The following is a 144179-nucleotide window of genomic DNA, read 5'->3' on the forward strand; positions in this document are numbered from 1 at the left end:
ACGCTTGAACAAGAGTTTGCACTTCAGCGGCATGGTGGATCACTCTGCTAATGTAATCCATCCAGTTCTGGACACTGTCACGATGTTCAAAAACAGTCAGTTGGCTGTACAGCGTCCAATTTGCCAACGTGGTGGTTTCCTTTGAGGGACATTTCTGTCCGAGAGGTGTATCCAGTAAGGAAAGCGGTCACTGGAATGCAAGTACATAACTTTAGGGCAATGGGACTTCCAACAACTCGACCTCTGGGCACGCTGATGCAGATTCCAATAGCACATTATGTGCATTAAAATCTCACACAGGTAGGAATGGCTGAGGAAGTTATGAAATCAGGTCAGAAAGAGCCTCTCTAACCAAAACTTCGTTGAGTGGCAGATACACATTAAAAAGTGTAACTTTGTATGGGATGTGTACTTTTAAAGTAAATGCCCGAATAGTTGTTCTAAGAGAGACAAAAGTGGAATGATGGGTCATTCACAAAGATGGCCACTCTGGCTTTAGCCCTGTCCACACGGAGGTAATTTTTTCGGTGGAGACAGTATCCCCTGAGGACAGGGGCGTCGGCACGTTTAAAATATGCCTCCTGTCGACAGGGGACAAGGATCTTCCCTGTGCTAACAATGTCGACTGCTCCACACGTGTTCTGAAGACGTCCTTGTTTCATTGTACCCCAGGAACGATTTACAAGTGAGGTTTTTGTCTTAACCTTCCTTTCCTGCTTGTAGGAGAACCTACAGTATGCGGCGCTTACATCCGGACAAATTTCAATATGAATTTCCCGCCGTATCGTAGTCCCACCGGAGGTCACGATTGGAGTTCTTGGAAGCCACAGGCATCTAGTAAACAGTCAGAGCGTCAAAATGGCCGAGATGTTACGAACAAATGCAGAGTACAACCGAAGAGCCGCGATTATCGAATGTCTTCGCACTGGGTGTTCGCCCACTGAAGTAATTCGATTCTTCGGGCACCCGAGATCAACTGTTTACGATATTATGAGCATGTATAATGCTTCGGAGAAGTCTGGGGAAGGTTCCGCTAACACGGCGAGGAAACCTCATTCAAGGATACGCGTGTCACGAACTGCGGCAGTCATCCAAAAGGCTCAAGCGCTGATTTCGGAGGACCGGGCCAATCGCTGAGCAAATTGGCACCAGTATTGAATATAGGCTAGCGAATAATGCGTCGGATGGGAGAGGAGGATCTCATACGAACAATTTAGTCCAAAACTGGCTCTCGGATAGCGTTGATTTGTTCCGGTCAAAGGAGTTCTCGCCCCCGAATAGCCAGAATTTGAACCCACTCGACTACTATGTTTGGCGCGTAGTCGATAGAAGTACCAATAAGTCGAAGCAGCCTAATGTCGCATCTGTACGCACCGATGTCGAACCAGCATGCACGAATATGGACAGCGCTGTTTTAAAGAGTACGTGCGATCGCTTCAGGGCAAGATTGGAGGCGGTCGTTACGGCTGAAGAGGGTTACATTTAAGTAATGTTAGTCTTGAAACATATACCTACTTATATGTAAAAGGATTTTCATTTACATTTGTATTTTGTTTTAATAAATTTGCTTTCAAAAAAAAGTTTCATTTTTCCCGATTTAAGCGCCAATCCTGTACTTCACAAAAGGGGAAATCTGACAGGACTTAAAGATTCACCAGATCAGACCTAGGTTGTGCATGACGTGCCATCATCATCTGAGTGTTTGTGCATCTTATGCTCTGCTAGCTTCTTGACGCTTCACTTCGCCTTAGTCTTCGTCTTCTAATTTGATGATACCGATTTAGGGTGAGAAAAAGGGTTTTTCAACCATTTCCCTTGCAATGGAGTATCTACGTCAGGTGTTGAAGCGCAGCTTATCAGAGAAGTTGGTTTGGTGACAGCAGCAATTTCATACAAAATTTTGCTTCCACAGCTGCATTTACAAGAGAATTTATTTATGTCAGACTCTATCGACGAAGTCTCGGGTGGAAGCACTAATTTTTTCCGCGAGTGCAACGGCAAAAGTTGTAAAAGTGGAGAGCTGAAGAGATTCGTAAATCCTGTTTGCTTTAGTGTATGGTAAGCTTTATCGTCTTCAATTTCTCGGTTTTCTTTTCTTCCCTGGATGTGGACATGAGCAATTGATACAGACGTCAGGGGAGGTACAGATAGTGCTTTCAGCATGGGCAACCACACCTTACTTTCCACACGCATCTTTATATACCATAGTGCTGTGCCCAAATTTCTGGCACGTGAAACACCTTATGGTGTTGGGAAACTGTGGTCTGAATTTTAGAGTAAGAAACCCAGCTTTAATATAATATGGTAAAAAGGTCAATTCGAACGTCGAACGTCGTAAATGATTCTGCCGCTTTTTCCAGTGTTCTGCTCGCTGGACACGTTATGCACCTCAATGACAACTCTCTTCCTTCAGCTCTGTCGTGTTCGTACGCATGTTACTAACCGTTGACTGTCATTAAGAGTACGGTGCACTTCAACCATAATGGGGTAATCACCCAACTGTTCTGAGCTTACAGCTTACAGGTTGGTGGCTTGCTGTGCTGTCGCTGTTTCTACTAGCAATGGTCCATTACGTAGCCGTTTAATATATTTTACGGCCCTAGCCAATTAGTTGGGATCTTTTTGTATATAAATGGTGACCCCTTCTCGAAAATAAGTACTTCTCTTATTCTCACACTAAAAAATTTGACACACGCTTGGGGTTCCCTGTTACGGTACACTGGTAAACAATATACAACTGAAGCGCAACAGGGTCCCAGAAGATTGCCTGTTAATGACTGTTCCATCTCAACAGCCATCTCCTGAGAGAAAAAGAGAGTGAGTGTGTGTGTGTGTGAGAGAGAGAGAGAGAGATGTGTTTGTACCCATGGTGGTCGCACAGCTTACAGGTACAAAGAACTGGCAGTGAGAGAGAGAGAGAGAAAGAGAGAGATGTGTATGTGTTTGTACCCATGGTGTTCCCACAGCTTACAGGTACAAAGAACTGGCAGAGCTCATCAGTCCCCAGCTCGGGATACAAGGCATCTCCGTCCATGTACCCAGTCTAAAAAACAGCTCCCTAAGGTGCTCACCATTTAGCATGACCCTGGACACACACGTGACTTTTATCGAATGCAACGGATGTTGTGAACTTTACTAGAGCACAGGGTCCACGTGACGAACCGAGTGAGCGGCAGTCGTTTCCCATCACTCGCTATCCACATGGTTCGATCTCACTCTCTTCCAAGCAGACAGGCAGTCGGTGAATACGACCTAACAGGTGCGTGGCACCTTCCATGTAGCCGTAGAAAGATGATGGTTAGCTACGTCACAATGTAGTGTGAGGCCTACGGAAGAGCTCAGAGCTAGCGCACACGGCAGCTTTGCAGTCCTGAAAATGACTAGACTGCCCAGAGAGCCGACCTGAACCCAATGTAACAATATTGGGATGAGTTAGAGCGCCGACTTAGCTGCAGACCCCAGCATCCAACACAGAACCTTCTCTGGTTTCAGCTACTGAGGGAGGATGAGCTGCCATTCCTCCACAGAAATTCACACCTCATTGAAAGCGTACCCAGCAGATTTCAAGCAGATTGAATGTCCACTAATCGGCGTCCGGATGCTTTTGGTTCGATAGTGTATATACGGATGTCAATATCGGACTACGTAATACTTGAAGGGTAGGGGGGGGGGGGAGGAGGAGAGGCAGTGAACATTTCAAAACTGAATTTACCATAGATGATTTAGAGAAACCGCTGAAAACTCAAATCTGGATGACCAGACACAGATTCCAACCCAGCTCTGAGAGGAGGAGGAGGAGGAGGAGGAGGAGGAAGCAGTTAGAATTTTAATGTCCCGGCGAATCAAGATCATAGCAAGTGGAACTCCCACAGCCTTACTGAAGAAACGTTTTTAAACTTTAGCAGACGCGATTTAGGAAAACAATAAAACTTTAAGTCGGAATGATTATAGGGAAATTTCAATCCCGCGCTTCCAATATGTGAGTTCAAAGCCTTACGCTAACACGCTCGATTATGTGATTGTTGTTGTGGTCTTCGGTCCAGAGACTGGTTTGATGCAGCTCTCCATGCTACTCTATCCTGTGCAGGCTGCTTCGCCTCCCAGTACCTCCTGCAACCTACATCCTTCTGAATCTGTTTAGTGTACTCATCTCTTGGTCTCCCTCTACGATTTTTACCCTCCACGCTCCCCTCCAATACTAAATTGGTGATCCCTTCACGCCTCAGAATATGCCCTACCAACTGATCCCTTCTTCTAGTCAAGTTGTGCCACAAATTTCTCTTCTCTCCAATTCTATTCAATACTCCTCATTAGTTATGTGATCTACCCATCTAATCTTCAGCATTCTTCTGTAGCACCACATTTCGAAAGCTTCTATTCTCTTCTTGTCCAAACTAATTATCGTCTACGTTTCACTTCCATACATGGCTACACTCAATACAAATACTTTCAGAAACGACTTCCTGACACTTAAATCTGTACTCGATGTTAACAAATTTCTCTTCTTCAGAAACGCTTTCCTTGCCATTGCCAGTCTACATTTTATATCCTCTCTACTTCGACCATCATCAGTTATTTTGCTCCCCAAATAGCAAAACTCATTTACTACTTTAAGCCTCTCATTTCCTAATCTAATTCCCGCAGCATCACCTGATTTAATTCGACTACATTCCATTATCCTCGTTTTGCTTCTGTTGATGTTTATCTTATATCCTCCTTTCAAGACACTGTCCATTCCGTTCAACTGCTCTTCCAGGTCCTTTTGCTGTCTCCGACAGAATTACAATGCCATCGGCGAACCTCAAAGCTTTTATTTCTTCTCCATGGATTTTAATTCCTACTCCGAATTTTTCTCTTGTTTCCTTTACTGCTTGCTCAATATACAGATTGAATAACATCCGGGATAGGCTACAACCCTGTCTCTCTCCCTTACCAACCACTGCTTCCCTTTCATGCCCCTCGACTCTTGTACCTGCCAACTGGTTTCTGTACAAATTGTAAATAGCCTTTGCCTCCCTGTATTTTACCCCTGCCACCTTCAGAATTTGAAAGAGAGTATTCCAGTCAACATTGTCAAAAGCTTTCTCTAAGTCTACAAATGCTAGAAACATAGGTTTGCCTTTCCTTAACCTATTTTCTAAGATAAGTCGTAGCGTCAGTATTGCCTCACGTGTTCCAACATTTCTACGGAATCCAAACTGATTATTCCCGAGGTCGGCTTCTACCAGTTTTTCCATTCGTCTGTAAAAAATTCGTGTTAGTATTTCGCAGCTGTGGCTTATTAAACTGATAGTTCGGCAATTTTCACATCTGTCAACACCTGCTTTCTTCGGGATTGGAATTATTGTATTCTTCCTGAAGTCTGAGGGTATATCGCCTGTGTCATACATCTTGCTCATTAGATGGTAGACTTTTGTTAGGCCTGGCTCTCCCAAGGCTGTCATTGTTTCTAATGGGATGTTTTCTACTCCCGAGCCCTTGTTTCGACTTAGGTCTTTCAGTGCTCTGTCAAACTCTTCACGCAGTATCATATCTTCTATTTCATCTTCATCTACATCCTCTTCCATTTCTATAATATTGTCCTCAAGTACATCGCCCTTGCATAGACCCTCTATATACTCCTTCCACCTTTCTGCTTTCCCTTCTTTGCTTATTACTGGATTTCCATCTGAGCTCTTGATATTCATGCAAGTCGTTCTATTTTCTCCAAAGATCTCTTTAATTTTCCTGTAGGCATTATCTATCTTGACCCGAGTGATATGAGCCTCTGCATCCTTACATTTGTCCTCTAGCCATCATTGCTTAGCCATTTTGCACTTCCTGTCGATCTCATTTTTGAGACGTTTGTATTATTTTTTGCCTGCTTCATTTACTGCATTTTTGTATTTTCTCCTGTCATCAATTAAATTCAATATCTCTTCTGTTACCCAAGGATTTCTATTAGCCCTCGTCTTTTTACCTACTTGATCCTCTGCTACCTTATCTATTTCGTCTCTCAAAGCTACCCATTCTTCTTCTACAGTATTTCTTTCCCTCATTCTTGTCAATCGTTCCCTAATGCTCTCCCTGAAGCTCTCTACAACCTCTGGTTTATCCAGGTCCCACTCCTCAATTTACCACCTTTTTGCAGTTTCTTCAGTTTTAAGCTACAGTTCATAACCAATGGATTGTGGTCAGAGTCCACATCTGCCCCTGGAAATGTCACACAATTTAAAAACCTGGTTCCTAAATCTCTGTCTTACCATTATATAATCTATCTGATACCTTCTAGTATCTCCAGGCTTCTTCCATGTATACAACCTTCTTTCATGATTCTTGAACCAAGTGTTAGCTATGATTAAGTTATGCTCTGTGCAAAATTCTACCAGGCCGCTTCCTCTTTCATTTCTTACCCCCAATACATATTCACTTACTACGTTTCCTTCTCTTCCTTTTCCTACTGTCGATTTCCAGTCACCCATGACTATTAAATTTTCGTCTCCCTCCACTCTCTGAATAATTTCTATTATCTCATCATACATTTCATCAATCTCTTCGTCATCTGCGGAGCTAGTTGGCATGTAAACCTGTACTACTGTGGTAGGCGTGGGCTTCGTATCTATCTTGGCCACAATAATGCGTTCACTATGCTGTTTGTAGTAGCTTACCCGCATTCCTATTTTTTTATTCATTATTAAACCTACTCCTGCATTACCCCTATTTGATTTTGTATTTATAGCCCTGTATTCACCTGACCAAAAGTCTTGTTCCTCCTGTCAGCGAACTTCACTAATTCCCACTATATCTAACTTTAACCTATCCATATCTGTTTTTAAATTTTCTAACCTACCTGCCCGATTAAGGGATCTGAGATTCCACGCTCCGATCCGTAGGACGCCAGTTTTCTTTCTCCTGATAATTATGTGATTAGAGGCAGTTAACTTAGAGATACCCTTAAAAAAAGAAAGGCAATGGCAGAGACTTTACTTGAAGTGAAGTGTCGCCTTTAGATTGGGATGATTTAGGAAGGTAATGAACAGATTTAGTCGGAATGAACATTTGAATATTTGAAATCGTTTTTCTCAATTACCTATCTGTTTTGGCGAAAGCAAAAGCAATAAAATTTAATTAAAAGCTGTAGCATATAATAATGGGTATGAACCATTTACAGTTTTGAAAAGAAAAGAAGAAACAGATGTACTACCTAGGCGACTGTAGAAATGGGAAAGATGAAAATGAAAGGCCCATTTCAGTGGCTTTTACACGCAATATATCATTGAAATATGGTCTGTGGGGAACATAAGAGAATCGAATCATTTGGGATGTTGTGCTACAGACGAATGTTTAAAATGCAAATCGGAAAGGAAAGGAATAAATGGAATGAAGTGACAAGAAGTGGGGGACATCTGTTAAGACGTCAGGGGATAACTTCCCTGGTACTAAACGGAGCCGTAGAGGGGAAAAAACTGTAGATGAAGGCTGTGATTGGAATACATCCAGCAAATAATTGAGGACGTAGGTTGCAAGCGGTCCTCTGAGATGAAGAGGTTGGCAAGGAGAGGAATTCGTGGCGAGCCGCATCAAACTAACCAGTCAGAAGATTGATAACTCAAAAAAATTACTTATGGGATTAGACCGTCGTTGGTTAAAAAATATGTTTACGAGGTAGCAGTCTCCACTGACAACATCTTAAAGGAAAGCTTAATTAATAATATTAAAATCGCAAACTACCCTTACGCAACTCAAGTGTTAACAAAATGACATGCAATTGACGTCTAGTATTTTATCCAAACAAACTGTAAGGGCATTTACTATTAGATATAAAGAACGTCTTTTAGGTAAAAAAGATAATAATGTGCATAATTCTACATCCGCAGAACACTTGCTAACGCCATGTCATAACTCAAAAAGAACCCAAGGATCTGAAATCGTGCATAAAGAAAAGAAAGGATGGATACTATACGTACTAGAAGAATTGGAGATTTTTAGATACACGACAAGAAAAGATGGTCTTCTTTTAAATGAACATTTGCAATTGAGAAACAGAGGTTTCTTTAACGGTTTAAAACTGTTATTATTTACCTACTTTATTACTGCACCTTGGAGTGACAGCGCTTCGTTTCGTCGTAATATTTCACGCGAACATGCTGAACCACTTGATAGTATATTCACAACTGTCTTGAGATCATTCACAATGCTACGTGTTTCCCTTAGCCGCCACTGTACTTGTTTACTTGTGTAACGTGACCGCGTTTTTCAGATAATGGCCACGGGACGCGAAGTGCCGTCGGATAATACTTTGCTGCGGTTCCTTGTTTGTCAACATCACTTCCCTCGTTTTCCTTATATATTTCCTTTCATAATATTTTTCCATTAGTTTCAATACATGGCATTACTCTTTGACTGACTAGTCTACCAAGCGGGTACTGTTATGTGTTATTGTCTGTAACAACGTATTCAAAGCATTAATTTCCTCAATAATTTTTCACTGAAGAAGCATGTGATATATTATCTCCTCTAATGCAGTCTTTAGACTTATATATTATGGAAAAGTGTAGTAGTTAGTCCATTTAATACTATTTGGTACCTTTCTAAATTTTTATTTTTATTTGCCTATTGTTACGACATTGCTGTTGCGTTGCTTTATACTGGTGCGACATAGATTGTCGGTTCAGAAAAATATAAGGATTACATTTGAGCTTTTTATTACATGAGATCGCAACATGTCGGTAGTTTACGTGTGCACTGAGGGTAGACGCTACGCGTTTTACTTTGTTCTTAGCCTTTGTTCAACATAGTTTTACAGAAATTCCGAGCAGTAAAATCCAGATGTTAAAATGGGTAAAAGTGATGAAGATATAGCTGAATGATAGCTCGTTAATTCACTGTAGTTGTATCTGTGCTAGTGTACAAGGACTTCAATAAATACAGCTATAGTGGATTAACGAGCTTTCATTCAGCTATACGTTCATCACTTTTACCCATTTTAACATCTGGATATTACTGCTTGAAAGCTCTGTAAACTATGAACGAGTATTTTATCTATGGTTGCTCTTAGCTTAAAATTATCTGTTTTGTTCAACAGCCATACGTATTTTACCCTTGCAACTTTAAATGGGCATTTAATTTTAATTAGTGCATTTGACTTCATTGGTTAGCTCGTGATTCGTGTAACAAGTTTTAATCAATGTTACCAAGTAAGTAATGGTTTCAGTTTCCAACTATGGAATTTAATTATTTTAAATCATAACTGGTAACCACAAATTACTGTTTTGGCTTTTCATAATTTTTAGGTAATATGATGTACTTCTGAAGACATTCAGAGTAGTATCGAAACCTAGGTCAATTTTAAGTAAATCAACTTCCGGCAATTGATTGGCTGTTTACATTACTAATCGATAAAATTTTAATTTTCGAACACAAAGCTTAGGAAAAACAGACAGCGGACTGAAATCGTGAAAGGCATCAACTCTTCGTGTAGAATATTGACCGACGAGGCGTAATAAACATACGTGAGCACGTCTCAAGGGTTAGTAGTGATCCCTATACTAATGGTTGGAGCTCCCAGTGCTACTGCTAACTTAGTGCCCTCGGAAGTTCTGTTAGGATGGATTTGCAAGATTTTAAAACCCTATCACTCGGAAGAGATTTGTCGCAAGCAGATTTCGTATGCTCAAAAATGAAAATTCGACATCCAGGCTCTTCCAGCGACTGTTGCAATTTCTGTTCGTTTCTGGCATAATGTGTTGGACTCAAATCTGATCCCCTGTAAGAAATCAGTCCACAAAATCAGTTAGATTCCTTTTTAAATAGTCCAAACATCGGTTTCAGCATTTTCTACATCATTCAAGAAAAGCACCACAAATCTTGCACTAGTCTTATCATATAAAGTGTCTCATACCCTTTCTTCTGTCTAGGGCATTAGCTATTTCATTTAGCTTTTCTCCGGTCGTCCTCTGCTGCATTATCAACTTTTTCATCGTTTCCTTCGGTGGGTGCTGTTTAATTAGTTAGTTAGTTAGTTACTTTCATGACCCATTGATCATTTGCATGATAAATCGTAATGATATGCAACATTCACATTGGAAATTAATTTGTAGATATTGCTACATACTGAACATTATCAATTCCTTTTTATTCTTTTATTAAATCTACATATGTGAGTTAGTGATTCCTATCGAACATTTTCTACCCGTTACAGTAATAGTAAATCTTCTACGGCATAGTCGGAGTCGTCAAGGAGAAATTGTTGCAGTTTATTGTCAAATTTTACTTTGCTGTCTGTCAGATATGTATCACTCGGTAAGTTATCACAACTTTTATTTGCGGCATTTCGCATCCCGTTTTGTGCTAAAGACAACATAAATGTGAAGCAAGTAATGTCATATTCCCTTCTGGTATTGTAATTATGTACATCATTGTTCCTTTTGAACTGCAGTGGATTATTTAAACAAACTTCATGAGGGAATAAATATGCTGTGAAGCGGTAGTCAGAATGCACAACTCCTTAAATCGATGTCTACAAGATGAACGTGGGTGAGCACCACGCATTATTCTTACATCAAGTCATGAATACTTTATTTCTTAAATATGATTTATCGCAGAACATTATTCTGTATGATATTATTAAATGAAAATACGCAAAATATGTCAGCTTACTGATTTCTCTCCCCAAGATCTGAAACGATTCTAAGTGCAAATGTGGCTGAACTAAGTTGTTCTGGAAGTTCCAAAATGTGCTTTATCCAGTTTAAGTTCTCATTAATATGGGAACCTAAGAATTTTGAAGTTTCCACCCTATTTATAATTTCCTCGCCATATATTATACTTATCACTGGTGTAGTACCCCTAGATGTACATAACTGAAAACTTCGTGTCTCTTTAAAATTGAGGGTGGGACCATTGGCAGAAAAACCGTCAATGATACGTCTAAGAAGTTTGTTTACCATTTATTCTGTTGCTGTACGTATGCTTTGATTGATTGCAATACTAGTGTCATATTCAAAAAGAACTAATTCTGCTTGTTGTGTATTAAACGGAAGATCGTTTACATACACGGGGAACAATAGCGGACCTAAGATTTAGCCTTGGGGAACCCCATACGTGATTTCTCCCGAGTCAGAATGTTCCCAGATCACATTCTGCATTCTTTTGGTTAAATATGACATTATTCATTTGTTGACTGGACCTCAGTTCCATAAAACTTCAGTTTATCTAGAAAAATACTGTGATTCACACAGTGAAATACCATAGTTAGGTCGCATAAAATACCAACCGGCGCTATTTTGTTATTTAATGCTTATAAAATTGGTGAGTTAACATTTAAATATCATTCTCAGTAGAGCAACTCTTCTGAAAACCAGATTTCGATTTGCAGAGGATATTATTGTTGCTGAGATGAAACACACTCCTAAAATACACCACCTTCTCCAAAATTTTGGAATATGTGACCAGTAAAACAGACCGGTAGTTATTGACACCACTCCCTCCGCCTTTGTTAAATAAGGGCTTGACGACGGCAAATTCAGTCTCTCAGGAAAAATTCCTTGAGTTAGCGAAGCATTACGTATTTCAGATAGGACAGAGCTTATTATATGGGAAGAAACCTTTAGTACTATATTGGAAATATCATGACAACCAGATGAGCTTTTACTTTTGTGGGAATATATAATTTTCTTAATTTCTGAAGGAGAGTTTGCTTTTGTAACAAACTGCTGTGATTTTGCACTTGAACTCTTTGTCTGTGTACTTTCTACTTTATTTAAGAAATGATTATTTGCTAGCTGTGGCTCATTATTGGCAGCTCTTACATTCAGTTCAGTAGTGATATTATTCTATTCTGTGGTTGGATGTCCTGTCTCTCGTTTCACTACATTCTATGCAGGCTTCAGTCTGTTGTCGGAATTAACTAATTTCTGACGTTAAGTACATGTTTCTAGGTTTTTAGAAATGCCCTTTTGAGGATTACCTTCAGGAGACACTACCGAGTCTGAATTCAGGCGCCTGTGTCTTAACTGTTAAAAATGGAGGCGCAGACTTCTTCTAAGAACGTCACCAACTGTGGATTCTCTACGCTATAAACCATAGTATAACAATTTTCCCATTAAATCAGAAGATTACCCCAAAAAAGTATAAAGCAAACTGCTGTGTAGATAAAGTCGAAATCTGACTTAACGTTGTTGCACAACATGTACCAACACAACAAAAAATTTCATCGACATCGTCGCCATCTCTGTGCCAGTGCAAGAATTTCCCTCACGGCCTTCGTACACAAACATATGTGCTAATCCGTCCACTAAACTAGGAAGCCGCGTCGAGTGTTTCCTTTTGTCTCCGCGACGCAAGAAGTAGACGCGGGAGCGCTTGCCTGCTGCGGGAAGCACGGCAGCAGAGCGTCCTCGCTCATCAGGGGCTTCACTAAACACGCGTCTGCGGCACGTGCGGCGGAAATTTCGCCCACCAAGCCACGCGCAACGTGCCCGGATAAGCTGAACGGTAGAAATGTGGCCGGGGCTTTCCGTTTATAGACTCGGTGAATGTCGTCGCGCGTGCGAATGGCGCACTGTCGGACAAGAATTTTTCACCGTTTGGGCGGTTAACAATTTGTTGCACAGCACTATCTTACTTCGAAAAGCATAAGGTATTTGCTCAAACATTCGGGTAAACTCTCATTAGACTTTTTTTGATAAAACACTTCAGATACTGTTTTTTGGGGGGACGGACTTACTTTGTAAAAGGAGCCCTGTGAGTGAACGTTACAGGTCCCTAGTTAAGTTGCCTCATACAGAGTATTAATCCTAATCGATGGAACATCACAAATCACTTTCTCCTGGCAAGCACGGTTATTCTACAGAAGCGGTGTGCGTCTCACTATATTTAAGTGCATTAAGGGTGGCTATTACAAATGAAAATAAAAAGGAAGCGGAAATATTAGTTCAACTGTTCAACTCTGTGTGGATTCCTAAGGGACCAAACTGCTGAGGTCATCGGTCTCTAAAAATAATAGTCACTATATTCTATAAATTATTAGTGTCGTCCCCTCCCCCCACAAGTGAGGTCGTTCGACAGCAAGGAGATGCAAGATAAGGCGCAAACAATTTGATACGTGAGACATACACGAATCGTGATGATAAAACACACAACAGAAGATTGGCCTGCCTTGTGGCGGTCAGATTAAAAGAGGTAGACAACGAAGAGCAAGTATTCGTGGGTTTGTGAGGAGGCTGGGGCCGAGAAAGGGGAAGCAAGCGTCGGTATGAGACGACAGAAGATAGATATGACCCTAGGTGATTAACTTATGTAGTGTGATTCTGATTAGCGTTTAAAAACCACCCGAAGCGAGGTAGATGACGCCGAGACAAATGAAAAATGGAAATGATAGTGTAACATAGCTGGTCGGGAGGTCCAATCCGGGGAAGTTCGGATGCAGGGTTGCGAGTCTTATTTCAGGCGACGCGACATTGGACGACTTGCGTGTCGGCGATGGTGATATGATGAGGACAACACAACGCCCAGTCCTCGAGCGGAGAAAATATCCAACCCAGCCGGGAATCTAACCCGGGCTCGCTGCATGATGGGCAAACGCGTTACCACTCAGCTTAGCAGGTGGACGCTGAGACAAGTAATTTATTACAAGACACATGGGCCACAAATGTCGGAAAATACCTCAAAAAGCGAATGATTAATGTTGAATATGTGACGTCACCTGATGATGCACCCAACCGCACATGCGCCTGTGGAGCCTATGGGTCTGTCGCACCTGATCATCCCAACCCAAGTCAAGTATTCGGCGTGGCTCCTGCCCTTCATGAGTGACTTCAGCGCGTGGCGCTCGGGGTTCGAGTCTTCCGTCTGGCAAGCAGTACCTTTTTTGCATTGCGTTGGATAATTATGTTTTTACACTGAGGTAATATTCATTATTTTATTTACCGATCTCGCGGTCTCCACTGGTTAACTGCAAAGTACTATACAACAAAAACCTACCACATTGCGTCACAAGTAAGTAAGTACCGGGTAAATGCTTCCGAACTGCGTCGCTACCAGTAAATTGTCTACGTGCCCTTTACCAAATAACTGTAAACAAAAATGAGGTTCGAAAGGAAAGTAACACAAAATAAGAACAGCTTATGCTTGGTTACAGCGAGGACAACAGTTCTATAACTTCTGAATTTACAACAGATGAGATTTAATTTTTTTTTAATTTGTGGTAAGTACCTATAGGACCAAACTGCTGAGGTCATCGGTCCCTAGGCTTACCCACTACTACTTAATCTAATTTAAATTAACTTACCCTAAGGACAACACACACACACACACTCATGCCCGAGAGAGGACTCGAACCACAGACGGGGGGAGCCGCGCGAACCGTGACAGAACCGCCTCAGACCGCGCGGCCAGGTGATATTTACAAAAGCTGTTCGGAAACACAGTAGACTAGCGGTGCGATGTGTAGCACTGCCCCTAACGGCGAGTGTAGGATCGACAACCCCAATCGCTGCAAGTACGGCGAGGTACGTCATTTGATGTCACGTGCTCAACATTTGTCGTCCACTTTTGGGGTGTTTCCGGACATTTGCGGCCCCGTGCGTCTCATAATAAATTCCTTGTCTCAGCTTCATCTATGCCGCTTCGGGGGTCTTCATTCGGTAGTAAGAATCACCCTTTATGGTGGTGACAAGCGGTTGGTGGATAACATGGGCCTTGAAGAATGTGAAGGGACCGGCGCATCTAGAGACTGAAATGACTGATTCTTAAATTTTAAGTATTACCCGAAGACTAACCTCTCCAGAGCTTCTAAATAGTTCTTTCTGACACCTTAGGAGAGTAAGGAGAAACGTTATGTGGGATCTTATCTTTCCTTGTAGTTATAGGATTTGTGAAATTTTGTGAGTTGCAATAAGCGTAATTTCAACACTCGTATTAGTAGAGCCTAACCTCGACTCACGAATCGAAACGAGGCTGACCATCGTGATGCAGAAAAAAATTCGTAAGTCTAAGAATGAATGGAGATGAACCGTGTGCGCCTATTTGTTTCTTTCGTCGATATAGTGTAAATAACTACTACACAAATCTCATCTAGGATGAGATTTTAAAATTTATTAACGTGGTGCTTCTGTCACATATCCGAAGCTCGTATCTGGCCTTCAACTTTTTGCTACAGAAGTTTCTCGTATTACGTTGGCGACCGAGACGACCATTTAAATGTTGCAACGAATGAACTCTTTTTCCACAGCGAGACAGCTACGCTTATTCGTTCCATTTTCCGGAGAAAAAAGAATGACCAGCAAATATCAGTATTTTTACTGCTGTTTTTCTCCCATTTTGATTCTGTTTTCCACTAGTTTCTTCTTACTTAGATACCTCTGTAACAGCATAATGAAACCGTATGTCCTACTGCCGATTCTGCGTATTTCCTGTTTTTCTTGCTCTTTGCAGGCATGCTGCCTCAGTCTTGTTGCTGTATAAACTCCATTGTGACAATGATCGTATAACATCCAGTCCACACTCACCGTACGACTAAGGGCGTATCTCTCTGGAAGTAATCACGCATATCGTGTTGAACGTTTCAGTAGGCTGCATCCAAACTAAAGCGGTACAAGAGTTACATAGAGCTGGTCGAAACATTTCGTGGACAGATCGTCGGATACTAAATTGCTCAAAACAGTTACACCACCTGCACCTCTACGAACGTGTGTGGATTCAGATATAAGGGGAGCAGATAATGCAAAATAAGCTTTATGAAACCATAAAGTAGCGTCATAGTGAAAAAAATAAATAAAACAATACCCAAAATAAATGTAGTCTGTTCGAAAATGTATGTCTTTGGGTATCCATGAAACCAATCATGTAGCTCCACTATGTGCATTGTAATATGCTTGGACCCATGTTGACGTCATGTGCACAACTTGCTGGTGGGACCACTCTTCTTAGGCGATCCCTAGGTCAACCAGTGTGTGTGGAGGGCGTATGCGAGTTTCAGCTTGTCCCAACAGTAATGTCACTTTCCTGCCACCAGATACCGCAGACCATTGTTACTGCCTCCTGGAGGAACATGTTGTCACGATCGTGTATTATAGTCTTCAAAAAAGAACCCCATCGACTGTAGGGTTGGACAATAAGTTGGAGGATCCTGTCCCAGTACTGTGCGACCCTCAAATTACCCTGGATAGCGATGGTAGCAATCCGACATCCGTAAACGATACTTACCCAAAACATGGCCGACCCACCTCCCTGCATGTTGGTCGCGTGCATTGGTACCTGGCCGCCTCCACACTTTCCTGCGACGGTCAAAAAACGTCACAAAAATCGTGCACTGTTGCACTGTTCGGTGACGAGGAGCCAGCGCCACTGACCTAGTTTCCATTCCAGGAGTTCCCTTGCGCACCTTCTTCAGGAACCACAGTGCTCGGGAGAGGGGGGGGGGGAGGTACTGTTGCTCGTAATGATGGACGCGCAGACGCCAGACTGACAGCACGGAGGCTATAGCGTACTGTCCGGGTCGTCAGAGCCCTACCAGTTATGTCCAAGATGGCAATGTGTAAGTCTGTTGCGTTCTTCTCGGGGTACCTACGGGCCCTAATTTCTAGGTATCGGTCATCAGTGGGTGACTTTGACGGCGAGCAACGAATACGAGGCAGGACTTCAAAGCTTTTTGTCTCACTATAGTGGTTGAATAGTTGAAGGAGGTCGTTGTGTTACACACGACTTCGGTGGAAAACGTGGTGTGCGGAAGATGAAGCTTGCCCCTCAAGGATTGATGAGAGATTAATATTGTATTCAATCCACATTGCCACATTACAATTACAGACACAGTGCTCTCTGCTGAATTGCACTGAGGACGCCTGTTTACTTGTACCTCCATTACACAGATGGCTATAGGTAGTGGCTCCCTGTGGTCAGAAGAATACTGAGAAAGAGGTATGTGATAGCAAAATGACAAACTGTGCAAGACATTTTTTCTGAGTAGTACATTCACTATCTAATCAAATATATCCACACACGTTTTAGTAGATATTAATGTGTATCCACCCTTCGCCTTTATTACGGCTTGAACTCTCTTGGAGCCACCCCCAGTGATGTCTGTGTAGGAATGGAAGCCCATTGTTCTCCAAGAGCCGAAAGCAGGAGAGGAGTTGAAGTTGGACGCTGAGATCTGGAGCTCGACCTTTTAAATAATCCCGAAGATGTTCTGCTGCGTTCAGGCCGCAACTGTGGGCAGGTCAGACCATTTCAGGAACGTTTCTGGGCCTCAAAGACGTTGCTTTATGACAGGATGCAATGTTACGCTGATACAGTCAATCATAGTCTCCGAACTGTTCCTCTGCTGTACGCAGTACAATGCTGTGAAATACGTACACATCATTCTGCATCTAGCGGGTTCTTAAGCGCAATAAGGCGAACACATCACAACTGTGAAAAACACTCCCATACCGTAACATCAGCTCCCCCGTACTTCACTGATGGCGCTACAAACGGCAGGTAAAGTTATCCGGACGTTCGCCAAACCCAAACCCAAACCCAAACCCTTCCGTCGGATTTCCACACGTTGTAGAGCATTTCTTCACTCCAAATCATCCGCTTGCCAGTAGCGTCGCTCTGTACACCAGCTCAATTGTTGCTTAGCACTGACTACAGAAATGTGTGGCTTATGAGCTGATGGTCGACCATTGTACACTGTTCTTTTTAATTCCCTACGCGGAGTCATTGTGATAGCTGGATTGATGGTAGCATTTTGGAATTCACGAGTAACCTTTCTGCTAATTTAACACTGTATTTTACAACGATCTTCCGCAGTGCTCGACGGTCCTGTATATCAATATATGAGGTCTGCCCGGTTGGTTTAGCTATGGCTATCCCTTCGCGCTTACACTTTACATCACATCACAAACAGTCGCTTTGGCAGCTTCAGAAACTTTGAAATGTCCGTGATGTATTTGTTATTCAGGCGACATCCAACGACTAGCCCACGTTTGAAGTCACTAACCCCTCCTGTTCCACCTTCTTTATGGCCAACACAATACTCGCCACCTCCAATTCTGGAGCCGGCCGGAGTGGCCGTGCGGTTCTGGGCGCTACAGTCTGGAGCCGAGCGACCGCTACGGTCGCAGGTTCGAATCCTGCTTCGGGCATGGATGTGTGTGTTGTCCTTAGGTTAGTTAGGTTTAAGTACTTCTAAGTTCTAGGCGACTGATGACCTCAGAAGTTAAGTCGCATAGTCCTCAGAGCCATTTGAACCATCCTATTCTGGGCGTCCGCCTCTCGTGACGTCTAGTGGTCTATTTCGCGTTACATACGGGTGTCCAGATACTTTTGCTCAGGTGGTGTATGTTGTTCCGGTGGAATCGTACTTCGATAAAGAAAAGTAATGAAGTCATAACAGAAACATGCGGATATTTACATTTTCATCGCCCAACTATGATCCATATTGACTGTTTGTTGAGGCTTGAACACCTTCTATCTCATTTAATGTATTCGCAATTGCGAATGATGACAACCATGAGCTACAGAAGGTAATGATGACAATGAAAATTTGTGCGGACCGGGATTCGTACCCGGATTTCCCTTTTATCGCAAGCGCCCGCGTTACCATTTGGCTATCCGTGATCGACTCACAGCCAGAGCAGACTTCCATATGTCGTCAACCGTGCGTCTACGACCTGGACTCTTACTTCATTATATATATTCCCGTACAGGTCACGCATGTCCGAAGGAACTTTGCGTCGTAATCAGAGTAACACAGACACAGCAATGCCGGCCGCGGTGGTCTAGCGGTTCTGGCGCTGCAGTCCGGAACCGCGGGACTGCTACGGTCGCAGGTTCGAATCCTGCTTCGGGCATGGGTGTGTGTGATGTCCTTAGGTTAGTTAGGTTTAAGTAGTTCTAAGTTCTAGGGGACTTATGACCCAAGATGTTGAGTCCCATAGTGCTCATAGCCATTCAGACACAGCAATATCGAATTTCTCTGCCGACAACGGGCAGGCGACTTTCAAAGTATAACGTCTGAACTGTACAGGATTATACATAATGTATGTACGAGTCCAGGTCGTAGACGCATGGGTGACGACATATGGGAGTTTGGGTATGGCCGTGAGTCGTGGACGGATAGCCAAATGGTAGTCGGACCTCGGCGGCCGTGGCGTGCGGAAGTGAGTCGTGTTTACATCTACACTGCTAGCGGCCGTAGCTTAATAGCTCGGAGCAGATTGGACTTCTAATGGCAGAACCTCTAAGGAAAGGCACTTTCAAGTTTGTTTGGCAATAACTATGCAAGACCTAAATCGTTTGAAGTTGAGGACATTCTGGAAAAAGTAGTTAACAGCTGAGGATATAACTGGAATTCATCTGTCGATCAGAAGTATTACCGTCTATTTTAAGTTAAAGAATCCCGAAAAATGTGATCAAATTGTAGAATTATATGGGAACAACTTAAAGTTCAAACATTCCGATGGCAATGTCGGTAATGTTAAGTTACTCACGCTGGACTTGGAAACCGGTCACCGGAATAAATAATTTGTGATCAAGACTGCTTTTCATAGTAAAGAAGAAGTAGTAGAGTTTTGGAACTACCGTCTGACGTAACATCAGAGCAGATTAATGCAGTGTTGAAGCCTTGTGGCACAATTCTAAGCAACACTGCTGAGAAGTGGTCCGGTGCACATAAATCCCCGGTCTTAAATGATGTGCGACAGATTAAAATTGACATGATAAAGCATATTCCCTCATATACTAACGTCTGTGGATATACGGCTACTGTTATTTATGAGGGGTAGCCAGGAACGTACGTGCGCTGAATGTGATTCCACAGGATACGTACGCGCTCAGTGTCTGCAGCGCCGAGTGACAAAACTACCGACGGAGGAGGACCTGTTCCACACCCTAGTCACAGCTACCGATAACGTACGTCGCAGCAGCTTGTGGAACGCCAGCTACGATATCAGAGGTAGTTATTGAGAATACTACGGGCCACGTCGAAGAGGACGTACGAATGGGAACGACCAGTGCAGAAGAAACTCTAGAAGATACAGCTACAGCTCATCCCTGTGACACTAAACGAGGCAGCGGGGCAGACATTGTACACAACAGCTCAAACAACGATGGCACGACCGTAGCTCCGAATAATGAGAAATAGTCTTCAAATGAGATTGAAGCCCAGATGACAAACGACGAAACACGAGCAAGCTCCGCCAACGAAAACGAAAATAGAAAACGCAGGAGTGCCCATCACGAAGCTGAAAAAATTGCGCCCACCTTGAGAGAAAAAGCGAAGCAGGTATGACAAACTACATGACATGCCATGAGACAGCCAGGAAGAACATCAACAAATCTTGAAGAAATTACTGACGGCGGTAGGGGCCTACTGTCAGATCGAGGAACAGCAAAATTAGTGGAATCCACAAACACCATAATGATTCAAAAAGGTGCAGCAAATACGAACAACCAACCAACGGACGCACCGAAGGGTAAAAAAAGTACCACGGCAAGCCACCCATCTAAGGGTATAGGAGGGGGATAAGGAAGCCGGTATTCAAAAGCAAGCAATTTCAGCAACATCTGAAGACCAGGCACGAAGAATCGGAGGAGAGAACACGAGGCCCCACATCGCAAGCAGCAGACGCTAAATCTACCGTCTCTGGAGAAACGATTTATAGCAAACCGCAAAGCAACCAATCCGCGTTTTTTGGCACAGAACATAGTGATAGTCGTACTGACAATCTCGCTCCTAACAGTATGGACGTGTCTGCAACACCACACGACAACACCTTAGCATTGAAGATATGGAAGAGAGTAATCCGCCAGCAACAAATAGTGGTGGTCGCGATACATTGAGGCTCGGTGAGATTGATGCAGACATAGAAGACACTTCTATTAACACATAGCTGTGAATCGAAGCCTGACAGAAATGTGTAGTAGCAGTGATTTACAGACGTATAGCACAACTACAGTTAACATTAACAGAATCACTAGTTTGACTAAAAGTGAATGCCTGTGTGGTTTTATATATGCTTTCGATATAGACATAGCCATGCTGCAAGAAGTGTGTACTGACAGAGTGGAACATATCGCAGGATACAATGCTATCCTCAGTAGAGGCCGTGAAAGCGGCACTGCCCCGTTATTCAACGACGGGATTACTCGTATATCTAGAGCTGTTAAAAATTAACGAGTGGAAGCGGAATTTCTGTCGAAACAGACACAGCTCACCTTATTAACATTTACGCTCCGTCCAGTTCGCATGCTAGACTGGATAGATTTACCTTCCTTCAGGAAAGTACAGTGGAGTTAACCAATCCCGCGAACGACAACACCATCCTTGCTAGTAATTTCAACTGCGTTCTTTTCGCCGCTGACCAAAAGCCAAATTCCAAAATATGCCTGGAACTGGAAGACTTAGTGAAAGGATTGCACCTCATCGACACTTGGCACAGCCAGCCAAGAGCGAACCGAGGGTTCACTTATATTACTAGCCATTCCATGAGTAGGATAGGCCGAATCTACACCTCTCGTCGCCTAAAAAGTAGTGTTGTGAACATAGAAACTTATCTAGTCAGTTTTTTTGACAATTTGGCTATTGCGGCTATGATTAACATGCCCAAGCAAAAGACATTTAGGGGTATGGGTGTCTGGCAATTCAGTACCTCAAGCCTGATGGACACTGGGCTTGAGCACGAGTTAAAGCGAGGTTGGGAAATTGTGCTTAAGGAATATACGGCGCTACAGAACTAAAAGGGAATGGTACGTAACGCATGCAAAACCTAAAAAACGATTTTTACTCAAACGCAACACTTTCGAAAAGAAACATTGGGAAAGACACAAAGTGAAATTCTACTTCCAGTGCCTAAGGGAACAAAGCGCTGTACCGCCAATGTACCACGTCACACCATGAGAATAAAACGGATCTAGGCCAAAATAACCGCTCTGAAACGCCAGAAAATAAAGGGAGTTAAAATAAGATCGATAGACATTAGCGGCATTGAGGCTGAAAAAACTACGCTTTTCCACCTTCTGGTCTAATTGAATAGAGGACGCCGACTGCCGCGCGGAGTGGCCGTGCGGTTTGAGGCGCCATGTCACGGACTGTGCGGCCCCTCCCGCCGGAGATTCGAGTCCCCCCTCGGGCAGGGGTGTGTGTGTTGTTCTTAACATACGTTAGTTTAAGTAGTGTGTAAGTCTAGGGACCGATGACCTTAGCAGTTTGGTCCCTTAGGAATTCACACACAGTTGACAGTTGGACGCCGGCTGCACGTAAGTTCTCTCCAAAATGATGATCAAAGCCAACTTATCCACCAACAGGACATCAAAAAGTTTGCCCATGATTATTTCATGAGACTGTAAGTAAGCTGAAGGGGACACTAAGGACAATGACAATTGTGAGGCCTTTTTAAACTGCGTTGACCCGACTGTGACGGATGCAGAAACGCAGAACTGGAAGCCCATATCACTACAGAAGAACTGTACGAAGCATTGAAAGGAAGCCAGAGGAACAAATCCCCTGGACGCTATGGGTTATCAGTGGAGTTTTACCTAAAGTACTGGAATTTAATCGGTAGTACGTTGACTGCAGCGCTCAACGAAATACATACGCCTGCCACTATTCCCTGTGAGTTTTTAGAAGGGCTTATAGAGTTGGTCCCTAAAAGAGGACGTACTAATGATTTTAAAACCATGTGTCCTGTATCGCTCCTAAACGCTGACTACAAGACAGTTGCTAGGGTATTGCTTCGTCGATTGAACGTCATTGCTGGTCGCCTCATCGGTCAATATCAGCCGTGTGTCTTCCTAAGGCAGACAATACAACAAGCGCTGGAGGAATACCGGAATTGAACGGCTGTAGCCTCGGCGTCCAACTGCAGAGTGGCCATCATGTCGTTATCCATGGACAAAGCATTTGACAGGCTGTGTCACAACTACCTGCTACGTGTCATGTAGGAAATGGGAATTAAGTCATCATTTTCCAATATCTTAAGGAGATTATACACTCATGCAACTTCAAGAATTCTTGTCAATGGACAAGGCACAGCAAGAATTCCCGTCTTAGCGTCGATACGACAGGGCTGCTCCCTCTCGATGCTGCTGTTCTCGTTATCAATCTAGCCTCTTCTGTGATCATTACTTGTCAAACTCCCTGGCATTGAAATTGGAGGCAACAAATATGTCTGTAAATGTTACGCTGATGACCTAGCCGTATATGTGACTGATCCGACTGATGTTATGAAGATACAGGACGTGATTCAGACATATAGTTCTTGTTTTGGAGCTAAAATGAATGTAAGTAAATCTAGCATTTTACAGTTAGGCAGAGGGACTGGATTAGTCGAAACAGGACCAGTTGAACAAGTAGATACAACCAAACTTCTGGGGATGCGGTTTAGCAAATGCCCTGTCAAGACAACGGTCTGGAATTGGGAAATGAAGCTCAACAGTCTCCGAGTGGTATTACGAGAGAATTCCACCCGTTCTCTAGATATGTTACAAAAAATCACGCCGATAAATGTAGCTACACTTCCTAAGGTGTACTACCTCGCAAGTATTTTCGCTTTGCCTTCACCAATAGGGAAACGAATTGAATCAGCTGTAGCGTGGTTCATATGGAGAGGGAGAATCCGTAGGGTTGATTATCAAACCGTGGCTCTACCTGAAACGAGAGATGGTTTAGGTCTCACCAACGTTAGAGACAAATGCAGAGCTCTGTTGATATCTCGGACGGCAAAGGCTCTAGCAGCAGGTGATGGAAATCTCACACCTTAACGTTGTGAACGCAGTGTCTCCTCTAGAGCCGGCCGCTGTGGCCGAGTGGTTCTAGACGCTTCAGTCCGAAACCGCGCTGCTGCTATGGTCGCAGGTTCGAATCCTGCCTCGGGCACGGATGTGTGTGATGTCCTTGGATAGTTAGGTTTAAGTAGATCTAAGTCTAGGGGATTGATGACTTTAGACGTTAAGTCCCATACTGCTTAGAGCCATTTGAACCATCTCCTCCAGACAACAGGGTGCCAGTTATGGTCTGCCATATAAATAAATCTAGGTTGTCGCATATTGCAACATACACTCCTGGAAATGGAAAAAAGAACACATTGACACCGGTGTGTCGGACCCACCATACTTGCTCCGGACACTGCGAGAGGGCTGTACAAGCAATGATCACACGCACGGCACAGCGGACACACCAGGAACCGCGGTGTTGGCCGTCGAATGGCGCTAGCTGCGCAGCATTTGTGCACCGCCGCCGTCAGTGTCAGCCAGTTTGCCGTGGCATACGGAGCTCCATCGCAGTCGTTAACACTGGTAGCATGCCGCGACAGCGTGGACGTGAACCGTATGTGCAGTTGACGGACTTTGAGCGAGTGCGTATAGTGGGCATGCGGGAGGCCGGATGGACGTACCGCCGAATTGCTCAACACGTGGGGCGTGAGGTCTCCACAGTACATCGATGTTGTCGCCAGTGGTCGGCGGAAGGTGCACGTGCCCGTCGACCTGGGACCGGACCGCAGCGACGCACGGATGCACGCCAAGACCGTAGGATACTACGCAGTGCCGTAGGGGACCGCACCGCCACTTCCCAGCAAATTAGGGACACTGTTGCTCCTGGGGTATCGGCGAAGACCATTCGCAACCGTCTCCATGAAGCTGGGCTACGGTCCCGCACACCGTTAGGCCGTCTTTCGCTCACGCCCCAACATCGTGCAGCCCGCCTCCAGTGGTGTCGCGACAGGCGTGAATGGAGGGACGAATGGAGACGTGTCGTCTTCAGCGATGAGAGTCGCTTCTGCCTTGGTGCCAATGATGGTCGTATGCGTGTTTGGCGCCGTGCAGGTGAGCGCCACAATCAGGACTGCATACGACCGAGGCACACAGGGCCAACACCCGGCATCATGGTGTGGGGAGCGATCTCCTACACTGGCCGTACACCACTGCTGATCGTCGAGGGGACACTGAACAGTGCACGGTACATCCAAGCCGTCATCGAACCCATCGTTCTACCATTCCTAGACCGGCAAGGGAACTTGCTGTTCCAACAGGACAATGCACGTCCGCATGTATCCCGTGCCACCCAACGTGCTCTAGAAGGTGTAAGTCAACTACCCTGGCCAGCAAGATCTCCGGATCTGTCCCCCATTGAGCATGTTTGGGACTGGATGAAGCGTCGTCTCACGCGGTCTGCACGTCCAGCACGAACGCTGGTCCAACTGAGGCGCCAGGTGGAAATGGCATGGCAAGCCGTTCCACAGGACTACATCCAGCATCTCTACGATCGTCTCCATGGGAGAATAGCAGCCTACATTGCTGCGAAAGGTGGATATACACTGTACTAGTGCCGACATTGTGCATGCTCTGTTGCCTGTGTCTATGTGCCTGTGGTTGTGTCAGTGTGATCATGTGATGTATCTGACCCCAGGAATGTGTCAATAAAGTTTCCCCTTCCTGGGACAATGAATTCACGGTGTTCTTATTTCAATTTCCAGGAGTGTATATTATTGAGAACAGCTACATCAGACAAAGGGCAACTACACAAGCCGGGAAGTTTATAAAATACTTACGAAAGAGAAGTGTATAAGCAAATTAGCGAAGAAATTCCCCACAATCACTTGGAGTAGAGTTTGGCCAAACATTCATGTTACAATCTTACCGTCACATGTAAGAGCTACGTGGTATTGCGATTTATACAACACCATAAGCACAAATGAACGTCTCTTCAAGATCGGCTTATTACACTACCGGCCATTAAAATTACTACACCACGAAGATGACGTGCTACAGACGCGAAATGTAACCGACAGGAAGAAGATGCTGTGATATACAAATGATTAGCTTTCAGAGCATTCACACAACGTTGGCGCCAGTGGCGACACCTACAACGTGCTGACATGAGGAAAGTTTCCAACCGATTTCTCATACACAAACAGCAGTTGACCGGCGTTGCCTGGTGAAACGTTGTTGTGATGTCTCGTGCAAGGAGGAGAAATGCGTACCTTCACGTTTCCGACTTTGATAAAAGTCGGATTGTAGCCTATCGCGATTGCGGTTTATCGTATCGCGACACTGCTGCTCGCTTTGGTCGAGATCCAATGACTGTTAGCACAATATGGAATCGTTGGGTTCAGTAGTGTAATACGGAACGCCGTGCTGGATCCTAACGGCCTCGTATCACTAGCAGTCGAGATGACAGGCATCTTATCCGCATGGCTGTAACGGATCTTGCAGCCACGTCTCAAGCCATGAGTCAACAGATGCGGACGTTTGCAAGACAACAACCATCTGCACGAACAGTTCGAAGACGTTTGCAGCAGCATGAACTATCAGCTCGGAGACCATGGCTGCGGTTACCATTTGACGCTGCATCACAGACAGGAGTGCCTGCGATGGTGTACTCAACGACGAACCTGGGTGCACGAATGGCAAAACGTCATTTTTTCGGATGAATCCAGTTTCTGTTTACAGCATAATGATAGTTGCATCCGTGTTTGGCGCCATCGTGGTGAACGCACATTGAAAGCGTGTCTTTGCCATCGCCATACTGGCGTATTACCCAGCGTGATGGTATGGAGTGCCATTGGTTACCCATCTCGGTCACCTCTTATTCGCATTGACGGCACTTTGAACAGTGGACGTTACATTTCAGATGTGTTACGACCCGTGGTTCTACCCTTCATTCGATCCCTGCGAAACCCTGCATTTCAGCAGGATAATACACGACCGTATGTTGCAGGTCCTGTACGAGCCTTTCTGGATACAGAAAATGTTCAACTGCTGCCCTGGCCAGCACATCCTCCAGATCTCTCACCAATTGAAAACGTCTGGTCAATGGTGGCCGAGCAACTGGCTTGTCACAATACGCCAGTCACTACTCTTGATGAACTGTGGTATCGTGTTGAAGCTGCATGGGCAGCTGTACGTGTACACACCATTCAAGCTCTGTTTGACTCAATGCCCGGGCGTATCAAGGCCGTAATTACGGTCAGAGGTGGTTGCTCAGGGTACTGATTTCTCAGGATCTATGCACCCAAATTGCGTGAAAATGTAATCACATGTCAGTTCTAGTATAATATATCTGTCCAATGAATACCCGTTTATCATCTGCATTTCTTCTTGGTGTAACAATTTTAATGGCCAGTAGTGTAACTACCGACCAATGCTTGGACTGTCAGCAGACTGATACTCTACTTCACCCCTTTACTTGTGGCGCTGCTAACGAGGAATGGTCATCATGAACCGCACGATTGATAACAATATAGGTCTGGAACAGCTGCACGCTTCCACAAGATGGCCTTATCCAAATCAGAAACGACTTTCACCCTACTGGTTAATGGGTAAGTTCGTACAGTTCTGCTTGGCTAGGAAGAGCAAACCTCTATTAGAATTTCAATGCGATCTCATGGAAGAGTACACGAAAATTTCCCAGCAAAAAAAAAAAAAAAGGGAAAAAAATGGGTAGCCAAGATGGGTGGCTATTTGCCGGCAGTTTTGAACACAGCAAAGACCGCCGTCTACGTATGTAGTCGTCTCCCGCTGCCTTTTCGCACTACAGAAAGAATTTGATTCACATAACATTTTTGTTTCAATTTTCAGAAAGTTTATTTATGAGTGCACGGCGCACGGTTAGTGCCTTTAGAATATGTTTTGTGTTCTGGAGAAATGTAAAGGCACATTTAGCTATAAGCCAACAGCCATGCCTGAAACCACCATTTCTGTTTGAATTTAATTCTTCAAAAAACGAAAGAGAAGTAGGAGAGAACTAGCGTCATTATATGGAGCAACGACGATGCAACTTCAAGAGTGCGTCGGGCGAGTGGCGCGTTCCAAGTTACAAGAAGCCGAAATAATAAACTAAATCTAGTAAACGACGCAGAGGACAACCAGGACACGATTGTGGACTCAGTGGAATCCAGTTCCTCGAGAAGACAAACTTGAAGCTGTCACTATGCTGCAATTGTTTCCGTGTAGAAAAGAATATCTCACAAAAATAAAAGTAAAAACAGGTGCCTATTCCCCTCCCTGATCGTAGAGCAGAAAGCTAAAATAAAGGCTTTCGGCAAATATTTTATGCGTACATCTACATCTACATCGATACTCTGCAAATCACATTTAATTGCCTGGCAGAGGGTTCATCGAACCACCTTCACAATTCTCTACTATTCCAATCTCATATAGCGCGCGGAAAGAACGGACACCTATATCTTTCCGTACGAGCTCTGATTTCCCTTATTTTATCGTGGTGATCGTTTCTCACTATGTAGGTCGGTGTCAACGAAATATTTTCGCATTCGGAGGAGAAAGTTGGTAATCGGAACTTCGTGAGAAGATTCCGTCGCAACGAAAAACTCGTTTCTTTTAATGATGTCCACCCCAAATCCTGTATCATTTCTACGACACTCTCTCCCATATTTCGCTATAATACAAGACGTGCTGCCCTTCTTTGAACTTTGCCGATGTACTCCGTCAGTCCTATCTGGTAAGGATCCCACACCGCGCAGTTGTATTCTAAAAGAGGACGGACAAGCGTAGTGTAGGCAGTCTCCTTAGTTGATCTGTTACATTTCCAAGTGTCCTGCCAACAAGACGCAGTCTTTGGTTAGACTTCCCCACAATATTTTCTATATGTTGTTTCCACGTTAAGTTGTTCGTAACTACAATACCTAGGTATTTAGTTGAATTTACGGCTTTTAGATTAGACTGATTTATCGTGTAAATAAAAAAAAAGAGTAAGGCGACCTCTCGCGATAAGCGGAAAATCAGGGTTCCAGTCCGGGTCCGGCACAAATTTTCATTGTCTTCGTTCCATTCTACAGCTGATGGTTGTCATTATTCGCAATTGCGAATACATTTAATGTACTTCTTTTTGCTAAGTTCCTACGGGTCCAAGCTGCAGAGGACATTGGTCCCGAGACTTACGCACTACTTAATCTAACTTTAACTTACGCTAAGCACAACACACACATACCTATGCCCGAGGAAGGACTCGAACCTCCGACGGCGGAACCTGCGCGAACCGTGGCAAGGCGCCTCACACAGAGCGACTTTAACGTATTTCATAACAGCTGCAGTCGCCACACCTGTTCCTGATTACGATGCAAAGTTCCTTTGGACATGCATGCACGTCCAAAGGAACTTTGCATCGTAATCAGAATAACATAGGCACTACAATATCGTATCCTCCTACTTTCTGTTCTCAGATTATGGTATGCAATGGCCTACTGATCTCTCTTGTGTTTGATTGTCGTTACCGTCTGGTCAAAATACGCTGCGATACGTCTAAGTAACTGTTTAAATTAGATACAGACACAGTAGGTAGGCAATTACTAGCATTTTCCCCTTAAAAAACCTTGCACGTTCGCACTTAAAATAATTTCAGCTAATGAAAAGCCACAGGTCTAGGTATGGTTTACCTTTTTTTGGGGGGGGGAGGCGGGGGACGGAAATCACTGTTTTCCACAGTCTCTCCTCCTCCTCCTCCTCCTCCTCCTCCCTCCCTCCCTCCCTCCCTCCCTCCCGCCCCCAAAAGAATAATTTTCCCCCACCTCGCATATTTAACGTGCTACCGATGCCTAAGATTTTAGCACAATGATAACAATGAAACATATAGAAACAGGATCCCGCCCCTGCGTCGCATGGATGGCATTAACTACCTACGGCCGGACGACTTCTCTGGTGTAGCAGTAATGTACCTGAGTGATGGATCAGTCTATGTATTAGTAAAATCGTATAAAAATCCCTACAGTAGTTTATGAGATAAATATATGTAGGGTGTTTCGTAATTCGTGTTACTCACTTCTAGACGTTGTATAGGGAACTGAGTAGATCAGGGTTTTCGTAGGCACCCATGTCAGGAAACGTCATCCAACGACGCTACAGAGCGTCAGTGTTATGGATGCCGACGCCTGTAAATGTATCTACATACAGGGTGATTCTGTGATGATGTTACAAATTTTGAAGGATGATGGGTATGGATAAATGTAAAATTTGAGGTAAGGGTCCCTGGTGCGGAAACGAGTGAGTCGAATGTTGCAAGTGAAAATCATTCTGATACCTCTGATAATGGAATAGAATACATGTACCGGTACTGCTGTTGTTAAGAATTTTGGTATGCAACTTTCAGAGGTGGCAGCATGGACGAAGACAAGAAATTATGTCCAGTAAACATGGGCACTAAAATGCATACCTGAGGAGTTATGAGCTCTTTCCTCTTCGCTAGTGTGAAACACATCTGCTCTCATGAAGAAGTGTTCATAGTTCCTCAGATATGCATTTTAGAGCCCACGTTTACTAGATATTTTTTCTCGGTTTGGTCCATACAGCCATCTCTGAAAGTTGCCCGCCTACAGTCTTAGCAACAACGGCACTGGTTCATGTATTCCACTGTCAGAGGTATCAGAACGGTTTTCGCTTATAATTTAGACTCATTCATTTCCGGTACAGGGACCCTTACCTCAGATTGATACATTTATCCTCCGCCATCATCCTCGAAAGTTCGTATCATCATAATGCAATCACCCTGTACGTACATACATTTACAGGCGTCAGCGCCTATAGCTTTGACGCTCAATAGCGTCGTTGGATGGCGTTTCCGGACATGGGTTCCTGTGTAAAACTTGGTCAACTAAGTCCCCTCTTCAACCTCTGGAAGTGTGTAACATGAATTGCGAAACACGCTATAGAGGTTTTTGTATAAAGTATAATCATAAGAAGTTGTTTGCATCAGTGCTTAGCACAGAGTGCTTCTGATTTATTTGGGAGGGGATCGCAAATAAAATTTTAATAATTTTGACAGAGTACTGTTGGTAGATTGCGGCTGTTGTGCACGTGGCCATCTCGCGTGATTTGCAGGGAGCTCGTGAATGCCGTGTCGCAGCCGTCCCCCTGCCCTGAGGTCGCCCACAGCTGCTCGTCGGAGGCGGCTTCTCGCCAGCTCGCCACGTGCCTGCCACCACAATTAGCGCACGTTGGAGCTCCTGGCTCCGCCTTCGTCAACTGCTGGAGCTGTGCTCTCCGTCACATCGACACCGACTGTGGCGTTGCGGTAAGTCCGCGCCACGTGCTACAGCTACTGCTGCCACTTGGAGCGCTGTGGCAACGCCACGGGACGGGGGCTACTCTGCTAATTCTGCCCTCGAAAACGCACTGTTCTCTTGCAGTGCCACCAAGCAGAGAGACAAATCAGTATTGTCCAGCCACAACGGTACTCTCTCAGCAAGTACCGAGGAATATCTCTCTTCTTGTGTGCTCTTACATCTTAAATTCGTGAATTTCGTCAAAAACCGCTTTCCGCGATCTTTTTGCATATTTTTTTTTTTTTTTCAATTGCCGTGGGACCATACGATCCAAAGGTACTCGGTCATGGAATACGTTATTACATAACTCTCTGACTGCCGACAAAAAACAAAAAATTGAAAAGTCGGCGGTATGTGTAAGTAACGCTTTACATCGAATGGCCCTGAAATGCAGAAGCTTTCAGTACGCAATAAAAGGAGTGTTCAACAATAAACCTTTTTCGGTCTTGTATTTGTCAGTCAAAGATTTTAGTTTTGTTGATTGCGTATTAAAAACAGCACCTATAGAATAATTCATACTTCTCTTTACGATGATTAGCAGAATGTTGTCCAAGTGCAATTTACTTCTTTTATATTGTTCACTAATGGATTGCTGCGGTTGGTTTTGAGTAAGTAGCTATCAGTAATCACTTACGGGAGTACTTGTACTGGGATTGCTAGGTTGGAGTTCCGAAAACTTGTAAACAGGCATCACCGAAACCGCTGCACAAAATTAACATTAGTGACGTGAGTGTATCAATACTGCCCAAGCTACTTTGATTCCCTAGTCCTTACAGAGACTATTTTCAGTCCCTCGACTATTATTACCTGATACGCTAGAATAAAATCCTTATAAATTGCTCATAAATCTACTAAGCACTACAGTTTTCTTAAACACTGGCGACTCCGTACTGCCTGCCTAGTGTTTCCTACATCTGTAGGCCTATGACTTCCTCATGCGTGCAATCTGTTAGCAGAATCTTCTTCTTAAAATTATAACTGATCTCCATGACAACGTTCGAAGTCTGCTCCATCTTTCATGTTTCCACAAATTCTGAATTGTTATCGTAGCGTAGGCTTTAGAAACATTTAGTTTTGTCGATTTGATTGTCGAGTTCACGGGACTGACCTGCCTCTGGTAGCCCCCGAGTCATCTGATTTTTGTAGCTCCTTCATGAGCTCATCTTCACACGTTCATTGGACTTCTCATCAGTTGATGTCTATTTGCAAGCCAACGCTAAATGAAACATAGTTTTTAAAAAATGTATTTCATCCGCGGGTTTCATGTTCTGACGGCTGGCTACATTTTGTAGGCTTGCATTTGGGCTCCTGCTCCCTAGAGACATCTACGCTTACACGATTACTCTGTAACTCCCACTTAAGTGGTCTGCAAGCCTTTTACAGAGCCACGATCAGACCATTTCTCCACCGTTCATTCTCGGAAAGTGCGTGTTAAAAATGAACACCTAATCTTTCCGCGCGAGCTCCGATTTCTCTCATTTTATTACGATGGTAATTACTCCCTATGTAGAGGGAAGTGAACAACATACACTCCTGGAAATTGAAATAAGAACACCGTGAATTCACTGTCCCAGGAAGGGGAAACTTTATTGACACATTCCTGGGGTCAGATACATCACATGATCACACTGACAGAACCACAGGCACATAGACACAGGCAACAGAGCATGCACAATGTCGGCACTAGTACAGTGTATATCCACCTTTCGCAGCAATGCAGGCTGCTATTCTCCCATGGAGACGATCGTAGAGATGCTGGATGTAGTCCTGTGGAACGGCTTGCCATGCCATTTCCACCTGGCGCCTCAGTTGGACCAGCGTTCGAGCTGGACGTGCAGACCGCGTGAGACGACGCTTCATCCAGTCCCAAACATGCTCAATGGGGGACAGATCCGGAGATCTTGCTGGCCAGGGTAGTTGACTTACACCTTCTAGAGCACGTTGGGTGGCACGGGATACATGCGGACGTGCATTGTCCTGTTGGAACAGCAAGTTCCCTTGCCGGTCTAGGAATGGTAGAACGATGGGTTCGATGACGGTTTGGATGTACCGTGCACTATTCAGTGTCCCCTCGACGATCACCAGTGGTGTACGGCCAGTGTAGGAGATCGCTCCCCACACCATGATGCCGGGTGTTGGCCCTGTGTGCCTCGGTCGTATGCAGTCCTGATTGTGGCGCTCATCTGCACGGCGCCAAACACGCATACGACCATCATTGGCACCAAGGCAGAAGCGACTCTCATCGCTGAAGACGACACGTCTCCATTCGTCCCTCCATTCACGCCTGTCGCGACACCACTGGAGGCGGGCTGCACGATGTTGGGGCGTGAGCGGAAGACGGCCTAACGGTGTGCGGGACCGTAGCCCAGCTTCATGGAGATGGTTGCGAATGGTCCTCGCCGATACCCCAGGAGCAACAGTGTCCCTAATTTGCTGGGAAGTGGCGGTGCGGTCCCCTACGGCACTGCGTAGGATCCTACGGTCTTGGCGTGCATCCGTGCGTCGCTGCGGTCCGGTCCCAGGTCGACGGGCACGTGCACCTTCCGCCGACCACTGGCGACAACATCGATGTACTGTGGAGACCTCACGCCCCACGTGTTGAGCAATTCGGCGGTACGTCTTCTACTTCTACTTCTACATCCATACTCCGCAAGCCGCCTGACGGTGTGTGGCGGAGGGTACCTTCAGTACCTCTATCAGTTCTCCCTTCTATTCCAGTCTCGTATTGTTCGTGGAAAGAAGGATTGTCGGTATGCCTCTGTGTGGGCTCTAATCTCTCTGATTTTATCCTCATGGTCTCTTCGCGAGATATACGTAGGAGGGAGCAATATACTGCTTGACTCTTCGGTGAAGGTATGTTCCTTAAGGAGACGCTTACGTCTTCTCTAGTCCTATCATTGTATGACCAAAATGCCGAGACAGAACTTCACATTAACACTATCGGTTATGCGATAGGAGCAGTTCTAGTAGAAATTGGGGAAATTTCTGAAAAGATGATAGCTTATGCTTCCAGAGCACTCCCCAAGTCCTAGAGGAGCTACAATGCAACGGAAAAGGGTGCTTTGTAGTTGTTTGGGCAATCAAAAAGTTCTGGCTGCATTTATGTGGCAAACCATTCAACATTGTGATGGACCAACATTCTCTATGCTGGTTGACTGGCCTGAATGATCTATCAGGTCAACTGGCGAGATGGGCACTGAGGCTTCAGGAGTACGACATCAGAGTGGTACGTAAAGGCAGATGGAAATACAAAGATTCTGACTTCATTTCAAGGAATCTTTTGGTCGAACAGAGGAGGTGGACAGAATCTCATTCATCACTGTATTAAATGGCATTGCTGATTAACGGAGAGAATATCCAGCACTGCTGTAAACCATAGAAGACTTGGAGAAAGAGGAACCAACCATAGGAGAATTATAGTTAATAAACAGAACATTTTATAAGAGGAATTATGATCGAATGAGATGTAAATGTTTGCTCATCATCCCAGCTCTTCTGTGACTAGCTACCCCAAGTTTTTCCACTAAAACCCAACATCTGGTCATTTTGGATTTGTGAAGACTCTAGACAGAATAAAATGCAGGTATCATTTTTTAGGTCTCTAGCGATCTCTGAGACCCTCTGTCGTCCACTGTACCTTCCAAGGCATGTACTAATCTCGCCTGTAGCAGCGACATTTCACCGAAATGAAAACGACCTCTTGGGGAGGTTCCCAAATTCGACGAATGGGATCGATGAATAATAGTCTGCACTGTCATTATTACCCACTACACTGTCACCAAAGCTTTGTCGACTGCCGAAACTCCGGAAATTGCAAGGTTCCTTGTAGAAGACATCATTTATAACAACTGAGCATTCCGTGTAATCGGCTCTCGATCGTGGAAAAGTTTTCCAGTTGAGATTAGTATCATATCTACATCTACATCTACATCTACATCTACATCTACGTCCATACTCCACAAACCACCTGACGGTGTATGGCGGACGGTACCTTCAGTACCTCTATCAGTTCTCCCTTCTATTCCAGTCTCGTATTGTTCGTGGAAAGAAGGATTGTCGGTATGCCTCTGTGTGGGCTCTAATCTCTCTGATTTTATCCTCATGGTCTCTTCGCGAGATATACGTAGGAGGGAGCAATATACTGCTTGACTCTTCGGTGAAGGTATGTTCTCGAAACTTTGACAAAAGCCCGTAGCGAGCTACTGAGCGTCTCTCCTGCAGAGTCTTCCACTGGAGTTTATCTATCATCTCCGTAACGCTTTCGCGATTACTAAATGATCCTGTAACGAAGCGCGCTGCTCTCCGTTGGATCTTCTCTATGTCTTGTATCAACCCTATCTGCTACGGATCCCACACTGCTGAGCAGTATTCAAGCAGTGGGCGAACAAGCGTACTGTAACCCACTTCCTTTGTTTTCGGATTGCATTTCCTTAGGATTCTTCCAATGAATCTCAGTCTGGCATCTGCTTTACCGACAATCAACATTATATGATCATTCCATTTTAAATCACTCCTAATGCATACTCCCAGATAATTTATGGTATTAACTGCTTCCAGTTGCTGACCTGCTATTTTGTAGCTAAATGATAAAGGATCTATCTTTCTGTGTATTCGCAGCACATTACACTTGTCTACATTGAGATTCAGTTGCCATTCCCTGCACCATGCGTCAATTCGCTGCAGATCCTCCTGCATTTCAGTACAATTTTCCATTGTTACAACCTCTCGATACACCACAGCATCATCTGCAAAAAGCCTCAGTGAACCTCCGATGTCATCCACCAGGTCATTTATGTATATTGTGAATAACAACGGTCCTATGACACTCCCCTGCGGCACACCTGAAATTACTCTTACTTCGGAAGACTTCTCTCCATTGAGAATAACATGCTGCGTCCTGTTATCTAGGAACTCCTCAATCCAATCACACAATTGGTCTGATAGTCCATATGCTCTTACTTTGTTCAATAAACGACTGTGGGGAACTGTATCGAACGCCTTGCGGAAGTCAAGAAACACGGCATCTACCTGTGAACCCGTGTCTATGGCCCTCTGAGTCTCGTGGACGAATAGCGCGAGCTGGGTTTCACATGACTGTCTTTTTCTAAACCCATGCTGATTCCTACAGAGTAGATTTCTAGTCTCCAGAAAAGTCATTATACTCGAACACAATACGTGTTCCAAAATTCTACAACTGATCGACGTTAGAGATATAGGTCTATAGTTCTGCACATCTGTTCGACGTCCCTTCTTGAAAACGGGGATGACCTGTGCCCTTTTCCAATCCTTTGGAACGCTACGCTCTTCTAGAGACCTACGGTACACCGCTGCAAGAAGGGGGGCAAGTTCCTTCGCGTACTCTGTGTAAAATTGAACTGGTATCCCATCAGGTCCAGAGGCCTTTCCTCTTTTGAGCGATTTTAATTGTTTCTCTATCCCTCTGTCGTCTATTTCGATATCTACCATTTTGTCATCTGTGCGACAATCTAGAGAAGGAACTACAGTGCAATCTTCCTCTGTGAAACAACTTTGGAAAAAGACATTTAGTATTTCGGCCTTTAGTCTGTCATCCTCTGTTTCAGTACCATTTTGGTCACAGAGTGTCTGGACATTTTGTTTTGATCCACCTACCGCTTTGACATAAGACCAAAATTTCTTAGGATTTTCTGCCAAGTCAGTACATAGAACTTTACTTTCGAATTCATTGAACGCCTCTCGCATAGCTCTCTTCACACTACATTTCGCTTCGCGTAATTTTTGTTTGTCTGCAAGGCTTTGGCTATGTTTATGTTTGCTGTGAAGTTCCCTTTGCTTCCGCAGCAGTTTTCTAACTCGGTTGTTGAACCACGGTGGCTCTTTTCCATCTCTTACGATCTTGCTTGGCACATACTCATCTAACGCATATTGTACGATGGTTTTGAACTTTGTCCACTGATCCTCAACACTATCAGTACTTGAGACAAAACTTTTGTGTTGAGCCAACAGGTACTCTGAAATCTGCTTTTTGTCACTTTTCTAAACAGAAAAATCTTCCTACCCTTTTTAATATTCCTATTTACGGCTGAAATCATCGATGCCGTAACCGCTTTATGATCACTGACTCCCTGTTCTGCGTTAACTTTTTCAAATAGTTCGGGTCTGTTTGTCACCAGAAGGTCTAATATGTTATCGCCACGAGTCGGTTCTCTGTTTAACTGCTCAAGGTAGTTTTCAGATAACGCACTTAAAAAAATTTCACTGGATTCTTTGTCCCTGCCACCCGTTATGAACGTCTGAGTCTCCCAGTCTATATCCGGCAAATTAAAATCTCCACCCAGAACTATAACATGGTGGGGAAATCTACTCGAAATATTTTCCAAATTATCCTTCAGATGCTCAGCCACAACAGCTGCTGAGCCAGGGGGCCTATAGAGACATCCAATTACCATGTCTGAGCCTGCTTTAACCGCGACCTTCACCCAAATCATTTCACATTTCGGATCTCCGTCAATTTCCTTCGATACTATAGCACTTCTTACCGCTATAAACACGCCTCCCCCTTCACTGTTCAGCCTGTCTCTGCGGTATACATTCCAATCTGAGTTTAGGATTTCGTTACTGTTTACGTCTGGTTTCAGCCAACTTTCTGTCCCTAGTACTATATGGGCGTTGTGATCGTTTATTAATGAGAGCAGTTCTGGGACCTTTCTATAGACGCTCCTGCAGTTTACTATTAGCACATTAATATTGTTATTCCCTGTTGCATTTTGCCTACTCCTATCTTGCCGCGTCTCAGGAGGCGTCTTGTCGGGCCTAGGGAGGGGATTCTCTAACCTAAAAAACCCCCATGTGCACTCCACACGTACTCCGCTACCCTTGTAGCCGCTTCCGGCGTGTAGTGCACGCCTGACCTATTCAGGGGGACCCTACATTTCTCCACCCGATAGCGGAGGTCGAGAAATTTGCACCCCAGATCTCCGCAGAATCGTCTGAGCCTCTGGTTTAAGCCTTCCACTCGGCTCCAAACCAGAGGACCGCGATCGGTTCTGGGAAAGATACTACAAATAGTTAGCTCTGATTCCACCCCGCGAGCGAGGCTTTCCGCCTTCACCAATTCCGTCAACCGCCTGTACGAACTGAGGATGACCTCTGAACCCAGACGGCAGGAGTCATTGGTGCCGACATGAGCAACAATTTGCAGTCGGGTGCACCCAGTGCTCTCTATCGCCGCCGGTAGGGCCTCCTCCACATCTCGGATGAGACCCCCCGGCAAGCAGACAGAGTGAACACTGGTCTTCTTCCCCGACCTTCTCGCTATTTCCCTAAGGGGCTCCATCACCCGCCTAACGTTGGAGCTCCCAATAACTAATAAACCCCTCCCCCCGTGTGCCTGCTCGGACCTTGCTGAAGGAGCAGCCACATGTCCCCTCACAGACAGAGCGGGCAATGCCACACGGCCAGCCTCCACATTGACCTTCCGCCTCGTGCGCCGCGAACGCCGCTGAACCCGCCACTCCCCTTGGGGAGAGGGTGGCCCAACCGCGCCCGGTACCCGCGAAGATGTCTCGACAGCAGGGACAGTGGGTGAAGCATGTAACACCTGGGGTGTACCTTGCGACGCACCAGACTCCCCACTGCCGCTACACTCCGAGGCAGCAGCCTGAAGACGGCTGACCGCGTCCACCCGGCCTCCCGCATGCCCACTATACGCCCTCGCTCAAAGTCCGTCAACTGCACATACGGTTCACGTCCACGCTGTCGCGGCATGCTACCAGTGTTAAAGACTGCGATGGAGCTCCGTATGCCACGGCAAACTGGCTGACACTGACGGCGGCGGTGCACAAATGCTGCGCAGCTAGCGCCATTCGACGGCCAACACCGCGGTTCCTGGTGTGTCCGCTGTGCCGTGCGTGTGATCATTGCTTGTACAGCCCTCTCGCAGTGTCCGGAGCAAGTATGGTGGGTCTGACACACCGGTGTCAATGTGTTCTTTTTTCCATTTCCAGGAGTGTATTTTATTATTCGGTGGAGAAAATTGGTGATTGAAATTTCGTGAAAAGATCTCTTCGCAACTAAATACGCTCTTGTTTTTACGATTGCCACCTGAACTCCTTTATCATATCCGTGACACACATTTCCCGATTGACCTAATATAAAACGGGCTGCCCTTCTTTGGACTTTTTTTAATGTCCTCCGTATTTTCTATCTGTTAATAAGCCTACACCGCACCGCAATACTCCAATCGAACACGTCAAACATATCGTAGGCAGTCTCTGTAGTGCATTTGTTGCATCTTGTAACTGTTCTGCGAGTAAAACGTAGTGTTTGTTTCGCCTTCCCCGCAAAACTTACAGTACGATGTTGCTGATTTAAGTTCTTCGTAATTGCAATCCCTACGTAGTTGCGTTTCATGAGAACGATATTTTCTGAATCGGTCCTAGTTATGCATCTCTCTGAGACGAAAATTCCCAACTTAAGTGTGTGTTCCTGTCTGTAATGCACTATGCCTCATGAAAAGCTTAATTATTATCACAAAGCTGTAGAGCTTCAGCTATACCCGCACAGGTGAACCGGGGCGTGTGTGACACCAAATCTTTGCTGGTGGGCTCGACTGTAGTGTCGACCGTAAAAGTATCGAAATCCGATTCTTTGTACCTGAGCAGTAGCTGCCTATAGCGGGGTGTGAATGTGAGTCGCCTGCACAGATTTCGGGTTTAGGGTTCTCCGTCTGCCTTTGTCGTCGATTCAGACCGTTACAAGTTCAAAAGTCAGTTATGTTGTTTGTGTTGTGCTAGTTTTTATAGTGCAGTTAGTAGTGTTTTTTACTTTTGAAATAATGTATTCGTTTACTAACGCGATAAGCCGTAAAGTAACAACGTAACTGAGGAATTCACTGAGCATTGTTTACAACAAGTTTAAATACAAGATGTACCGTAATTGACACAAAAGCGAGAATCAGCTTGCACAACATTGCTGGAAGAAATCGAAGCCGTGCTCACAATTAAAGTTGGAAACCTGTCGGGTGAACCGTAGCATATGTGCGCCCCACATTTGTGTATGTAAACCTTTGAAGGTACATCTGAGAAGTACACTGGAACGTGTGAGGTGTCCCTTAGTTGGCACGAGAAGTGCTGCCAGGTCTGGATCCCAGGCGAAATGAGCTGAGTCCAGTTGTGGAAGCAGCACCCCAGACAGCCCAGAAGCAACTTTCACTCTTCGTAATCAATGTGATGATTATATCGGGTGCTTGTAATTAAACTTTCCCTGTTTAACACGTTATAACACGGAAACTAATTGCCGTAGGAGTACCAAACGTGGTAGCATTAATGTCAAGGGCATGGGAGAGAGAAATGATGCATTTCAATCGAAATCTTTTAATGTGTTGCAACGGTACACCCTGTCATTACATATCGGTACTATTACTGCTGCAAAAGGGGTTCAACATGGCGCCCATCAGTGTGCAGAAGAGTCTGAAAGCCCAGGGTCGCATTCTGCACAGCATAACGAAGCATGTCCGCAAATATGCTGATTACCTTTCTCCGTATGCGGCGCTACAGATCACCACATGTGTGAATGTTCCCCTGGTAAACCCCGTTCTTAAGGTAGCCCAACAACCAGAAAACAAAAGAAGTGAGATTATATGATCGTGCCAGCCAAGCATTTGGAAACGATCGGCTGATAATTCGATCGTTTTCAAATGTGTTTCGGAGAAGCAAGTGAACCTTACGATCGATGTGCGGTGGGGCCCATCTTTCGTGAAAACTGTTGAGTTTAACACGTCTCTGTCCTGTAGGGAGGGTATGGCATGCTGGAAAAGCATATCACAGTAACACTGGCCAGTCACACTGCACGTCTTTGGTTCTTGAGCGACAACCTGCTCAGAAAACAATGGGCCAACGATGAACGTAGCCGTGAAGCTACACCATACGGTGACACGTTCACCATACAGAGGAACTTCATGCACAGTGACTGGAGTCAAGGTCTCTACACTCGGCAGTTTTGTCCATATGATGGTCCAGGGCCAGCCCACGTCAACTTCAGTTCTTGCGAGAAACTGGAGAGCGAAGTCAACTCGTCGTTGTGCGTCCTGGTGCAAGCTGCTGTACGATATGGATCTTTTACGGATACCATTTGAGAATGGTTCGAAGCACCTTCCGTACAGTGGACCACGGGATGTTCAAGTGTCGTGACACAGCACGCGCACTGCCTGACGATCGGGGATTCCGCGCAGCATTGTCTGCCACGGCAACAGCGATCTCATCAGCCACCCGTGGTGCAACCGGTCGTCAGCCCCTTCCTGGAGCGACACCCAGTTCTCCAGTTGATTCGAACTTCTTCACCATGCTCTGTAAATCAGGTGGAGGAAGAGGACCCTTCCGCAATCCTTTGAGCAGGCATGCTCCTTTTGCCGAATCTCCTGTTGACAGGTCAACAAGTGCACTGAAATTGGTCAGGTGTGTGAGACTACGAATCACGATGACTGATCACGTCACATGGTGACCGTAGTTGGAACTGGAAGGTGACGCTGTGACGCGTGGAAATCATGCACCACACACTCTGGACATTAATACTACCAACTTTGGTACTCGCACGGTAATTAGATTCCGTTTTATAACGTGTTGAATAGGAAAGTTTAATTTTAACGACCCGGTATGTTCCCAACTTGCTTCCTTGCTACCTAAAGATCTAGTAAGAGAACCCTTGTATTTGGAACCCTTAATACCGTATAAGCGGGGTCTTTCATTAATTATTATCAGTTGTTTACACTGGAATCGCAACTCATTGTTCACAACATGTAATCCACAATTCTGGAAATATTGTGCTTATTTTTGGACGAATACGTTTGTCGTATACAGGGTGGTCCATTGATAGTGACCGGGCCAAATATCTCACGAAATAAGCGTCAAACGAAGAAACTACAAAGAACGAAACTCGTCTAACTTGAAGGGGGAAACCAGATGGCGCTGCCATAGGTCAAATGGATATCAACTGCGTTTTTTTTAAATAGGAACCCCCTGTTTTATCACATATTCGTGTAGTACGTAAAGAAATATGAATGTTTTGCTTGGACCGCTTTTTTCGCTTTGTGATAGATGGCCCTGTAATAGTCACAAACGTATAAGCACGTGGTATCACTTAACATTCCGCCAGTACAGACGGTATTTGCTTCGTGATTCATTACCTGTGTTAAAATGGACCGTTTACCAATTGCGGAAAAGGTCGATATCGTGTTGATGTATGGCTATTGTGATCAAAATGCCCAACGGGCGTGTGCTATGTATGCTGCTCGGTATCCTGGACGACATCATCCAAGTGACTGGACCGTTTGCTGGATAGTTAAGTTATTTAAGGAAACAGGAAGTGTTCAGCCACATGTGAAACATCAACCACGACCTGCAACAAATGATGATGCCCATGTAGGTGTTTTAGCTGCTGTCGCGGCTAATCCGCACATCAGTAGCAAACAAATTGCGCGAGAATCGGGAATCTCAAAAACGTCGGTATTGAGAATGCTACATCAACATCGATTGCACCCGTACCATATTTCTGTGCACCAGGAACTGTTTGGCGACGACTTTGAACGTCGTGTACAGTTCTGCCACTGGGTACAAGAGAAATTACGGGACGATGACAGATTTTTTGCACGCGTTCTATTTAGCGACGAAGCGTCATTCACCAACAGCAGTAACGTAAACCGGCGTAATATGCACTATTGGGCAACGGAAAATCCACGATGGCTGCAACAAGTGGAACATCAGCGACCTTGGCGGGTTAATGTATGGTGCGGCATTATGGCAGAATGGATAATTGGACCCCATTTTATCGATGGCAATCTAAATGGTGCAATGTATGCTGATTTCCTACGTAATGTTCTACCGATGTTACTACAAGATGTTTCACTGTATGACAGAATGGCGATGTACTTCCAACATGATGGGTGTCCGGCACATAGCTCGCGTGCGGTTGAAGCGGTATTGAATAGCATATTTCATGACAGGTGGATAGGTCGTCGAAGCACCATACCATGGCCCGCACGTTCACCGGATCTGACGTCCCCGGATTTCTTTCTGTGGGGAAAGTTGAAGGATATTTGCTGTCGTGATCCACCGACAACGCCTGACAACATGCGTCAGCGCATTATCAAAGCATGTGCGAACTACTCGCTCTTTAGAGGAATGTCTTTACACGTATTGCCAAATGCATTGAGGTTGACGGACATCATTTTGAGTATTTATTGCATTAATGTGGCATTTACAGGTAATCACGGTGTAACAGCATGCGTTCTCAGAAATGATAAGTTCACAAAGATACATGTATCACATTGGAACAACCGAAATTAAATGTTCAAACTTACCTACGTTCTGTATTTTAATTTAAAAAAACCTACCTGTTACCAACTGTTCGTCTAAAATTGTGAGCCATATGTTTGTGACTATTACAGAGCCATCTATCACAAAGCGAAAAAAGTGGTCCAAGTAAAACATTCATATTTCTTTATGTACTACACGAATACGTAATAAAAAATAGGGGTTCCATTTTTTAAAAAACGCAGTTGATATCCGTTTGACCTATGGCAGCGCCATCTAGCGGGCCAACAATAGCGCCATCTCGTTTCCTCCTTCAAGCTAGATAAGTTTCGTTCTTTGTAGTTTTTCGTTTGACACTTATTTTGTGAGATATTTGGCCCGGTCACGATCAATGGACCACCCTATATAACATGATTAACCATAATAGCGCTAGCTATTGGCCTAAGGATTTCACTACAATAAAATACACTGAGGTGACAGAGTCTTGGTATACCTTCTTATATTGTGTCAGCCCTCCTTTTGCCCGACATAGTGCAGCATCTCCGCGTGGCATGAACTCAACAAGTCGTTGGAAGTCGCCTGCAGAAATATGGAGCCATGATGCCTCTACAGCCGCCGGTAATTGCGAAAACGTTACCAGTGCAAGATTTTGTGCAGTAACTGACCTCTCGATTATGTCCCATAAATGTTAGATTATATTCATGTCGGGCGATCTGGATAGCTAAATCAAACGCTAGACTTGCTCAGAACGTTCTTAAAACCAATCGCGTACAATTGTGGCACGAGGACGTCGTTGTTGGGAACATGAAGTCCGTGAATGGCTGCAAACGGTCTCCAAGTTGCCGAACATAAATATTTACAGTTAGTGCTCGGTGCAGTTGGTCCAGAGGACGCAGTCAATTCCATGTGAACGCAACCCATACCATTATGTAGCCACCACCAGCTTACACAGTGCCTTGCTGACAACTTGATTCCATGGCTTTGTGGGATCTGCACCACACTCGAACAATACCATCAGCCCTTAACAAGTGAAGTCGGGACTCATCTGACCAGGCCACGGTTTTCCAGTCGTTGCTATAGGATACACAGAAATTGCGCATGTCATTTCAAATCTTAATGAATTCTTTCACTACTTGACACGACAGCCGGCTTGGGAGGCCGAGCGATTCTAGGCGCTACAGTCTGGAACCGCGCAACCGCTACGGTCGCAGGTTCGAATCCTGCCTCGGGTATGGATGTGTGTGATGTCCTTAGGTTAGTTAGGTTTAAGTAGTTTAAGTTCTAGGGAACTGATGACCTCAGAAGTTAAGTCCCGTAGTGTTCAGAGCCATCTGATCCATTTTTGACAAGACATTAAAGAAGAACTAAGGATAATTACATTCTAGAATTGTGACTTCATTTGCGATCCCAAGATGTGATAAATTACATGGAATATCTTGTAGCTATCTCTATAGCTTTCCTATCTTCAAAATCCATTACCAGGTGCTACACGAAAAGAAAAGGGATGTCCTTATCTTTTTAATCATACATATCGCATGGCTCCTATTTCTTTCATATTTACAAACAACTCTATACAATCAAGTGCCTTACATTTATGCTTCGGTAGCACGAAGCCGTTTTTAATTTGCCGTATTGTTTTAACACTTTAGGCAGTGCAATAAATTCTTGTGGACATGTGCCACGTCATCTCAAATTACATACGTGTATTATCTTTGATTAAGCAAAAAACAGTGAATAGTTTTGTGAATTACGTAAGACAAATGCTGATATCAACAAGTTTCATTTTTAATACAGAAACTGAAAAGAGATTTACTACTTTCCAAGGTCTTTAAATGAGTTTCGGCTCGTTTGCTCAATGAAGATTAACATTTCTTTTCAAATGCAGACAGGTTACGTAAGAATATGTTTGGAAGGCGCTAATCTACAGACAGAAATGCCAGTTGCGCAGCTCTACATAGAAATTCTGTTGTGTTGGCAGAAGAGCCAATACCGTATTACTAGTTGAGGCAGAAATGTACGCGTTTGGGTTCCCGGGTTCGATTCCCGGCGGGGTCAGGGATTTTCTCTGCCTCGTGATGACTGGGTGTTGTGTGCTGTCCTTAGGTTAGTTAGGTTTAAGTAGTTCTAAGTTCTAGGGGACTGATGACCATAGATGTTAAGTCCCATAGTGCTCAGAGACATTTGAACCATTTGTACGCGTTTTAGCTCACGCAGGCTGGCGTGAGGAGGGAAGAACTATACTGACGTGAGGTCTGGAACATGACAAGGAATTAGAATTCAGAAAGCGGACGTAATTAGTTTGATACTTAACTTTAATCCATTAATGATGAACGTCGCTCTTGCCAGTACATGATTCACAATATTATCTGTTCGAATACACTCGTAGTAACTGAATATGGCGCCTTGCTAGGTCGTAGCAAATGACGTAGCTGAAGGCTATGCTAAACTGTCGTCTCTGCAAATGAGAGCGTATGTAAACAGTGAACCGTCGCTAGCAAAGTCGGCTGTACAACTGGGGCTAGGGGGCTAGTGCTAGGGACTCTCTCTAGACTAGACCTGCCGTGTGGCGGCGCTCGGTCTGCAATCACTGACGGTGGTGACACGCGGGCCCGATTTAAAGGCTACCACCTAGCAAGTGTGGTGTCTGGCGGTGACACCACAAATTCCACTAACGTCTCTTGACCCATAGTACTGTTTAATATTTATTGATAAAACCTACAGTTGACCACTTTTAACTATGAACCAATGTTTACTTCAGCAAGGGCTTCGTCAGAAGGCTACCTGAAACACTAGAAAGAACTACGTGAGATTGAGCTGAAATTTTGTGACTGCTCAGTATACATCTCACTTTTGTGTCAGTGGTAGCTTTCAATAAATACTTTTTGGAAAAGGACTCTGCCTTGAGCAGATACAATTTTCTTCGTTTTACACCCATTTATGTTACAGTAAAATTTCACAGTCGCGAGTTTCCTTTATTTTCTGTTGAATAACTGGTAAGAAGTTGTGTGATAATAGATATACGTTTATGACTGTGGTCATTTGACACAGTGTGAAACTCGCATAAAGATTGCTGAATGCTTTTCAGCCTAAATGACTTGGAAAGGCGTCAACGTCTTTCGGCTGCAAGTCCGTAACCTCATGGAATACTCATTACGCCCGGAAAACTTTAAGAATCATATAAAACTTCCTTCATACATAGCGCTTAGGCACCATAGTCATATTAGGAAAGGCAGATGGATAGTTTCTTCTCTGCAGCACAATCATAACTACCATCTGGAACACAAGAGACAGGTACATTGCAATACCGCGATAGGGGTGAATTTGCAGAGCCTGCCAACATCTTGTTGCCAGTAAGTAGAAAAATCGGAGCAAATGTGCAGTTAGCATGCTGGGCTCGCATTTGGAAGGGCGACAGTTCAGATCCACGCGGAGCCATCCAAATTTACATTTTACGTGATTTTCTTAAATCGCTCTAGGCAAATGCCGGGAGGGTTCCTTTCAAAGGGCGCGGCCTATTTCCAACCCCTTCCTCAAACTTGTCCAAGCCTATGCTCCGTCTATAATGACCAAGATGTCACAGGATGTTAAACTGTAACCTTCTTCCTTTCAAATGTTCAGCCATGAGAGCCAAAACTGGGGTGCTCTAAGATACACTCATCGATTAAAACTACTCCAGCAACCAGTGTTGGCAAGGGTAGATAGTAGAAGCTCACCATACGAGTCTGCGCCCACACGTTGTCCAGGCCCAGGCAAACTATCATTAGGAAGATTGAAAAAAAAACCTGTAAAGATAATAAAATGGTCAACTTTTGTTGTTTTCCCAGATTAGTTTTAGGACACTTCCATTAATACTTTTAAAAAAGTTACTGTAAAAGAAGGGAAACCGAATTAGACAAACTCGTTTCAAAACATCACCGCGAATGGTCAGACTGGTTCGTAAAGAGAGCCAAAAAACCGATCACTTGTTAGCTCGACGACATCAAAATGTCTTTGTGGAGGACTGGAGAGAAAACATTTGAATCATTCATTTTGAATTGAATGTCTCTAAACGATAATTTAAGGTAATAAAATGCAGAGAAGCCAAATGAAGCAGATAGTGCGATCGCAAATGGTCTGTTCGAAATTTATCAGGGTCGTCACTGTTGTCATTCTATGCATTCCCTTCAAAACAGAAATACGAAAGAAACTGAACAGGTCGAATTAATAGATTTGTATTGACCACAGTTTCCTTTAGCTAGTTTCAGAGCCTCCTATGTCGATTTGAGTAGACTTTCAAACAGGGAAACACAAGAAACGCGTCGAGCCCCAGTTGTAAAAACTACTCTTACACTTACGAAATCACTTTGTCAGGACCACGGGTATGATGCTTCCCCCTACCCATCATAAGAATGACACAGATAAAATTGTAGGAATATGGGTTTAAATGTAATCGTACAAGCAACTTGTTCCACATCGCAGTTCCTGTCCACAAAGTAACTTTCATATTCTAGCACCCCACCCCCTCTTCATCTATGCCGATGACTCTCCCCTTCCTCCCCGCAGCTCGCCACCTGTTCCCTCCCCAGGAATCCCTTGCCCCGCCCACTGTTTTAAGTAGCTGGTTATCAACTGTCAACAACGTGAACGTGAACTTTATCGGTATTGCACTCATTCTCCCGGACCATTACCATAGTTATTTTCAAATACTGGCAAAACTGCCTCCACGTCAATGTCACCACACAACCAGCCGTTCACCACATCAACCTCACCATGCCCACTGTAAATCTTGACATCGTTATTTTAGGCTATTTCGATATAATTTTAAAAATCTTTTATTATGTACATTTCTATATAGCTGAAAATCGGCAGCATATTGATTTCTAATGGGTCTGATGTGGACAGATCGTTATCTACATCTCTTGGATGAAAAAGTGAAAAAAATGAGAAATAATAGAAAGAACTGTAGCCAGTTGCCGTCCAACACGCAACTCACTCTTCTTTCCAAGGGATACACGAAAGTCTTGAGACTGAATTGTAGCATTGCGGTAACACGCTGATGTTACCCACTTTTTTTCCCTTGTGCGTGTAGTATAACTCCTCTGGAAGTTTTCTGAACCGCGAGTTCATCTGTTTTGACGTTTGAAACGTCCCCTTTGAACAATTATACATGACTGTGCTTAAACTGACACACAATATTTTTTTTAGCGCAACGCAATCAGACTTTCAGAAATCCCTACAAAGGAATGGCCCTGACTAACATTAACCTGTACCTTTCACAAATCACTTATCTCACAAAAATCTTCGTTACTCAAGCTACTGCAATACAGCGAGCGCCACTACTGCCAGCTAAATAAAAGATTCAAACTACAGAAGGCACTAACTACTGATAGGCATAGTTAGCAAATGAAAGATTTTAATAGAGAACAAACAACGTATTTACCTTAATAGTGTTGAAAAATCATAATATATATAGCAGTTCTTGACATCCAGTCTTACAAATTTCAAAACTCCGCCATCTCTCTCCCCACATCCACCACTGCTGGCGGCTCACCTCCAACTGCGCAACGCTACGCGCTGTTCACATCCAGCTGCCGCTGCCCAACACTACAATGGCAGACAACAATGCAAACTAGCTACAGACTGCACACAGCACAGCCAGTGATTTTCATACCGAGCGCTACGTAACGTTGCCGATAAGAAAACATAAACAGCCTGCTTACACGTTTACTACCAGAATGTTTCACGTTGTAGACTTAACTACGGGTATCCTCGAAGCGCAGGTTTGTTTGAGTGCTATAGCGCTTTACTTGGCAGGAGCGATTGGAGGTATTATGCCCTTGCCTTCGTCTGACGTTTGAACTGACTTAGTCATGGGGGGACCTCCAGTTCAATATGAACTCCGAATCAAAGTGCCATTTGCAATTTTTGACATTTTCAGAAGACTGAAAGGGAATAAATTCTCGATTCCCACTTACTAGTGAGTCTGTTTGTGAGGACAGTTGCAAATCGTCTGCGCCTGTAAAAGGGCTACGTTATCCACTTCCGCCGCACGCGATTAGCCGAGCGGTCTGGGGCGCTGCAGTCATGGACTGTGCGGCTGGTCCCGGCGGAGGTTCCAGTCCTCCCTCGGGCATGGGTGTGTGTGTTTGTCCTTAGGATAATTTAGGTTAAGTAGTGAGTAAGCTTAAGGACTCATGACCTTAGCAGTTAAGTCCCATAAGATTTCACACACACTATCCACTTTCGCGACAACTTACAAAGTTCATAGAAAATCTGTCTGCTAAACATAATAATGAAATAAATGCTATACTTGCCTAGGAGAGTGTTAAAGACGATTATGTCCCCTAATAAGAAGACGTACCACGTAAGAGACGGCTGGGCATTGCCTAAACAGATTAGGGTCACCGAAAAAGCACAACCAAAACGGTTTATACAAAATATTAATGGTAGAGATGCAACTAACGGTCTTCTAGTAAATCAGGAGAACGTAATGAAGAGACTTCGGAGGTGCCAATATCATTGAACGCGAGCTATCAACCAATGAAAACATGGATGCGGTTCGACGAGTCAACGCTTACGCTGTTCCCTACCGCAGGTCGATTTGCGTGTGAAGAACAGCAGTGTAGATGGAAAATCTAGACTCTCTTCTTCCTACTGCGATGGGCTTTAGAGGTTTAGTAATAGTTCAGGAGGTCGTACCGATATTTTCGGTGATCATAATGAGTTAAAAATAACTAGTACGGTCTTTGAAACGATTTTAAGCGATAAAGTTCATTCGATGGTGATGATAATGTTCCCAAAGGAGTGACTGCTTTCTCTCTGTGATGATACATCCACTCACAAGACTTGTAAACCTCTAAGTCGGTTCGGCGAGCACGGGACATAATAAAGTGTCTTCCCTTGCATATACAACCGCAGGACTCGAATATTATCCAGTCTTGGTGGCCCGTATCGGAAAAACAAGGGCTCATTTCCCTGCAGCATCTCTCGAGGAAATGGAGTAGCTCCGGTGGGAGGAAAAGGTATAAAATCTTGTGTCCAAGACTAAAGATCGAAGTTCATCGCTACCCAAAAGGATTCGGGCTCATTTGGATGTCAAAGGCGGCGGTATGCTGTATTAGATTGGTGTTCACATTATTTTGTTTTCTGATAACTGAGCGACACTGCAGGCAAAGTTTCTGTTGGTGTTAAGCAGGAGAGGATGTTGAGAAGACAGGCCAGGGCAAGGTGTAGCTGAGAGCGCGTCGGCGGCACGTGTCGCGGTCGTTCAACTTGCATTGTGCGCTGGCCGGGCACGCCGACAACGCCGCAGATTTTCGCGCTGCCGCTCCGCGTGTTTCGCGCTGTCGCCGACAGCTGCGCGCGGCCCACCTACCTGCGCTGTTACACAATTCGCTTCTGTCACGCACGATATCTTGCAAACCCTTGCCGTCGCGTTGAGAAATCCGTCTTAGGCCGGTTATACACTATCACATTTCTTTGTCGGAGATGATATGTCAAATATTTATGTCAAAGAAATTTGACTGTGTAGTAGGGAACTTTGTCAGATCTCGCCTTTCGTCAAAGAAACCTGGTCAAACCAAGAGATTTGATCATAAAAGTCGTTCGTCTTCTGTTCGCTGCAATGTGAAATGTCGCTACAGCTATTTGACGCCCCTGTAGTGTGAAAATAAGCCTTCATAACTGGTGTGTTTTTTCGACTATTCACCTTGCTTCAACTGGGGTGCGGGGTGAGCAAGAGGGTCAATGGTGCTATTAACAGAGTGCGAGTACGTTGTCCTCGATGGTGAATGTTCATCGGAGGTGAGGGTATCATCTGGAGTGCCCCAGGGAAGTGTGGTAGGTCCGCTGCTGTTTTCTATCTACATAAATGATCTTTTCGATAGGGTGGATAGCAATGTGCTTCTGTTTGCTGATGATGCTGTGGTGTACGGGAAGGTGTCGTCGTTGAGTGACTGTAGGAGGATACAAGATGACTTGGACAGGATTTGTGATTGGTGTAAAGATTGGCAGCTAACTCTAAATATAGATAAATGTAAATTCATGCGGGTGAATAGGAAAAAGAATCCTGTAATGTTTGAATACTCCATTAGTAGTGTAGCGCTTGACACAGTCACGTCGATTAAATATTTGGGCGTAACATTGCAGAGCGATATGAAGTGGGACAAGCATGTAATGGAAGTTGTGGGGAAGTACTGCTCGAGCGTTTGGGATCCCAGTCAGGTCGGATTGAGGGAGGACATAGAAGAAATTCAGAGGCGGGCTGCTGGATTTGTTACTGGTAGGTTTGATCATCACGCGAGTGTTACGGAAATGCTTGAGGAACTCGGGTGGGAGTCTCTAGAGGAAAGGGGGCGTTCTTTTCGTGAATCGCTACTGAGGAAATTTAGAGAACCGGCATTTGAGGCTGACTGTAGTACAATTTTACTGCCGCCAACTTACATTTCGTGGAAAGACCACAAAGATAAGAGAGATTAGGGCTCGTACAGAGGCATATAGGCAGTCATTTTTCCCTCGTTCTGTGTGGGAGTGGAACAGGGAGAGAAGACTCTAGTTGTGGTACGAGGTTCCCTCCGCCACGCACCGTATGACGGATTGCGGAGTCTGTATGTAGATGTAGATGTAGAGAGTGTTGATGAGCAGGTGGAATATGCTGGAGGCGACTCTATATCAACATTCACAGCTACAGCTATCCACACTTACATCTGGAAAATGATTCAAATGTCTCTGAGCACTATGGGACTTAACTTCTGAGGTCATCAGTCCCCTAGAACGTAGAACTACTTAAACCTAACCAACCTAAGCACATCACACACATCCACCCCCGAGGCAGGATTCGAACCTGTAACCGTACCAGCAGAGCGGTTCCGGACTGAAGCGCCTAGAACCGCTCGGCCACAGCGGCCGGCCCATAGAGTGTACTAAACATTTATTTACCTTCAGATGTACCCCCTCCAGTGCTTTATAAATCGCTTCGCACGTTTCTGGAATTGTTTTGGTTAATGTGCAATGTGGTATTCGAGTTCTGTATTGTAAACTAGAGTAAATCTCTTCTGTATCAAGAAATCGCAGTGTCACAGCGAGCCTGTCTGTTGCACATATAGCAGTTCTCAAGTGAGTATTCTGTTTTGTAATATGTGAAGGCACTTCACTGAGCAAATACTGAAATGCACTCTCATCCACTAGTAAGTAATTTATATAAGACTTGACGTCCCCCACTTGCAGCTCTCGAAACAAATTTTGCTCAATGCTTTTATTATCTCGACGTAATACCCATGGCTTCATCCAAGTATGTTTCCTTTTTTCCCGCCAATTTTCTTCCAAATGCGCGCACAATGTAACTGTGGTACGAGCAACTGCATCGCATAATAGCAAGTTATTGTTGCCCGCCATGGTGAAATTTGGCGAAAAATATGACGACAGTGTAATATCCCTTTTTTTGCGCCACTTCAGAGATCGTCAAAGAATTTTGACGAATATTTGATCATATTTCTTTATCAAAAAATACCGCTCTTACTGGGTTTGGAAGCTCGTGTAGACGTCTTTTCCGTGTTTTCGACTTAGATTTGGGGTTTTAAATTCCACCTTATGCAAAGCGCAATGTTTCTTTTTTCTGTTTACCCGAATATTTTCCGTCCCGTATGTCTCATCTCATTTTTGTCTCCATTGTACTTCTGTTGTCCTATAAAACACATGAAAGATGTACAGCAGGAGGCAAAAAGTTCCCTAGTACTCTCTTTAAAAGTAATTCAAAATTAAAAACTATTTAAGCAGTTTCTTCCGATTATTTTGCAAATTACATGCTGTCAAGCTATAGAAAGGCATAAAAACAAGTAGACTTCTACAAATCTAATTTCACAATTGATGTAGCTTCAGGTGGGCAATCGAAACAAAACTGAAAAAGGCCAAAAACTACCATGAAATTTTGTATAATATTTTTACATATATAAATCGAGATCCATAGTAGATAACATATAGGTGTCGAAACATGTTTGGGTAAACAGAAAAAAAAGGAATACATTGTGTTGTACAGATAGCGGATTTTAAAAAAACCCTAAAATCTTGCAAAAGGTGGATCGTCTTCCTAGGTTTCGGGAAGGCTTTCGATGTTATACCACATCGACTGATAAGCAAGATAGATCTTAGTGCGTATCATCTCACATGTGTCATCGGATCAAACAATGTTTTGGTTGGTGGAATCCAGCACATTTTACTAGACGACGTTCAACAAAAAGAGAAAACAGCATCAGATATTCCCCAAGGAAGTACAGTAGGACCTCTGATCCACTCGAAACGCTGAAATAGGAAGTAATCTTCACTGTATGGTTGTAAATAAATGCGTAATGATTTTAACACGATTTTCACTTGGTTTACAGAGCTGAAGCGCTCTAAAAATGTTGATAAGTGCGAGACAGTGTCCATAATGAAGACGATGAACCTGATAGCAGCCGATTACAAAGTTAAATGTAAATATTATTCAAATGCGTGCCTGTAATGCTGCAAAGCGATGTGAAGCGTAATGACGACGTGAACACAGTAGTAGGGCAGGCGAATAGAAGACTTAGATTTGTTCGGAGGGTTCTGGGAACCTGAATTGTACCTGTTCAGGGAATCGCATCAAGACACTAGTGCGACCTATATTAGTGGACACTTCCAAGTTTACGGGTCGTTATAAAGCAGGAGTCACAGATTGCGTCAAACGATTTCACAGACATGCTGACTTGCTCGCCACAGTTCGTTGAATCGTATTCATAAATGTAAGAGAGATAGGAAACTTAAATGACAGTCTTTGGAAGAAAGGTGATCTTTTTCTTGCGAAATCCTACTGGTTAAATTTAGAGAAGCGATATTCGAGCATGACATTGCAAGAAATCTATTCTCTTCAATATATATCTCAAGTGCCGATCGTGAGGATAAAACAAGAAAGGTCGGGGCTTGTACAGTGGTATTCGGACAATAATTTCTTTCATGATTCATGCAGAAATGAAGTAGGTCAAAGGGTGGTTAATGTAGAACGTGTTCACTGCGCAGCGACATGCGGTGTGTTTGATATACAGGGTGTGCCATTTATCTTGCTCACTCAAAATAACTTTTTTCTGATGTGTTAAATGAAAAATTGTTTCAACCAATATTTTTTAGCATGATTGGCTAGTTCTTGCTGAGGGTGCACGTGTCATTTATACCCACAGATGTAAGAGACACGGTGTAGAGGTTAATTGTTTAAATGGTACCACCTACATTTTATTTAAGAATGCACTTACCCTCTCCAAAAGCTATTCAAAAATGTATCACACTGTACCATTTTTGTCAACGTAACGTAGATGTGCAAACGATAAATGGTTCACTGGTTGTGAAGAAACCGAGCTATTTAGTTCACTGATTGTGAAGAAACCGAGCTATTTAGTTCACTGGCTGTGAAGAAACCGAGCTGTTTACTGCTTTAGTTGTACACATTAAGTGCCCATTGTAGTGGTGAAGTAGAAGTGTGGGTTTTGTTCATGATTTCCGACTCATGTAAACACACATACTCCCCTCTCACTCGCGTCCTTCATTTGTCGTTACTTTAGCGTACAGTACGCTGCGTACCAGTGTAGTCATGCATCATATTAACTTAGTAACTGCATGATGGTAGTACACATTCTGAATACAATTTTTGTTGTGTAAATATGTATGATGAACACGCATGACAAGAAGATAGAAATGCCACTGATCTACGGAGAAAGTACATTGACAGGAAATAATTTAGTAACTTGCATTTTTATGTTCAGTACTGTTAGAGAACATTATGATGATAATTATGTTATTATGTCTATCTTGTACTGTACTGTACATACCTGTACTGTGGTCTGCTGCAGGCGGGCGAAGTCCTGTTAAGGCACAACTACCGTACAGCAGACCATTCCCTGACAAGCCATCGCCTTCTCACTGGATGTTTGGTCGTTTCATTTCTCTTGTAGGTGAAACGGGAAGTTTAAACGCAACACCTCGAAATCGTCGTAGAACGTGAACAGACAAACCTGAAGAGGTCGCTGTGCTCGCTGCCGTAGCCGCGACTCCTCAAGTCAGCACACGGCGGAGTCAGTATCAAGTTGGTGTCTCGAAAACAAGTGCACATCGCATTCTGCAACGTCATAAATTCGATCATTAGCATGGCCATTTTCACCAAGAACTTCATGGAAATGACTTCAGCAATACCTTCTGACTAAGCCTAATTTCTTCTTATATGTTCTTTTTACCAACGAGGCGTAATACTCCAACAAAGGAATTGTCAGTATGAGAAATACGAATTATTGGTCCATCAACAATCCATGATAGCTCAGACAGATAGGCATCAACGTCCATGGAACGTTAATGTTTTGATGCGGAATTATTGGAGATATTATCGCAACTTTCTTTGTAGTTGGTAACCAAAATGGCAAACAGTATGTCCGCTTTTTAAGACACACTCTTCCTAATCTCTTAGACGCCGCACCACTGAATCAGTGGATGGTCGTGTGGTATCAGCGTGATGGATGCCCTGCACATAACGCCTTACAAGCACGTCGAATTCTGGACCGTAAATACCCTGGTGAGTGGACTGGACGTGGTGGATCAGTTAGTTGGCCTTCCCGATCTCTGGACCTTAAGCCGCTGCATTTTTTTCTATGGGGAACAGTAAAGGATGCTGTCTGCCAAAATATTCCAACAACACCAGAGGACAAGCAGCAAGGCATTACTGATGCTTGTACAGTCATCACAGAGGAAAAAGCAGTAGCACAATGACGGGCGTCCTTCATTCACAGAGTGACCCTAAGTATGATGCCAATGGTCACTATTGTGATAATGTGATGTAAAAGCTATGTTTTTCATGTAGTAGTAGTAGTAGTAGTAGTAGTAGTAATGTCACCGTTCTAAGCTACTAAAAAGGCCCTGTTACTTTTGCATTGTTGTAAGTACTATAATACAGTACTGTACAATAATAAGATCCAGTTGCTGTACAGTGTAGTACTGTTGCATTCAATGTTCCTTGGTAATTTGTAAAATATTCAAACGCGCTTTGAAGTGGTTAACTAATTTAACTAACGAAATGAACTGATGAGATATTTAAATTAGAAAAGTTATGTATTATTATTATCATTTTCATAGCTATAGGTGAGTGTATACTTGAATAAAATGTACATGGCACCATTTAGAAAATGTAGCCTCTACCCCATATCTCCTACATATGTGGGGATACGTAAAACATATACCCTCAACAAGAGCTACACAATGATGTTAAAAAACATTGGTTGACACGATTTTTCATTTAACGCATCAGAAAAAAGTTATTTTTGATGATTTTAACCCTGGATAGCTGATGCCAGTAGGAACCAAAATTACTAATGTTGTGTAGGTCGACAACGTGCCATTTTCAAACTGCGGAAACTTGACGCCACGCGCTCAGATTGGCCGTGGGATTGCCCTGTTGCCGTTCGTAGGATGACGGGCAGCGCTATGGTTGTCGATTCACACATACAAACTTCCCTCGCCCCGTCATTGCCACAACATGATACGCACACGTGTCGAATAGGTCAACTGCTTGTCTCCACTGCACGCCACAGGCATTCACACCTAAGCTTTACTTCGGAGCGCACACAAGTCACCTGCGATTTAGTCATACAGTAGGCATGGCGGCACAGTATTCGTTTGAAGAACAACGAGATATGGTTTTTGTTTATGGACTAGCCGATGGGGCCGGCCGCTGTGGCCGAATGATTCTAAGCGCTTCAGTCCGGAACCACGCGGCTGCTACGGTCGCAGGTTCGAATCCTGCCTCGGGCATGGATGTGTGTGATGTCCTTTGGTTAGTTAGGTTTACGTAGTTCTAGGTCTTGGGGACTGATGACCTCAGATGTTAAGTCCCATAGTGCTTAGAGCCATTTGAACCATTCGAACTATCCGATGGAAATTTGCATGAAGCTCGACAGTTATATGAGGAACGGTACCAAGCAAGACGCCACCCACACCCACGAACGTTTACAGCAATTCACCGGCAACTTGGCGAAACAGGCTCTTTAGTGGGATATCATGGTGATGCTGGGAGACCTCGAAAACGATGGGATGCTTCGAGGAAGCACCTACGACAAGTACTCGAGCGGTTAGACACGAAATGGGGGTCACTCATTGGTTAGTCGGGGGGTTTTGTGGGATGACGGCCAGCATCCGTTTACTTCCCACCATGTCCAAGATCTAAATCTTGTGGCGGACCATGAACACAGGCTAGGGTTTCGCCGGTGGTGTCTGCGACGTGTTGCACGAGATCCCGACTTCCCTGCCATTGAGTTTTTTACCGACCAGTGCCCCTTCTATCGGGATGGCCTTTACAACACTCAAAACGTTCGTTACTGAGCAAGGAGAAATCTTCACGTCACGTACGTCCACGGACACCAGGAGCGATTTTTCGCTCAACATTTGGGCAGGCATTATGTGTGACCATCTGACTGGACCAATCCGTCTACCTCCTCGACTTACCGGGGCAAATTACCTTAACTTTTTTGCAAGAAACTTTACCCAGCGTGCTGGAAGATATTCCCCTGGAGATACAGCTATGCATGTGGTTGCAGCATGATAGGGTGCCCGCACATGTAACTCTTGCTTTGCGCGGATTTTTAAATGAAGTCTTCGACGACCAGGTAATTGGACAGAGGTGCTCGTAGGACATTGCCCCAGTGATCACCAGACGTCACGCCACCGGACTTTTTTCTGTGGGGTTTATTCTAGTTTATCCACCCGGATGCGAATCACCTAGAAACGAAGAGGAATTAATGGATCGCTTTCAACATGCTTCCAGTCACATCATGGCAATGCCAGGAATCTTTGAAAAAGTTTGACAAAACACTGTTCGACGTTACCAAGATTGTGTCGCGTCAGAGGGTAGACAGTTCGATCATCAGCTTTAAGTAATGAGTGTCCTAGCTACATAAAAAGCCCTTTTGAAGGCCTACACTATTTCTAAAAGACTTTCTGTACGCGAACTAACAGCTGTTGAAGGGTTTGTTCCCAGTATGTCTTATCATGAAACTACAATGGACGTGTCGGGACCACGGCGGATTCACCCCTAGGCCCCCAGAGTGGTACGCTGGCGCCCTACAACCGAGTGCCTTGGATCGCGATCTCCGGCAGGCAAAGCATTCGTCGTCATACGTTGTTCAGAGTATCCGGAAACAGGGCAATCCCGCAGCCAATCGGAGTGTGTGCCGCCAAGTTTCTGTAATTTTAAAATGGATGCGTTGTCGACCTACACAACATTAGTAATTTTGGTTCCAACTGACATCAGCAATAAACGTTTCCATCGTTGCAAATTTTAAACATATTCAGGGTGATTATAATTAAACTTTCAAAACGCTGTAGACATAACACCACTGGTCAGAATGACGCCAAATTGTAACAGAATAGTACGGGAGAAGGGGAAAACGTATGGCAGAAGAAAAAATAGCGTGAAAATTGTTTAGTAGATGGTGCTGTATTTGTCAGAATACGTAAATGAAAACACTTGTTATGCGCGCGACCCATTGAAGTTGGTATAAACACGCCGGGTACACGGATTTTCCTCGTTTCGCATCTGCGACGTTTGCTACGATTGTCTCAATGCAGGATCGCGCTCTGCTTGTAAAGCTGTATTACAAGAATGATGACTGTACACACGTTGCTCTGCAGAAGTTCCGGTCACTGAAGGGTTTGAAAAAAGGCGTTGGTCCGATGATTGCCGTGGGGGGAGAAAATGATTCGTAAATCCGAAAAGACGGGTTCATTTGGTGAACAACCTGGTAGAGAGAGGAAACAAATTGATTTAACGTCAGTGGAAGCAGTGGCCACAGCAGTGCAAGAGGAGACGAGTGGTGGTGTGGAAACATGTAGTGCACGGAGAATTGCCCGAACATTGGACATACCCGTGAGCACGGTGCGTAAAATCCTACAAAACATCCTTCTTTGCTATCCATTCAAAATTACGCATGTGCACGACTTGCTTCCTGTTGACCTGCCAACAAGAGGGATCTTTGCTTTAGAATTTCTTGCTCTCATGGAAGCGATCAATGACTGGCCGTGGAAGATATTGTGAACAGAGAAAGCCCACTTCCAATTGAAAGGATATGTCAGTTCACAGAATTGTCGAAGATGGACAACGGAAAATCCGCACGCAAATCAACCAGTACCACTTCGTCCTGAAAAGGTCACTGTGTGGTGCGGGTTTACGGCATCATTTATCATAGGGCCATATTTTTTCGAAGAGATTGGTGTTTCCAGTCCTGTTACCTATACCGTCACTGGTAAGCGCTATGAGTGTCTTTTGTGCAACCACGACATTCCATCTCTCCAACAGCGTGGATGTGTGGATGGGATCATTTTTATGCAAGATGGCGCACCTCCGCACATTACAAATCCAATTAAGCAGCTGTTGAAGCGCCATTTCGGAAATGCTAGAATAATCAGCCGCCATTTTACTACGCCCTGGCCGCCCCGATCACCTGATCTTAATCCGTGTGACTTCTGTCTGTGGGGCTATCTGAAAGATGTTGTGTTCAGGGTACAATTGCAAACTTAGCTGCATTGAAGGCACACATTGTACGACACATTCTGAAGTTGACCCCGGAAACACTTCGATCAGTTGTGGAACATGCTGCTTCTCGATTTCAACTTGTTGCGGTAAACAGCCTATTGAACATGTTTTGCGCCAGTCACACGTAAAGTAATAATACGATTTGACTTTGATGGATGCTTTTCATGCGTTTTTTAGACCTCAGGACAGTTAAAAACCGATGTGAAAGACGCTTTTTATGCGGTTTTTGGCCTCAGGACAATTAAAAACCGATTTTTCCCATCTGATGCGATACGACTTTCCCGTGGTGGATGGGCTTTGTAACTAACAGTATCACACCTGTACGCTCCATGGGCATTGAGTAGTACAGTTTGTTTAACGTCAGACGTACACCTTAAGCATTGTTGTATGCTTCATTTGCAGTCGACTACTATTAAATTATGATGCTTACAGCACCATCTATTGCTACATTTTGCCGGCCTGAGTGGCCGAGCGGTTCTAGGCGCTACAGTCTGGAACAGCCCGACCGCTACGGTCACAGATTCGAATCCTGCCTTGGGCATGGATGTGTGTGATTTCCTTAGGTTAGTTAGGTTTAAGTAGATCTAAGTTCTAGGGGACTGATGACCACAGCAGTTAAGTCCCATAGTGCTCAGAGCCATTTGAACCATTTGAACCATTTGAACTTTGCTACATTTTGTAACTAGTTATTTTTCTTCTATCATAGGTTTTCCCCCTTCTCCGGTAATATTACGTTGTAGTTTGTCGTCATTCTGACCAGTGGCGTTATTTCTACAGCGGTTCGAAACTTTAATTATAATCACTCTGTGTATATATATATATATATATATATATATATATATATATATATAATGTTTAAAATTTGCAGCGATGGAAACTTCACCATTCCAACAAAAATACTTTTCGTAGAGGAACTAAGGAGAAAACTGGGCTCTGTTATTATCAGTGTACAAGTGCATTGATAAGAAACTCATATGTTTAATAAGGATGGTGAAGGACTACTTCATGCAGTAAAACAATAGTGAGAGGTGTAACCACTGGCTGCATGGAGACGCTGTAACTGTGATAACATATCGAAATGTCGAACCTGTGTGTCTCAACCTACAGCTGTGCCCTCCTCTCTCTGCAAATCATCTCGTGTCGATATAAATGTCTGATAGAAATTAAATTCACATATTAGGTGTTGATCTGAAGTTCCACTGTTATGAATTTCAAGCAGTACAAAAGTCGAACAGGAAAAGGACGTTCATTTACTTTAAAGTAGTTAGAAATATTCATTGTTTATTTACCCTATTCTGATTACTGTTGAGGCAATTTATTACTCAGCCATTTATATTAATAAGTTAACCCTAGCAATGTTGCAAGAATTTGTCATCCTAGAGCCTCACCGTCGAAGACTGTGTTGCTGAACTTACGGTTTCAACTTAATGGTGCCTAACCTCGTCATAGTAAGGATACATTACAGATATTCGTTGCTAGCAACCTCGTCGTCGACGGATTGTTAAATCCTGATCTTTCCGCCTCCGTGACAAGTATTTTTCTCCCAGATCCCGTAAGTTCACATCTTGGGTACATCAACTGGCCGCTTCGTTTCCCTGACCTTGAAGACGTTTTGAAAGGAGAAATTTTAGTCAGGTACAGTTGGTAGTACTGAATATTTAAAATGACTCATTCGCGAATAAAATAAGTCAATCGAGCAGTCACGTCTGCCAGGAGTAATAGATGGCTCCTTCAAGCGACTGTAGCAGCGCTTTAGATAGCATGGTGATTATTTATAGGATTTATTTCCCATAAATAATGACCACAGCAAGCATAAATTAGTAGTGAAATCCTAGTTTTCCGAAAATAAATTCGCTAATTTGTCATAGAAAAAAAACTTTATTCTGACTGCAGCAGGGAATGCCATGCTCTAGCACAATTCCTATTTTATTTATGAATGGATCGTGAGAAAAATCACATTCGCTGCATTGTTTTGCTCAAGAAAGGTTATATCAGAAACGTTGAAACTGAATGTCAGCTGGCAGACACTCAAACAGCGCGAAGGCCTACTTAGAAAATTCTATGGATAACTTCTTCATAGCGAAGTCTATACATGGCCTTCAGCCCCCTATTTTTCTACCATAATGACCATGAAGATAAAGTTAGACTATAAACAGTTCATCCAGAGGCATATAAGCTAGCATTATTCCCACATCCGTCCTGAAATGGAAAGCGTGGGTCTCTTATGACGTGTACACTCATGAGCAAATGAATTAGATACACCTATGATTTAGCATGTAGCGATCCATTTTGCTCTGATAAGGGCAACGATACATTGTATCAAATGGTTCAAATGGTTCTGAGCACTATAGGACTTAACATCTATGGTCATCAGTCCCCTAGAACTTAGAACTACTTAAACCTAACTAACCTAAGGACATCACACAACACCCAGTCATCACGAGGCAGAGAAAATCCCTGACCCCGCCGGGAATCGAACCCGGGAACCCGGGCATGGGAAGCGAGAACGCTACCGCACGACCACGAGCTGCGGACGATACATTGTATCACAAGCTCTAGTAATCACCGCAAACTTTGGGGAACCATCTTAGTGCATGACACTTCATGTGGAGTTAACTGAAGGACGAATAGTACATCGGACTCTAGAAGCTCACTGATTTATTGTTCAAACTGTAGGATTCAAGATTGCATGTTGTATACAATGATATTCCAGACCACCACTTTTGATGTTAGTTGGCAATCTCTCTCAACAATGCAATCAATCAGATTTCTAACAACATTTCAGTGCCCAGCACGTATGAACCCATCAGTATAGGTCAGGATGAAGTGAGACACTACTCAAAATATTGCACTTCGCCACACAGTATGCAAGTGTCGGCATTCACGAGTCGAGTGAAGAGTGAGATGTGTGTGGTTTCTGGACAGGGGAAACCGACGTAATACCACTAGTCTAGCCCGCAACAGACTGCATCGAGTCGTTGACATAGAGAGGTCCTTACTAACTGCAGTGCTTCAACTTCAAGGCAATCGTGTGACGAAGGTGTGTGGTCTGTTACCACCTTGCACACAAAACGGCTCTCTTCTATCGTCAGAATTGACACATGCAAATTCTGGTAGTAACATAGCCTACAGGAGACGAAATGTCGTGGTATCACAAAAACATTTCCCCGAGACTAGTTACCTACGAGGGCCGTTTTTTTTTCAACCTCCGATAGACTATAAATAAAAGACAAGTTCATAGAAAACAATTATTTTATTACCAAATGTTTTGACAACTTATGGTTACTTTTCAACATAATCACCAAAAAGATTGAGACATTTATTGTATCTGTGGACAAGCTTTGCAATACCCTCTTCAAAAATGTTGCGCCAATGATGTCAAATGAGCACTGCCGTTTTGAGAACCTTTGTTGGCTTGAAAGTGCTGTCCTCCTAGCCACGTCTTCAGTTCAGGGAAGAGGTGAAAATCGCTGGGTGCCAGGTCATGACTGTATAGCGGATGATCAAAAATGTCCCATTGAAATTGTTCAAGGAGCCTTTGGGTTGTGCCAGCAGCGTATGGACGAGCATTGTCATGGATCAACACAATTCCTGAAGTCACGATTCCTCTTTCTTTGTTTTGAATGACTCTCCTCAAACGTTGTAAAGTTTCACAATAAGCAGCTGCAGTGACAGTGGTTCTGGGCTGCATAAACTCTACAAGCAACACACCTTTTTGGCCCCAAAACACGGTGGCCATAACCTTTCTGTTGTTGAATGTTAGTTTTAATTTTTTGATTTGCTTGGTGAATTTCGGTGCATCCATTGTTATGATTGTCGTTTTGTTTCCGGTCTGTCGTATTGGATCCAAGTGTACTCTCCAGTAAAAATTGATTTCTAAAAGCTCTCTCCTTCATCATGATAACGGCCAAGGCAATTCAAAGCTGATGTTATTCGGTGACTTTTGTGGGCGTCCGTCAATATTTTTGGAACCCAATGAGCACAAAGTTTTTTGTAGCCTAAATGTTCAGTATTGATAGAGAGTACGACAGGTCTTGAAACTTCCGGAATTTCCATAGACAAAGCAGTTATGGTGAACCTACGATTTTCTCTAACCATTCTTTCAACTCGTTCAGCAAGGTCGGCTGTAACGACAGACTTGCGTTCTTGGCCCCCTTCATGATGCACGTCATTTCGTCCATCTTTGAAGTTTCGGCACCATTCACGCACACCACCATCCACCATCCACCGTACACTTGGGTCATTCTCCGATAAATTTCTGCTGCACTATTCCCTTCTGCTTTCAGAAACCGAATTACACTTCGTAATTCACACTTAGCACGAGCAACAATGACGGCAGCCATGTTTACGTGGGTGTAGTGCAACGCAGACTGATGCCTTGAGGTCGACATTGGCGGAGTGTGTAGCCTACAGCACATGTCGACTTTCTGAAGCTTGCGTAGCTTCTATACTAAGCGATCGGAGGTAAAAAAAAAAACAAAAAAAAGGCCCTCGTATTATGTTCGGCCTGACTCACCTCCCTCCCCCCCCTTTTTCCCTTGACATTGCACCCTTTTACGTCGATGAGGCGTACTCGAACTTGCCTTCTGAAGCCCATTCTTTTAATGGCTTTTTATTGATTCAGACTTTCGTAACACTGATATATCCATTTAAATGAGAGAGCGTATTACACATTGTTACTGACTGCTAAAAGCCAATGATGAGTTCTATGTCGATCAGCCATACTTAGCCATACTGCCCGCGCAAACCCGCAAAACTAAGTTGACACTCAGTGAGATGGCTGATGGGAGCGACCGTAAAGGTTTAGCCGGTAGACGACGTGTGATTTCAACCTTCGAAATTTCTGTTCTATCGATAACTACTCACCATTAGTAACATTCACGAACGTCAATGGCCAGTAGTAGCCCAAAATTGAATCTTAGTATACTTTACTAAATCTTCTGTTAGTTATAAATCGTGCTTTTCTTGCTTGTTGGTGTGTCTCATCTTGTCAACATTGAGAACTAACTGTGAGAGTTAAGAATACGGGAAAGAAAAGAGAGTAGCCTTGCTGTATGATACATACCAGGATGTACGTGAAGTTTTCTAGGGAAACTATGGATATGCTTGTCAGGATTGGGATCTCAGTATTAGCAATGACGATTACGAGCGGTTGTCTTGGCAAGCCGGCCGTTGTGGCCGTGCGGTTCTAGGCGCTTCCGTCTGGAACCGCGTGACCGCTACGGTCGCAGGTTCGAATCCTGCCTCGGGCATAGATGTGTGTGATGTCCTTAGGTTCGTTAGGTTTAAGTAGTTCTAAGTTCTAGGGGACTGATGACCACAGATGTTAAGTCCCATAGTGCTCAGAGCCATTTGAACCATTTGTCTTGGCAACAGCACCACCTCGATTGGTAAATTTTTAAGGAACTTCAAGATAAAGTCTTCTACGAATGACGGTAGCTGACAATCAATATAACGTAACACAGAACTATGGAGGGACACATATGTAGCAGTGTTACCACCTAGGAATACGTTTGACCTTGCACTGCAAGGATGTTTAGAAGTCTGGCGACCCACATCCTGTCAATTTTGTGGTCCACTTCTCTGCTCGAACTTGGGTGTACCACTCACCAAATGAGGTCGAAAATTGGTTGAGAGCTTGGACTCAAAAGAACGGGTTCAAACGAGGACGAGGGCAAGGAGAAAATTTCTTGGACTGATCAAGAGATGGCTTGGTACCAGTGCAGTTTGGGTTTCTACAGGTTGGGGCAAATAAGTGGCCCGGACGAGTGGATACTATTGGACATGAATGTGTGCATGTAACCACACACCCCGTGATGCTCACACCACGTGTACGCCTGCCACACGATCCACACCGGTTCAAAGCGTAGTGCGCACTGTGTCAGTGTGAGGGGAGCAACGTAAAGGGGATGGAGCAGCGGGTGTTCGTTCTGGAAAGTTACGTGCCAACAATGTCGTGGAAACAGTGTGGTCAGTTAAAACATCCCAAAGGTGTTCTATAGGATAACACTACCGCCTCCGAATTTTACTGTTGGCACTACACACGCTGGCACATGACGTTCACTGGGAATTCGTCATACCCACACCCTGCCATCGGATCTCTACATTGTGTACCGTGATTCGTCACTCCATACAAACTTTTCTCACTGTTCAATCGTCCAATGTTTACGCTCCTTACACCAAACGAGACATCGTTAGGCATTTACCGGCGTGGTGCGTGGCTTAATAGCAGCCGCTGGACCATGAAATCATAGTTTTCTCACCTCCCGCCTAACTGTCATAGTACTTGCAGTGGATCCTGATGCAGTTCGGAACTCCTGAGTGATGGTTTGGATAGATGTCCGCCTATTACACATTACGATCCTCTTCAACTGGCGGCGGTCTCTATCAGTCAACAGACGAGGTCCGATTGTTTGCGTTTGTGCTGTACGTGTCCCTTCACTACTACATCGGAAATAGTGGACCTAGGGATGTTTAGGAGAGTGGAAATCTCGCGCACAGTTGTATGACACAAGTGACACCCACTCAGATGGCTCTGAGCACTATGGGACTTGACATCTGTCGGCATCAGTCCCCCAGAACTTAGAACTACTTAAACCTAACTAACCTAACGACATCACACACATCCATGCCCGAGGCAGGATTCGAACCTGCGACCGTAGCAGTCGCACGGTTCCGGAGGAGGAGGATATTGGTGTTTAACGTCCCGTCGACAACGAGGTCATTAGAGACGGAGAACAAGCTCGAATTAAGGAAGGATGGGGAAGGAAGTCGGCCGTGCCCTTTCAAAGGAACCATCCCGGCATTTGCCTGGAGTGATGTAGGGAAATCACGAAAAACCTAAATCAGGATGGCCGGACGCGGGATTGAACCGTCGTCCTCCCGAATGCGAGTCCAGTGTGCTAACCACTGCGCCACCTCGCTCGGTCGCGGTTCCGGACTGAGCGCCTAGAACCGCGAGACCCCCGCGGCCGGCGACACCCACTACGTAGTACGTTGAGTTTCGTGGAGCGCCCCATTCTGCTCTCTCTCTCTCACGATGCCAAATTACTACTGAGCTCTCTGATATGAAGCACCTGGCAGTAGGTGGCAGCACAATGCACCTAATATGAAAAACGTGTGTTTTAGGGAGTACCCGAATACTTTTGATCCCATAGTGTGTGTTTCTTTCCCAAATTCATCCTGTAGTTCTTTTTTTATTTTTATTTTTTTTTTCAAAATTGATAGGAATAAGAGGGTTACTACATAAATCAGTAAGGAATAATAACAAGGTAGGCAAAGAAACTTCTCAAACTACTTGGATTACTAAATAATTAAAAATTTAATCCTGATGGCTTTACAGTGGTTCTTTCACTCACTCTGCTACATGCCATCAGTTTCTTCAAACAACTAGATGGATGGTGCTTGTCACATAAACATTCAAGGATAAGTCATTTACGGTACCAAGAACAACCAATGGAAGCAATATTTGTGCAACTACATCGTTCAATCCAAAGATTTAAAAATACATTTTGGCGATTAATTTTGACGCTTACCAAGCTTACGATAACATTACCTGAAAAATTGTGGCTAAAAACTGATGTTTAATTATGTTGTGAATCGTTACTACACCTGCGCGGTTCTGCAATATCCGCTGGATTTCCAGAAACAGACGGCAATTTTGAAGCCTCGTAGACAAGCTTTTAACATGACGACAAAAATAAACACATGGATGGCACACAGGTGTTCCGTTCGGGGGTATTACTTCTACCGTACAAGTCAGTTGATCCTCGTCATCTACAAACATGCTATCATACATGACCGTGTTAGATTGTCCATCCCGGGAATCCAATATCAGAGAAAACTTGTTATCTGCAAGGTGTTGTTGTTGTTGTTGTGGTCTTCAGTCCTGAGACTGGTTTGGTGCAGCTCTCCATGCTACTCTATCCTGTGCAAGCTTCTTCATCTCCCAGTACCTACTGCAACCTACATCCTTCTGAATCTGCTTAGTGTATTCATCTCTTGGTCTCCCTCTACGATTTTTACCCTCCACGCTGCCCTCCAATACTAAATTGGTGATCCCTTGATGCCTCAGAACATGTCCTACCAACCGATCCCTTCTTCTGGTCAAGTTGTGCCACAAACTTCTCTTCTCCCCAATCCTATTCAATACTTCCTCATTAGTTATGTGGTCCACCCCTCTAATCTTCAGCATTCTTCTGTAGATCTGCAAGGTATGGTATTAAAATGTTCTCAAAATTTGTTTTGCTAACTGAATTTGTGAATTTATCGGATTTAGAGCAAGTGACGTAAACATTTTTTAACGAGCCGGCCAAAAGATTGACATCCGAGTCCTGTGGGCCAAATTAATCGTTAGGTTCTTCTAAGTATAGGAAAACTTATAGTAACAATTTTGCAGGCGCTGTGATGGAGTATTGCACCGTGTATGTAAACCTTATTTGATGTACAATGCCAACAGCAACGTGATGCCGTTTCTCCCCTTGTGCGAGAACATGACTCGAATGCTCGTCTTCTCAGGAGTATAACTCGGAGTTGTTTTCATACAACGACGCTTAAAAAATTTTAATTCTTTACTAATCCAAGTCGTTGGAGAAATTGTCGTACCTTGTCATTACTCTTTATCGATTTACTTACCTTAACTCTCCTAGTCCTACTTGTTTCGATGCAGCAGAAAATACAAATAAAAAAAAACTGCAGAACGTATCTGTGAATCGAACACAGGTTTCGTGGCTCCTACCCATACGCCTGGGTGGCTACCCCAGCGGCTCTTTCGTTAACAACGCATACATTGTGGATACATAGGTGGCACTCGAGAAAGTTTCTTTCCCGGATTTCTAGGAAAATATGCTTTTGCGGACCCCATATACGATAATGGTTCAAATGGCTCTGAGCACTATGGGACTTAACTGCTGTGGTCATCAGTCCCCTAGAACTTAGAACTACTTAAACCTAACTAACCTAAGGACATCACACACATCCATGCCCGAGGCAGGATTGGAACCTGCGACGGTAGCGGTCACGCGGTTCCAAACTGTAGCGCCTATAACCGCACGGCCACTCCGGCCGGTTATACGATAATGAATTCAATTATCTATTGACTGTAGATCCCGGAAATTTTGAGTTTGTGTTGAGTGATCGTGACAGACGGTCACTACAGTGAACTCTGATGAAAAATAAGAAGCTTTGAGTAAAAGTCAACGCAGAACTGAAAAGCCTACTTGCGAACCCTGTCATTGCCAAAAACGATGCCAGCCAGTTATAGGAAAGCGTTGTGCAGAAGCCATAAAACCTGGACTATGGAGCAATGGAAGAAAAACATTGGGTCGGATGAGCATTGTTTCACACTGTTCCCAGCTTCTGGGCGAGTTTACATCATAGGAGTAAAAAATGACAGTGGATCGATGATGATTTAGGCAGCCATATTGTGTCATTCGTGGGCCCTGTGGTTACTCTGCAAGGCTGCATTACAGCCAAGTGGTATTTTGGCTGATCTGATCGATCCGATGGTACAACGTTTGTTTACCAGTGCTGACGCTGTGTTCACACAGCTCGCATCGTCCAGTTGTGGTTTTGCGAGCAGAAGGATAAATTTGTCGCAACTCCCCTGGCCACCACGGTCACCAGATCACAATATTATTGCGCCTTTTGAAGAGAATCTCACGTGATTACTGTCCTCCTCTGTCGTCGTTACCTCAACGTGCAACTACTTCGCAGGAAGAATGGTAGGACATTCCCTTGAAAAACATACATAAAGGTGTTCTGCATGACAACGTCCGGGTTTCCTACACCGTACTGGGTGTGGTAATGTGTTGTGTTTTTGGCGTTCCCATACTTTTTATCCAATCGCCGTATATCAGGGGGCCATACCACCAAACTTCATTCATATATAACGGATGGACACGGTAACTTTACTGTTGCCAAGGCCGTATGCAGACCTCAGACGAACGATAAATTACAGAATCGCACTTTAAAATCTTGCGAGTTGTTCCAGGTTACCCGTGATACCGTTCTAAATACAAAACTGTAAGATTTCTACCAGCATTGGCTCTTATCGTACCGATTCAATTACTCGACGAATACATACACTATGTGATCAAAATATCCGGGCACCCCAAAAAACGTACGTTTTTCATATTAGGTGGATTATGCTGCCACCTACTGCCATGTACTCCATATCAACGACCACAGTAGTCATTTGACATCGTGAGAGAGCAGAATGGGACGCTCTGCGGAACTCACAGACTTCGAACGTGATCAGGTGATTGTCACTTGCATCATACGTCTGTACGCGAGATTTCCACATTCCTAAACATCCATAGGTCCACTGTTTCCGATGTGACAGTGATGTGGAAACGTGATGGGACATGTACAGCACGGTAGCGTACAGGCCGACCTCGTCTGTTAACTGACAGGGACCGCCGCCAGTTGAAGAGGAACGTAATCTGTAATAGGCCGACATCTATCCAGACCATCACTCAGAAATTCCAAACTACGTCAGGATCCACTGCAAGTAGTACGACAGTTATGCAGGAGGTGAGAAAACTATGATTTCATGGCCGCGCGGCTGCTCATAAGCCACACATCACGCTGGTAAATGCAAACGACCGCCTCGCTTGGTGTAAGGAGTGTGAACATTGGACGGTTGAACAGTGGAAAAACGTTGTGTGGAGTAACGAACCACGGTACACAATGTGGCGATCTGATGGCAGGGTGTGGGTATGGCTAATGCTTAGTGAACATCATCTGGCTAAAATGGCTCTAAGCACTATGGGACGTAACATCTGAGGTCTTCAGTCCCCTAGACTTAGAACTACTTAAACCTATCTAACCTAAGGACATCACACACACCCATGTCCGAAGCAGGATTCGAACCTGCGACCGTAGCAGCAGTGCAGTTCCGGACTGAAGCGCCTAGAACCGCTCAACCACAGCGGCCGGCGAACATCATCCGCTAGCGTGTGTAGTGCCAACAGTAAAATTCGGAGCCTGTGGTGTTATGGTGTAGTCGTGTTTAATATGTAGGGGGCTTGCACAACTTGTTGTTTTGCGTGGCACTATTACAGCATAGGCCTACATTGATGTTTTAAACACTTTCTTGCTTCCCACTGATGAAGATCAATTCGGGGATGGCGACTGCATCTTTCAACGCGATCGAGCACCTGTTCATAATGCACGGCCTTTGGCGTAATGGTTACACGACAGTAACATAACTGTAATGGACGCCTGCACAGGGTCCTGACCTGAATCCTATAGAACACCTTATGGATGTTTTGGAACGCCGACTTCGTGCCAGGCCTCAGCGACCGACATCGACACCTCTCCTCATAGCAGCACTCCAGGAACAAAGGCTGCCATTCCCCAAGAAACCTTCCAGCACCTGATTGAAGATATGCCTGCGAGAGTGGAAGCTGTCATCAAGGCTAAGGGTCGGCCAACACCATATTGAATTCCAGCACTACCGATGGAGGGCGGCACGAACTTGTAAGTCATTTTCAGCCAGGTGTCCGGATATTTTTGATCACATAGTGTATTTACAGACGCCTCAGAATGTTTGGAAGTGTATCAGACTTTTGCGAGCGTTATCTTTCGAGCTGGAGTGCAGCATACTCGAAACACTCCGGTTGTAAATTTTTAGGTAGAATTTGTGTGAGCGCTCAACGTAAACATCAAGTCTCCCTGAGAATTTTCCACGTGTTTTCAGGGAACAGCGTCAGTGTGTGTGTGCGCGCGCGTTTGGAGGGGCTGCCTCGGCACCGAGTTCGGGGCAAGGAGGGGAGGGAGAGGAACCTGAAGGACGAAGAGGGGAGCGGCACGTGGCGGCTACTAGCGCGCTGATTCATTCGCACACAAAGCGCCAGTCACGGGGAAAGCGCCTCCAAATCAGACTCGTTCGTCATTACCCGCCATTCACATTAATCCGCTGAGATTGTGGTGGAGCGCTGATGTTCCGACGCTCCCTAGTTCACCCGTTCCCTCTCACCTGCCCCCCACCCCCCCCCCCCCCATCAGCCCTTCTCACTGCATGGTTCTCTACCATGCGTAAACGTTTCCTTCTCGACTTTCCTCTGCTAAGTATCTGCGTTATATTTTCCTCTTCAAACCTCAAATGCTACAATTTCGGCGTCACTTTGCAACTGACTTGCATCGGTTGGTAATCTGGAGCAGCTATTTTTTAGATCGCCTAAAATGGCTCTGAGCACTATGAGACTTAATAACTGTGGTCATCAGTCCCCTAGAACTTAGAACTACTTAAACCTAACTAACCTAAGGACATCACACACATCCATGCCCGAGGCAGGATTCGAACCTGTGACCATAGCGGTCACGCGGTTCCAGACTGAAGCGCCTAGAACCGCACGGCCACACCGGCCGGCTAGATCGCCTAGTTGGAGAGATATTACGCTTCTCTCTGTGCCACGCAACGTTTTGTCTCATTCTTCCTAAAAGGATACAAGAAGCATCAGATCGTCCCGTACAAGAAGTACAGAGTGGCTTTCGAAGTGGGAAATCCTGCTCTCAAAAAATATTTGTTCTGAAAAACACAACAGAAAAATTCGTAGAATTCAACTACTGACCCCTGCACATAAACTTCGAAGATTTTTTAAACAAAAGAAGAACCTTCTGACAGTATCATCTTGAATCAGTGTAGAGTACTGTAAGCAGTTACTGAGCATCTCATTGATGATTTCAGAAACCTGTAGGTAGACTCGAACTGCTGTATACGAACAGAAAGCACATGGGAACATCCATTTCTTTAGCATTCTTACAGGCATCAGATGAGGATGTGGTTTTTCACCTTTCTTTTTCATATACATCGCAATAAAGAAACCTATGGATAATTCCAACACGGCATATCTTGGAATGATCAGCCTTGGTTTAAGAATCTGGAGTTTGCTGATGATAACTACGCTGGCGTAAGCTGGCGCCAGCATACCATGCAACATAGCGGTTCTGTGAAGATCTACACAGGCCAAAAGCAGATTCGCAGGAAATGCACCGCCAACGCCACCGCGGACCGGAGGGCCAGTTAGTTCCAGGCTGTGCAGTCTGTCACAGTCTGTCGCTCCAAGTAAGTTCCAGTGTCATCAGTCGCAGCCCATCGGGAATCGCAGTAGCAGTTAGCTCCGCCGCTAACTCAGAGACAGGTAGCACATTGTTGTTGTTGTGGTCTTCAGTCCTGAGACTGGTTTGATGCAGCTCTCCATGCTACTCTATCCTGTGCAAGCTTCTTCATCTCCCAGTACCTACTGCAACCTACATCCTTCTGAATCTGCTTAGTGTATTCATCTCTTGGTCTCCCCCTACGATTTTTACCCTCCACGCTGCCCTCCAATACTAAATTGGTGATCCCTTGATGCCTCAGAACATGTCCTACCAACCGATCCCTTCTTCTGGTCAAGTTGTGCCACAAACTTCTCTTCTCCCCAATCCTATTCAATACTTCCTCATTAGTTATGTGGTCTACCCATCTAATCTTCAGCATTCTTCTGTAGCACCACATTTCGAAAGCTTCTATTCTCTTCTTGTCCAAACTATTTACCGTCCATGTTTCACTTCCATACATGGCTACACTCCATACAAATACTTTCAGAAACGACTTCCTGACACTTAAATCTATACTCGATGTTAGCAAATTTCTCTTCTTCAGAAAGGCTTTCCTTGCCATTGCCAGTCTACATTTTATATCCTCTCTACTTCGACCATCATCAGTTATTTTGCTCCCCAAATAGCAAAACTCCTTTACTACTTTAAGTGTCTCATTTCCTAATCTAATACCCTCAACATCACCCGACTTAATTCGACTACATTCCATTATCCTCGTTTTTCTTTTGTTGATGTTCATCTTATATCCTCCCTTCAAGACACCATCCATTCCGTTCAACTGCTCTTCCAAGTCCTTTGCTGTCTCTGACAGAATTACAATGTCATCAGCGAACCTCAAAGTTTTTATTTCTTCTCCATGGATTTTAATACCTACTCCGAATTTTTCTTTTGTTTCCTTTACTGCTTGCTCAATTTACAGATTGAATAACATCGGGGATAGGCTACAACCCTGTCTTACTCCCTTCCCAACCACTGCTTCCCTTTCATGTCCCTCGACTCTTATAACTGCCATCTGGTTTCTGTACAAATTGTAAATAGCCTTTCGCTCCCTGTATTTTACCCCTGCCACCTTTAGAATTTGAAAGAGAGTATTCCAATCAACATTGTCAAAAGCTTTCTCTAAGTCTACAAATGCTAGAAACGTAGGTTTGTCTTTCCTTAATCTTTCTTCTAAGATAAGTCGTAAGGTCAGTATTGCCTCACGTGTTCCAACATTTCTACGGAATCCAAACTGATCATCCCCGAGGTCAGCTTCTACTAGTTTTTCCATTCGTCTGTAAAGAATTCGTGTTAGTATTTTGCAGCTGTGGCTTATTAAACTGATTGTTCGGTAATTTTCACATCTGTCAACACCTGCTTTCTTTGGGATTGGAATTATTATATTCTTCTTGAAGTCTGAGGGTATTTCGCCTGTTTCATACATCTTGCTCACCAGATGGTAGAGTTTTGTCAGAAATGGCTCTCCCAAGGCCGTCAGTAGTTCCAATGGAATGTTGTCTACTCCGGGGGCCTTGTTTCGACTCAGGTCTTTCAGTGCTCTGTCAAACTCTTCACGCAGTATCGTATCTCCCATTTCATCTTCATCTACATCCTCTTCCATTTCCATAATATTGTCCTCAAGTACATCACCCTTGTATAGACCCTCTATATACTCCTTCCACCTTTCTGCTTTCCCTTCTTTGCTTAGAACTGGGTTTCCATCTGAGCTTTTGATGTTCATACAAGTGGTTCTCTTATCTCCAAAGGTCTCTTTAATTTTCCTGTAGGCAGTATCTATCTTACCCCTAGTGAGATAAGCCTCTACATCCTCACATTTGTCCTCTATCCATCCCTGCTTAGCCATTTTGCACTTCCTGTCGATCTCATTTTTGAGACGTTTGTATTCCTTTTTGCCTGCTTCATTTACTGCATTTTTATATTTTCTCCTTTCATCAATTAAATTCAATATTTCTTCTGTTACCCAAGGATTTCTACTAGCCCTCGTCTTTTTACCTACTTGATCCTCTGCTGCCTTCACTACTTCATCCCTCAAAGCTACCCATTCTTCTTCTACTGTATTTCTTTCCCCCGTTCCTGTCAATTGTTCCCTTATGCTCTCCCTGAAACTCTGTACAACCTCTGGTTCTTTCATTTTATCCAGGTCCCATCTCCTTAAATTCCCACCTTTTTGCAGTTTCTTCAGTTTTAATCTACAGGTCATAACCAATAGATTGTGGTCAGAGTCCACATCGGCCCCTGGAAATGTTTTACAATTTAAAACCTGGTTCCTAAACTCTGTCTTACCATGATATAATCTATCTGATACCTTTTAGTATCTCCAGGGTTCTTCCATGTATACAACCTTCTATCATGATTCTTAAACCAAGTGTTAGCTATGATTAAGTTGTGCTCTGTGCAAAATTCTACCAGGCGGCTTCCTCTTTCATTTCTTAGCCCCAATCCATATTCACCTACTATGTTTCCTTCTCTCCCTTTTCCTAAACTCGAATTCCAGTCACCCATCACTATTAAATTTTCGTCTCCCTTCACTATCTGAATAATTTCTTTTATTTCATTATACATTTCTTCAATTTCTTCGTCATCTGCAGAGCTAGTTGGCATATAAACTTGTACTACTGTAGTAGGTGTGGGCTTCGTATCTATCTTGGCCACAATAATGCGTTCACTATGCTGTTTGTAGTAGCTTACCCGCATCCCTATTTTCCTATTCATTATTAAACCTACTCCTGCATTACCCCTATTTGACTTTGTGTTTATAACCCTGTAGTCACCTGACCAGAAGTCTTGTTCCTCCTGCCACCGAACTTCACTAATTCCCACTATATCTAACTTTAACCTATCCATTTCCCTTTTTAAATTTTCTAACCTACCTGCCCGATTAAGGGATCTGACATTCCACGCTCCGATACGTAGAACGCCAGTTTTCTTTCTCCTGATAAAGACGTCCTCTTGAGTAGTCCCCGCCCGGAGATCCGAATGGGGGACTATTTTACCTCCGGAATATTTTACCCAAGAGGACGCCATCATCATTTAATCATACAGTAAAGCTGCATGCCCTCGGGAAAAATTACGGCCGTAGTTTCCCCTTGCTTTCAGCCGTTCGCAGTACCAGCACAGCAGGGCCGTTTTGGTTATTGTTACAAGGCCAGATCAGTCAATCATTCAGACTGTTGCCCCTGCAACTACTGAAAAGGCTGCTGCTCCTCTTCAGGAACCACACGTTTGTCTGGCCTCTCAACAGATACCCCTCCGTTGTGGATGTACCTACGGTACGGCTATCTGTATCGCTGAGGCACGCAAGCCTCCCCACCAACGGCTAGGTCCATGGTTCATGGGGGGGGGGGGGGGTAGCACATTAAAAACCATAATAGTGAACTTTGTACTTCACCAACAGTGAGGCTGACGCGGACTATACAGAAGAGCTTGTACCACAACGTCCGTATTATGTAAACTTTTCATTCTTATGAATAAAGAACCGAATTAATCTATGCGTGCAGTTTGTGTTATAAAAAGAGGATGCCGGACACTAATCGTCATCCTCTCTTTGCTCCCATGGTACAACTCTACAGATACAATGCGAAGACATAAAAGATGGCGACCAGAATCTTTCAGTGACGAAGAATTTGCTTACTTCTCTTTTGTTTCATATTGCAGGTGTGATCACATTCAAGTGTTTACAGACTTTTTGTGGTGTCACCGCCAGACACCACACTTGCTAGGTGGTAGCTTAAATCGGCCGCGGTCCATATGTACATGTCGGACCCGCGTGTCACCACTGTGTCATTGCAGACCTAGCGCCACCACATGGCAAGTCTAGAAAGACGGACTAGCACTCGCCCCAGTTGTACTACGACTTTGCTAGCGACTACACTGACGAAGCCTTGCTCTCAGTTGCCGAGAGACAGTTAGAATAGCCTTCAGCTAAGTCCATGGCTACGACCTAGCAAGGCGCCATTAGCCTTACAGTGATTGTAATTAACCGTATCTGGAGATAGTCTCACTTGTATCGTCAAGAGCGATGTACCACAAGGATGAATTAAAGTTAAGTATTCAAGGAGCTGCATACTTTTCTTATAGCATTAATTAAGTATCCTGTTCCAGAACTCACGCCAGCCGGCGTGTGTGTACGCGTGCCTTTCGGCTACCTCAGAGTGGCGTGGCTGTTTTGCTACGCCACAACACTTTTTTTTTGCATGTACTCCAGGAGGGGTGCCACAGAACTTATCAGCTTTCTATTTTCAGAGGCTTTGTTTGCTTTTCTTTTTGCTAAAACGTATTTGTGTAAACCATGGCTACCCCTCCCCGTCGACCCCCTGCACCCGCGCCACAGCCACTACCGGCCAATGTGATGGATCGAATACAAACTCTTCAGTTTCAGAACCAACAAATTGATGCCTTACTAACGACGGTACAACAACTTCTGGCTGCACAAGGAGCGTTGGACCTACAAAAACAACAACAACAACAACAACAGCCGACGGACCGATACAACCAACAAGTGCCACCTACCAGCATACCACCTTTGCGGCAATTTAACTACACAGAAGAGGAATGGCTCGAGTATCTGACACAGTTCCAAGCCCCTTGTGCAGTTCACCGAGTTCAAGGTACTGTGAAGCTACAATAACTTCTTTCGATTGCGTGGTCCCCAATGTTCAGGTTAATATGAGTACAAAAACTATTCCCACCGGGGTCTCCCGACGAACTCAGTTATGACGAAGTAATCACTGCGTTAACTCAGTACTATGACCAGCAAGACCAAGTAGCTGCAGCCAGATATCAGTTTTTTCGTTTGCAGAAAAAGCCGAAACAGACGTACCGTCAGTGGTATACAGAATTAACGGGTATAACTAGGCAGTGTAAATTTAAGTGTAGTTGTGACTACTTTTACAGTGACTTAATGATTAGAGATGCTATAACGTTCAAAGTCCGAGATAGTAGAATACGGGAACAGGTCCTGAAATACTCCGATCCATAACTTCCCAAAGTGTTAAAAATCTGAGAGCAATATTATTCGGATGCCATAGCGGCCGATAAGTTTGACCAGGCCCTAATTTGTCTGGTCGAGTCGCGCCTTGCACGTAACCGCCTCAAGCAGCCTCAACAGCTGCTACACAGCCTCGCGGACAGTCACGTAAACATGTAAACAGAGCTGTGAACTTAGTGAAGTCTTGCCCTAGATGTTTTGCTCGCCATAAGAGACAAGACTGTCCATCACGTAGTGTTACACGTGTGGAAGCACAGGTCATGTCCAAGCAGTTCGTTTGCAACGGCACAAAAATGCCAATTTTGCCCGCTCCCAGAAAACATAGGCTCATGCACATACAGTGAACGTTGTACGTTGTATTTCCCAAACCTACAACAGCTTCCGACAAAAGAAAGGTTAAGGATGTGCCTCCTTCTGCCCCTAGTGCTGTGCAACGACTTCCTAACAAACTATTTGTCTAATTACGAATTTCTGGCCGTCGTGTGAATTTTCAGTTAGATACAGGTGCATCAGTCACCACGCCGTTTTAAATCCGTCGCATGGATTCCCTGATGCGCTGATGCAGCCCTGGAGAATGGCGTATTGTATCACAGCCGTCCACAATACGAGCACGAAGAGTCTCTACATTTGGTACCGGGGTTGCGTAGCCAAGAGCTTTCAAATGCCCCCATAAATGAAAGTCAAGAGAGTTGAGGTCAGGAGAGCGTGGAGGGCATGGAATTGGTCCGCCTCTACCAATCCATCGGTCACCGAATCTGTTGTTGAGAAGCGTACGAACACTTCGACTGAAATGTGCAGGAGCTCCATCGTGCATGAACCACATGTTGTGTCGTATTTGTAAAGGCACATGTTCTAGCAGCACAGGCAGAGTATCCCGTATGAAATCATGGCGGTGAATCGAGGAAGTACAGTACATACTGACGAAAGTAAAATGAGCTCTAACATGGAAATTAAGCGTTTCCGGACACATGTCTACATAACATCTTTTCTTTATTTGTGTGTGAGGAATGTTTCCTGAAAGTTTGGCCGTACCTTTTTGTAACACCCTGTATATATTTTGGCGACTAGTTTCGAATCGACGTTTCATTCTCAAGCCTGACCTACTAAGGGCTGCACTGAAATGGCGTGATATTAATGACAACCCTCTAAAATTGGCAAAACATGGGTCACGCAGTGACGGTGGATAAATGTCGCAATATCATATGAGTATGCTCACTATAAAAGTCAGAATCAAACTAAAACTGCAGCTATGACAAATTTGTTAATAAATTCTTCATAAAACACTAGCTTTTGACATGCTGCGTCACATGTGGCACAACATGTGAAGGTGCTGTGTGTGGACGGGTTACTCCTGTAACCGAAATTGCAGATCTGAAGATGGTTCTAGAGGAATCTAAACCGGTCATGTGAATAAATAATTTTGCAATCGAGACGGATTATAAGTAACATTGTATAGCCAGTGATTGTGACATCCCATCAGACATTGTCTGTTTTTGCAAAGCGACATTGAGATTCACTTTTTGCCCCGATTTCGCCCGTCTCGAGGCGCTCGATTGTCTAACGATTCCTGCGCGATGAAGCGAAGATGACGCTGAACGAAATCTTAGGGATCCATCTTTCCATAGTCCGTAGTACTGTCTATGTGAAAATGATTGTGTACGCGGCATGTGACAAAATCGTACGAGAGGCCCACGATGGACTACGCTTCTGTCACTCTGACGGCAACGTAGGACCCGCCACGGTTCACGATACTGGTCTCAGTGTCAGAACGATCAGAGTGTTCAAACCACCTTTCGAACTCTCTGCGGGCATTGTGATCGAGGCGCTCTGACGCTACGGCACGGTCATCTGACAGGTTACCGAAAAGTGGGCACAATTCAGGACATCTTCTGTCCTGAACGGTGTGCGGCAAGTTCGCATTGGACTTCGAAGCCGCGTACACGGCTACCTCTGGATCGGAGGTTTCAGGGCCATAGTTTTGTGCGATTACTTCCTCTTACGGACGTGCCACCTCCAATCACCGTGACAGTCCTGCCAGTGATGCATGCGGCGGCACTCACCACGACGACGACAACTTCAAGTCTGTCGCACGGCCACCTCGACCAGTGCCACATGTCTCAGCACCATCAAGTGGACGTTCTTGCGGTCACTAACAATGGGGAGGCCGTCTTACGGCCGTCGTCCGCGACCCGCAACGGGACGAGTGACGCCACCCCACATCCTCTCGACACGTTTATCGTTCTTACAGCGGCCTCCGAGTCGGGACGTCACACCTCTCTGCCGTCATCTGATACAGAATAACACGTGCATAAGCAATGATCACCATGCCAACGCAAACGTCGCCGTCGGTCAATCACAAGCCCGGCGACCTTCCCCTCGACGACGACGCTCCAACCCTTCGGGCAGGTGTGTCCCCCTCGGAAATGCGGCCTCCGGCTCTTTCCGACCATTGCGTGTTCACGTGCACCTTACTCCTGCCACCATAACCCACCAGTTTGGCGGGGTCGAAGTATCTGGAAGCTCGATAACTCTCTTCTCCGCGACCCGATTTGTCGACGATGTATGACTGCTACACTGACATTCTGCGGCAACGTCGACGATGCTGTCGCGGATGACCAGTGCGAAGCCTGCGATCAGGAGGGAGGTCATCCAATGCGGCAGAGATGCAGCGGCGTGGCACCCTGATACTACGCACCATTATTACACCGCGTTCCGCGATCTCGATGTCCTCCCACTGTCACCGGACGTCCATCGCGAACGCCAATGCACCAAAACCAAACGTCTGTCCCTTCAACGTGGTAGGGCGGTCTCGCCGTCGACACACCGTTGATGAGGAGCCTCCATCCACGCTTCGTGCCACATCTGGCCTCCGTCATCGACATCGACGACGTTCTCTCATCGCCACCCTTACCGTTCAGACTGGAAGCTGTGTCAGCACTCACACAGTGGTCGTCCCAGCCTTCGCTGATCATTAACAACGTTTCTACGATGAAGAACCGGAGGTGGTGACGGGCGGCGGCCGCCGTTTCAGACGATGTTCTCACAACTCCTCACCCACACTCTTAACAACGTAGAGACGGCATCCTTGGTGACACTGATCACAGCGGATGAGGTGGCGGATGCGATCGGCAAAGACGCGCTGATCAAATACACGAGCCTACTTCTTGAATTTTATCGGACCTTCAGCTCATTGAAGTTCCCACATTGGACTGAGATGTCCAGGAGTTGTTCAATATATCCTTCCACGTACCACAAGACTTTGTCAACGCATTCTCATACCGCTGCCCAAACCGAAAGAGGGTACACACACCACCAACTTTCGCCCCCTCACTTTACTCAATGCGGATTATAAAATCTATGCGCGTATCTTGGCGGTGCACATTACTTGCAGTACTTTCTTCAGAACAAACATCACGAGATGGTGGGGTCACTCTCCAGACGGCAACAGATGAATGCTGGGACCTTTCTGCCCTGGCCACCTCCTGCCGCCTCTGTGCAGCATTGGTGTCGACAAATTTCAGCAGCATCTTCCACTGGGTCTACCACCATCTCCTCTCAGTGACGGAACGCATGGGTCCTCGTTCATAGACACCATTAGCCACTTACTTTGCACTGTCACGTCCAGGGTCCAGGTGAACGGACGATTGGCTGGACTGATTTCCTTCCGGCGTTCGGTCAGGCGGCGATGCTCTCTGTCTACTGTTTTGTATACGATCGCCCTCGAGCCTCGCATCAAAGACCTTCTACCCGGTGTTACAGAAATTACATTGTCCAATCACACGTTCCGTTGGTGGGCCTATGCGGACGACCTCTTATTTGTTGCACGCTCGCCCACAGAAATGCACGATGCCATAGCACGGATCCAACATTATGGACAATCATCAGGTAGGCTCACCTCAGTGTTACCAAATCGAGGATCATGAACATCTGACGTGGGCTGAAAGATGGGAAACTACTACCTTTGCCCTCTGCCACAATGCTCCGTTATCTGGGTAGCGACTTCACCAGGTCCACCCAGCATACCGCAGTGAAAACATACCGTTGATTGCTGCAGTCCATCCGTTACTACATTCGCCACAGTCTCCTGCGCGGCCTGAATCCATTACAGAGAGTGACTTATGTCAACATATATGTGGCACCTAAATTGATTCATGCTGCCCAAGTACTCTCTCTCTACAATTGATCCTGGGATGTCAACTCCAATAGGCCCTTCGGTACTTCTGCTGGCGCCATCTTAAAAATCGGATACGAGATCCTCACCCTTCTATCTGCAAAAGGTGGTCTCAGTTTTGTCCACGACGGGGCAAGGGCCACTGCATTATATATAAACACTATGCTGAGATACCGACGGGAACCTTCGCCATCCCTTACGCAATTCATCTTGGAAATCTGTACACCGGACTCACCTGCCCCACCAATCAACGTAGTGCACCATGCTCCTTCGCTATCTCACATTTCCACCTAGTTCGTCGAACTTACTTACATACACCACGCTCTTTCAACAACGCGCCCACCGCCGGCGAAGAATTTTTATAAGTTCTTGTCTATGCACAAACCGTGCAACGAGTTGGAGGAACAACACTGGAACGTCCAATGGTCAACGGTGTGGAAGACTGTCCATGAACCTTCCCTTGCGCCTGACGTCAGAGCGTTTTGGTACCACAAAGCCAATGGCAAATTCCCCTATAACGAATACATCGAATCGGTCTGGCTGCATCGCCACTTTACACAAGTTGTCTATGCGAGGACACTGACGAGCACCACCTTACATTCACTACAAAACGCAGTATCTCGTTCCTAATCCAATGTGTATATTGAACTTATTTTCTTATTTTTTAATTATTTTTTCTTTCATTCCTGAATTCAAATTTTAGTTCCTGTGTTTGTCTGCCAGAGATATCGTGGGCCACCGTACCACTCAATCCCTTCCAAGGAACGTCCTGATGCGCTGACCCAATCTTGTGTCGTCGATGTAAGTTAAAAAATACAAATAATAAGATAAAATAAAAATAACAATAAAACAAAATTATATTAAATAAAAAAATCTATTTTTGTCGTTATGTTGACCTAATTCCTTTCCCGTCACATTCGTTGCAGAGGGTGAGGGGTGGGGACGTGGCGGCCAGACCCCGGATTGCGACCACTGCCCGCTTCGTCCTCCTGTCCTCCCTGTTACGACTCATTTTGCTGTTGTCAGGTATAAAAGAAATGCTGGAGCACTTGCCCGCAAAGGCAAATGACCCAAGTTCGAAACTCGAAAAAAATTTTTGGAAATTGGATATTGGAAAGGCAAAAGTCTAGAGTTTGAGTCTCGGTCCGGCACACAGTTGCCGGCCGCGGTGGTCTAGCGGTTCTGGCGCTGCAGTCCGGAACCGCGGGACTGCTACGGTCGCAGGTTCGAATCCTGCCTCGGGCATGGATGTGTGTGCTGTCCTTAGGTTAGTTAGGTTTAAGTAGTTCTAAGTTCTAGGGGACTTATGACCTAAGATGTTGAGTCCCATAGTGCTCAGAGCCATTTCATTTTCGGCACACAGTTTCACTCTGCCAAGAAGTTTAATAAACCACATACTAATACTCACAAACGCCGTATGTGCCGTATGTGCAGTTTAGCTCATCTCATTTCTGTCGTCTGGTTGCGTTCCTCCTCCCTGCATATTCTCTTAAGGAGTGGAATTATCTGAGTGGCAGATAACGCCAAGTGCGGCCTCCCACCTGCGCAACCCAATCTCTGTCGCGCAAGTCTGCCCTCTTCACTTTGAGTCGAGCAGGTGGTGAGGTACACCGTCTGGGAGGTAGGAAACACTTAGTTAACGCCTATTGTCACGTCTCCTTTGCGTAATTGGAACTGGAACTGTTGTACGGCTGTCGGACGAAACTTCCACCGTGGTCTTCGAAGGCACTTCAGCTCGGCGCTCAAGCTATACAAAAGGCGAATTGGCTCGGAATTCTACAAGTGGTGCATATATAAAAAGCAGATGCGTGATGCTTTGCGGGAAAATCGAGATAGAGAATAACTTACGGCCTCATAAATGTGCTTTCTGTCTCTGTTCCATATCACACGCTTCGACCATTGCCCACCCTAGCAGCTGCAACATTGAGATCAGCTCCGGATTTAGCCTTTTCCTATGTAATTTTTTATGCTGTGAAAAACTATCGTCGTCGCTTCTTAAAGTAATACTTGGCATATTTGCTGTAGTCAAATACCGTTACCATACGTAAAGTGACGCCAGACGTTGTACACGTACGCTGTACAAGACACAAGAGACGCGAGCTGCCGGCCGGGGTGGCCGAGCGGTTCTAGGCGCTACAGTCTGGATCCGCGTGACCGCTACGGTCGCAGGTTCAAATCCTGCCTCGGGCACGGTTGTGTGTGATGTCGTTAGGTTAGTTAGGTTTAATTAGTTCTAAGTTCAAGGGGACTGATGACCTTAGAAGATAAGTCCCATAGTGCTCAGAGCCATTAGACGCGAGCTTCGGATAAACGCGCCAGAATGACACTGTTGGCTGGTATACTGCTCCTTCCCACTGCGCATCGCTCCGCCGCCGAAGCACTATAGTGCTCATCACTTCAAGGGCACCAGCCATGTAACTCAACATCTAAAAGACCTCCGTTTCATACGATCACAACTACTAATCGTCGTGCAAGACTTTCCACATAACCCGATAAGCTGAATGTAGAATTAATTTCCGATAGTTCGGAAGCAGGGTGACTATTCTTGTCTTGTTTTATGTGAAACTATGTAACATGTATCGGCGCTCCAATTAACCCAGAAGATGTCCTGTAGGATTCGTACTTGGTTTTGAAATAGCTAATCCGAAAATTCACTTGATTTTCTTCCATTTGCAATGGCCCCTGCTTTTTTGCACTGGAGATACAGAATGGGTATCCTACGGGGATGCTAAGACAGCGCGGCGTGGCACTGCAGCCGTGGTATTCAGTCAATGCACCTGACGACTATTAGGAGGAAAAGAAACTCGGCGATAAGGGACTGAAGACCACGCGATGTTGACCGGCCGCGGGTATATTCTCTACCGATAGCGGGCTGAGGAACATGTGGCCAGCGCACCACTCTCCCAGCCGCTGTCAGCTTTCCGGGCCCTAGGGCCGCTACTTGTAATTGAACCGGGCCTTCCACGTGGCAACAGGTATGTTGACCAAATGCGGACCAATATTAGTAACGGCACCCAGTATTAATAACGGCTCACACAGTAGCCTAGTAGAGGAACACACCTTTATCCGCGAAGGGATGTTCAGATATTATGCGTGAACACTGCGCGAAATTGATAGGAATGACGGCCTGGATCTTGTTCGTGAGAACCTGTTCCTGAATATTCTGGTTTTCAGTGGTCCCTAAGTAGCAATACGTATTTAACCTTTCGAAACTTCATCATTTTTGTCGACTTGTATTCTAATTCATCGTATAATTCTTTCCCTACCACTGCCGGCCGAAGTGGCCGCGCGGTTCTGGCGCTGCAGTCTGGAACCGCGAGACCGCTACGGTCGCAGGTTCGAATCCTGCCTCGGGCATGGATGTGTGTGATGTCCTTAGGTTAGTTAGGTTTAACTAGTTCTAAGTTCTAGGGGACTAATGACCTCAGCAGTTGAGTCCCATAGTGCTCAGAGCCATTTGAACCATTTTTTCCCTACAACTGGCTGTTTGCTTTCGCCATAGCTGATGTGCAGATCAATCCCCTGAGCAGATTAATCATAAAAGATAAGTAGATATACAGCGATAACGCAGTTCGGCGCTAGCGGCCGTGCGAAGCGGAGGTCCGATACTTCCGCCTGTGCGGCGTGTGCGAGTGTTTGTTTACTTGTGGACTTAGTCTGCGCGCGGGCTAGTAACAACGATCATGGCGAACAAGTACAAGAAAACTACATTACGATTCAATTTCTGTAAAGACTACGAACGACCAAAGGCCTTAGCAGTGGAACGACTCATTCGAGAGGACGTCAAGATACCGCCAAACGATATTGTCGGAATTCATCTGTCCATCGTTAGTCCCACGGCGTATGTTAAGATGGTAAATGACGCGGCGCGTGAGAGAATTCTACAGGCGACAAAAGCAGGTCTCCGATTTTGCCATAGTGACGGGAATGTCGGCACGGTAACTGTAGAACATGCTGGTCTGGGTGTACGGACAATACGTGTTTTTGAGCTGCCATTTGAGCTCCCGGCTGACGAAGTTATCGAGGCTTTTAAGCCATACGGCACGGTACATGGTCACACAGCAGAACGCTGGACACAATTCGCAACGTACCCAGTTCTTAACGGAGTGCGACAGATCACTATTGATCTTCAGAAGCATGTACCGTCCTATCTGACAATTGGTGGTTGTCGGGCGGTGGTGATTTACGATGGTCAACCACGTACATGTTCTGGCTGTGGCCAGGAGGGACACCTCAGGTTGAACTGTATGCAACGGCGGATTACGCAACTGCCTTCAGATGTGCGGGGGCCGTCGCCGGCGATGACAGTACTACCGATCCCCTATGCCAAAGCCCTCACTGCGTCCGCTGATGACCGAAAAGACACAGCCCTGGTGGAAGATCAAGATGGCACTCTCCGAAACCTTGTAGCAGACGTCGGGATGACAGAGGATGCTGCTCCATCGAGCATACAATCTACGGCGATATCAGGTGAGACCGAACTCCCACCAAGCACACCTACAATACACGAAGCAGTTCCAGCCACTACGGATGCTGTTCCGTCTGGAACGCACTCTGTGACGACAACATCAGTTTCGACCAAACTCCCGCCAAGTACAGCGATGGGACTCGAAACACTTCCTGTTCCTACGGATGCTTTTCTGTCGGGCAGCCGTGATTCCCTACAATCTGAGGACACGGAAGGAAGATCACGCAAACAACGTTCCCCGAAAAGGAGGAAACGGCGTCGTCGCACGACATCTCCTAGGGATGACTCCCCTTGCCCCGACGACGATGTGCCTGTGGACCAAGACGACACAACAGCTTCTACGAAACAGGATGAGGCAATGGAAACTGTTCGATCAGACCCGCAGCGGTCTGTCACATTGACGGTACCGGGACGTCGTGATGCTGAAGAGGAATCACAACCAGTTAGCTCTCCAGACACAGATGCTGTGGCAATGGACACGAATATATCACTGCCTGCAAAGATGTGGTATGACGATATTGAGGAGGCGCCGGACGTCATACAGGGGCAGCCGGCACTCACGAAGACGGCCTAATAATTGCTGAAGGTGTAGGGAGAGGGGCGAGAGAACGTCTTATAACTCAGCCCCCAGCGCCGATGCAGGGAGATGGTGTTGCGCATCGACAGAGTGGGATTCAACGCCATGCGAACCGTATTGCGACATTAAATATAAATGACGTGCGTTCACCGGCCAAAATACACCTACTGAAGGAAACGATTTGGGCATCTGATGTGGATATTGCTTTGCTGCAGGAAGTCCACATAGCTGCACTCCCATACATCACAGGCTACCAATCCTATTCGTCACATGGAGATCACAATGGGAGTGGGGTGGCAGTTTACGTGCGAGATGGCTTCCCAGTGGAAAACGTGTGTTACCTTCCGTCGGCCAGGGGAATGGCTTTCACGACGTTTGGGACACGCATCATCAATCTTTATGCACCGTCGGGAAACAATCGGCGGCGGGAAAGGGCGCGATTTTATGCAGAAGACATTGCCCCACTTTTCCATGGACGTTATGAATGTGTAATAATTGGTGGAGATTTCAACTGTGTTCTCAGCCAGAAAGACCAATGGCCGCAAGCAAACATCAGCCAAGAGTTGCGAATCGTTGTCAACGACCTTGTACTTAGTGACACGTGGGAATTACGACATGGAGATGCACCGGGATACACCTATGTGACAAGTCATTCGGCGAGCAGGTTAGATCGCATTTATATCTCACGCGCTCATGCAAATGATGTCCAGGACGCGGAACGCTGCCCATTGGCATTTTCCGATCACAGCGCTTACATCTGTACGGTGCTTCTTCCCCGTAGAGAGGTGTGGAACAGTAAGGCCCCGTGGAAATTAAACATTCAACATCTACATGATCCTGAATGCCGTCACCGGATCCTTGAGACATGGACGATGTGCGAGCGAAGGGTTGGAAGGTATGCGACGAAGCTTGATTGGTGGCTGACTTGTGCTAAACCGGCGCTTCGCCGTACGTTCATCTCATATAGCAGGGAGATGGCAGAATGGCGCCGCCGCACGACCGACTTTTATTTTGCAGCGCTGCGCGACCTGGACGGTGGTCCGCCGGGACAGGACGTCTGGATCGAACGCAAAAGGATAAAAGCTAAACTAGTGGCTTTAGCTCGGAAACATCTTCAGGGAACCATGGTGCGCGCCAGATGTCACGATACGATAATGCACGAGATTCCTTCCATGCACCACGTCGTGAGTGAACGAAAGCACCGACGACGCGTTTTGGTACGGGAATTAATTACCCGCGAAGACCGAAGAGTGACGCGTCAAGCGGACATTGTCTCTGCATTCGTCGACCATTACCAACACATCTATCGGGAAGAAGCAGCCCCTGTCGATGACCTCGAACGTATAGCCACGTACGTCTCCCGTACACTGACGGTGGAAGCCGCGGGAACCTTACTGGAAGCCATTAGCTGTGAGGAAGTACATGATGCGATCGCAAAGGGTGCGTTGAATCGGTCCCCAGGCATTGATGGACTTCCTGCTGAATTTTATCGAGAATTTCGCAACGAAATGGCACCGCGATGGACGGAAATGTACAACGAGATGTTAAATTCCGATGCGCCTATTCCACCGGCTTTTATGGAAGGCCTCTTGGTGCCAGTACATAAACCGAAGCCAGGAATTACGGTCACACATTATCGCCCCATCACCCTGCTTAATGCCGACTATAAGATCTTTGCACGGTTGCTAGCGTCCCGATGTCGTATGTTAATTCGTAGCGTTCTCTCTCCAGAACAGACGACACCGGGTGGATCGGTTAGTGTGCAAACAGCTACTGGCGAATGCCGTGATGTGACAGCGCTGGCGGAGGAGTGCCGGCTTAAAGCGGCGATGGTGGCGGTTGATTTTGACAGTGCTTTTGATAAGGTGCGCCACAACTATCTGTACGCTGTACTGGAACAAATGGGATTTCCAGACTGTTTTACTGGTCTCATTAGAAGGATTTATGGGGGCGCACAATCCTTGGTACAGGTTAATGGGCGTATAGCAGGGCCCATTCAAATTCGACGATCCATTCGCCAGGGCTGCCCTCTTTCGATGCTGTTGTTCGCGATAGCGTTGGAACCATTAATTGGGAGGCTAACAAATTCTCTTTCTGGGATGGAACTGCGGGGCTACACCTTCAAATGTCGTGCCTATGCGGACGACCTCCTGCTGCTCGTTCGTTCTGAAGAAGAGGTGAAGACGGTCCTTGAACTGTTGTTGGACCACAGTGTGACGGCGGGTAGTGCAGTGAACATGAACAAATCGGCAGCAATGCCGGTTGGAAGAGGCCTTACGCCGGAAGAAATCAGTCCGTTTCCTTATGTGCAACGATTCCGCTATCTCGGCATAGACTTTACCTCATCTGTAAAACATACTGCGGCAGTTAACTACCGACGTATTTTACAGACAACACGTACCATGGTCCGACAACATCTCCTACGGCGCCTTGATTCTTTGCAGCGAGTCGAATATCTGAACACTTATGTGGTTTCTCGAATGGTGCATATTTCGCAGATCCTGCCCCTACCACTCACGCTCGGACGTCGACTTCAATCAGCACTATGCTATTTTGTGATGATTGGATCGCCCCTCAAGGTGCGATACACAACGCTCACGCACCCTACGGACAAGGGGGGACTCGGACTTACGAATGTTCACTGCCGAGCGACGGCGCTCCTTCTAGCCACGATGTACAAGCAATGGCGTAGCGGGCGTGATTCCCTTACATCCCGCCTACTGGATCTCCTAGTTCCAGCGTCCCTCACACATCCGGTAGCGGTGGGCAACATTACACCACATTTTGCGCATGTATCAACATTTATCGTGGAACTTAGTTATGTCAGAGACGAGCTTCCGCGCACGAGACCACCATGCGCGAAGGATTTTTATGTTTGGCTGCAACGACGGATAAGTCGTAATGTCATTGAACTCAAACACCCCAAGTTGCATTGGCCGAAGATTTGGAGACATGTGCACCAAAAATTCCTTCCTACCTTCGTTCGGGCACTGTGGTTCTCTGTCACCTGTGGCAAGTTCAACACCAACGAACGACTCTATGCAATTGGACTAGTGGACACTCCACTATGCCCGAAATGTCGCCAAGTGGATGATGACCATCACCGCTTAACTTGTATCGCGGTGGAGGACGTATGGCTCCTAGGAAGACAGATGGTGGCTTGCTACCTCCGTGTGACCCCGCAACATATTACACCTGCTTCCTTCTTATATCCGGAAAGTGACTACTTTCCGGCGACTAAATCACACTCGATCATCTGGGTCAAAGGTTGGACGATCGCGTACCTCTATGGGGATGCTGCCAAGTCGCGACTCGACTTTTGGTATTTCTTGCAGCAAGCCCACAATGAGGTTCATAGATGGTCACACTATGGGAAAACCTTTGCCAGCTATCTTCACGCAGTCTTCCTCGACCCCCCACGCAGTTGGGATGTGCCGGGTGCAGTCGGTGTGCACATTTGACAGCTGATAATGAACCTCACGCTTCTCTCACCGCTCCATATATAATGCACATACTATACCATGAAATAATCTACATGTTCCTTTTAACAGAGTGATCTTTATGGAAAAAAATCAATAAATAAATAAAAACAACATCCCTGTATCCCTGTTCCTTTACATTTGTGATTTGTTTTACAATGATTTTTTTTGTTTTTGCAGAGGATGCATTTCATTTAGTGTTTGTGAACTGCCTAATTTTGTATCCAAATAAAAACACACAAAAAGTGTTCTGAAAAAAAAAAAAGAGAAGTGGCCGCGCGGTTCTGGCGCTGCAGTCTGGAACCGCGAGACCGCCACGGTCGCAGGTTCGAATCCTGCCTCGGGCATGGATGTGTGTGATGTCCTTAGGTTAGTTAGGTTTAACTAGTTCTAAGTTCTAGGGGACTAATGACCTCAGCAGTTGAGTCACATAGTGCTCAGAGCCATTTGAACCATTTTTTCCCTACAACTGGCTGTTTGCTTTCGCCATAGCTGATGTGCAGATCAATCCCCTGAGCAGATTAATCATAAAAGATAAGTAGATATACAGCGATTTATTTATTTATTTATTTATTTATTTATTTTTGTGAAAGGACACTGAATTCTTCAGCATAAAACAAGATTTTATGGCAGTCATTAATGAACGGGAAACATTGCCTTCTTATTCCATTCTTCACCACAAGGTTACCTACCGAGCGTCAAAACGGATTACTTGAAGCCTTTCTCCATTCAAACTAACCTAGACATCGGACAACGAAACAGATCAATATGTCACCACAACTATGGTTTCGTATTCCCATTCCTTGGCTTCGCCCACTCGCAACGAAATTATCGGTGTCCGACCTAACCCATACCTCGGATTATGTTACAGATCAGTACTGAAGAAATGAAAAGACATCTTTAAACGTTTGACACTAAGGTTGCTAATTGCACTCTAAGAGAAAGAAACAGACGCACCACAAAGAAATTATCCGAATGGAACGGAAATCAGTAGATGTTAAGCACGTGTACTGACAAACAAGTGATCTTAATTTCAGAAAAAAATGGAGAATTTATTCAAGAGAAAGAGCTTCACAAATTGAGCAAGTCAAGAACGCGTTGAGCCACTTCTGGTCATTATGCAAGCAGTTATTCGGCTTGGCATTAAATTTCTGGATTCCCTCCTGGGAATGGGACTGGGTCCTGAGAGCTGTCCACTAGGTGTGCATATACACAGTCATACAGAAAGCAGAGCAAAAGCTCTCTGGATGTGGAGGTGACTGGATACAGTCGAGTGCATTGCTATATTACACGTCCCGATCAATGCATTTGGGCTAGGTGGTAGCAGCTGTGCTACAGTTACAATCAATTTTAGAACACAGAACGAGGTGTTATGTCATGAACACATATATAGATCTGACCTCAAATCGATAGAACTGCGAAAAATTACGAGGGAATAAGTATAAATTGATCGAATATAGAACCTAATGAGGTGAAATTGAGGAAGTACTTTGCTGTTTTCTGGTTCGCGCCGAACAATTTGTATATGGCACCAAGTATGCTGCAATAGGAGGAATCCGGGAAAGGTGGACATGGAAACGAAGGGAATAACGGAGGCAGTCAATTTTTTCGCATCAAGGCAGCATTATGCTGTATGTCTATTGAGGTACCAGTGATTCCGGATGAATCAATCACGTTACATATCCTGATTTCTACTCGTATACAGCAACGTGTTCTGTATGTGTTTTAAAGCACTGTATACTTGCGATCGTTAACGGTAAACCTGTCGGTCATCGGAGGACTTCCATCTCATGTGTGAAGTAACTTGACACACTCCTCTAAAGGAGCTTTCATTTATGTGATCACCCTTGTCGCATCTTGGGTGTAAAACCGAGACTTCAGGGTCATAACTAACTTAGCGGTAAGAGCTTGTGATGCGCTGCAATCCCTGTGTACACATTTGCCCGACTGATGTGCTGTTTACGGAGTTAGTGACGGACTGACCTGTAATTTTCAGATGTCGGACGCTGCTGCTATACGTTTATCTGTTTCCTTGTAGGATGTATCCCCAGCTAGTAACTATCATTTTATGTAGGCCTGATGCAGGCATCGTATAATTTCTGAACCGTGATCGGATGTGAACAGTGGACACTATTTGTCTCCGCAAAGCTATATTGTGCTCGTATCATGCAAAGCAAATGTTTTACGATTCGATAAGATAGTTCAGCGTAGAGAAACTGTGAAGGAGGATGCATGTCTGATAGGCTGGAAAGGTATTCGATTTAACATTATTGCCCGTTTTTAAGTACAGAACGTTTTAGTCTTAGGAGTGTGTGTGTTTATGTTCTCTATCTTACCAATACCTTAGAGGTACAGATCGTAGACTCTAGAACAATAATTTAGAGTTGATAGCTCCGTTGATTTAGGTAAAAATGTGTCCAACTCAATTCGTCTCGAACTCTATCGCATATAAAAATATGTCTTTTCTTGTTTTTCTTAACTGTATGCTATTACATTACGGCACTTTGCAATCTGTTACTATACATTCTGGGGGGGGGGGGGGGGGGTGCTAGGTCCTGAATTAACACCGCACTGATAGTGGGAAAATGTGGAATTTCTCATTTGATCATTGAATATTGAAATTGTAAATTGAATTATTGAACATGATTAAAATTGAAATGGAGTTAAGGACTTAGGTAATTTATAGGCTGGATGCGCGATGTGGGTGTTACTTAAGTTAGGCCGTGCGGTTCTAAGCGCGTCAGTTTGGAACCGCGTGACCGCTACGGTCGCAGGTTCGAATCCTGCCTCGGGCATGGATGTGTGTGATGTCCTTAGGTTAGTTAGGTTTAAGTAGTTCTACGTTCTAGGGGACTGATGACCTCAGTAGTTAAGTCCCATAGTGCTCAGAGCCATTTGAACTTAAGTTAGCATGTTTACAGAAGACTATGTCCGGCGCGTGTATGGAGGTGGCGGCCGAGGGTGTGCGACGTAAGCGGTCGGACGACTGCGGGCCGGTGGCGCGGCGCGTATCCGATAACGTGCGCGAGAGAGAGAGAGAGCTGACGATCTTGTGTCATCACGCGACTTCACAGTTGCGCCCTCTGGTTGGCACGATATGAACTAAGTCAGTTGCGCTATGGAACTCGTGGTGAACACAGTCGGTGCCGTCGTCTTGAATACTGGTACTTGTATCATGATTTGACGTCACGGTGGCGCTCTCTGGTGGCGACGATATGAACTAAGCCAGTTGGAGTCCAGACCCAGTGACGAATACACATGCTTGAAAATGGTTAAATAATAAAGACAAGTGCTTTTTTCCCGCCATTTTCCTAGGTGTGACGCATTATCATGTTGGAATTTGAACTTCCTGCCATTTTCTGGGGGAGAGGGGGGTTATGTTTGTGGAGGTAGCCCAATTGACCTTATTCCCGCCAAAATTCAAACTTCCCGCCAAAATCAGCCATCTTGATTGACATCACAGGAGGTGTGTCTGTGACATCAAGGCCGCCATCTTGGATAACGGTACCTTGGGCCAGTACCCCTGTTGTTCCACTTCTATCATGACAAATTATGTCCAGCTGGCGTGTTAGATCATCAAAATCCCGAGCTGGTTGAAGGGCCGTGTCTATAATACTCCAAAAGTTCTCAGTTGGAGAGAGATCCGACGACGAGATGTCCGGCGGCCTTGATGGCCAAGGGAGGGCTTTGCAAGCACAAAGACAAGCAGGGGAAACTCTCACCGCTTTCGGTCAGGCATTATCTTGCCGAAATGGAAGCCCATGATGGCTTGCCACGAATGATAACAAAACGGGGCATAGAATATCGGCAACGTACCGCTGTGGTGAAAGGGTGCTGTGGGCGACAGTCAGGATTGTATCCCACCACTGTCCGTGGCGTCTACAGACACGTCTTCAGCCTGGAATCTCAATGACTGGAGTAGAATTGTCTTCAGTGATGAATCCTGCTTTGAATTAAGCACCAATGACCAGCGAAGGCATGTCTGTAGATGCCCCGGATTGTGGTGGGATACATTCTTGACTCGCCCAATGTATGGCCAGACAACCAGGAGTGATGATCTGGGATGTCATTTCTTTTCATAGCAGGACCCCTTTGGTTGTCATCCACGGCTCGTTACAGCACAGCGGTACGTCGACGATATTCTACGCCCCGTTTTGTTGTCAATCATGACAAACCATCGTGGGTTTACATTTCAGCAAGATAATGCCCTCACGCACACAGCAAGAGTTTCAACTGTTTGTCTTCGTGCTTGCCAAACCCTACCTTGGACAGCAAGGTCGTTGGATGTCTGCTCAGTCGAGGACGTTTGGAGCATTATGTGTAGGCCCCTCCAACTAGCTCTGGGTCTGTCTATCTAACGTGCTAGCTGGACAGAATTTGGTACAGTAGCCCTCAGGAGGACACCCAACAACCCTGTCAATCAATGCCAAGCCGAATAACTGCTTGCGTAAGGGCCAGGGGTGGACCACCACGTTATTGACTTGCTCAGTTTCTCAAGCTCTTACTCTTGAATAAATCATCCTATTTTTCTGGAAGTTGTAATCATTTGTTTGTCAGTGCATGTACATCTACCGATTTCCGTCCCATTCGAATAATACCTTCGTGGTGCTTCGTTTATTTGTCTTAGAGTGTATTTATTGGCTGACTGGTTCCCGGATTTTTCCATTTTTACAAGTCACGTATTTTGTATTTGGGATATGTTTGATGTGGACAGTTGTGTTTATGTCATCACACTTAAATGTAACTCAGATCTGTGTTTAAAGGATATCACAGTGGTAATTACATCTTGCTGTAGTATGTTATGTATGAGCATAAAGTATATTTTTCTTAATTGTGTACCTTCATTATCCAGCATGATCGGATTAGATAACGCTCGATAATGAAGGTGTCACAATTAAGAATACATGTTGTGCTCTAAAATGAACATACTGCAGTAAGGTGTAGCTACAGTTGTGACATCCTTTAAACATAGATCTGAGCAACATTTAAGTGTGGTAAGAAAGATAGAACTGTCCACATCGAACTTACACCAAATACAAAATACGTCGCTTTTGAAAAGGGGAAAAGTCCGGAACTAGTCGACCAATAAATAAACAACTTTGCTGTTGATCATTTAAAAATATTTTTTCTTCTATATTTAATAGCTGCAAGGCATGTCACCACAATCTATGTCCGAAAAAAATAATACAGACGAAAAGAAATATATTTCCTGTAGTCTGTTCCCTATCTTTTACCACGCGTATGAAGTCACCTGTCACGGCACCAGTACTTCACAGGGCGAAGCAGTCCCGGTAAACTACAGTAGTAAAGTTACCGTGCTGCAAGTGACAAACGCGTGCTGTGTATGTTCCAGGCGACGGGATGGCGCCTACTTCAACTCTCTGGGAGCACGCCAGCGAGTCCGCTACGCCTGTCGCACCTGCTCTTCGCAAGACTGTCAGCAGAGGTGAGTACAGGATTCGCTAAAATACCACTACTGCCTTATATATTCTAAAAGGGAACAGCTGAGGCTTATAAAAGTAAATTTAACACAGTGCTTGTAGGGCGGCCTTCGGATGTCGTGTTAGGTCTTAACAGAAAACAGTTTCATTGAAACTGCTTTCACCTAGCACAAAATGTTTCCCTGTACAATATGTTCTCGTGTGGCTACATTTCAGTTCCGGTTTTCACCCATTTATCTCCGAGGACGTGGTGAAAAATAATGCCTCCGAATTTTTTATTCTGTTCTCAATATTGGTTGAGGTATTACATGTCATGCATATGTCGGCCGACTTTCGCGCTTCGCTGACAGAAGTTTCACCCCCTGCCGCTACAGCGCTCCACATTGTAGCTTGTAACATGGCTATGCCGATGCATGAAAAACTGAAAGCACGAATTCGAAGAGTTCATCTACAAATGGGACACCGACTCCTTCACTATGATAATGCCAGACCACACATGAGCATTGTGACATCCGCAACAAGCGACACCATGTGTTCGCTGTCATCGATCGTCCTCCATAGAGCCCGACTTGGCTCCATCCGATTTTCATCTGCTTCCTAAACTTAAAGAACACCGTCAAGGACTTTAATTTGATAGTCATGAAGCTGTGCAAGCAGAGGTGAGGATTTGACTCTGTCAAAAATCCAACATTCTACAGTGATGGTATGAACAAACTGGTCTCTCTTTGGGAGAAATGTGTTCGTCGCCAGTGTGACTATATTGAGAAAGAAACATCACGCCCTCGTATTTCTTTGTGGTGTCGTATTATCCTCTCCACCTCTGAGGCCTCGCGATTCGAGGCGCCATTTATGGATTGTGCGGCCTCTCCCGCTGGTGGTTCGAGCCGTCCTTTGGGCATGGGTCTGTGTGTTGTTTTTAGTATAATGTGAGGACACACCCATCCAGCCCCGTCCCTGTTCCCATTCCGGCACTACACAGCTGTCATTCCACCACCACAACCTTTTCCACTACTCCCCCCCTCTCCCCACTCTCCCCTGCCCTCAATCTAGCCTGCAGCACTTCACTCCCCGCCACTCCCACCCCCACCCCCACCCCCACCGTACATCCCACCCCCTCCCTGTTATAGCTTCCTCCTTACCCCCACCTAGTCGCCCATCACGCACTGGTGCTGCTGCTCCCAGTGTGGTTTCAGTTGCCTGAGACTGCAAACGTGTGTGTGTGTGTGTGTGTATGTGTGTGTGTGTGTGTGTGTGCGCGCGAGCTACGTCTGTCTATTATGGACGAAGGCTTTAACAGTTTAAAGCTATAATTGTGAGAGTCCTTTTGTTGTGCCTATCTGCGACTCAGCATCTCTACTATATGGTGACTAGTAACTTTCCTTTTCATAATATTGTTACATTCCATCCTGCATTTTCTATTGTTTGAGATATATTTGAATAAAACGTTTTATTCAGCAACACACACACACATGTACGTATGTATATCCTATTTTCTGTGTGCGTTAGCATATTAGCGTTTTCCTGGAAAAACGTGAATACGCTAATGCACACAGAAAATAGGATTCTCAGTGTTAATATTTTTGAAATGTATATATTCCAATACATATCCTTGTTGATGTTCGAAACACCTTCATAAACGCAAGGAAATAATGATCCTAAAGTAATTTCTTGCAAGTAATAATTTTCTACAGCCAGTAAATAAATTTTTAGGTTTTATGATAAACTTCAAAGCAATTATTTTTGACAGTACCTAAATACATTCCACATTTGACGCCCATGTCTGCTGCCTTGGAATTACAGCCAGGTTCCTGCATATTGAGGCATTCCTAGCGTTAACAAATTTTGATAGTTGGGGAACACTGTAATACGTAACTTCTTTAATTGATTGCAGCATAGCTCTTCTTAGCCTTTCTACTCACATTTTCTACATCATCCACATGTTTACTGTCAGAGGAATTCATTGTACAAGGACGTCCTCTTCTCCTAACTACTGACAAGACAGCTTAACTTTCTTATTGTTTACCAGTCAGTTTCATCAAGCTCAGCAGGACAATCATCGGTAAAAAACGAGAATTCGTCATCGTCCCAGTCAGATAATTCTATATTGCTGTCATTAAGAAGAGCTTCTTACTGCACTTCAGTTAATATTTCATGCAATGCTGTAGAGCGTAGAAACAACGGTTATTTCAGTATCTCATCATCGAAAACCAAATAGAAATTAGCAAAGATGCTTTATGATTCGAGGTTCACATATGAGGACCTTCAGAAAATGTATTTCATAGTAACGAACAACGTTTATGCAAACCTGAACTAATTCTCAACATCTAGAAAAGGTAGGAATCGTTAGGTAAAAAAACATAGATTCTCAGTCTAACGTTAGGGCAAAATAATTATTTGCATACCTTTTAGATTCGTAGAAGTAACCATTTTCTGCGTACGATCAGCTACAAGCAAACACACGAATTTTTTCTAGCAAGATGGTGAACCCTGGTTTTAAAACTAAGAACTGGATGGTCCACACTCTTGTACAATCCGTCTATAAGCGGAAAAATACGCCTATTTATGGAGAAAAAAGTGAGGTCCACATGTGTGGACCGAGGAAACAAGAGTTTACGAAAAGGAGAAAATTTTTCAGCCTGGGAGAAAGATGGCGTTGCTGTCAATAAAATGTTGTTGGTTATGTTGACACATATGACAATACACAGCAAATCGAACGTCGACCTCATCTGGGTGGTAGTTGCGTTAAAGGAGTTTTGAAGGTAGCCGCTCTATACAGGGTGGTCAAAATAATGATGGTCCGGAAAATAATTATAAGACTAACGCAGAATTGATCCTTCTTAATGGAGAGGAGAACTACCCATCACAGAAAATGCTAGAAAGCACGATTTGGATGCGCAAGTCGGTTGCTATCACGTGTCTGCCAATCCTCATCTTCAGCGTTCTCTTTCCCGAATACTTCACAGCTTTTGCGTTAGGGTGAGTGAGAGAAACAGGTGTGTTTGCCGTCCAGTTGAATGCAACAAATGGCTCTGAGCACTATGGGACTTAACTTCTGAGGTCATCAGTCCCCTAGAACTTAGAACTACTTAAACCTAACTAACCTAAGGACATCACACACATCCATGCCCGAGGCAGGATTCGAACCTGCGACCGTAGCGGCCGCGCAGCTCCAGACTGTAGCGCTTAGAACCGCTCGGCTGAATGAGACGTTAATCACGGTAGAAACATAGTGCGTTCATTGTCCAGTTTTAAGTGAAGCATAATTTGTGGTAAACGCCTTCGCACAAGAGGTTTTCGACAAAACCTGCAACAAAGTGTGCAACGCAAAAGTTAGTGGCAGAACTGCGCGGAGTGGACTCCGTTACTATCCGAAGAGAGTTCCAAGAGTTGTTGCAAATACTTTCCGTGCCAGTTACCTTTTGCGCGTCCTGTACGTATTTGGTTCATTCGCTTAAAAAATCAACAAAAATTATTTGTTTTCGACAGTGCGGTCTACTCCTTTCTCAACAGCTAAGAAATGGGCGACTGAATTAAAATATGTTCGCACATTTCTTGGATGTCTCACAGGCTCGGTGGGCCACGTCTTTTATACATTGCTGGCCATTCAAAATGCAACACAAAGAAGGACCGGAGATGTCACAGCCAAGTTAATTTGCGAGGTAACACGCTGTACAAAGATCACACGATTGAAAGTACAATGAGGAAGGTGAAGAAATCAGTGTTGAGTATTGCCGCTATTGCTGGCCATAATCGCAGCTACACGCCTCGGCACTGAATCAAAGTGGCTTTCGATGTGTTGTTGGCGTGTAGTAGTCCACGCTACTTGCGCATATTGCCAGCGTTGATCTGGCACAGCAACGGGTGGAGTATCCCAAACCAGTTGTTCCGCGATCATGGGCCAGATGTTTCCGATAAGCGAAAGATCGTCAGAACAGTGTGGCCAAGGCAACAAAGCAGTCCGATGGGCGACGAAGTAATCTTGAACACTGCGTGCTACATGTGGTCGATTATCCTGTCGCAATGTGGTCGTCGGCAAATCCGAAGGTCTGGAAGGACAACAGGCTCCAACACTTCAAAGTAGTAACGATGGCTGATCAGTGTACTGGCAATGCGTACTGGGGGGTGGGGGGGGGAGGGGAGGGGGAAAAGTGGGGTGTGGAATCCAGCACCACCCCAAACCATAATACCGGATGCAGGACTGGTGTGGCGATGCATAAGGCAACAGTTCAATAGTCTCTGATGACAGTGTCTCCAGACTCTAATCCCACCATGATGATGGTGCGGGATTCGTCGCTAGAAACAGTATCGTTCTACTCGGTTGACCATGTCCGTCGCTCATCGCACCATTGCTGGCGCAAACGCCTGTGGCTGCAAACGACGTCAAGTGGTACGCGCGGACGCTGCTTGTTGTGCAACAGGCCGAATTTGTTGTAATATGGTTTGTTATGTGGCAGAGCGATCCATCACCGCTGTGGACACAACATGCCTGTCATCACGTGTAGTGTTGCAACGAGATGGGTACAATCGGTCCCGTAGGTTCGTCGTTCCCTCCTGCATCCGGCGATTACAGATCACAGTTGCTCGGTCCCGTCCGACACGATTTGTCTGAAGGATAATCTGCAATCCCTATAGACAATTTTCTTTCTCGGTCGAACGCCGAAACGTGTTTGAAAGACGCTCGCTGTTTTCTACAAGGCATACTGAAGCTGCTTACGCAAAACAACCGCACGAAACAACAATTCCGTTACGTCCAAACAGCCGTCTGCTCCCCCTTTATACAGCGCTAGCAGATGGCGCTACTTGCGTCCGTGATGTGCGCCTGCGCTGAAATGCTAATCGTGAGCATCTCTCGTCGCCGTAAACGCATGCTGCCGATTTCACCTGATTTGGATGCTTCCCTTTGGGTGTGGCATTTTGGGTTGCCAGCAGTAGATACTGTGAGAATGCCGGAACCAAATACAGGCACAGATTAAAAAGACTTAAGACTATTACTTTGCACCTATTTTGGTGGTGTACACGTTAAGTGAGATCTATATATTTTCTCACATGGTGACACGCGATACTGATTTTTAATTGTTTCTGTGTTATTTTGTTCTGTATTTGTACTACCTTGCTTTGTAATTATTTCTAAGGCATGTTTAGCTTTTGTAATCAGGGCCAATGACGATGTGCGTTAGCTTGCCCGCGGATCGTAAATAAAATAACTTACTGTGTACTGCAATCTATATCGGTATAAAATAGCATTCTTCAGATCCTTCTCGGGTGTGAACCTGATGAAGGACGTAGCGATACTGCCAATGTATATAAAACGGTCGAGAGGTTAATATTGTACGATTATAGATTTAAGGGAACATAAGCATATCACATGGAAGACAAAGGGCATTTTACATGGATAGTTAATTAGGACATTTCTAGAATATCAGTTGGGCATTTGTTGAATGCTAACCAAAAGTAATGCACATTCACACCACGTCCACAAATGTGTTGCTTGAGCATTTTACTGACGCCCTTGCGCTGCCGAAACAAGCCATTCGCCTACAATTATATTTTCAATTTGTTACAAATAGAATAGCAGCCATTGTGACCTAAAATAGTCAGTGCTCGAAACAGTTAAGATTTCCGGAGATGCGTTCAAATTTAGTCATTCCGTACACTTTTTGCTGTCAAAAGGTATACAAACGAACGAAGATGTGACGTGTAATGGCATCAAAATACCGCCATGCAGTTGTGTGATCCAGTCTGATAGTGATGACAGGACTCCTACATGGCGGTAAATGTTGCTCAGCACACTACGTGAATACAGAGGGTACTGCGTTGGCACGTTACTCTGCAAAATCAGTGCTTACTAGCACTTGAAGTCATTTGAAAGCACCGAACGACAGGTCAGTACGTGCTCAGGTCTTCGAACTGTGCAGTAGTCAGATACACTGAAGCGCCAAGGAAATTGGTATAGACATACGTATTCAAATACAGAGATATGTAGACAGGCAGAACACGGCGCTGCGGTCGGCAACGCCTATGTAAGACGACAAGTGTCTGGCGCAGTTGTTAGATCGGTTATAGCTGCTCCAGTGGCAGGTTATCAAGATTTAAGTGAGCTTGAACACACGAGCGATGGGGCACAGATCTCCGAGGTAGCGATGAAATGGGGATTTTTCCCTTATGACTGTTTCGTGAGTGTACCGTGAATATCAGGAAACCGTTAAAACATCAAATCTCCGACATCGCTGCGGCCAGAAAAAGATCCTGCAAGAACGGGACCGACGACGATTGAAGAGAATCTTTCCACGCGACGGAAGTGCAACCTTTCCGCAAATTGCTGCAGATTTTGATGCTGGACCATCAACAAGTGTAAGCGTGCGAGCCATTCAACGAAACATCATCGATCTGGGCTTTCGGAGCTGAAGGCCCAATCGTGTATCCTTGATGACTGCACGACACAAAGCTTTACGTCTCGCCTGGGCCCGTCAACAGCGACATCGGACTGTTGATACCTGAAAACATGTTGCCTGGTCGGACGAGTCTCGTTTCAATTTGTATCTAGCGGATGGACGTGTGGTGACAACCTCACGAATCCATGGACCCTGCATGCCAGCAGGGGACTGTTCAAGATGGCGGACGCTCTGTAATGGTCTGGGGCGAGTGCAGTTGGAGTGATATTAGACCCCTGATACGTCTAGATACGACTGTGACAGGTGGCACGTTCGTAAGCATCCTGTCTGATCACCTGCATCCATTCATGTCCATTGTGCATTCCGTCGGACTTGGACAATTCCAGTAGGACAATGCGAAACCCCTCACATCCAGAATTGCTACGGAGTGGTTCCAGAAACACTCTTCTGAGTTTAAAAACTTCCACTGGCTACCAAACTCCCCACACATTATCATTTTCGAGCATATCTGTGATGTCTTGCAACGTTCTGTTCAGAAAAAAATCTCCACCCCCTCGTACTCCTCCGGACTTATGGACAGCCCTGCAGGATTCATGGTGTCAATTCCCTCCAGCACTACGTCAGACATTAGTCGAGACCATGTCACGTCGTGTTGCTGCACTTCTGTGTGCTCGCGGGTGCCCACACGCTATTAGGCAGGTGTGACAGTTTCTTTGGCTCTTCAGTATGTATCAGATACTTCAATATTACAGTGATCGTAGCTGTGCTGTGAGCTTGTCTGATTTCCACGAGAAAGATTTGGGTTTGATCCCAGATACTACCGTGGACTTTTCCATAGCGGAGGACTGGAGAAGGGTACACCTAGCCTACTGATGCTGTTGACGAGCTAACTGAAGGGAAAGTAGCGACTCTGGATCACGGCGTGCTTATAATATGCCCTTCCATACTGACACAATTAGCAAAGGAAGACACAGCGGTCAGTCTGTCGGCTGCGTGGAGCATCAAACCTCGCGGGCAGAGTTGCAGTATATTGTTGGCTCCAGTAAGCACATCTAGGCGTCAGTGATGCTTCGTTTACCAGGCCTGAAGAGGTTGATACTGTTTAGTGGTATCTCAATTAGGGGAGGGGAAAGTGTGTGGAAAGTTGTCAAATTGAATTGGAAAAACTGATGTGGCTTTATGAGTTAAGTAGGTTGTCATCTGGTCTCAGGTATCACCTCTAAAAAATAAAGCTATGTAGTTATTCATTTTTTTCGTTTGCTAGAACACACTAGCAGTCACGGTGCAGATTCAAGTACACGCGCCACAGTTACGTAGCATGCCTGTAAGGGAGGACAAACAAAATGGCGCACGCCGCTTACAAAGTGGAGTTCGACCGGTAATTCGTTTTCGGCAGCAGCGGAAATGTTGCAACTGTGGTAGGCCAATCCGGATGACTTTTGCCATCTGGATTTTCCAGACACAACTGAGCATTTCCGCTGCACTTTCACCTGCTCAAAATGGATTGTTACAGCGATACTCCCCTTCAGGTGCACAAAACGAATTACTGCACAATACTCCAGTTACACAGCCCACCTCCACAGTGGAGTCGTGAGCGCGGCAGAGTGTATGCGAGGGACCTGAGTAAGATTCCCGGCAGCATCGGTGGAGGAGGATGAGATTATTACTTAACGTCCCGTCGACAACGAGGTCATCAGAGACGGAGAACAAGCTCGGGTTAGGGAATGATGGAGAAGGAAAACGGCCGTGACATTTCGAAGGAACCATCTCGGCTTTTCCTTAAGCGAATTATGGGAATCACGGATAATCTAAATGAGGATGGCCGGACGGGAGTTTCTTCCGTAGTCCCCCCCCCCCCCCCCCCCCCAATGCGAGCCCAGTGTGCTAACCATTGAGCTACCCCACTCGTTGCCGGATCGGCGATTTTCTCCGCGCGGGGACTGGGTTTGTGTTGCCTCAATCACCATTTCATCCTCATCGACAAGCAAGTAGCCAAAGTGGTGTCAACAGAAGACTTGAACCAGGCGACCTGTGGTCCTGGCCACTCACATATTTCCACTTATATTAAGGGGGTGCGCCATTTTCTGTTCCCGCTTCTAGTGACTTACTTAGGTACTGTGACGTGACAATTTTGCTGTTTACCAGACATCTACCTGCAAACAAACAAAAGATAAATTGAGTAACTATATGTTATCCGGTAATAATTAAAACTGTTTGACTACACTCGTATCGTATTTGCTTCACAAAACAGACACAATTCGTAGTTACAATAGTCCTCGGGATTTCGCCGATGATAGATGACATCAGATGTCCTCTTCCAGGTCACGTAGTTACTACAGATGTTGCTATAGCTGGGGTGCCGCGTAGGTTGTCATTAATGACATTTAAACGGTGAGTACAACACCGAAAATATCCGGAAATTTGTGCACCAAGCGTCAAATAGTCTTTCACCGAAATGCCCTTCAAACCAATTGAGCTCATTTCTGGCCTAATGAAGTGAATAATTCATCTTATGGAAGACGCCATGTGTGTTATATCCTAGCCAGTAATGCCAACCGAGCCCGCTGCCAAAAGGTTGGCAGCATCAAAGTCCGGACGCCGTCCGCATAAGCAACGCCAGCGATACAGGAAATCGCCGCAAGTCTGCGCGCGCCACCGCTGGCTTCTGGCTTCTTAAGCGCTGGAGTCGCGAGCGCTAGGACAGTTCTGTATCCGCCGCTCAGTTGTATACTCGCCACCGATTTGTGTACTTGCTAGTCGGTTGTGTGTTCATCGCAGCAGAGTTGTTTTTTGTCGTCAGCCGACGCTGACCTAGCCGCTCCGACTCGAACTAGACAGATTTCTGTAGACACGGAGTTCACTACTGTGTTTCTGTATCTTCGTTAATAAAGATAAGTACCGACTTTTATTTAATCAGAGTGTTTGGGTTTTCATCTTTCTGTTCACTGTTCCAGCGGACCGGTCGGCCCGCTATTAACAGAGATCATGTGAAACTCAGCTCGCCCTATTTGCCCAAGAAATTCACAGTGCCGTAGACACAGGCGAGCAGATTGATGCCGTATTCCTGGACTTCAGGAAGGCATTTGATACGGTTCCGCACTTACGTTTAATGAAAAAAATACGAGCTTACGGAATATCGGACCAGGTTTGTGATTGGATTCAGGATTTCCTAGAAGAAAGAACACAACATGTCATTCTTAACGGTTCAAAATCTGCAGATGTAGAGGTAATTTCGGGAGTACCGCAAGGAAGCGTGATAGGACCTTTATTGTTTACAATATACATAAATGACTTAGTTGACAACATCGGTAGCTCCGTGAGGCTATTTGCAGATGACACGGTTGTCTACAAGAAAGTAGCAACATCAGAAGACTCGTACGTACTCCAGGATGACCTGCAGAGGATTAATGCATGGTGCGACAGCTGGCAGCTTTCCCTAAACGTAGATAAATGTAATATAATGCGCATACATAGGGGCAGAAATCCATTCCAGTACGATTATGCCATAGGTGGTAAATCATTGGAAGCGGTAACGACCGTAAAATACTTAGGAGTTACTATCCGGAGCGATCTGAAGTGGAATGATCACATAAAACAAATAGTGGGAAAAGCAGGCGCCAGGTTGAGATTCATAGGAAGAATTCTAAGAAAATGTGACTCATCGACGAAAGAAGTAGCTTACAAAACGCTTGTTCGTCCGATTCTTGAGTATTGCTCATCAGTATGGGACCCTTACCAGGTTGGATTAATAGAAGAGATAGACATGATCCAGCGAAAAGCAGCGCGATTCGTCATGGGGACATTTAGTCAGCGCGAGAGCGTTACGGAGATGCTGAACAAGCTCCAGTGGCGGACACTTCAAGAAAGGCGTTACGCAATACGGAGAGGTTTATTATCGAAATTACGAGAGAGCACATTCCGGGAAGAGATGGGCAACATATTACTACCGCCCACATATATCTCGCGTAATGATCACAACGAAAAGATCCGAGAAATTAGAGCAAATACGGAGACTTACAAGCAGTCGTTCTTCCCACGCACAATTCGTGAATGGAACAGGGAAGGGGGGATCAGATAGTGGTACAATAAGTACCCTCCGCCACACACCGTAAGGTGGCTCGCGGAGTATAGATGTAGATGTAGATGTAGATGTATTAAAAGTGTGGCGGTGACTTCGTAAGCCGTTCCTACAGAGAAGTGTTTGTCGCTACGAACGCCGCCACAAAAATGTGTACAGAAAAAACACCAGCATGGCGTGATGCAGTTGTTTTTTCTTTTCTGTTTTTGTTGTGGTTATCGACTAAAAAGATTGGTCCGATGCTGATCTGTACGCTAGTCTATCCTGCGCAAGTCTCTTCATCTTTTCCTACTAGTGCAGCCGCGCGGTTAGAGGCGTTATGTCAGGGATTGCGCGGCCCCGCCTGCCGGAGGTTCGAGTCCTCCCTCGGGCCTGGGTGTGTGTGTGTTGTTCTTAGCATAAGTTAAAGCAGTGTGTAAATCTAGGGAGCGATGACCTCATCACTTTGGTCCCCTAGGAACTGACACACATTTGAACATTTTGAATAACTGCTTACGCCTACATCAATTTGAACCTGCTTACTGTATTCGAGCTTAGCTCTTCCTTTACAATTTGTACCGCCCACTCTTCCCTCGAGTACCACATTTACGATTACTTCATGCCTCAGGATGCGTTCTATCAACCTATGACATCTTTTAACCAGGTTATGCGAAAAATTTCTTTTCTTTGTAATTCGGTTCAGTACCTCCTGATTAGTTATTCCCTCTAGCCACCTAATCTTCAGCATACTTCTGTACCAGCACATTTCATAAACTTTCATTCTCTTCTCGTCTGAACTGTTTGTTGTTCACGTTTCACTTCTGTACAAGACTACATTCGAGACTAGTACCTTCATAAACCACCTCCTAACGTTTAAATTTATTTCGATGTTAACAAATTTCTCTTTTCATAAAGACTTATCTTGTCTTTATAGTCTCTTTACTTAGACTATCATCAGTCGTTTTTCATACCTCATAGCTAACCTCATCTATTACTTTCAGTTTTTCGTTTCCTAATTTAATTCTCTCAGTAATTCCACTACATTGCAGTCCCCTTGTTATACTATTGTCGTTGTTTATCTTATAACCGCTTTTCAGGACGCTATCCATTCCGTTCAACTGCTCTTCAAAGTCCTAAGCCGTCTCTGAAGAAGTACTATACTGACCATCAATAATACACTACTGGCCATTAAAATTGCTGCACCAAGAAGAAATGCAGATGATAAACGGGTATTCATTGGACAAATATATTATACTACAACTGACACGTGATTACATTTTCACGCAATTTGGGTGCATAGATCCTGAGAAATCAGTACCCACAACAACCACCTCTGGCCGTAATAACGGCCTTCATATGCCTGGGCATTGAGTCAAACAGAGCTTGGATGGGACGTGTACAGGTACAGCTGCCCATGCAGCTTCAACACGATACCACAGTTCATCAAGAGTAGTGACTGGCGTATTGTGACAAGCCAGTTGCTCGGCCACCATTGACCAGACGTTTTCAGCTGGTTAGAGATCTGGAGAATGTGCTGGCCAGGGCAGCAGTCGAACATTTTCTGTATCAAGAAAGACCCGTACAGGACCTGCAACATACAGTCGTTCATTATCCTGCTGAAATGTAGGGTTTCGCAGGGATCGAATGAAGGGTAGAGCCACGGGTCGTAACACATCTGAAATGTAACGTCCACTGTTCAAAGTGCCGTCACTGCGAACAAGAGGTGACGGAGACGTGTAACGAATGGCACTCCATACCATCACGCTGGGTGATACGCCAGTATGGCGATGACGAATACATGCTTCCAATGTGCGTTCACCTCGATGTCGCCAAACACGGATGCGACCATCATGATGCTGTAAACAGAACTTGGATTCATCCGAAAAAATGACGTTTTGCCATTCGTGCACCCAGGTTCGTCGTTGAGTACACCATCGCAGGCGCTCCTGTCTGTGATGCAGCGTCAAGGCTAACCGCAGCCACGGTCTCCGAGCTGATAGTCCATGCTGCTGCAAACGTCGTCGAACTGTTCGTGCAGATCGTTGTTGTCTTGCAAACGTCCCTATCTGTTGACTCAGGGATCGAGACGTGGCTGCACGATACGTTACAGCCATGCGGATAAGATGCCTGTCATCTCGACTGCTAGTGATACGAGGCCGTTGGGATCCAGCACGGCGTTCCATATTACCCTCCTGAACCCATCGATTCCATATGCTGCTAACAATCATTGGATCTCGATCAATGCGAGCAGCAATGTCGCGATACGATAAACCGCAATCGCGATAGGCTACAATCCGACCTTTATCAAACTCGGAAACGTGAAGGTACGCATTTCTCCTCCTTGCACGAGACATCACAACAACGTTTCACCAGGCAATGCCGGTCAAATGCTGTTTGTGTATGAAAAATCGGTTGGAAACTTTCCTCATGTCAACACGTTGTAGGTGTAGCCACCGGCGCCAACCTTGTGTGAATGCTCTGAAAAGCTAATCATTTGCAAATCACAGCTACTTCTTCCTGTTGGTTAAATTTCGCGTCTGTAGCACGTCATCTTCGTGTTATAGCAATTTTAATGGCCAGTAGTGTATATACGCAGTTCATGGTTACTTGCGTAACAACCGCATGTCAGAGAGAGATCCATATTAAATCACTGCGTAGCACAGTATTGTATTGTATGTTAACCGGAGACCTAGAAACGACGGAGAGCGTCCCCGACACCTTTTAAGAATCTCTGCGCCTTCAATCGCAAATTACTTGATTTTAAATTATATGCTATGACAATCCGGACACAATAAATACATCTTCATGTGCTCTCCAGTTTCCACAGCATTTGCATGTGTCCTTTTACGCGAGTTCCTGTGTCTCCTATAAATAGATTCATTTACAACATGCTCAGGAATTAGGCCTACAATCAGTACAGAAAAATCTGACACTGATCGAGGAAACGTCAGTTTTTATAACTGCCCACCCCCGTCGAGAATTCGAAATCAGATATCTGATATAAAAGATAAATGTTAATGCGTCACTATCAAATTTGTCTTACATGGGCTCATAGAAGGAAATTAGCGAGTGAAGTTCCGCCTTTTATTTATTTATTTATTGAGTTCTACTACTTGATCATGTAACTCGTCAGTACAAATATTATATAATGCTGGTTATAAAATTTGTAAACTGACATACGGCCGGGAGTGCGGTGTGCTGACCACATGCCCCTCCATAACCGCATCCATTGACGCCTGTGGGCTGAGGATGACACGGCGGCCGATCAGTACCGTTGGGCCTTCATTGCTGTTCAGAAGGAGTTTAGTTTCATAAAATTTATAAATAATATTATTAATAAAACATGAAAAATGTTGCGACAGAGGACACAAATATCTTGTATTGTATGTTAACCGGGGACCTAGAAACGACGGAGAAGCTCCGTCCCCGCCGCAGCCGCAGTGGTCCACAACCCCACGAGGACTACCGCAGTCCACTTCACCCCTCCGCGGCCCCACACCGAACCCAGGGTTATTGTGCGGTTCGGCCCACGGTGGACCCCCCAGGGAACGTCTCACACCAGACGAGTGTAACCCCTATGTTTGCGTGGTAGAGTAATGACGGTGTACGCGTACGTGGAGAACTTGTTTGAGCAGCAATCGCCGACATAGTGTAACGGAGGCGGAATAAGGGGAACCAGCCCGCATTCACCGAGGCAGATGGATAACCGCCTAAAAACCATCCACAGACTGGCCGGTTCACCGGACCTCGACACAAATCCGCCGGGCGGATTCGTGCCGGGGACCAGGCGCTCCTTCCCGCCCGGAAAGTCGTGCGTTAGACCGCACGGCCAACCGGGCGGGCGCGTAGCATAGTACTCCTTCCATCTGCGAGTGAACGTCCGATGGCGCGTGTCTAGCAATATATTTCCACAGAGACGGTGTGTCCTGACATCGCCAGCGGCGTGATGTAAGAGGAAGCGTGTTTCAGCTCTCGTTCAACTCCCTTTCATTGTTCCGTCTTTGTCGAAGTTATATAATTCAGCAGCTTTCGCAATTCTGTGTTCAATGGGCGATTCCTGTGTATCGTAGGGACGTGTTATATTTCTTTTGTTTCGTGGCTCGTGCCCTTCACCTGACCGAGATGTGCTCATTCCTACGGTGCAGACGTTCTCATTTTCCGGCTAACTGGTGTGTGTGTGCTTAAAGCTTCTTTACCGCTGCCTGCTACCAACATATGCATCGTTTACATATATCAGCACAAATACAAGTAGATCTTAAGAAACTCAGTGGTTTGAGTAGACAATGAAGCTGACTAAATGATTGGCATTGGGTATTAATTTTTAGCCGGTCGGTGTGGCCGTGAGGTTCTAAGCGCGTCAGTTTGGAACTGCGTGACCGCTACAGTCGCAGGTTCGAATCCTGCCTCGGGCATGGATGTGTGTGATGTCCTTAGGTTAGTTAGGTTTAAGTAGTTCTAAGTTCTAGGGGACTGATGACCTCAGTAGTTAAGTCCCATAGTTCTCAGAGCCATTTGAACCATTAATTTTTAATTAATTAGCCTAACTGAACACTGCAGATATTAGAAAGTACCTCTCTCGAATTCAGTACACTGTTTCAGAAATTAGCGTGACTTCTGGAAGTCTTTTCCATACTATAGAAAATAAATCTTTCAGATCATGAACCACTTGAGCTTAAATAAACGGTGCCAAACCGTGTTATGCTATTCACGGTTGTTTTTCGTAGACACACGTAAAAGCGAGTTTTTTTATAGGCCGCAGTTTGATGAGTGATTATGTTTCTGTTTGGCATCTTCCAGAGAACAAGATCTCTAAATTATACGTTGCAGCTGAATATATACAGGAACAGTACTATAAATGTAATAATATGCCGGCATAGCAAAGTGCATTTAAATCGAATTCCGTTAGAAATATAAATGTGTTGCCGTCGTCATAGGTATTAGAGTATCTAATGATTTGTGTAACCCTCGTCATTTAAAATCCTAGTGATAATAAAAAAAGCATAGTAGGTCTTCTAAATTGCCCAGTTTGTGTACGACGCTTCTATGTTTCATAGTGGAAAGTGAAGGCGGCCGAAAACTTGAATCTTTCCTTCGAAATCTTCTATCCCTCCTTCCCTGTGTTGGACTATCTTTGGTACGCAATACAGCAGCGCGTCTGTGCGTTATACATTCGACGGAGGTATGTGGCACCAGATGTCCAAGCACAGGTTAAGCAGCTACGGGTGAGTAGTTGGTGGGAGCGGTCATTGTGCCCGATAACGTCCGAAATATGTTCCATCGGACACAGGTCGGGTAAATTTGGTAGCTAAGACATCAAAATGAGTTCACTTTCATGCTCCTCAAACCACTGTAGCAGGGTTGTGGTCTTGTGACACGTACAGTGATTCTCATGGAATATGCCATCGCTGTCAGGAAAGACATCAACCATGAAGGGATGCAGGTGGTCCGCAATAATGTTCACGCAGTCCACAGCTGCGATTACTGCCGCATGTCCTACGGAAGCCGAGGTGAATGTCCCCCTAACATAATATTGCGCTGCAGCCCTGCTTTGGTGGCGCGGTGAATGTTTCGAACGGCCCGTAGTGTGACGAGGCGTGAGCATCCGACTCATTGTCGCCTACTCATGCTTTCACAGTCTTTCAACCGTTTTCCGTGGATGCTCACCACAGCAGCAGGCGTACTTATGACCACCTTCGCCATTTCCAAGATGCACTTTCCCAGGATAGGGCCATTACAGTCTGGCCTTTGTACAAGTTGCTTATATTCGCGGATTTCTGTATTTGTGGGCCGTCCTGTCTCTAAAATGAATCTATGCTCTGCTCAGATACTTTCTTTACCGCAACACATGCCTGCGACGCCATCATACGACATACAATTTCGCTATGACCAGTAATCATAATGATTTAGCTCATCAGTGTATATGGCACATAAACACACTGCTAGAAGCTGTTTAATGGACTAGGTGGTGCAGTGATCAAGCCGCTGGCCTTGTGTAACTGGTTCAGATCCCCGCCTTCGCGTTAAGACATAGGTTTGCTACGGTTTCTCTAACCCGCTGAATGCCCATACCGGTAAAATCCGTTTGAAAATGACACGGACGTCCTTTTTTTTCTATTTCTCTCAAACCAATCATGCGTTCAATCTCAAACGGGGTAGTCGGCGACGGGACCGTAATCCCTACTCTTTCTCCCTTCCTATTGCTCTCTCGTTCTTCACAGATTCGAGACAGTTCATTTAAGCCAAGTATCGTTAAAAAACAGCCATCCAAAATGTGGGTCCCTCTTCCTCTAATAAAACAAATCAGAAACTATGCTACAGTTACTATCTTATCCCCGAAACTCTAGATAAGTACTAGTGACAATCCACTACAGAATCTCTTGCAAGTAAAGAACATACATTCATATCTACAGGGGTTGCACAAAAATATGTAAAACACCGCGGGAACTGAGTGCTCGAACATAAATTCAGATTCTAGCCAACCGGTCCTGATGTATTTCACGACGAACGATAGCTGTCCAAAGCCCTCAATAAGTTGCAAATTTCAGTCGTGGTCAGAACAGTGTACTGTGTGGATATGACAGGGAAAGAGGAAAAAACTAATCCACTGAATCACAACGCGGACGAAAGTGAGTGTTGAGTAATCGTGACAGACGGTCATTCAAGAGGACTGTGATGAAAAATAAAGAGGACGACACCTGCAAAAGTCACTACAGAACTGAATGTCGCCCTCGGAAATCCTGGCACCAAAACAACAAGAAGAGAGATCCATAAACTGAGAATTGCAGAGCGAGCTGGCGTTCCTGTACGACTTCTCTGTGCTGAAAATGCCCGTAACAGGAAAACGTGATGCGGAAGCCATAAAACCTGATATATGGAACAATAGAAGAAAATCATTTGGTCGTATGAGTCCTGTTTCGCACGTTTACAACTTCTGGCAGAATTACGGATGGCGTATGCCGTCTCGAGCTTGCGATGCAGGCTGCTTGCTGCCAAAGGTGCAAAATGGAGGGGGTTATATGATGTTTTGGGCAACCATATTGTGGTATTCCATGAGTCACATGGTGCTTCTGCTAGGTCACATTTCTGCCAAGGGTTATGTGATCATTAGAAACCGGATTATATTCATTTGCATGTTGCATATGCATTTGCATATTTGGCTCCTTTTCACCGGTTATTGCATATTTTAACTAAAAGCTAGTGACGATGCATATTTTTGCTCTACGTATACAATATTTTAAAAATTTAGACGGTCGGTCTCTATCTCGATCTAGTTTTGATGTCTCACTGATTGACCGCGGCCTAGTATTGCGTGCAATCGTTACCCGAAAGGCCACTGCCTAGCGAAATTATTACAGAAGAGGAACAGGAATAGACAGACCGAGTCGATGCTCCTGTGCGCGCGTGCCCGGGTAACCCCCTCCGCTGTCATTCCGTACGCGTCGGCAACAATTAAATTAAAATACGCGAGCTTTTAGGCGCACATCCATTGTTCCAGTTTAGCTTTCTGTTTGCTTATACGCAGTAGAACATGTTTATGACGTGTAGTGTGTAACGTGTTGTGCGCCACGTCGCCCGAAAAAAGAAACATCGTTTCGTCGATAGCTGACCATCCCGCAACATTTACATATGACGGAATTGTTTTATATTGTCGAGTTTGCGAGAAAAACTTTCGTGCAAAAAAATGTTTCAAATAGACCAGCATGTCAGAACAAGTCTTCAAATCGCAGGAATGCAGAAGAAATGACCACGACAACAACTTCTAACAACAGAAAGTTGCAATAGCAGGGATTTGTCCAAAGGTAATCAAAAAAGTCGGTTTAACATGGATCTACGTGAAGCGTTCATTGCAAGCAAGATTCCTCTTCACAAACTTACAAATCCTATCCTCATATGCTTCCTGCGCAAATATTGCTTAAATCAAAATGTACCAGATGAATCAACATCGCGTAAAAATTACATACCGAGAATCTACCTAAATGTTCTGGAAGAAATACGCAGTGAACTGAAGGACAGCATTATCTGGATTTCAGTTGACGAAACTACAGATACTTGTGGCCGTTAAAAAATTGCAAATTTAATTGTTGGTGCTAGATTTGTGAATGAGGGTATTAGAAAAATATTTCCAGGATCTTCTGCATATGAAAGGGTGTTTGTGTTCATTTCAGATGCTGCTCCTTTTAGGATCAAAGCAGGAAAAGCCCTCCGAGTGACGTGCTTTGCTCGTGGAGTACATCACCTTGCTGAAGAAGTACGTTACGCGTTTGTGAATGTAAATAAACTGAAGAAAGTGTTTCTAAAGGCTCCCGCTCGCATCAGAACCTACAAAGAAAAACTACCAAATGTGCCTTTACCTCCCGAACCAATCGTAACTCGTTGGGGTACGTGGATCGAAGCTGCGTTGTTTTACAGTGAACATTTCGAGGCCATTAGAGGGGTAGTAAACGACATCTATAGTGCAGATGCTTTGGCAGTTTGTCAGTGAAAGGAAGCTTTTAATGATTCCAGTATTAAAAAAGACACTGCTGTGATTAGCACTCATTTTTCCCATTTACCCGCAAGTATTAAAAAAGCTTGAAACTCAACGTTTGGCGCTGAATGAATCTATTCAACTAATGAATAAAATTATTCTAGTGAACTCCTCATTGCAGGAGGTATTCCCAATAAAACTTAAAGAAAAATTTGAAAAAATTTTAAACAATAACACAGGCTTTGAACCATTGTGCCAAATTGATAATTTTATTAATGGGACGGGTAAACTTTTACCAGAAAGAGTAAGTGCCAACATAGCACCCAAATTCAGATACTGCCCAGTTTATAAAAATGTTTTGAGAGATGGAAGACACAATCTTACTACCGAACATTCGGAACAGCACTTCGTCGTTTGTTTACAATAGTAGAAAAATATAAAATAAATTGTAAATGATGTTTTGGTCCAAAAGTATTAATTAAAAGTTAATGCTGTTCAAAAAATCCACGATTGTATGTTGTTTTTAAATAAAATATTACGGTGCTTTTGAGCGTGCCCCTCAGCGTGCGATATATGTCGAAGTTGGTCCTGTACATATTGACTGTTTCGCTGCGACTCACTTGCATCGCATCGGCTTGTAACCGACAACAAAAGCAAACAAAGAACAATTCTTGAAAGACGGTATGCGTCCCCATTTTGTAGATTCTTAGAAAATAATCCCAGAAAGACCCTTTCGTAACCGCTACCAGAAAGTATTCATAAAATGATATGAGCGTTCTAAATGCTCCGATTTTTCGCGTGGCCGGCGCTCTTCTTCGTAATTTATATACACAGGTTCGACTTTGAGGTATAATGCACGCAGTAACTACCATGTTTTTTTTTATTATTTGATGTTGCATATTTGGACACTTTTCACTCATTTTTAAGCATTTTTCATGCATATTTGCAGGCATATTTTAAGGTTTTTATGATCTATATAATCCGGTCTCTAGTGATCAGGTCTATCCCATTGTTCAGTGTTTGTTCCTGCCAAGTTCCAGGGCGACAAGTTCCAGTGCACACAGGTGGCATCGTCCGGTGCCGGTTTTGTGAGTGCAAGAGTGAACTGTCGTATTTTCGGTGCCACCACAGTCACCAGGTCTCCATATTATTGAGCCTTTCTGGTCTGCTTTGGAGAGAAGGCTGTGAGATTGCTATCCACCTCCATCGTCGTTGCCTGAACTTGCCACTGTTGTGCAGGTAGAATGGTGTAACCATACAGGACCCATATTTATCCTCTCCGAGACGACTGGAAGCTGTTTTTCCTACATTATATTGACCTTGGTAATGTTTCCATAATTTTGTCCAGCTCTCAGCACATCTACATCTATACTCAGCAAGTGTGCCTTGTGTACCATTGTCACTTTCCACTTTCCCCTGTTCTGGTTACGAATGGTCTGCGGGATGGACGATTGTTGGTTAGCATCCGTGGGAAATCTGGTCTCTCTCTGATTTTAGGTCCGTGGTCTTTAAACGAGATATACATAGGAGGAAACAATATATCGGTTGACTCCAGTTTGTACGTACGCTCTCGGAATTTTAACGGTAAACCACACCTTGATACAGTACAACGCTCTTATAGCGTGTGCCACTGTAGTCGGATTATCATTTCTGTTACGAATTCGCGTACTAAATGAAGCTGTGACGAATCGCGCTGTTCTTATTGGAATTTCCTCTAGTTCTTCTATCAATAATATCGGCTACTGATCCCAGACTGACTATCAGTACTCAGGTATTGGTCGAAAGAGGGTTTTGCAAGCAACCTAATTCGAGGATGCACTACACTTACTGTGGATTCTTCCAGTGAAACCCAGTCTGACGATTAGTTTTATGTGGTCGTTCCTCTTTAAATCGCTCCTTCAGCATAGCCTCAGATATTTAATGGACGTGACCACTTCCAGTGAGAGTCCTGCAATCGGGTAATCACAGAGGAATGTCATTCTGCCTATTTATCCACAAAATGCTACACTCGTTTATGTCGGGAGTCAGCGGGTAGTCCCTGCACCAGACGTCGATCGTCTGCATTGCTGTACAAGTTTCTGCAATTGCGACTTACACGTATAAAGAGTTTTCGGAAATTCCAGTCACACACTTGTAGGACTTGTAGAGGAGCGTGAGTACATAATATTTTGAGTAGGAACCCATGTCCGGAAACGTAAAGTTTCCGCGCTACAGCCGTCTGAAAACATGTTAACTCTTTAGGTATGCAGCAAGCTAGTCATAGTCTGGGGAGGTTAAATCGGATCGGCTGACGTCATTCGACGTCTATCCTACATCTCTGGCCTGGTTCGAGTTTCATCCACGTGTCTGTGAGTGTTAGAGCAACAGGGCCGAGTACGCATTTACGGAATACACCAATATGGTCCTACTGAACGGCGTAGATCACGGAAATGGAAGAATTGCTCGTCAACCGTTCTTCACAACGTCCGACCCCATCGCGTACCCTTTTGGCCACAATTATTTAAGGACTCTGAGAAATGATACCTTCACCGTCAGCTGGCGTCAAGGAAACGCCACGCACCCGAATTGGAAGAGGCCATATTGCATCACGTTGAAGAGAACCCACCAACGAGTACGGGAGCAATTTCAATGGCTATCAATGAGTGGAAATGTGAAAACAAGCGATGTACTTGGCAACGCCTAATCAGTTACTTGTAAAAGTGGTCGCGCTACCAACATGTTCTCAAATGGTTGTAGCACGGAAACGGTACGTAAGTAACATCTACTCACTCCCCTCTATAAGTCCTAGAAGTTTGTGACGGGAATTTCCGAACACCCTGTATAACAGTATCATCCGCGAAAAGCCTCGTAGGACTTTTTACATTAGGCACTAGGTCGTTTATATATGTTGTGAAAAGTAATGATCCTATAACACTTCCCTGGGTTGTGCCGAAAAATTACTCGAGATAACTGTCCATTGAGACTGACGTGGTATGTTCTGTTTGATGAGTGCTCTTCAGTGCAGTCATAGAGCTCATAATTTATTGATCAAACTGTATCGAATGCCTTCTTTAAGTCAAGGAGCACGGCATCTAGCTAGGCCCCCTATATCTAGTACCTTCAGGGTCTCGTGGACGAACGTTCAAGAGCCCTATAATATATTGTCAAATCTATCGGTTTCGCTTTAGTTTTAACGATGTTTTAATGAACACAAGTCCGACTGAGGCGTATCCTTAGGGAAATGAGACAAAGCGTGCCCTCAGCCCTCGTATTCCCCCGTGAGAGGCCCCAGCAGCCACCGGAGGCCAGCTCTTACTGAGTCACGTGATTAATTCTTTGGCTTTGGCTCCTGCTCCCTGGCAACCTGTAGCGTGCTTACCATTCCGGACTGCATTTCCTGTTAGCCCTGAGTTTCACGCTGTGCAGCCAAGCTTTCCATTTATCACGCCTCTCTCCGAGACGTGCGAAGTCATAAGCTGTTAACACTTGCCTTCCGCTGACACGACGACAGCAGATCGTCATAAAATTACATATTGTGCAAGTGCTGTTACTTCACACATTCTGACAGATACGTGCTATTTCCCTTGCATACAAGTATAGTTATTACTCATAATGAGCCAGTGATTTTTTTCTTAACAAAAAATGTTTTCACCTAGTTATTTTTGATACTTTCAGTTTTAGAAACAATGGGCAGAACCTGTTAGTGACATCCACACTCAGGTGACAAAAAGTCATGGGAAAGCGATATGCACATATATAGATCGCGTTAGTACCATGTACACAAAGTATAATAGGGCAGTGCATTGGCGGAGCTGTCATTTGTACTGAGGTAATTCATGTAAAATGCTTTCCGACGTTGTTATGTTCACACTACGGGAATTGACAGACTTTGACCGCGGAATGGTAGTTGGAGCTAGACGTGTGGGACATTCTATTTCAGAAATCGTAAAGGAATTCAATATTCCAAAATCCACAGTGTCAAGAGTGTGTCGAGAATACCAAATTTCAGGAATTACCTCTCACCACGGACAACGCTGTGGATGACGGCCTTCATTTAGCGACCGAGAGCAACGGCATTTCCGTAGAGTTGTCAGTGCTAATAGACAAGCAACATTGCGGGACATAACCACATAAATTAATGTGGTACGTACGACGAATTTATCAGTTGCGACAGTGTGGCGAAATCTGGAGTTAATGGGTTATGGCAGCAGACGACCGACCAGGTGCCTCTGCTAACATCACGACATCGCCTGCAGCGCTTTTCCTGGGTTCCTGACTATATCGGCTGGGCCGAAAGACAGCCCACGAGAAAGACAGGCCGTGGCGTGTACGTCACAGCACGTGACGCTACAGATCCTACGAGTGTCAGCATCTGTCTTCGGCGGGAAGCGAGTAACTACTTCAGACGAGTTTAATAATTCTTGACTGCGCGTTTAAATGCATGTAAGCTCTTGACTCCACACGAGAACTTTAAGATCTTAAGTGGGTACCTTTGCAGTTACATATTGGTTTCCCGTGGGCCCTGCACGGAGCCGAGCGTTCGCGAAGTGTGGCGGACAAGCCGATCAAGCCGAGTAGTGTGACGCCACAAGTTCGTTGCAGGGCCCGTATTTCTGGTTGGCCCGGGTTGGACCCTAGACGATTGGAAAACCGTGGCCTGATCATATTAGTCCCAATTTCAGTTGCTGAGAGCTGGTGGCACAGAGCCCACGAAGCCATGCACCAAGTTTGTCAACAAGGCACTGTGCAAGCTGGTGATGGCTCCATAATGGTGTGGACTGTGTTTCTATCGAGTGGAATGGATCCTCAGTTACGTTCAGCTACTTGGAGACTATTTGCAGCCATTCATGGACTTCATGTTCCCCAACAACGATGGAATTTTTACGGATGACAGTGCGCCATGTCACTGGGCCAAAGTTGTTTGTGATTGGTTTGAAGAACATTCTGGACAATTCTAGTGAATGATCTGGCCACCCAGATCGCCAGACATGAATCTCATCGAACATTTATGGGACATAATCGAGAGGTCAATTTCTGAACAACATCCTTCACTGCCAACACTTTCGCAATCATGAACGCATGTAGACGTAGCACGGCTCAATGTTTCCTCAGGACTTTCAACGGCTTGTTTCACTTCTTTACATTTTAGCATTACTGAACAGTACGTATTTCACGAATAAATTGTTTTGTACAGCATAATTCGCAGAGCACCAGTTGGCGCGAACGCTGAGAGCGAGACGAAGAATTATACAATCAAAATAGAAAGTAGTTGATCCGTTGTCTGTATCTACATAATATGCCTTTACCTGTTCGAAGCACTTGACAACGGACAAGTTAGCACGAGAAATAGCTTCAGCATCAGTTTTCAGCCTGTTGCTGGCAAATCGTAATGCGCAAATAGTGGCATGACACTCGATTATAACACGATTTTTATGCATAGTTTCAAAAAATTAGAATGAATAGGAGAGTACTCATGCTTTTTTGTAGTATTCAACCACTAATCACTTTTCGAGAAAAGCAGCGAACAGTGTGCAGAGTAAGTTTTCCTTTATTTTCTTATTTAATTTAATATTTTATTCTATTTACCTCGAAACTGAAAGAGTTAAAATTATTCAATCTTTGTGCGATTTCTACATTTATTACAGGAAATAATAGAAATATATCGAAAATCGGTTATTTTAGGAAACTGTCATTTGAGCGGGTTTAACAGTCAGGTTCAGACGACGTGGAAAAAATCAATATGACCGAAAAGCGGTTATTTCAGGGATAACAGCCGTTGCTAGTGCGCGGTAAGCAGGGCGCAAGGAAGTGGAGGTACGTAATTAAATGCGCTGCCGCGATTCGGAGGTGGCGGGGCAGGCGGCCGCGGTGATGCAATGCCGGCACGTGTTGGCGGCAAGGTGAGGCCCGCGCACGTGCAGGCCACGCCGCCTTGGGGCAGGTCGGCGGCGCCGCGCCACGTGTGGCGACGCGCCACGTGCACGCCCGCGCTGCCCGTCTTCCTGGGGGCGCCGGTCGATGGCAGCTGACCTGCTTGCTGCGAGCTCTGCATCTCCGAGCACGCACATTAACAGGAAAACACAGAAAGACTTCTCAAATGAATCCAAACTACGGAAGTGCGATGTTGGAAAGTCGTCGATACTCATTTCGATTTCGTCGACGATGTCTAGACACCGATGGCCCATAATAATCTACGCCCAAAAATCGAATTTTCTAATGGCGTAAACTGCGGCATACAGGCACATCGACACAGCCGAGTCACATTAATGTGACCACCTGCCAAAAGCCGGAATAACCACCTTCTGCAGCGCGGACCTGCAGGAAGAGAGTGAATGAGGTTCTGGAAGGTACTGACAGGAATGTGGAGAGTGCCGTGGCCAACTGCGCTAAGTTTTTCGGTTCAGCATCCGAGGCGCGAACAGCACGATCGCACAAATTCTCGACTGAGTTTAAATGCGGGGAGTTTGGTGACCAGGGCCGTACGGTAAACTCGTCCTATTGCCCTTCCAACCGTGCAGATACACTGTGACATGTTGCATTGTTCTGCGGGTAGATGCCACCGTGCTGAGGAAAAAACAAACTGCATGCAGCGGTGGACACGGTGCCCGAGGATAGCTGCATACCTGTTCCCTCCAGAATGGCGAGACCACGGAAACATTCCCCAGACCAGAACTCTTCCTCTTGCGGCCTGAACACTTTCGACGATTGTTGCAAGGCCGTACACGCCAATGGAGCATAAAACGTGATTCACCTGAAAAGGCCACCTGTAGCCACTCTGTGGACGTCCAATTGCCGTTTTGGTCTGCAAATTTCAGCCTTCGTCGCCGATACACACCAGTCGCGCGGGTGCACGAACCAGGAGCCAGCAGTGGAGCCAGCCGGAGTGGCCGAGCGGTTCTAGGCGCCACAGTCTGGAACCGCTCGACCGCTACGGTCGCAGGTTCGAATCCTGCCTCGGGCATGGGTGTGTGTGATGTCCTTAGGTTAGTTAGGTTTCATTAGTTCTAAGTTCTAGGGGACTGATGACCTCAGATGTTAAGTCCCATAGTGCTCAGAGCCATTTGAACCAGCAGTGGAGATCCGTAGGGAGGAACGTTTGTCGAACGGTCATCCAGGAGACAATACTGGCAGCCCTTCGGTTCATTGGACAGCCAGTTGGTCAACAGTTGCGCGTCTGTTCGCCCGCAGACGTCGTTCACCCGTGTCATCTATGGCCAGTGGTGCACAACAGCTGCCTATGTGCCGGTTTTGTATAGCGCCGTTTTGCCATGCACGGTATGCTTTAACCGCGGCAGCATGCTAGCAGTTTACAGACGCAGCCGTTTCAGAAGTGCTTCCACCCTTGGCCCGAAATCCATTGATCATACCCTTTTGGGCATTTCTGCATTACGACGACGACTGCACTATTTTCCGCGTCCCCCGATACGCTTTATATACTCTCCACTGCTAGTTGCTGCCACCTCCCATCTGTGAGTGGTTACTGCAGGCTCACGTCGAACATAGGCGTGATCACATTAATGTGACTGGACAGTTTAATGTATTCATTAATCAATAAATACAGCAACCTCACGAACGAGGCTGATCGAAACTGACTATAGGCCGATGAGAACGGGAGCTAAATCCGTAGGACGTGTCCGAAAGAATAGACACCACACTTTCATATAAGCGATTCACTTCAAAGGGCAATGAATCCACAACTTTCTGTGTGGATGCACATTTACATTCTCTAGTGGGAATCTAAAATTAGCAGACACGGACGGGGAATACGGATAGGTGGCGCTAGGTGGGAAGTAACTCGGCTGGGGAGCGTCTGCTCATTCGCGAAGAATACTGTGTCTGGGTGGTGCAACTACATAGTGAACACCAGATCCCAGATTCGAGCCCCAGTCCGGCTCACATTTTCACTCAGTACTTCTCATTCCGCAGAAAGTCCCAATGCAGCTGATATCATTAGTGGCTTTCCTTCCCTTTCCTTCCTTTTCTTCCCCTTCAATTTATGTAACATACTATATATTTATGCATTGTAACAAGAAACTGTTCCACCATCTGCACTTAACACTCCCATCACTACACAGGACATCAGCCTCACACTCCGCACTAAACGCAACACTGCTCCCGGCCACGACTGCGTTACCTACCGCCACCTCAAACACTGCCCTCCCTCCTTCCTTTCCCTCCTTGCCGCCCTCTACAATGTCATCCTTGCCACTGGCTTCTATCCCGACCTGTGGAAAACCTCCCGTATCCTGATGTTCTCCAAACCCAATAAGCCTCCATCTGATGCCTCTTCCTATCGTCCTATCTGTCTCACGTCGGTGTTCAGCAAGCTTTTGGAATCCATCCTTTCCCGGCGCATCCATCTCCACCTCCACCAAAACCACCTCCTCCCAAACACCCAATGTGGCTTTCGACCTTCCTTCTCTGCTGATGACCAACTCCTCCGCCTCACTCATCTCCTCTCCCTCCAGCTTAACTCCCGTCGCTCCGCCATTTTTGTCTCACTTGACCTTGAAAAGGCCTACGACCGTGTCTGGCATCCCGGTCTCCTGTTTAAACTCCAAACCTACGCCCTTCCTATCAACTACATCCGTCTGGTGGCCTCCTTCCTCTCCCGCCGCCCCTCCTACGTTACCATCCATCATGCCAATTCCCGCACCTTCTACCCCTCTGCCGGTGTGCCCCAGGGCTCTGTCCTTTCCCCTCTCCTCTACCTCCTGTACACAGCAGATATGCCCCAACCCCCCCCTCCAGTGCACCTCTTGCAATATGCTGATGACACCGCATTCCTCGCCCTCGCTCCTACCCTCCAACGGTCCCAACGCCTTCTCCAGAATCACCTTGACCTTTTTGCTGCATGGTGTAACCAATGGCTCCTGAAACTCAATCCTTCCAAGACCCAGGCAATCATCGTAGGTCGTACCACTCGCTCCTTCCGGCTCCTGGATTTCTCCCTTACTGTCTGCGCACGTCCTGTCCGTCTCACCCCCACCCTCACCTACCTTGGCCTCACCATTGACCGTCACCTCACCTGGATCCCTCATCTCCGATCCATCCAATCCAAAGCCCACAACCGCCTCCGCCTCCTCAAACTCCTCTCTGGCCGGACATGGGGGTTGCACCCCTCTACCATCCTCCACACCTACAAATCCTTAATCCGTCCCATCCTCTGTTATGCCAGTCCTGCCTGGATATCTGCCCCCCCCAAATTCTATCAGTCCCTCCAGATCCTTGAGCGTCATGCACTCCGCCTCGCCTTCCGTATCCGCCTCCCGTCCCCCACGCGTATCCTCTATGATCTCATTCCTTTCCCCCATCTGCTCCTCTTCCTCGAACATATCCGCATCCTCTACACCTCCCGCCGTCTTGAACCCCCTCACCCCCTGGTTGCTCCTCTCCTCTCCCATCCTCGCCCCCTGCCCCGTCTTCACCGTTGTGTCCCCCCTACCCTCCATCTCTACACCCTCCATCTCCTTTCCCAAGGTGGCTTCCGTCAACTCCCCCTCCCGGATGATGCCCTCTCTCCCTCCATTTATCCTTCCTATCAACTCTGATCCTCCCTCCCCCTCCTTTCCTCTGTCCTTTCCCTGGGCTCCCCCTTCCCCCCCCCCCCTTCCGTCCTGTTTCCTCCCCACTACACCTCTCCCTACCTCCCTTCTCTCCCCCAGTCCTTTTGTATTCCCCTCCTCTGCCTACCCCCCTCCCTGTCGCGTCTGCCCCCCACCCCTCTTATGGGTCCTCATCCTCCATCAGCTCCTTTCCCGGTTCCCCCCCCCCTTCGCTTTTACTCTCCTTTCCCCCCCTTTTTGTTTTCCCATCTCCTGTCCAGTTTCCCCCCACCTGCTCTCGACTGTGGTGTCACCTTTGCCGACTTTTTCGTGCTGTGTTCTAGTGACTATTCAGTGTTGTGTTGCGAACAGAAACCATGCTGTCGCTGGGTGTGCATTTTATATACTTTGCGAACAGAATCCAGACTGTCGCCGTGTTTTTTTAATTGTCTATTGTTTCCCCTGTCTGCTCCGTATGTATTTTTATTCGCTTCATCCTCCGTCTGTTGTTTGTTTTAGTTTCCCCATTTTCTTTTCACCTTGTTACTCACTAAGTCCCCGATTTTATCGCCTGTTTTTTATTATTGTTTATTCTCCTGCTCTTTATCAGAAAATCTGTAGGCTGCAGAGCGGCGTCCTAAGCTGCTGCCAGCCCGCCCCCTTCGGGGGGAATTGAAATTCAATAAAGGAAAAAAAAAAAAAAAAAAAAAAAAAAAAAAAAAAAAGAAACTGTTCTTCCCACTCACCATGCAAATGGTCTATTTTCTCACAAACTATAACTTGGCGCGTGGAGTCCTCGGTTCCGATCGGTTGCTCTCTGCAGCCGTCGGGAGACTTCACGCCGTACTGATTTGGAGGTGTTCGTTTTTTTTTTTTTTTTTTTTTTTTTTTTTTAGGGCGCAAAACTTCTATGGTCATTAGCGCCCAAATTGGAGGTGTTCGTTGCCAGCTGTACAGCATTCTATTCGCCGAGCTCTGCTGTCACTGTGGTGTGTATTAGTGTCTCATTTTGATAGCGATTGTTTAAAAAATGAGTGATCAGGCGGTTATCTGACATATCAATATAAATAGTAATCTGAGTTTCGGTAAGGCAAAGAATTTAACTGATCATTACCTCTGTCGTGCACATTGTCGTTTCGTGGAAACACGAGAACGGAGGTTTGTGTCGTCTACTGGAGGAGTTTGTTTCCCCACACCGCACCTCATAGCGCAGCAGATCCTGAGTGCGCTGCCCGCGCACCGCAAATCCCACTCACGATGCGCCAAGTTACAGTTCGCGTAATGTAAGCTAACCGTGCTGGGGAAAGACTTTTACTTAGCTGGCGAAATCCAGATGGAGACGAAAGAGGCGCAGACAGTGTTATCAGATTTACCGCCTAAAAATACCACCTGAAACACTCGTTGTCAACAAACTGTATTTTTACAAAAACAGGACATTTAAAATCACATTTCAGACAAAGTTCTGAAAGATGAACTCCGAAAGCCGTAGCGATCTACCTCATATACCGATGGAACCAACCGATTTACCCATTCATTTTAAGCGACTTCAGTTCCCAAAAACGGTTCCCAACAGCAACAATAAACAAAGCGCAAGGTCAGCGAGAAGGGGTAAGAGGAGGTGGACAGAGGGGAAGGGAAGAAGTGGACAGAGAGAGGCGGAGAAGGTGGACAAAGAGACAGAAGAGATGATGGTTAGAGAGAGGGACACTAAGGGCATACGTCCAATTCCCGTACGTATTTATCAATTGAGAAGCATTGCTGGGTTCGCTAGTAAATTATACACAGAAACCTTCCTTGTGAATCAGTCTATCTATTAGTGAAAACCAATCAAAATCGCTACTCTAGTAACTGAGACAAGCCTTCACACACATCCAGAAAACACGATGGCGGACTGTAGTTTATAATACATACAGATGTATAGTTTGTATAAAATTTTACTGTACAATTTATGATTTGTTGTGTGACCTTAGGCTTTACCGGTGAATCAACTGTTTGTATTGTGTCGGGTGTGTAACCGGTTGCAGTCGTTTTTGTAACACTATATTTGGACAGCGTACCTTGCCATAATCTTAAGGCGATACCTGTAGAATAAGCATCTTTGCTAAATCCCACCTCCTATATACTCTTATCGTCACCCACCCCTTCACCTGCTATCGGTCGCGCGCCGCAGGAAGCGGAGGACGAACTCTGCCGCGGAAGTCGCTCTCGGCCGACGCTGTGATTTCACGTGGCTGAGTGCTGGGTCCCAAACTCCGGCTGTCGATTACACCGTCAGCCATTCGCGTTTAAATAGCCTCCTTCAGAATACAGTCCCAAAACGATGAAATCTGTCTTAGCACTTTCGTTTTTCATACTTCGTGGAGTCCCCTGTAGCCGTGCAATGTACTGCAACCGCAGGTTTTGTCGGACTGTTATGTTCGGTATGTCTTCTGTCTTCCTCGCATCTTTCTTCGACTGTCCGTACAACTATATCGATATATACCTTACCGCATTTAGGTGGAATACGGTAAACACCTGCTTTACGGAGTCCCAAGTCATCTTTTACCGTACCTAATAGGACACGCGTTTTCGGAGCTGAACGGAAAACGCATTTAATGTTATGTCGAGCCAGGATTCTGGCGATATTGTTCGCTACTTTGCCGGCGTTCGGCATATACGTCACCGTCTCTTCCACCTCTTCGTTTTATGTCTGCTAGGCTTTTACTTTCTGCCTGAATGCACTTTCGATTTGTCTCTGGTATCCGTTATTCATGAAAACGCGCTCCCTAAGTAGGTTTTCTTCGTCCGATATTGCACGGGTCCCGTATGCCGGTCTTCTTAACACACCCTCACGCTCTGAAGGATGACGGCAGCTACGTGGAAATGGAAATCGGTGTGGGTGGCTCGAATAGGACGTCCAAAAAGCGAAGTTGGCCATTCTCTTCCACCTCCGTGGTAAATTTGATACTGGGGTACAGAGAATTCACTTGTTGGAGCAACTCCTCATGTCTTTCACTCTTAAGTGGAACAACCGTTTATTCGTGGTAGTCGCCATTGAAGAGAGAGAATTTCGATGTGAGGACAAATTCAAAGAGGTCAGTCATTGTCGAGTCGAATTTCTCGCCGATTAACTCGAGGGAATCGGAAATTGTCATTCTGGTGAAGAGGATACCACGTCAAACCTCACCGTAAGGTCCGATCGTGGAGGTGTAGTTCTTGCAGCTGTCACATGAAACGTACAGAGTTCTCGATGTGGTGCTGACATTTACCAACGTAGGAGCTTAATACTGACGTTAGATGTTCGGCCTGCCGGTACATCTTCACTGTGTCGGTCGGATCTCCTTTCGATCTTCTGTATGCTGGATCCTCGAGTAGTTCATACATTTTGCAACTGTACTCTGACAGCGGTAAAAGCACAGTGGCATTTCCTCTGTCTGCAGATAGAATGACTATTTCAGGGTAGTTCCGTAGTTTGCAAATGGCAGCTCTTTCCGCCTTCGTGATGTTCGTCCGCAGTGGGGCGGCTCTAGTGAGCGTGCGGCACCTTTCGCGACGTATTTCTTCCCCATCATCGCTAGGGAGGGTGGAAATTACTTGCTCTGTACCACAGATGAAATCAGCAGTCAGTGTTTGTGCGAACTCGAGCCCATTTCCCAGAATGATTTCGCCTCCTCGGCCGAGAACGACTTCCGCGCCAGAGTTGGCGCCCAGTTTCCGGCGGAATCCCTCGACCCCCTCCCCCCACCACCCCCTTCGACCCGTCACGGCTTGCGACCGGCAGCGGAGGAAGGGGTGGGGGACGATAAGAGTATACAGGAGGCGGGGTGTAGCAAAGATACTCATTCTACAGGTACCGCGTGGAGGTGGCGACAAGGTACTCCTGTCGAAATATCGTGTTATGAAAACGTCTGCACCCAGTTGGACACCCGACAACAATGCAAACAATTTATGATGACCTGATGAGACAAAAAATGAAAATAATTGCTGTCATTAAGCTGTTCAACGCTATTTATAACATCGCTATCAAAAAAATTACAAAACGTTGTGATTCATCTCCATGCAAAACTCAGATTTCAATTTCAAAAATAACACATTGTAACTGTAAGAAAACATGGTAGTTAGGCGACTGCAAGATAACAAAACGAATGTAATAACGAAGCAACTTTTACTTTTATATAGTTAAAAAACAATTTATTATCAACCAATCAAACTTAAAATGAGAGTTTCAGATAATCTTATTGGCTAGCTGTTTCGTGTCTACACTTCATACTAACGAACCAGCCTATAATACATTCTTAAAAACTACTCATGGTGATCACTTGGCCTTGCTGTGGTGACACAAGTCAGTAAGCTATTTGTGAGAGACTATGAAATGACATCTTGAACGTTTCCCACAATACCTCCATAACGAATAAAGTTAACTGGAAATGATTTTCACCAGCTTCAAGTGATCAAGAATCCGCGTCTGTGAACAAAAAAAAAAAAAAAATGGTCCAAATGGCTCTGAGCACTTTGGGACTTAACTTCTGAGGTCATCAGTCCCCAAGAACTTAGAACTAATTAAACCTAACTAACCTAAGGACATCACACACATCCATGCCCGAGGCAAGATTCAAACCTGCGACCGTAGCGGTCGCGCGGTTCCAGACTGTAGCACCTAGAACCGCTCGGCCACTACGGCCGGCGTCTGTGAATAGGAGGTAAAAAAGAAAAAAAAGCTGGCTTTCTGAAAAGTCGAATTCACTGCCAAATTCCGTTATACATTCTTTTCAAAGTCTTTGCGATTTTGCCAAACGGAGTGGCACACGTTTGAACAGGCGACACTGGGAATTCAGCGCGAGCGTGCGCGGGGTTTGGGAGATGAATATTGACTAAATTCTTATCAGTTGTCGACTGAAAAATTTTGCCAAATAACTTCATATGATCGTGTTATAAGTTAAAGTGCCACGCTGCATTTTTCTGTTCGTTTGTGGAGCAAAATCTTGGGAACTACTGTAGGGGTTTTCATATGGTTTTCACGAAGATATAAACTGATTCTCGAGGAAGGTTTGCGAATATAATGTACTACCGCTACACCAGGAAAGGTGCCCAGACGTAGATAATTAGTGTGAAGCCATTTTTTTCAGAATACTCTCAGCTATAGAATGAGCATGCTGACTTTCTCGATAAAAAAATCTCCAAAATCTTTCTACAGGTTTTCGCTCAACAACATAACGCAAAACAATAACCAATTGAAATAAGCAAGACACATCTGTGCTTTCATCCGCGATTATTGCAACATAATCGGCACGTTTTACTTCTTTACTAACTTCATCATGGTACACTTCCCACGTTGATTGGAGTGGTTCGTTCTGAACAGTCTTAGAAATGCCTTTGAACACTGAGGCTTGGATGAGATGAAGATGTTTATCCAGTTCCACGTAGCTCGCGGAAAACCACCTTACTTTGAGAGGCATCAGATTCATCGTGGCCCTGGGAGCCAGTTCCAAAGCACCACAGAACCGTATACATTTTATAATGAAATTCAGTACGTCTATCTATTCTTTTCTACACGTTTGTTGTGGCTGTCAATTATTTGTTTATATTGCGAATCCAATTTCTGCTGAATGTTGGTTTTGCCTAGAAATGAAAGAATAAGCAATTTATTCATGTGTCTCTTTGACATTTCATGCATTTTAGACCATATAAGCCCAATACTAGGGATCCTGGTCTTACACCAATTAGCGACACCCCTCAATTAACACACAAGGAAAACAAATAACATCGTTGCTTTCTTCACAGCCACGAATCCATTTCTTCTTTTGGCAAATTTCTGGATTGAGCTTCAGGCATCAATTTTTTGTTTGCTGCTAAAGATTCAGATTCGGGAGTGGCCTACCTAGTGTTTATTATCTGCAAGGCCTGTCCCCAAATTTTCCCTTACAGATAACATTGTGCAGTGTGCATACAGTTATATACGGTCAATTACCTACGGCCGCAGGTTCGAATCCTGCTTTGGGCATTGATGTGTGTGATGTCCTTAGGTTAGTCAGGTTTAAGTAGTTCTATGTTCTAGGGGACTGATGACCTCAGAAGTTAAGTCCCATAGTGCTCAGAGCCACAGTCAACAGCACTCTCAGACTGTTGACTGGTGGTGCTGTTGTCGACAGGAAGATGTGGTCGTTGGATGACTTTCAAGGGAACTACTCAGTCAGTACTATACTATGCTTGGGGTAGTGAATGGCAGCTCACTCTCAGTGAAAATGAAAGCAAGATAATCTAAATGAAAAAAGTCTGATACTACTCAATTTCAAGAGTAGTAAAAAACTGTTACACTCTGTCATGTGATTTAAATATCTGAGAGTCATCCCACAAAGCAATGTGAAATCAAACAAATACATGAAATCTTAAAACAAATTTAAGACTTAGATTTTTTTGGAAGATTCTGTAAAAAATTCTTGAAAAAAGGTCATATGCTATGTAAAACGATTTGTCTAAAAGTAAGAAAAAAACAGATTAGAGAAACATTGGACACAGCTTATTTGCTGTACATGATTTCGAGTGTCATTCAACGGCACGTCAAATGTTTCTCTAATCTGCTTTATTTTCTACTTTTAGATAAATAATTTTGTAAAACTTTAGTCTGTTTTTTTAATTATATTCTAATTTTGTTCAGAAAGCATGAGATATGTACGTAAGTACCGACTGTTATTCTACACTCCTGGAAATTTAAATAAGAACACCGTGAATTCATTGTCCCAGGAAGGGGAAACTTTATTGACACATTCCTGGGGTCAGATACATCACATGATCACACTGACAGAACCACAGGCACATAGACACAGGCAACAGAGCATGCACAATGTCGGCACTAGTACAGTGTATATCCACCTTTCGCAGCAATGCAGGCTGCTATTCTCCCATGGAGACGATCGTAGAGATGCTGGATGTAGTCCTGTGGAACGGCTTGCCATGCCATTTCCACCTGGCGCGTCAGTTGGACCAGCGTTCGTGCTGGACGTGCAGACCGCGTGAGACGACGCTTCATCCAGTCCCAAACATGCTCAATGGGGGACAGATCCGCAGATCTTGCTGGCCAGGGTAGTTGACCTACACCTTCTAGAGCACGTTAGGTGGCACGGGATACATGCGGACGTGCATTGTCCTGTTGGAACAGCAAGTTCCCTTGCCGGTCTAGGAATGGTAGAACGATGGGTTCGATGACGGTTTGGATGTACCGTGCACTATTCAGTGTCCCCTCGACGATCACCAGTGGTGTACGGCCAGTGTAGGAGATCGCTCCCCACACCATGATGCCGGGTGTTGGCCCTGTGTGCCTCGGTCGTATGCAGTCCTGATTGTGGCGCTCACCTGCACGGCGCCAAACACGCATACGACCATCATTGGCACCAAGGCAGAAGCGACTCTCATCGCTGAAGACGACACGTCTCCATTCGTCCCTCCATTCACGCCTGTCGCGACACCACTGGAGGCGGGCTGCACGATGTTGGGGCGTGAGCGGAAGACGGCCTAACGGTGTGCGGGACCGTAGCCCAGCTTCATGGAGACGGTTGCGAATCGTCCTCGCCGATACCCCAGGAGCAACAGTGTCCCTAATTTGCTGGGAAGTGGCGGTGCGGTCCCCTACGGCACTGCGTAGGATCCTACGGTCTTGGCGTGCATCCGTGCGTCGCTGCGGTCCGGTCCCAGGTCGACGGGCACGTGCACCTTCCGCCGACCACTGGCGACAACATCGATGTACTGTGGAGACCTCACGCCCCACGTGTTGAGCAATTCGGCGGTACGTCCACCCGGCCTCCCGCATGCCCACTATACGCCCTCGCTCAAAGTCCGTCAACTGCACATACGGTTCACGTCCACGCTGTCGCGGCATGCTACCAGTGTTAAAGACTGCGATGGAGCTCCGTATGCCACGGCAAACTGGCTGACACTGACGGCGGCGGTGCACAAATGCTGCGCAGCTAGCGCCATTCGACGGCCAACACCGCGGTTCCTGGTGTGTCCGCTGTGCCGTGCGTGTGATCATTGCTTGTACAGCCCTCTCGCAGTGTCCGGAGCAAGTATAGTGGGTCTGACACACCGGTGTCAATGTGTTCTTTTTTCCATTTCCAGGAGTGTAGGAATACTTTCCGCGCCATGCTCCACTTTGGCGCGCCATCAGAACAAAATGCTTTCTTTCATTGACCATTAAAGGGGAACGTGGGATCGTCCAGTCTTGGCTGGCACAGTTCGTTGAGATTCCAGCTTTGAGGCGGGTTGGTGAAAATACTCTGTAAATAGTTCGCGAAAGTGGCCCGATAGTGTCGATGTCGGCGAAGGGTGTGGTGATGTACTTGGAGGCGTGTCCAAAAGTCCGCCGGATCGACGATGTCGTCCCGGAAGAGGTAGTTGACAGCCATGCCACTGACCCATGTGATGGCGTGCCACTTAGCCGATGGAAAGTAGGTCGAGTCGGGATATATCATCATGGTAGGAGAAACGTGATGTGGAGGTACTCGGAGGTAGAAAGCCACAATCTTCTGTGCGAGGGTCCAGACAGCTGCTGCTGGCCCACACTCAAAACGATGTAAATCTGTATCTTCGACATTGCACTTGAGGCACAGGGTGAGTCCACCAGTGCGATGCGATGCAGTTTCTGTCTTGTAGTATACTTGCCGTTGACGAGAAGGTACCACGTAGAGGTGGTGTCAGTGGTGTGATACGGTTGGTGGATCGCTTTCCAAACTGTAGGCCATGAAATCTGGGGGTGACGTGTTTCGACGGGGTTGCGGGGTGGAGACTTTCGGAGAAGTCAATAGATGTCGCGGGTGGTCGTCTTCCTGGTCCTGGGGAGCTCGGTGCATATGTAGCTATACTCCAAAAAGAAACGGCCGATATGTGACATCGGAAGTGGGATGTGTGCCAGAGACGTCGGTGGGCGTCTCGAAACAGGTGCGAGCTCAGTGCTCAACATTCCAGTAAAATTAACATTTTGGCTTTTCCATAACCGGAGCATAGTATTGGTGTAAAGTGCCGTAGTCCTGGCTCTCACATTAACTAGATCGAGGCCACCGTCCCGCATCGGTAAGGTGAGTGCTTCATACTGGACTTTGAAGATGTCTCCAGAACAAACAAAATAGCCGAAAGCCGCCTGTAATCTGGCCGCCATTGTCGCAGTGATGGGCAGAATCTGCGCTATATGGGGTATCCGGGCTGCCAGATGGGGATTGACGAAAGTAACTCGCTGGCACATATTCAGCGGGCGTAGTATGTGATTTTGTATGTTGGCCCGGATGCGTTGCAGTAGTGCCCGAAAATTGATCGCCGAGGTGCGGCGAATGTCTCGCGTGTACACCAATCCGAGACAATGGAGGGTGTCCACCAGTTGAAATGGGACTACGCTGTCTGCGGGAAGGCCGCGGCCGATCTTCATGGCGCATGATTTTGTCACGTTCATAGCGCTCCCTGCCCCTGCACTGTAACGGGTAATCCACTGCATCGCAGCTTGTACGTCGGCCGCTGAACGTACGACGAGGGCCAAGTCGTCCGCGTAAGCTCGACAGCGGAACATATGATCCCGGAGTGGAATACCTGTCAAACGTCGCCGTAATCCGCAAATGAGTGGTTCCATCGCAATGGTATAAAGCACCGTAGACAAAGGGCAACCCTGCCGCACTGAGCATTCAATCCGTATAGGTTCTGTAAGTCTGCCGTTGACGAGAAGTCTGGACGTTGCCCCACGAAGGAGCCGCATAATCACTTGCGTGAACGTCGGGGGAATTGCCATTCGGTCCATCACTGCGTTGAGGAATGCGTGAATGACGCGGTCAAAGGCTTGTTTGAAGTCGATGGAGATTAAAGCGCCTGGCAGTCGCGAGTGTGTTGCCACAGCGATCACATCTCGATATTCACTGAGGGCTGTCTGTATATTACGATCGCCGCCTAAGGATGTTTGGCCGGCCGCGGTGGTCTAGCGGTTCTGGCGCTGCAGTCCGGAACCGCGGGACTGCTACGGTCGCAGGTTCAAATCCTGCCTCGGGCATGGGTGTGTGTGATGTCCTTAGGTTAGTTAGGTTTAAGTAGTTCTAAGTTCTAGGGGACTTATGACCTAAGATGTTGAGTCCCATAGTGCTCAGAGCCATTTTTTAAGGATGTTTGTTCGTGGGAAACAATATCTCGTAAGACATGTTTGAGTCGCATTGCTAGAAGGCGTGTGAAAATCTTGAAGTCGGAATTGAGTAACGTGATCGGCCGATAACTGTCGAGTCGTGTTCCTCCTGCGGGTTTCGGGACTGGTACAAGTAAGCCTTCCATGAACATTGGTGGCGGGTTCGCCGCGCCGGACAAAAGTTCCCAGTACATGTCCCTCCATCGTGGCATCATCAAATCTTGGAAGGTTCTGTAAAATTCGAGAGGTAAACCATCCGGGCCGGGAGATCGATTCAGAAACCCTTTGGCCACAGCGCCTTGGACATCGTCGGTGGTCACTTCAGAAGTCAAGAGGGTTGCAGCTGCTGCGTTGAGAGTACCAAGTGTCTCCTGGCAACCTCAGCAATGGCCTCTGCACCGGCAGGTACTTCTTGATAGAAAAGTCTATAGTGCGTTGTGAATGCATCCGCAATGGTAGCTTGCGAAGTCAGCCGTCGTCCATCAGGTAAGTCTAAAGTTGTCATTAAAGCCTGTCGGCGTCGACGAACATTTTGAACAATATGATGCATAGAAGGTTCTTCACCGTTAATCCTATCTCGACTGCGTGCTCGTACAATGGCTCCCTCTAGACGGCATCTGGTCAAGGTTAAAATCTTTGCCTTGATGCGTTGAGCTTCTTTTAGACGATCCGGGGATGGAGGATTATCCATGAGTTCACGTAGAGCGCTATAGTAGAAATCAGTTGTATGGTGATTCCACCGGGCTTTGGCTCTGCCAAAGTATGTGAATGTGCGTCGGATGGCCGGTTTGGCGCACAGCAACCACCACTGCAGTGTGGTCTCGTAACGCATAATGCGTTGAACACAGGTTTGCCACGTGTCGGTGACCTGTTGTTGACATTCAGGCTCCTGCAGTAGCGCGACATTGAGTTTCCAAGGTCCTGCACTGCGCCATATAGATTGTCGACGTAGGTTCATGGTACAGATGTAGATGTCATGATCCGAAAAGGCAGACGGCCAACGTTCCGCGTCGAGGAGAACCGATTGCAGAGCGTCAGAGATGTATATTCTATCAAGTCAGCTGGCGGAGTGGCTCGTGATGTGTGTATACCCCGGCGGTCACCGTCTACCACTCGCCAAGTATCGAGGAGACGAAGGCGGCGGACGAGGAAGCGAAGTTCCGGACATGTGGTGAAATGGGGGTATTGGTCTGTGCGCTCGAGAACACAGTTGAAATCTCCACCTAAGATGAGGTGATCGTATCGGCCGAGGAATAAAGGCGTAATATCTTCTGCGTAGAACTGGGAGCGATCCCTCCGTTTATCAGTGCCCGATGGGGCGTAGAGATTTATGATTTTGAGTCCTTCAACCGTTATGGCCACCCCTCGCGCCGTTGGGAGATATACGACATCGGAAACTGCGATCCCTACTCGTAGGAGGATAGCTGCGCCTGCGTATTCCATAGCTGCAGGGGCGGCGTACGTCTCATATCCATAACACCCAGTCCAAGTTGCTGTCCTCAGTTCTTGTAACAGGGCGATGTCGATGTCCGCTGCTCTTAGCGTGTCACGGAGAAGTTGAAGTTTAACGTGGGAGCCGATATTATTAGTATTGATAGTAGCTATTCGGTACGCCTGATGGGAGATCCGTGCTGCCGATAGGTTCGTAGCTGGTGAAGATTGTCGTGGTGGATGCGTGAAGTCCATAGAAGTCGCAAGAGTCGCCGTAGAAACTTCCCCCATTTTAGTGTTGGTCTAACGGAGGAACAGATCTCATTTCCGCATCGGATGGAGGTGAGAAATCCGTGTCATCCGCCCATGAAAAATGTCCGACAGTTTTGACATCGGCGAGAGGTGGCAGCGCTGGCCGAGTCGGCGCAATTGCGTCGGTGACAACAGGCGTGCTATGTTCCATAGCTTCTGGGCGCGGGACTTGCGCATGATCTCTGTTGGACGGTTCACCGTCTTGCGGACGACGCGTCTCCATGGCAGAGGAGAAAGAGTTATCGTGTTCTCCGTCAGAGTGATGTGCCATCTCTTCGTCCTGTGGAGGGGGCTCAATGGCCGATTCTGATGTCTTGCGACGTTTTTTTCGTCGTTTGGGCGACTTCTGCTTTCGGCAATGAGTTTCGGTGTGTGAAGAAGGAAGAGATTCACTTTGTTCCGGTACAAAAGCCGCGGGTGTTATGATGCGGTTGTCATCCTCCAGAACAGTCTCGTTGGTATCCTTGTGATCTTCTAGCGTGGGCGTGTCCGGCTGTTGGACATGTTCACGGGCGGCGTCGCCGGTGTCAAGGTGCTGGGACGCCTCCGGGCGTATCGGACCAGAGAGACGCTCATGAATGGCGTCTTGTGAGGGCTGGACGTGCAGTGTCGCCGCATAGGTGACTGGAAGGGTGGTTGTGGTTCTGTCGGTGTTTGTGTCGTCGTGCCTTAGTTTTGTGATGCGGCGTTGCAGGCATTCATTACGGACGTGGCCTTCTTTGCCACAACCGGAACATGTTCGAGGTTGTCCGTCGTAAATGACCACCGCACGGCAGCCGCCGATAGAAATGTACGATGGAACGTGCCGTTTGAGATCGATTCGGACTTGTCTCACACCATTAAGCACCGGATACGTCGTAAACTGGGCCCATGTCTCGGCTACGTGGCTCTGGACTTTCCCGAAAGGGCTTAGCGCCGCGATGACTTCATCTTCATTTACCTCGAAAGGCAGTTCGAATACACGGATCGTCCGAAGGCCAAGTCCTGCATGGTCGACATCCACAGGCCCGACGTTTCCGTCGGAGTGCCGAAAGTTTAGTCCGTGTCGCGTCCTTTGAATGATCTCATTGCAGGCCGCGTCGGAAGTCATCTTAACATAAACGACGCTGCTAATGATCGATAGGTGTATGCCGATGAGTTCGTCACGGGGGATCTTCACGTCTTCGCGTAGTAAGCGTTCGACGGCCAGAGCTTTGGGTCGTGCGTATTCATTTGAGAAAGTGAACTTAAGAGTGTTCTTCCTGTAAGAGTTGGCCATTAGAGCTTGTTCGACTGAGAAGCGTGGTGACGACGAAGTAAACAAAACACTCCGCGCGCGCAGCGGCGGGGACGGCCGAGCGCGGTGCGCACTGCTGCCCTGCCGAACGCAGACTGCTGCCGATAGTATACGTCGGACCCGCGTGTTGCCACTGTCAGTGATTGCAGACAGAGCGCCGCCACACGGCAGGTCTAGAGCGACGTCCTAGCACTCGCCCCAGTTGTACGGACGACTTTGCTAGCGAAGCTACACTGACAAATACGCTCTCATTTGCCGAGACGATAGTTAGCATAGCCTTCAGCTACGTCATTTGCTACGACCTAGCAAGGCGCCATTACCAGTTTATATTGAGATCGTACTTATGTTTCATCAAGAGCGATGTTCTCCAATTGTGGATTAAAGTTAAGTATTCTACCAGTTACTCTTGTTTGGCTAGTCTTATTTCTCTGACCTGTTCCAGACCTCACGCCAGCCTGCGTGAACTTAACGCGTGCATTTCGGCATCCTCTAGCAACACGGTGTTGGCTCTTCTGCCAACACATCACATTGCACCATTTAGATTGCCATCGATAAAATGGGGGCCAATTATCCTTCCTGCCATAATGCCGCACCATACATTAACCCGCCAAGGTCGCTGATATTCCACTTGTCGCAGCCAACGTGGATTTTCCGTATTACGCCGGTTTACGTTACCCCTGTTGGTGAATGACGCTTCGTCGCTAAATAGAAAGCGTGCAAAAAATCTGTCATCGTCCCGTAAGTTCTCTTGTGCCCAGTAGCAGAACTGTACACGACGTTCAAAGTCGTCGCCATGCAGTTCCTGGTGCACAGAAATACGGTACGGGTGCAATCGATGTTGATGTAGCATTCTCAACACCGACGTTTTTGAGATTCCCGCTTCTCGCGCAATGTGTCTGCTTCTGATGTGCGGATTAGCCGCGACAGAATCTAAAACACCTACGTGGGCATCATCATTTGTTGCAGGTCGTGGTTAACGTTTATCATGCGGCTGAACACTTCCTGTTTCCTTAAATAACGTAACTATCCGGCGAACGGTCCGGACACTTGGATGATGTCGTCCAGGATACCGAGCAGCATACGTAGCTCACGCCCGTTGGGCATTTTGATCACAATAGCCATACATCAACACGATATCAACCTTTTCCGCAATTGGTAAACGGTCCATTTTAACACGGGTAATGTATCACGAAGCAAATGCCGTCCGCACTGACGGAATGTTACGTCATACCACGTACTTATACGTTTGTGACTATTACAGCGCCTTCTATCACAAAGCGAAAGAAGTGGTCCAACTAAAACATTCATATTTCTTTACATACTACACGAATATGTAATAAAAATGGGGGTTCCTATTCAAAAAAACGCAGTTGATATCCGTTTGACCTATGACAGCACCATCTAGCGAGCCAGCCATAGCGCCATCTGGTTTCCCCCTTCAAGCTAGACGAGTTTCGTGCTACGTATCACATACTGCCTGGAAATCATCGCTTTATGGGCAACAACGATCTACCTATCAAGGGGTTGGGGTTGTTGGTCAAAAAGCAATTTAGCTAACGACGCGCGAATAGCCATACTTTAGTCATCCTGTATTTGAGAATGAGAATGAATGGCTTCAGCCAACCCTTGTATTGTATATTGTATTGTATTGTATGTTAACCGGGGACCTAGAAACGACGGAGAGGCTCCGTCCCAGCAGCAGCCGCAGTGGTCCACAACCCCACGACGACGACCGCAGTCCACTTCACCCCTCCGCCGCCCCCCACCGAACCGATCTTTCAGGGTTATTGTGAGGTTCGGCCCCCGGTGGGGGTTTTGTGTCAGCATCAACAGAAGGAGAGAACTGAATGTCTTCGAACTGGATACGAGTCACAGGTCCCCTACTTCGGACGTTTCGTCAGAAAATTTCACTGGAGTAACATCTGCTCATGTCCAATATACGCGTTGTCATTTTAAAATGTAGCCGTCATGCAAGCATCAAAATCATTCTTGTCACCAATACATCTGAGGAATTATCTGACAGGAATCACTGAATTCTGAAATATACTGAGTGAGCTAACAATCACACAACCGATTCGGCAGCTGTAGAGGTCTTCTGTTGCAACTCACGCACACAAAATGGCGACAGGAAAATCGGTAGGACAGCGGTTTGCAATGCTACCCAGAGCATACCGATCACAAGAAAGAATGCGCGTCGTAGCTTAAAATAGAGCAAACAGTCCCGTCTCTGGTTTGTGTGAAGTGTTGTGTGACGGTACCTGGTACGCCACTCAGGTGACTGTGTGTAGACCTGGCAGATAAACATCGACCAGTACCCATCTGAATGTGTCGTAGCTACAGTGTAAATCTGGGGAGGTGGTCTAACGCTCTTCACTTCATCGAACATATTTGGTAAGAACTAAGTCACTGATTGTGTACCACATACCCCGTAATCCCGATAACAACTCTGCAACATGCTTCAGGAAGAAAGGAAAGCCGGCCGCGGTGGTCTAGCGGTTCTAGGCGCGCAGTCCGGAACCGCGCGACTGCTACGGTCGCAGGTTCGAATCCTGCCTCGGGCATGGATGTGTGTGATGTCCTTAGGTTAGTTAGGTTTAAGTAGTTCTAAGTTCTAGGGGACTGATGACGACAGATGTTAAGTCCCATAGTGCTCAGAGCCATTTGAACCATTTGAAGAAAGGAAAGTCCGCCGCGGTAGCTGAGGTGTCAGCGCACTGGATTGCTAATAGAAGTGGCACGGGTTCTATTCCTGACAAGGTCGGAGATTTTCTCCGCTCGGGGACTGTTGTGTTGTCCTTACATTAGTATTGTCGTAAGTGAAGTTTTAGGATTGAGATGGCTTTATTGGTACGACACCGAAGCCAACAAAAGAAACAAATTAAGGCTGTAGTGAGTAAGAGCTTGGTGGAAAAGCCGAAATATGACATCTGTATTTGTAACGAACAGTAACAGGTGTTTAAAGACTTTTGGGCACATTAGAGCATGCGTGTGTGTGTTTGTGTGTGTGCGTGTGTAATATATTAATCAGCAACAACATGTCACTGTGGTGTTTTGTGTGTCTGTAATCCTGAAGTCCTCTATCGCAAATAAGTCAGTGGGCACTGATTTTCTTTCGCGTTTTGTTGAAAAATAAATTGTCGTGGAAAACGATTGTGCACACGTTGTATTTCAGTGTATTTCTCTTCTATTGACCAGATTGACCGTTCAATTCTAAAATTAATTAGGTACATCTGGAAACACATACAAATACGACCGAGTACAGAGTTGTGGGATATAACATTGAGAGAGGATATACTTTCAGTTTCGCAACAAGGGAAGGAGAGGGCTTCGCTATATTGGTAGAGCTTGAAGGAACTATATCAGGTCTACGAGGAAGCTGGCCTAGAAAACGCTCGTGTGATGTATAGTGGAATATTTATGAAGCATAATGCTTACAAGGGAACATCCCCATCGCAACCCCATCAGATTTAGTGGTAAGATGACCCAGTGGATAGCCCGTCAAAAACTGAACACAGATCGAGCATGAAAACAGGAAGAAAGTGTACTGAACGATGAAAAAAAGCAAAATAGGAACAATGAACGGTCCAAGCTCAACAAGTGCAACATTGAGTAGAGCGGTCACGGCATTGGACTGCGAAGCGGGCGATCCGGGTTCTAAGCCCGCTCGTGCCATTTACTTTATTTTATTTTTCACAACTTTATGAACTGTCTGCCCGGTCACTGAAATGTTTGTTCTCTTTCTGTAACATTCGCAGTTGTCATACGATACATTGGTTATAGAATATGTCACATGGTAAGAATAGATTGCCATGGCAAGTAAATGTGATGAATAGTGACAAGCAAGCCAGATACCACATAGGCATCTCAAAGAAAAGAAACCAACAAGTCAATGGATGAGAACTATGTTACAACAAAGGAATTTAAGAGTCAAAACTTCCAGAACGGAACGCAGTGTTAAAAACATATGTTTTGACAAAGCACAGAAACTGTGTGATCGTGAATCTATGGCGTTCATTTCTTGCAACTTATGTGACAAACTATTATGTTTTCATCATTACCTTGGGAGTGATCACACTCACATTCACACGAACACTTAATCAGGCAAGGAGGCATATCTCACTCACTCATCAGGCGTATAAATTAGGTCCTATCACCTGAAACACATACTGTCATTAATGCCGTGTATGACGCACCAGACGTGTTTTCCGGTGGAAGGTTCGGTTGACTTGTCGCCTTCTCATCAAACGTTTACGATTACCACTTGAAAGCCACTTACTTTCGGATGTAAAAAGAGTAGATGTGCAGAATCAACTTTAATTATAGGGCCCTTCCTTACACGGACGTTACACCACGACACAGGCACAAATTTGCCTACAGCAAACAGCGAGAAAAAAAAATTAAAAAAAAAAAAAGGCACGAGGCAGCTCTGAACATGGCTCCCCTGCTTTGCAGTCAAATACCGTGACCACTTAACCGCGACGCCGTCGCTTCTTTTCTTTGTTTAATATTGCTGTTGTTAAGCTTGGACCGTTCACGGTTTCTGTTTTTCCCCACAGTACCGTACACCTCCTTCCTGTTTTCATGCTTGATCCGTATTCAGTTTTTGACGGGCTATCCACCGGTCCCTCTTACCACTAAATCCCCGCCACCATACATACCTATGGCTGGCGTGGGTCTCGCAGCAGAGTGGTGCGGAAAGCTCCCACGGACGGCACGCGCACAGCGTTTTATAAGCAGACCAGCTTCTTTGCCGGCGGGTCACTCAGCTCTTATGCTGAGATCGACCAGTACGGACCTGGCTTCCGCGTCGTTCCTTGCTCCTGCTAGTTGTTTCGATCGTTCACGTTTTGTGCTCTCTCTTTATGCCGGTCTCTACGCGTTGTTCGGACACTCTGCTGCCCGTTGCTTGACCCTAGCGTCGAGTTTTTCCCTTTTTTGGAATTCAGCTCCCCGTTTTCCCGATCGAGCACCCACCGTCGGCTAGAATAGCGAGTATTTGCCGACAAGACGGTGTAGCGGCATCATAACATCTATACACGTACAAAGATATGAAATCTATATGACACTGGCTGAAGGACTACTGGGCATGTACTAGTGAAATAGACTTCCTGTGTTTGTTTCGGAAACCTCAGCCACTTTCAATTAGCGCTAGGGAGGATGTGCCGGTGAGCCTGTAACAAGTAAATTAGAATACCTAAAAAAAATTTGTCATTGCTAAATACAGAATTATTCATCGACGTATTCTGATAAACAAATCACGGAGACGTGATAACATAAATCACAGACTTCTCGATTGCGAAATACGGATTCTCAGTCCCCCAAATGTGTCAATTTTGCTTATTGAGGAACCCATCCAAAAGAAATTGGGATTCGTCGCTAAACCGAACCGTATAACTGCCTTCATGCCCTGCGGCCAACCGTGCAGTTTGAACGTTCTAACGCAAACCGTTCAGAACTTATGACGATTTTATTTCATACAGTTCAATAATTGTCGCCTTGTATGAAATGAATGCAGGGGTGGTTGCTTCAGCAAATCCATAGTCTATTTATTCCTCGATCCTTACTCACCTACCATGATACTCCATCTCTAATAACTTTGACATGGGCAGAACGTGAAAGAGTAACCTTCTTCCTTCCACATCATAATTAGAAACGTTGCAGTTAATGTACGATACTGGAAAAAGTGACTAGTTAACGAGTTGTCATAAAGTCACACGTGTTAGTCATTAAAAATAAATGAAAAGTAATAAGTAAGAAAATGAAGATGAAAGAGAACTGAGAGGAAAATTAAAAGTTGCCAGATTTAATCGCTCAAAGAACTGAATTAATGCAGAGTATATAAGAAACTTAAACAAAAGCGACTACTGAGATACAATTGATCAACTTATAAAGGACCAAGTTAATATAATTCTCGTTAGAGTTTCGCATTCAATAATAAAAAACTATCTCTACAACTAACAAAATCTTTTACTGTCGTACGAGATAGTTATTACATCGTTGATAAAAGCCTCTGAAGACGTTTAGAATGTAATGTAGAACCTTGGTTCTCTTTGTTGTTAGGAAATGTATGGCTATACTTTGCTCGCATCACCAGACCATATATGGGCATTAAAACCTGTTTGAAAGCCAAAATTTGAATAACCTAACTGGAATCGAACGCAGTATTCATTTTGTAGAGAATTTGTTCTTGAGAGAAGCAGTTGTTACAGTATAGTTGTACTGTTGTTTGAGGCTGTAACTGCTGGTATACGCCGACAAACGTTAGTCGTTTTGCATTTAATGGATATCCACAATGTGTTGCTTTTCCCAGAAACAAGAGTGCCGCAAGTTCATAGTGATTACCGTTTCAGATAAAAAGCTATTGCCATAAAAATTAATGTCACTGGCATTCTTTACGGAGCTGAATAGGTATTCCGCTGGCTTCCACACTCACACTACCTTTGTATCACTTGACTAATTCCTGCAATCAGTGCTGCCTGTCGTAAAAGTAATTTTACTGTATTTCG

This window comes from Schistocerca cancellata, chromosome 4 (assembly GCF_023864275.1).
Source record: "Schistocerca cancellata isolate TAMUIC-IGC-003103 chromosome 4, iqSchCanc2.1, whole genome shotgun sequence".
NCBI lineage: Eukaryota > Metazoa > Arthropoda > Insecta > Orthoptera > Acrididae > Schistocerca > Schistocerca cancellata.